Consider the following 124,767-nt stretch of genomic DNA (forward strand, 5'->3'; position numbering starts at 1 on the left):
TAATGCTAGCCAGATCAATAACTAATGCTAGCCAGAGCAAGATGAGCTAAAATCTAACAAAGGAACATTAGATAAAACCCTCTCAAACTTTTTCATCGAGATGGCCGTCAAAATTGCACTGATAAACGATGGGGAATAGTAAGTAGACCGCTCGTCCTTCTGCAGCTTGCCTGCCAATGCATGCTTGTCCCAACCAAGCAACCCCAGCTAACTGGCTAAAGTTGGCTAGCTTGCTAGCTATCTATCTATTTCCGGAGAACAAATGAGAGAACACCTCACTCTGATCATTTTACTCACCGTAGCAGAGCTGGTTAGGCTGTTATCTAGAACGTTCTGGACTAATTATTCGTTTTTGTTTGCCTACGTTTACTGAACCCCGGTCATAGTCAGTGGGTTTTGGGCGTTCGTAAATGTATTTTCGTAAATTCGTCAGTTATTCTTCGCTCTGGCATACTCAGACGAGAGACGCTCTGAAATCAGAGTAGATAGCCAGAGTGAATTTGCGAACGCAAGAGATATGCTAACTGGATAAGCAGTCGTTCAACTTCCAACATAGCTAGCTAGCAAAGCGATTTCACATTTCTTGCTCGCTAACCGAAATGACACTTGCATCTCTAGCTGTGTATAGCCACCGAAAACCGACATGAGGAGGAAAAAGTCAGTCACTCACCCTCATCCTTCCAATGACATGTCATCCTCCTAAACAGCTAGCTAGCTAACGTTAGACTCTGTGCTTTTAGCTCGCTACATAAATAGATAAGTTAGGCTACTAGCCACGTTAACACTGACTTGTGATCATTGACTTTGCTAGTTTGATTGTAGTGACACTCCCAGCCTTTGTAACATAAGTATGTTTTTGTCCAGAATATTGAGTCGTTGAAACTGAAACAGTGGATCCCGAATGGGAGGCAGTAAACAACGTACCAGGCCAGCTGCGATTTACAACCCGATAGCAATATGCTTTTTTGGGACTACTAAGAAATGTATTGGTGAATTCTATTAATCATGCATTGAACTGCATCCATCTGTTCTGCCAACAATGCCTTACTCTACGTCATGGAATGTTACCAAGTTGGTTTTATAGCATAAACTGGGAATTTGACAGATATTATGATTGTCTATTTCTTTCATATCTACAAAGTAGTTAAAACACTGTCAGTTCCACTTTAACGAGTACTATTACAGACTTAGTGATGTTCCATTAGAGAAGTATCTCCCCTTCCAACCCTCTGTCTGTCTGTCTGTCTGTCTGTCTGTCTGTCTGTCTGTCTGTCTGTCTATCTGTCTGTCTGATGTACTGTCTGTCTGATGTACTGTCTGTCTGTCTATCTGTCTGTCTGTCTGTCTATCTGTCTGTCTGATGTACTGTCTGTCTGTCTGATGTACTGTCTGTCTGTCTGTCTGTCTGTCTGTCTGTCTGTCTGTCTGTCTGTCTGTCTCTCTGTCTGTCTCTCTGTCTCTCTGTCTGTCTGTCTGTCTGTCTGTCTGATGTACTGTCTGTCTGTCTATCTGTCTGTCTGTCTGTCTATCTGTCTGTCTGATGTACTGTCTGATGTACTGTCTGTCTGTCTGTCTGTCTGTCTGTCTGTCTGTCTGTCTCTCTGTCTCTCTGTCTGTCTGTCTGTCTGTCTGATGTACTGTCTGTCTGTCTGATGTACTGTCTGTCTGTCTGTCTGTCTGTCCGTGCTAGCAGTCACACCAGGCTAACGGTTACATCCAGTCCTATTATAACCAACAGGGGAAATAACTATCAGACTGGCATTGTATCATTGACTCTTCCCTGGCTATATGGTCTGTGTCCGCTGAGGTGTTTTAATACCTCGTTAACCCTTATGGACATGTCTGTCTGTCTGTCTGTCTGTCTGTCTGTCTGTCTGTCTGTCTGTCTGTCTGTCTGTCTGTCTATCTGTCTGTCTGATGTACTGTCTGTCTGATGTACTGTCTGTCTGTCTATCTGTCTGTCTGTCTGTCTATCTGTCTGTCTGATGTACTGTCTGTCTGTCTGATGTACTGTCTGTCTGTCTGTCTGTCTGTCTGTCTGTCTGTCTGTCTGTCTGTCTGTCTCTCTGTCTGTCTCTCTGTCTGTCTGTCTGTCTGTCTGATGTACTGTCTGTCTGTCTATCTGTCTGTCTGTCTGTCTATCTGTCTGTCTGATGTACTGTCTGATGTACTGTCTGTCTGTCTGTCTGTCTGTCTGTCTGTCTGTCTCTCTGTCTCTCTGTCTGTCTGTCTGTCTGTCTGATGTACTGTCTGTCTGTCTGATGTACTGTCTGTCTGTCTGTCTGTCTGTCCGTGCTAGCAGTCACACCAGGCTAACGGTTACATCCAGTCCTATTATAACCAACAGGGGAAATAACTATCAGACTGGCATTGTATCATTGACTCTTCCCTGGCTATATGGTCTGTGTCCGCTGAGGTGTTTTAATACCTCGTTAACCCTTATGGACAATATCACCCGTGGAGAATATCACCCGTGGAGAATATCACCCGTGGAGAATATCACCCGTGGAGAATATCACCAGTGGAGAATATCACCCGTGGAGAATATCACCCGTGGAGAATATCACCAGTGGAGAATATCACCTGTGGAGAATATCACCCGTGGAGAATATCACCCGTGGATAATATCACCCGTGGAGAATATCACCAGTGGAGAATATCACCCGTGGGATGTTTTCACTTTGTCATTATGGGTTATTGTTTGTAGATGGGTGAGATTATTGTCATCCATTTTGAATTCAGGTTGTAACATAATAAAATGTAAATATGTCGAGGGGTGTGAATACTTTCTGTAGGAACGATATAGATTAGGGCTGTCGTCAAACGATTTAAATAATGAATCGAGTTAATAGCATTCGTTAGTACATTTTTTAACATTTGCTCAAATTTGGCCCCAAAGAAAGCTTTTTCATATTTTTTAGAGATAACACTGATGATAGTAGAGATAACACTGATGATAGTAGAGCTACCACTGATGATAGTAGAGATAACACAGATGATAGTAGAGGTACCACTGATGATAGTAGAGATACCACTGATAATAGAGGTACCACTGATGATAGTAGAGGTACCACTGATGATAGTAGAGATACCTACCACTGATGATAGTAGAGATACCACTGATGATAGTAGAGATACCACTGATGATAGCAGAGATACCACTGATGATAGTAGAGATACCACTGATGATAGTAGAGATACCACTGATGATAGTAGAGATACTACTGATGATAGTAGAGGTACCACTGATGATAGTAGAGATACCACTGATGATAGTAGAGGTACCACTGATGATAGTAGAGATACCACTGATGATAGTAGAGGTACCTACCACTGATGATAGTAGAGGTACCACTGATGATAGTAGAGGTACCACTGATGATAGTAGAGATACCACTGATGATAGTAGAGATACCACTGATGATAGTAGAGATACCACTGATGATAGTAGAGATACCACTGATAATAGAGGTACCACTGATGATAATAGAGGTACCACTGATGATAGTAGAGATACCACTGATAATAGAGGTACCACTGATGATGGTAGAGATACCTACCACTGATGATAGTAGAGATACCACTGATGATAGTAGAGATACCACTGATGATAGTAGAGATAACACAGATGATAGTAGAGATACCACTGATGATAGTAGAGGTACCACTGATGATAGTAGAGATACCACTGATGATAGTAGAGGTACCACTGATGATAGTAGAGATACCACTGATGATAGTAGAGGTACCACTGATGATAGTAGAGATACCACTGATGATAGTAGAGGTACCACTGATAATAGTAGAGGTACCACTGATGATAGTAGAGATACCACTGATGATAGTAGAGGTACCACTGATGATAGTAGAGATACCACTGATAATAGAGGTACCACTGATGATGGTAGAGATACCTACCACTGATGATAGTAGAGGTACCACTGATGATAGTAGAGGTACCACTGATGATAGTAGAGATACCACTGATGATAGTAGAGATACCACTGATGATAGTAGAGATACCACTGATGATAGTAGAGGTACCACTGATGATAGTAGAGATACCACTGATGATAGTAGAGGTACCACTGATGATAGTAGAGGTACCACTGATGATAGTAGAGATACCACTGATGATAGTAGAGGTACCACTGATGATAGTAGAGATACCACTGATGATAGTAGAGATAACACTGATGATAGTAGAGATACCACTGATGATAGTAGAGATACCACTGATGATAGTAGAGATAACACTGATGATAGTAGAGATACCACTGATGATGGTAGAGATACCACTGATGATAGTAGAGATACCACTGATGATAGTAGAGGTACCACTGATGATAGTAGAGATACCACTGATGATAGTAGAGGTACCACTGATGATAGTAGAGATACCACTGATGATAGTAGAGATACCACTGATGATAGTAGAGGTACCACTGATGATAGTAGAGATACCACTGATGATAGTAGAGGTACCACTGATGATAGTAGAGATAACACTGATGATAGTAGAGATACCACTGATGATGGTAGAGATACCTACCACTGATGATAGTAGAGATACCACTGATGATAGTAGCGGTACCACTGATGATAGTAGAGATAACACTGATGATAGTAGAGGTACCACTGATGATAGTAGAGATACCACTGATGATAGTAGAGGTACCACTGATGATAGTAGAGATACCTACCAGTGATGATAGTAGAGATAACACTGATGATAGTAGAGATACCACTGATGATAGTAGAGATACCACTGATGATAGTAGAGGTACCACTGATGATAGTAGAGATACCACTGATAATAGAGGTACCACTGATGATAGTAGAGATACCACTGATGATAGTAGAGGTACCACTGATGATAGTAGAGATACCACTGATGATAGTAGAGGTACCACTGATGATAGTAGAGGTACCACTGATGATAGTAGATACCACTGATGATAGTAGAGGTACCACTGATGATAGTAGAGGTACCACTGATGATAGTAGAGGTACCACTGATGATAGTAGAGGTACCACTGATGATAGTAGAGATACCACTGATGATGGTAGAGATACCACTGATAATAGAGGTACCACTGATGATAGTAGAGATACCACTGATGATAGTAGAGGTACCACTGATGATAGTAGAGGTACCACTGATGATAATAGAGGTACCACTGATGATGGTAGAGATACCTACCACTGATGATAGTAGAGGTACCACTGATGATAGTAGAGGTACCACTGATGATAGTAGAGATACCACTGATGATAGTAGAGGTACCACTGATGATAGTAGAGGTACCACTGATGATAGTAGAGATACCACTGATGATAGTAGAGGTACCACTGATGATAGTAGAGGTACCACTGATGATAGTAGAGATACCACTGATGATAGTAGAGATACCACTGATGATAGTAGAGGTACCACTGATGATAGTAGAGGTACCACTGATGATAGTAGAGATAACACTGATGATAGTAGAGATACCACTGATGATAGTAGAGATAACACTGATGATAGTAGAGATAACACTGATGATAGTAGAGATACCACTGATGATAGTAGAGATAACACTCATGATAGTAGAGATAACACTGATGATAGTAGAGATACCACTGATGATAGTAGAGATACCACTGATGATGGTAGAGATACCTACCACTGATGATAGTAGAGATACCACTGATGATAGTAGAGATACCACTGATGATAGTAGAGATACCACTGATGATAGTAGAGATACCACTGATGATAGTAGAGATAACACTGATGATAGTAGAGATACCACTGATGATGGTAGAGATACCACTGATGATAGTAGAGATACCACTGATGATAGTAGAGGTACCACTGATGATAGTAGAGATACCACTGATGATAGTAGAGGTACCACTGATGATAGTAGAGATACCACTGATGATAGTAGAGATACCACTGATGATAGTAGAGGTACCACTGATGATAGTAGAGATACCACTGATGATAGTAGAGGTACCACTGATGATAGTAGAGATAACACTGATGATAGTAGAGATACCACTGATGATGGTAGAGATACCTACCACTGATGATAGTAGAGATACCACTGATGATAGTAGCGGTACCACTGATGATAGTAGAGATAACACTGATGATAGTAGAGGTACCACTGATGATAGTAGAGATACCACTGATGATAGTAGAGGTACCACTGATGATAGTAGAGATACCTACCAGTGATGATAGTAGAGATAACACTGATGATAGTAGAGATACCACTGATGATAGTAGAGATACCACTGATGATAGTAGAGGTACCACTGATGATAGTAGAGATACCACTGATAATAGAGGTACCACTGATGATAGTAGAGATACCACTGATGATAGTAGAGGTACCACTGATGATAGTAGAGATACCACTGATGATAGTAGAGGTACCACTGATGATAGTAGAGGTACCACTGATGATAGTAGATACCACTGATGATAGTAGAGGTACCACTGATGATAGTAGAGGTACCACTGATGATAGTAGAGGTACCACTGATGATAGTAGAGGTACCACTGATGATAGTAGAGATACCACTGATGATGGTAGAGATACCACTGATAATAGAGGTACCACTGATGATAGTAGAGATACCACTGATGATAGTAGAGGTACCACTGATGATAGTAGAGGTACCACTGATGATAATAGAGGTACCACTGATGATGGTAGAGATACCTACCACTGATGATAGTAGAGGTACCACTGATGATAGTAGAGGTACCACTGATGATAGTAGAGATACCACTGATGATAGTAGAGGTACCACTGATGATAGTAGAGGTACCACTGATGATAGTAGAGATACCACTGATGATAGTAGAGGTACCACTGATGATAGTAGAGGTACCACTGATGATAGTAGAGATACCACTGATGATAGTAGAGATACCACTGATGATAGTAGAGGTACCACTGATGATAGTAGAGGTACCACTGATGATAGTAGAGATAACACTGATGATAGTAGAGATACCACTGATGATAGTAGAGATAACACTGATGATAGTAGAGATAACACTGATGATAGTAGAGATACCACTGATGATAGTAGAGATAACACTCATGATAGTAGAGATAACACTGATGATAGTAGAGATACCACTGATGATAGTAGAGATACCACTGATGATGGTAGAGATACCTACCACTGATGATAGTAGAGATACCACTGATGATAGTAGAGATACCACTGATGATAGTAGAGATACCACTGATGATAGTAGAGATACCACTGATGATGATAGTAGAGGTACCACTGATGATAGTATAGATACCACTGATGATAGTAGAGATACCACTGATGATAGTAGAGGTACCACTGATGATAGTAGAGGTACCACTGATGATAGTAGAGATACCACTGATGATAGTAGAGATACCACTGATGATAGTAGAGATACCTACCACTGATGATAGTAGAGGTACCACTGATGATAGTAGAGGTACCACTGATGATAGTAGAGATACCACTGATGATAGTAGAGGTACCACTGATGATAGTAGAGATACCACTGATGATAGTAGAGATACCACTGATGATAGTAGAGATACCACTGATGATAGTAGAGATACCACTGATGATAGTAGAGGTACCACTGATGATAGTAGAGATACCACTGATGATAGTAGAGGTACCACTGATGATAGTAGAGATAACACTGATGATAGTAGAGATACCACTGATGATGGTAGAGATACCTACCACTGATGATAGTAGAGATACCACTGATGATAGTAGCGGTACCACTGATGATAGTAGAGATAACACTGATGATAGTAGAGGTACCACTGATGATAGTAGAGATACCACTGATGATAGTAGAGGTACCACTGATGATAGTAGAGATACCTACCAGTGATGATAGTAGAGATAACACTGATGATAGTAGAGATACCACTGATGATAGTAGAGATACCACTGATGATAGTAGAGGTACCACTGATGATAGTAGAGATACCACTGATAATAGAGGTACCACTGATGATAGTAGAGATACCACTGATGATAGTAGAGGTACCACTGATGATAGTAGAGATACCACTGATGATAGTAGAGGTACCACTGATGATAGTAGAGGTACCACTGATGATAGTAGATACCACTGATGATAGTAGAGGTACCACTGATGATAGTAGAGGTACCACTGATGATAGTAGAGGTACCACTGATGATAGTAGAGGTACCACTGATGATAGTAGAGATACCACTGATGATGGTAGAGATACCACTGATAATAGAGGTACCACTGATGATAGTAGAGATACCACTGATGATAGTAGAGGTACCACTGATGATAGTAGAGGTACCACTGATGATAATAGAGGTACCACTGATGATGGTAGAGATACCTACCACTGATGATAGTAGAGGTACCACTGATGATAGTAGAGGTACCACTGATGATAGTAGAGATACCACTGATGATAGTAGAGGTACCACTGATGATAGTAGAGGTACCACTGATGATAGTAGAGATACCACTGATGATAGTAGAGGTACCACTGATGATAGTAGAGGTACCACTGATGATAGTAGAGATACCACTGATGATAGTAGAGATACCACTGATGATAGTAGAGGTACCACTGATGATAGTAGAGGTACCACTGATGATAGTAGAGATAACACTGATGATAGTAGAGATACCACTGATGATAGTAGAGATAACACTGATGATAGTAGAGATAACACTGATGATAGTAGAGATACCACTGATGATAGTAGAGATAACACTCATGATAGTAGAGATAACACTGATGATAGTAGAGATACCACTGATGATAGTAGAGATACCACTGATGATGGTAGAGATACCTACCACTGATGATAGTAGAGATACCACTGATGATAGTAGAGATACCACTGATGATAGTAGAGATACCACTGATGATAGTAGAGATACCACTGATGATGATAGTAGAGGTACCACTGATGATAGTATAGATACCACTGATGATAGTAGAGATACCACTGATGATAGTAGAGGTACCACTGATGATAGTAGAGGTACCACTGATGATAGTAGAGATACCACTGATGATAGTAGAGATACCACTGATGATAGTAGAGATACCTACCACTGATGATAGTAGAGGTACCACTGATGATAGTAGAGGTACCACTGATGATAGTAGAGATACCACTGATGATAGTAGAGGTACCACTGATGATAGTAGAGATACCACTGATGATAGTAGAGATACCACTGATGATAGTAGAGATACCACTGATGATAGTAGAGATACCACTGATGATAGTAGAGATACCACTGATGATAGTAGAGATACCACTGATGATAGTAGAGGTACCACTGATAATAGAGGTACCACTGATGATAGTAGAGATACCACTGATGATAGTAGAGATACCACTGATGATAGTAGAGATACCACTGATGATAGTAGAGATACCACTGATGATAGTAGAGGTACCACTGATAATAGTAGAGATAACACTGATGATAGTAGAGGTACCTACCACTGATGATAGTAGAGATACCACTGATGATAGTAGAGATACCACTGATGATAGTAGAGATACCTACCACTGATGATAGTAGAGATACCACTGATGATAGTAGAGGTACCACTGATGATAGTAGAGGTACCACTGATGATAGTAGAGATACCACTGATGATAGTATAGATACCACTGATGATAGTAGAGATACCACTGATGATAGTAGAGGTACCACTGATGATAGTAGAGGTACCACTGATGATAGTAGAGATACCACTGATGATAGTAGAGATACCACTGATGATAGTAGAGATACCTACCACTGATGATAGTAGAGGTACCACTGATGATAGTAGAGGTACCACTGATGATAGTAGAGATACCACTGATGATAGTAGAGGTACCACTGATGATAGTAGAGATACCACTGATGATAGTAGAGATACCACTGATGATAGTAGAGATACCACTGATGATAGTAGAGATAACACTGATGATAGTAGAGATACCACTGATGATAGTAGAGGTACCACTGATAATAGAGGTACCACTGATGATAGTAGAGATACCACTGATGATAGTAGAGATACCACTGATGATAGTAGAGATACCACTGATGATAGTAGAGATACCACTGATGATAGTAGTGGTACCACTGATAATAGAGGTACCACTGATGATAGTAGAGATAACACTGATGATAGTAGAGATAACACTGGTGATAGTAGAGGTACCTACCACTGATGATAGTAGAGATACCACTGATGATAGTAGAGGTACCACTGATGATAGTAGAGATACCACTGATGATAGTAGAGGTACCACTGATGATAGTAGAGATACCACTGATGATAGTAGAGATACCACTGATGATAGTAGAGATACCACTGATGATAGTAGAGATACCACTGATGATAGTAGAGATACCTACCACTGATGATAGTAGAGATACCACTGATGATAGTAGAGATACCACTGATGATAGTAGAGATACCACTGATGATAGTAGAGATACCTACCACTGATGATAGTAGAGATACCACTGATGATAGTAGAGGTACCACTGATGATAGTAGAGGTACCACTGATGATAGTAGAGATACCACTGATGATAGTAGAGGTACCTCTATGCACACATAAACAAACACAAAACATGTAGAAAATATAAATTGTAACTTTTGTTCCTCAGAATTATATTTAATAAGCTATTATTGTTATCATCATACATTTCATATTATTTTACAAAACAGAAAAGTACACCAACAATACACCCTAGTTACAGTACGTATGTTTAGCATCACAATACGTCGGAGGAATGCGATGTTTACCGTGAACCCCTGATACTTTTACGTTACACAATATTTACATTGTTGTGTTGAGCTAACAACGTGCCTCACTGTGGTAGGGCTGGAAGGAAACTGCAGAAAACACACAGACATGTTTACAGTATTAGCATTGAGGAAGGAAACTGTAGAAAACACACAGACATGTTTACAGTATTAGGAAGGAATCTGCAGAAAACACACAGACATGTTTACAGTATTAGCATTGAGGAAGGAAACTGTAGAAAACACACAGACATGTTTTCAGTATTAGCATTGAGGAAGGAAACTGCAGAAAACACACAGACATCTTTACAGTATTAGCATTGAGGGTGTGGGTGCGTTCCTGGAGAGGTTTTTCTCAGGCAGCTCATAAATATGACATATTGAAATGTTCTGAGATGTGCAGCATGACTGCAAAACAGACCACCTGGAACACACCCAGTGTGTGTGAAGCAGCAGACCCAGACCTTTCAGGAGAAGTCCTGGTGAACTACACAGTATGCAGAGGAGGAGGGGCTAGGGATACACAGAGGAGGAGGGGCTAGGGATACACAGAGGAGGAGGGGCTAGGGATACACAGAGGAGGAGGGGCTAGGGATACACAGTGACTGTAGAGGAGGAGGGGCTAGGGATACACAGTGACTGTAGAGGAGGAGGGGCTAGGGATACACAGTGACTGTCTGTAGAGGAGGAGGGGCTAGGGATACACAGAGGAGGAGGGGCTAGGGATACACAGAGGAGGAGGGGCTAGGGACACACAGAGGAGGAGGGGCTAGGGATACACAGAGGAGGAGGGGCTAGGGACACACAGTGACTGCCTGTACAGGAGGAGGGACTAGGGACACACAGTGACTGTCTGTAGAGGAGGAGGGACTAGGGACACACAGTGACTGTCTGTATTGAAGGAGGGACTAGGGACACACAGTGACTGTCTGTAGAGGAGGAGGGACTAGGGACACACAGTGACTGTCTGTAGAGGAGGAGGGGACTAGGGACACACAGTGACTGTCTGTAGAGGAGGCGGGGACTAGGGACACACAGTGACTGTCTGTATTGAAGGAGGGACTAGGGACACACAGTGACTGTCTGTAGAGGAGGAGGGACTAGGGATACACAGTGACTGTCTGTATTGAAGGAGGGACTAGGGACACACAGTGACTGTCTGTAGAGGAGGAGGGACTAGGGACACACAGTGACTGTCTGTAGAGGAGGAGGGACCAGGGACACACAGTGACTGTCTGTAGAGGAGGAGGGACTAGGGACACACAGTGACTGTCTGTGAGACCAGAAATAGACAGCATTTGTAGAACCAGAGACCATATATTTAGCCTGGGTCTAAGTATGGCTCTGTGTCAGACCTTTAAAACACATGCATGGCCTGTCACATCTGTAACAGTATAGCTAGTTATTCCCACAGATGAGAAGTGGAGCCATTCAGACAGTACTGTCTGGGACACAGTGAATTAGTTGAGGAAGTGGATCCATTCTGAAAGTACTGTAGGGGACACAGTGAATTAGTTGAGGAAGTGGATCCATTCTGACAGTACTGTCTGGAACACAGTGAATTAGATGAGGAAGTGGATCCCATTCTGATAGTACTGTCTGGAACACAGTGAATTAGATGAGGAAGTGGATCCCATTCTGAAAGTACTGTCTGGAACACAGTGAATTAGATGAGGAAGTGGATCCCATTCTGAAAGTACTGTCTGGGACACAGTGAATTAGATGAGGAAGTGGATCCCATTCTGAAAGTACTGTAGGGGACACAGTGAATTAGATGAGAAGTGGATCCCATTCTGGAAGTACTGTAGGAGACACAGTGAATTAGATGAGGAAGTGGATCCCATTCTGGAAGTACTGTAGGAGACACAGTGAATTAGATGAGGAAGTGGATCCATTCTGAAAGTACTGTAGGAGACACAGTGAATTAGATGAGGAAGTGGATCCATTCTGAAAGTACTGTAGGAGACACAGTGAATTAGATGAGGAAGTGGATCCCATTCTGGAAGTACTGTAGGAGACACAGTGAATTAGATGAGGAAGTGGATCCCATTCTGAAAGTACTGTCTGGGACACAGTGAATTAGATGAGGAAGTGGATCCCATTCTGAAAGTACTGTCTGGGACACAGTGAATTAACTCTGTGGACTCATCATTTCATAATGATTGGCAGTGCTGTTTATAGGCAGATGGGCAGGAAGCATCCGTTGATATTAGTGGCATAGTTACTTACCCCTCTGCATTAAAAACCCTGCAGAGAGATTCTAGTGCAAAACCTCAGTCCTTACTATCTAGGCTATAAAAAGGCAATAAACAACATGAGCATTCCTAGGCTTCGTTCCTAAGGGTACCCTATTCCCTATGTAGTGCACTGCTTTTGAGCTGAGCTGTATGCACCCTGGTCTAAAGTAGTGCACTACTACCCTATAGACCCTGGTCCAAAGTAGTGCACTACTACCCTATAGATCCTGGTCCAAAGTAGTGCACTACTACCCTATAGACCCTGGTCCAAAGTAGTGCACTACTACCCTATAGACCCTGGTCTAAAGTAGTGCACTACTACCCTATAGATCCTGGTCCAAAGTAGTGCACTACTACCCTATAGACCCTGGTCTAAAGTAGTGCACTACTACCCTATAGATCCTGGTCTAAAGTAGTGCACTACTACCCTATAGACCCTGGTCTAAAGTAGTGCACTACTACCCTATAGACCCTGGTCTAAAGTAGTGCACTACTACCCTATAGATCCTGGTCTAAAGTAGTGCACTACTACCCTATAGACCCTGGTCTAAAGTAGTGCACTACTACCCTATAGACCCTGGTCTAAAGTAGTGCACTACTACCCTATAGATCCTGGTCTAAAGTAGTGCACTACTACCCTATAGACCCTGGTCTAAAGTAGTGCACTACGTAGGGAATATGATGCCATTTGAGGGGCTCCTCTAGTCTGGAATCCCAAACACTGTTTGCATAGACTAAAATAAATTCCAGAGAGTTTTCAATAGTTTTCAATCTCCTCTCTCTTTTCAGGAGATTCAATAGTTTTCAATCTCCTCTCTCTTTTCAATAGTTTTCAATCTCCTCTCTCTTTTCAGGAGAATCAATAGTTTTCAATCTCCTCAATAGTTTTCAATCTCCTCTCTGTGTTTTCAGGAGTTTCACTAGTTGTGGACTTTGAACTTGTGCGTCAATGTCAAAGTACGTTTGACTCTATGTACTTGGCGTCTGGTATTTAAAAAAAGGCAGTTAACTTAACACCTTAAATTGCCTCATTGAAGCAAGTCGATTGAAGCAAGTCGATTGAAGCAAGTTGAGTAAGTGCTGCTGGGTTTAGTTTGGAACCTTTCACCTGCTGAATGCCTTAGGGCTTAACTGAAGCATCCGTCTTCTAGGAAGAGATAGAGAGAGACCATGGTGGTGTCAACGATGGCACCCTATTCCCTACGTAGTGCACACAAGTAGTGCACCATCAAGGGAATAGGGTGCCATTTGGGATGCAGGGGGTAACCGTTAACACCAAACTCTAGAGGTTACTACAGGTCAGACCGTATCTCATTAACACCAAACTCTAGAGGTTACTACAGGTCAGACCGTATCTCATTAACACCAAACTCTAGAAGTTACTACAGGTCAGACCGTATCTCAGGTCAGACCGTATCTCATCACCACCAAACTCTAGAAGTTACTACAGGTCAGACCGTATCTCATCACCACCAAACTCTAGAAGTCACTACAGGTCAGACCGTATCTCATTAACACCAAACTCTAGAAGTTACTACAGGTCAGACCGTATCTCAGGTCAGACCGTATCTCATCACCACCAAACTCTAGAGGTTACTACAGGTCAGACCGTATCTCATCACCACCAAACTCTAGAGGTTACTACAGGTCAGACCGTATCTCATCACCACCAAACTCTAGAGGTTACTACAGGTCAGACCGTATCTCATCACCACCAAACTCTAGAGGTTACTACAGGTCAGACCGTATCTCATTAACACCAAACTCTAGAAGTTACTACAGGTCAGACTGTATCTCAGGTCAGACCGTATCTCATCACCACCAAACTCTAGAAGTTACTACAGGTCAGACCGTATCTCATTAACACCAAACTCTAGAAGTCACTACAGGTCAGACCGTATCTCATTAACACCAAACTCTAGAAGTTACTACAGGTCAGACCGTATCTCATTAACACCAAACTCTAGAAGTTACTACAGGTCAGACCGTATCTCAGGTCAGACCGTACCCCATTAACACCAAACTCTAGAAGTTACTACAGGTCAGACCGTATCTCAGGTCAGACCGTATCTCAGGTCAGACCGTATCCCATGAACTCCAAACTCTAGAAGTCACTACAGAGAAAACAGGAAGTCATAGGAAGTAGTGGGAAGTGCAGCCAAAGGAAAACCGCTGCAAATACTACTACTGTACCTCAGGGAGTAGTACACAGTTTAAACTTAATATCACCACAAAATCAATAGGCCGCATCAAAGAAACAAAACATTAAAAACATTACAATTCATCCCACTTGTAAGGCACAATAAAATGGACAAAGTTTAGACTCATTTCAAAAACAAATAATACTACTAAAAAAAAAAAAAAAAAATATCTCAGAAAACAAAAGTTCCTTGAGTACGGTGTCTTGGCATTGGTTGTCTAGTGAAGAGAAGGGGCGGGGTATCCACCAATACAACCTTTACTGATCCTGATGCCCCTCCCACTAAACACAGCCTGAGGCAGCCTCTCAGAAGTACCCGGATGGAAGAGCCTGAGGCAGCCTCTCAGAAGTACCCGGATGGAAGAGCCTGAGGCAGCCTCTCAGAAGTACCAGGATGGAAGAGCCTGAGGCAGCTTCTCAGAAGTACCAGGATGGAAACTCTCTCTTTACTGTTAAGGAGAGAGCCTGTGTGGCCCAAATAGTACTCTATTCCTTATGTAGTGCACTACTTTACACCCGGGCCCATGGTGCTTTGGTCAAAAGTAGTGCACTAAAAAGGGAATAGGGTGCCATTTGGGATGCATTCAGGGAGGAGAAGGCAACGGACAGAAAGAGGTTTAACAAGTCCCTGGTAGGCGGGCGGATCAGGGCGTTCTGGCAGCTCAGCCCCTGTTAGATGGACCGAGGGAGAGAGGTGTTCAGTCGTTGTGTTTATCCGAGGCTGTGAGGGGGGGGTCGTTCAGTCATTGTGTTTATCCGAGGCTGTGAGGGGGGGGGCTCGTTCAGTTGTTGTGTTTATCCGAGGCTGTGAGGGGGAGGGGGGGGGGGGGGGGGGTTCCTTCAGTTGTTGTGTTTATCCGAGGCTGTGAGGAGGGGGGGCTCGTTCAGTCGATGTGTTTAGCCGAGGCTGTGAGGGGGGGCTCATTCAATCGTTGTGTTTATCCGAGGCTGTGAGGGGGGGGCTCGTTCAATCGTTGTGTTTATCCGAGGCTGTGAGGGGGGGCTCATTCAGTCGATGTGTTTATCCGAGGCTGTGAGGGGGGGGGCTCGTTCGCTCGTTCAGTCATTGTGTTTATTCGAGGCTGTGAGGGGGGGGGCTCGTTCGCTCGTTCAGTCATTGTGTTTATCCGAGGCTGTGAGGGGGGGCTCGTTCAGTCATTGTGTTTATCCGAGGCTGTGAGGGGGGGCTCATTCAATCGTTGTGTTTATCCGAGGCTGTGATGGGGGGGCTCGTTCAGTCATTGTGTTTATCCGAGGCTGTGAGGGGGGGGGCTCGTTCAGTCGATGTGTTTATCCGAGGCTGTGAGGGGGGGCTCGTTCAGTCATTGTGTTTATCCGAGGCTGTGAGGGGGGGGCTCGTTCAGTCAATGTGTTTATCCGAGGCTGTGAGGAGGAACTCGTTCAGTCGATGTGTTTATCCGAGGCTGTGAGGGGGGGGGCTCGTTCGCTCGTTCAGTCATTGTGTTTATCCGAGGCTGTGAGGGGGGGGGGCTCGTTCGCTCGTTCAGTCATTGTGTTTATCCGAGGCTGTGAGGGGGGAGCTCGTTCAGTCATTGTGTTTATCCGAGGCTGTGAGGGGGGGGGGGGGGGCTCGTTCAGTTGTTGTGTTTATCCGAGGCTGTGAGGAGGAGCTCGTTCAGTCGATGTGTTTATCTGAGGCTGTGAGGGGGGTGATCTCTGACAGGTCTTCTTGGGGGAACACCACGAAACACAGCTTCTGACCCACGTAGGTCACACACTCTGGAACAGACAGGCAGGGGGTCAGAGACATATACAGTAAAGTCCCTGACTTCAACACTTGACTCAACATGAGAGTGTTTGGGTGACTCTGGAAAAGCAGGCGTGTACTGCCCTCTAGTGGTAGATGACAACTGCATGACAAAAATGTAATTCTGTTGTAAGACACATAGCCTGCAGACGGCAGCATGTCATTCTGCCTTATCAGTGTCGATACGGAGACGGCAGCATGTCATTCTGCCTTATCAGTGTCGATGCAGAGACGGCAGCATGTCATTCTGCCTTATCAGTGTCGATACAGAGACGACAGCATGTCATTCTGCTGCCTTATCAGTGTCGATGCAGAGACAGCAGCATGTCATTCTGCCTTATCAGTGTCGATACAGAGACGACGGCATGTCATTCTGCCTTATCAGTGTCGATTCAGAGACGACAGCATGTCATTCTGCCTTATCAGTGTCGATACAGAGACGACAGCATGTCATTCTGCCTTATCAGTGTCGATACAGAGACGACAGCATGTCATTCTGCCTTATCAGTGTCGATACAGAGACGACAGCATGTCATTCTGCCTTATCAGTGTCGATACGGAGACGGCAGCATGTCATTCTGCTGCCTTATCAGTGTTGATACAGAGACGGCAGCATGTCATTCTGCCTTATCAGTGTCGATACAGAGACGACAGCATGTCATTCTGCCTTATCAGTGTCGATACAGAGACGACAGCATGTCATTCTGCTGCCTTATCAGTGTCGATACAGAGACGACAGCATGTCATTCTGCCTTATCAGTGTCGATACAGAGACGACAGCATGTCATTCTGCCTTATCAGTGTCGATACAGAGACGGCAGCATGTCATTCTGCCTTATCAGTGTCGATACGGAGACGGCAGCATGTCATTCTGCTGCCTTATCAGTGTCGATACGGAGACGGCAGCATGTCATTCTGCTGCCTTATCAGTGTCGATACAGAGACGGCAGCATGTCATTCTGCCTTATCAGTGTCGATGCAGAGACGGCAGCATGTCATTCTGCCTTATCAGTGTCGATACAGAGACGACAGCATGTCATTCTGCCTTATCAGTGTCGATATGGAAACGGCAGCATGTCATTCTGCCTTATCAGTGTCGATACAGAGACGGCAGCATGTCATTCTGCCTTATCAGTGTTGATTCAGAGACGACAGCATGTCATTCTGCCTTATCAGTGTCGATTCAGAGACGACAGCATACCTAACTTAGTTGACTGTAAGTTGCTCTGACTAAGAGCGTCTGGTGAATGACCTACATGGACTTGCAATACAAGGAGTGTAGGAGTCACTCACCCACGACCCTGTAGACACATCTGGGCTTGTTCTTCCAGTGGACTCCGACGAAGTAGACGGGTACCCCGGTGAGCATGATGACGATCCCCATGCCACACACCACGGGCTCCGAGTACAGGCTGAACCCCAGCAGCACCGCCCAGAACACCAGGTAACTGATAGGGACCAACACACTCACCTGAAGGGAGAGGGGGAGGAGGGAGAGTAGAGAAGGGGAATGAGTAGAGGATAGAGGGAGGGGGGAGAGAAGAGGGAGGATGGGAAGGATGGGGGAGGGGGAGGAGGGAGAGGAGAGGGAAGATGGGAAGGATGGGGGAGGGGGAGGAGGGAGAGGAAGGAAGGAAGTAATAGACTGACAGTTCATTTCCTGGTTTCCCATCAGTAATAGAATGACAGTTCATTTCCTGGTTTCCCATCAGTAATAGACTGACAGTTCATTTCCTGGTTTCCCATCAGTAATAGACTGACAGTTCATTTCCTGGTTTCCCATCAGTAATAGACTGACAGTTCATTTCCTGGTTTCCATTCAGTAATAGAATGACAGTTCATTTCCTGGTTTCCCATCAGTAATAGACTGACAGTTCATTTCCTGGTTTCCCATCAGTAATAGACTGACAGTTCATTTCCTGGTTTCCCATCAGTAATAGACTTACAGTTCATTTCCTGGTTAAGGTGTGCACAAGTAAATAGTTCCCAGATATAGTAGATATACTACCACCAGATATAGTAGCAGCAGATATAGTAGCAGCAGATATAGTAGCAGATATAGTAGCATCAGATATAGTAGCAGTAGATATAGTAGATATAGTAGCACCAGATATAGTAGCAGCAGATATAGTAGCAGCAGATATAGTAGCACCAGATATAGTAGCAGTAGATATAGTAGCAGTAGATATAGTAGCACCAGATATAGTAGCACCAGATATAGTAGCAGTAGATATAGTAGCAGTAGATATAGTAGCAGTAGATATAGTAGCACCAGATATAGTAGCACCAGATATAGTAGCAGTAGATATAGTAGCAGTAGATATAGTAGCACCAGATATAGTAGCACCAGATATAGTAGCAGTAGATATAGTAGCAGTAGATATAGTAGCAGTAGATATAGTAGCACCAGATATAGTAGCACCAGATATAGTAGCAGTAGATATAGTAGCAGTAGATATAGTAGCACCAGATATAGTAGCACCAGATATAGTAGCAGTAGATATAGTAGCAGTAGATATAGTAGCAGTAGATATAGTAGCACCAGATATAGTAGCACCAGATATAGTAGCTATAGTAGCACCAGATATAGTAGCAGTAGATATAGTAGCAGTAGATATAGTAGCACCAGATATAGTAGCACCAGATATAGTAGCAGTAGATATAGTAGCAGTAGATATAGTAGCACCAGATATAGTAGCACCAGATATAGTAGCAGTAGATATAGTAGCAGTAGATATAGTAGCAGTAGATATAGTAGCAGTAGATATAGTAGATATAGTAGCAGTAGATATAGTAGCAGTAGATATAGTAGCAGTAGATATAGTAGCAGTAGATATAGTAGCAGTAGATATAGTAGATATAGTAGCAGTAGATATAGTAGCACCAGATATAGTAGCACCAGATATAGTAGCAGTAGATATAGTAGCAGATATAGTAGCAGTAGATATAGTAGCAGTAGATATAGTAGCAGATATAGTAGCAGTAGATATAGTAGCAGATATAGTAGCAGCAGATATAGTAGCAGTAGATATAGTAGCAGATATAGTAGCAGTAGATATAGTAGCAGTAGATATAGTAGCAGATATAGTAGCAGTAGATATAGTAGCAGATATAGTAGCAGCAGATATAGTAGCAGTAGATATAGTAGCAGATATAGTAGCAGTAGATATAGTAGCAGTAGATATAGTAGCAGTAGATATAGCAGCACCAGATATAGTAGCTGTAGATATAGTAGCAGTAGATATAATAGCAGTAGATATAGTAGCAGTAGATATAGTAGCAGATATAGTAGCAGTAGATATAGTAGCAGCAGATATAGTAGCAGTAGATATAGTAGCAGATATAGTAGCAGTAGATATAGTAGCAGCAGATATAGTAGCAGTAGATATAGTAGCAGATATAGTAGCACCAGATATAGTAGCACCAGATATAGTAGCAGTAGATATAGTAGCAGTAGATATAATAGCAGTAGATATAGTAGCAGTAGATATAGTAGCAGATATAGTAGCAGTAGATATAGTAGCAGTAGATATAGTAGCAGTAGATATAGTAGCAGCAGATATAGTAGCAGCAGATATAGTAGCAGTAGATATAGTAGCAGTAGATATAGTAGCACCAGATATAGTAGCAGTAGATATAGTAGCAGTAGATATAGTAGCAGTAGATATAGTAGCAGTAGATATAGTAGCACCAGATATAGTAGCAGTAGATATAGTAGCAGTAGATATAGTAGCAGCAGATATAGTAGCAGATATAGTAGCAGATATAGTAGAACCAGATATAGTAGCAGTAGATATAGTAGCAGTAGATATAGTAGCAGCAGATATAGCAGCAGATATAGTAGCAGTAGATATAGTAGTAGATATAGTATCAGCAGATATAGTAGCAGTAGATATAGTAGCACCAGATATAGTAGCAGCAGATATAGTAGCAGTAGATATAGTAGCAGTAGATATAGTAGCACTAGATATAGTAGCAGTAGATATAGTAGCAGTAGATATAGTAGCAGTAGATATAGTAGCACCAGATATAGTAGCAGTAGATATAGTAGCAGTAGATATAGTAGCAGTAGATATAGTAGCAGCAGATATAGTAGCAGATATAGTAGCAGATATAGTAGCACCAGATATAGTAGCAGTAGATATAGTAGCAGTAGATATAGTAGCAGCAGATATAGCAGCAGATATAGTAGCAGTAGATATAGTAGCAGTAGATATAGTAGCACCAGATATAGTAGCAGCAGATATAGTAGCAGTAGATATAGTAGCAGTAGATATAGTAGCAGTAGATATAGTAGCACCAGATATAGTAGCAGCAGATATAGTAGCAGTAGATATAGTAGCAGTAGATATAGTAGCACCAGATATAGTAGCAGTAGATATAGTAGCAGTAGATATAGTAGCACCAGATATAGTAGCAGCAGATATAGTAGCAGCAGATATAGTAGCACCATATATAGTAGCAGTAGATATAGTAGCAGCAGATATAGTAGCAGCAGATATAGTAGCAGTAGATATAGTAGCAGTAGATATAGTAGCACCAGATATAGTAGCAGATATAGTAGCAGTAGATATAGTAGCAGTAGATATAGTAGCAGCAGATATAGTAGCAGTAGATATAGTAGCACCAGATATAGTAGCAGTAGATATAATAGCAGATATAGTAGCAGCAGATATAGTAGCACCAGATATAGTAGCAGCAGATATAGTAGCACCAGATATAGTAGCAGATATAGTAGCAGTAGATATAGCACCAGATATAGTAGCAGTAGATATAGCAGCAGTAGATATAGCAGCAGATATAGTAGCAGATATAGTAGCAGTAGATATAGCACCAGATATAGTAGCAGTAGATATAGTAGCAGATATAGTAGCAGTAGATATAGTAGCAGTAGATATAGTAGCAGTAGATATAGTAGCAGTAGATATAGTAGCAGATATAGTAGCAGCAGATATAGTAGCAGTAGATATAGCAGCAGTAGATATAGTAGCAGATATAGTAGCAGATATAGTAGCAGTAGATATAGCACCAGATATAGTAGCAGTAGATATAGCAGTAGTAGATATAGCAGCAGATATAGTAGCAGTAGATATAGTAGCATCAGATATAGTAGCAGATATAGTAGCAGCAGATATAGTAGCAGATATAGTAGCACTAGATATAGCAGTAGATATAGTAGCAGTAGATATAGTAGCACCAGATATAGTAGCAGATATAGTAGCAGCAGATATAGTAGCAGATATAGTAGCAGTAGATATAGTAGCAGTAGATATAGTATCAGTAGATATAGTAGCAGCAGATATAGTAGCAGTAGATATAGTAGCACCAGATATAGTAGCACCAGATATAGTAGCACCAGATATAGTAGCAGATATAGTAGCATCAGATATAGTAGCAGTAGATATAGTAGCAGTAGATATAATAGCAGCAGATATAGTAGCAGATATAGTAGCAGTAGATATAGTAGCATCAGATATAGTAGCAGTAGATATAGTAGCATCAGATATAGTAGCAGTAGATATAGTAGATATAGTAGCAGTAGATATAGTAGCAGCAGATATAGTAGCAGATATAGTAGCAGTAGATATAGTAGCAGTAGATATAGTAGCAGTAGATATAGTAGCACCAGATATAGTAGCAGTAGATATAGTAGCAGTAGATATAGTAGCAGTAGATATAGTAGCAGCAGATATAGTAGCAGATATAGTAGCAGATATAGTAGAACCAGATATAGTAGCAGTAGATATAGTAGCAGTAGATATAGTAGCAGCAGATATAGCAGCAGATATAGTAGCAGTAGATATAGTAGTAGATATAGTATCAGCAGATATAGTAGCAGTAGATATAGTAGCACCAGATATAGTAGCAGCAGATATAGTAGCAGTAGATATAGTAGCAGTAGATATAGTAGCACCAGATATAGTAGCAGTAGATATAGTAGCAGTAGATATAGTAGCAGTAGATATAGTAGCAGTAGATATAGTAGCACCAGATATAGTAGCAGTAGATATAGTAGCAGTAGATATAGTAGCAGTAGATATAGTAGCAGCAGATATAGTAGCAGATATAGTAGCAGATATAGTAGCACCAGATATAGTAGCAGTAGATATAGTAGCAGTAGATATAGTAGCAGCAGATATAGCAGCAGATATAGTAGCAGTAGATATAGTAGCAGTAGATATAGTAGCACCAGATATAGTAGCAGCAGATATAGTAGCAGTAGATATAGTAGCAGTAGATATAGTAGCAGTAGATATAGTAGCACCAGATATAGTAGCAGCAGATATAGTAGCAGTAGATATAGTAGCAGTAGATATAGTAGCACCAGATATAGTAGCAGTAGATATAGTAGCAGTAGATATAGTAGCACCAGATATAGTAGCAGCAGATATAGTAGCAGCAGATATAGTAGCACCATATATAGTAGCAGTAGATATAGTAGCAGCAGATATAGTAGCAGCAGATATAGTAGCAGTAGATATAGTAGCAGTAGATATAGTAGCACCAGATATAGTAGCAGATATAGTAGCAGTAGATATAGTAGCAGTAGATATAGTAGCAGCAGATATAGTAGCAGTAGATATAGTAGCACCAGATATAGTAGCAGTAGATATAATAGCAGATATAGTAGCAGCAGATATAGTAGCACCAGATATAGTAGCAGCAGATATAGTAGCACCAGATATAGTAGCAGATATAGTAGCAGTAGATATAGCACCAGATATAGTAGCAGTAGATATAGCAGCAGTAGATATAGCAGCAGATATAGTAGCAGATATAGTAGCAGTAGATATAGCACCAGATATAGTAGCAGTAGATATAGTAGCAGATATAGTAGCAGTAGATATAGTAGCAGTAGATATAGTAGCAGTAGATATAGTAGCAGTAGATATAGTAGCAGATATAGTAGCAGCAGATATAGTAGCAGTAGATATAGCAGCAGTAGATATAGTAGCAGATATAGTAGCAGATATAGTAGCAGTAGATATAGCACCAGATATAGTAGCAGTAGATATAGCAGTAGTAGATATAGCAGCAGATATAGTAGCAGTAGATATAGTAGCATCAGATATAGTAGCAGATATAGTAGCAGCAGATATAGTAGCAGATATAGTAGCACTAGATATAGCAGTAGATATAGTAGCAGTAGATATAGTAGCACCAGATATAGTAGCAGATATAGTAGCAGCAGATATAGTAGCAGATATAGTAGCAGTAGATATAGTAGCAGTAGATATAGTATCAGTAGATATAGTAGCAGCAGATATAGTAGCAGTAGATATAGTAGCACCAGATATAGTAGCACCAGATATAGTAGCACCAGATATAGTAGCAGATATAGTAGCATCAGATATAGTAGCAGTAGATATAGTAGCAGTAGATATAATAGCAGCAGATTTAGTAGCAGATATAGTAGCAGTAGATATAGTAGCATCAGATATAGTAGCAGTAGATATAGTAGCATCAGATATAGTAGCAGTAGATATAGTAGATATAGTAGCAGTAGATATAGTAGCAGCAGATATAGTAGCAGATATAGTAGCAGTAGATATAGTAGCAGTAGATATAGTAGCAGTAGATATAGTAGCAGTAGATATAGTAGATATAGTAGCAGTAGATATAGTAGCAGCAGATATAGTAGCAGATATAGTAGCAGTAGATATAGTAGCAGTAGATATAGTAGCAGCAGATATAGTAGCAGATATAGTAGCAGATATAGTAGCAGATATAGTAGCAGTAGATATAGTAGCATCAGATATAGTAGCAGTAGATATAGTAGCAGTAGATATAGTAGCAGTAGATATAGTAGCAGTAGATATAATAGCATATATAGTAGCAGTAGATATAGTAGCAGTAGATATAGTAGCAGTAGATATAGTAGCACTAGATATAGCAGTAGATATAGTAGCACCAGATATAGTAGCAGTAGATATAGTAGCACTAGATATAGCAGTAGATATAGTAGCAGTAGATATAGTAGCAGTAGATATAGCAGCAGATATAGTAGCAGATATAGTAGCAGCAGATATAGGCCTGCTGTACCTTGATGGGTCGTAGCAGGTTGGGTCTCTTCCAGCGATAGTACAGCAGGCCAGCGATGGTCACTCCATAGGACAGGAAGTTAATAAACGACACATAGTTGATCAGGTTGTGAGTCTCTCCGATACACAGGATCACAATGGTGGCTCCGCACTGTGGAGGAGGAGGAGGGAAGCAGAGGTCAATGAACATAGACATTATACACAAAGCTATATAACACAGCCCTGGGGTTTGGGGCTATAGGAACTAACACAGCCCTGGGGGTTGGGGCTATAGGAACTAGTACAGCCCTGGGGTTTGGGGCTATAGGAACTAGTACAGCCCTGGGGGTTGGGGCTATAGGAACTAGTACAGCCCTGGGGTTTGGGGCTATAGGAACTAACACAGCCCTGGGGTTTGGGGCTATAGGAACTAGTGTAGCCCTGGGGTTTGGGGCTATAGGAACTAACACAGCCCTGGGGTTTGGGGTTATAGGAACTAACACAGCCCTGGGGGTTGGGGCTATAGGAACTAGTACAGCCCTGGGGTTTGGGGCTATAGGAACTAGTACAGCCCTGGGGTTTGGGGCTATAGGAACTAGAACAGCCCTGGGGTTTGGGGCTATAGGAACTAGTACAACCCTGGGGTTTGGGGCTATAGGAACTAACACAGCCCTGGGGTTTGGGGCTATAGGAACTAACACAGCCCTGGGGTTTGGGGCTATAGGAACTAACACAGACCTGGGGTTTGGGGCTATAGGAACTAACACAGCCCTGGGGTTTGGGGCTATAGGAACTAACACAGCCCTGGGGTTTGGGGCTATAGGAACTAACACAGCCCTGGGGTTTGGGACTATAGGAACTAACACAGCCCTGGGGTTTGGGGCTTTAGGAACTAGTGTAGCCCTGGGGTTTGGGGCTATAGGAACTAACACAGCCCTGGGGGTTGGGGCTATAGGAACTAACACAGCCCTGGGGTTTGGGGCTATAGGAACTAGTACAACCCTGGGGTTTGGGGCTATAGGAACTAACACAGCCCTGGGGTTTGGGGCTATAGGAACTAACACAGCCCTGGGGTTTGGGGCTATAGGAACTAACACAGCCCTGGGGTTTGGGGCTATAGGAACTAACACAGCCCTGGGGTTTGGGGCTATAGGAACTAACACAGCCCTGGGGTTTGGGGCTATAGGAACTAACACAGCCCTGGGGTTTGGGGCTATAGGAACTAGTACAACCCTGGGGTTTGGGGCTATAGGAACTAGCACAGCCCTGGGGTTTGGGGCTATAGGAACTAACACAGCCCTGGGGTTTGGGGCCATAGGAACTAACACAGCCCTGGGGTTTGGGGTTATAGGAACTAACACAGCCCTGGGGTTTGGGGCTATAGGAACTAACACAGCCCTGGGGTTTGGGGCTATAGGAACTAACACAGCCCTGGGGTTTGGGGCTATAGGAACTAACACAGCCCTGGGGTTTGGGGCTATAGGAACTAACACAGCCCTGGGGTTTGGGGCTATAGGAACTAGAACAGCCCTGGGGTTTGGGGCTATAGGAACTAACACAGCCCTGGGGTTTGGGGCTATAGGAACTAACACAGCCCTGGGGTTTGGGGCTATAGGAACTAACACAGCCCTGGGGTTTGGGGCTATAGGAACTAACACAGCCCTGGGGTTTGGGGTTATAGGAACTAACACAGCCCTGGGGTTTGGGGCTATAGGAACTAGTACAGCCCTGGGGTTTGGGGCTATAGGAACTAACACAGCCCTGGGGTTTGGGGCTATACGAACTAGTACAACCCTGGGGTTTGGGGCTATAGGAACTAACACAGCCCTGGGGTTTGGGGCTATAGGAACTAACACAGCCCTGGGGTTTGGGGCTATAGGAACTAACACAGCCCTGGGGTTTGGGGCTATAGGAACTAACACAGCCCTGGGGTTTGGGGCTATAGGAACTAACACAGCCCTGGGGTTTGGGGCTATAGGAACTAACACAGCCCTGGGGTTTGGGGCTATAGGAACTAACACAGCCCTGGGGTTTGGGACTATAGGAACTAACACAGCCCTGGGGTTTGGGGCTTTAGGAACTAGTGTAGCCCTGGGGTTTGGGGCTATAGGAACTAACACAGCCCTGGGGGTTGGGGCTATAGGAACTAACACAGCCCTGGGGTTTGGGGCTATAGGAACTAGTACAACCCTGGGGTTTGGGGCTATAGGAACTAACACAGCCCTGGGGTTTGGGGCTATAGGAACTAACACAGCCCTGGGGTTTGGGGCTATAGGAACTAACACAGCCCTGGGGTTTGGGGCTATAGGAACTAGTACAACCCTGGGGTTTGGGGCTATAGGAACTAGCACAGCCCTGGGGTTTGGGGCTATAGGAACTAACACAGCCCTGGGGTTTGGGGCCATAGGAACTAACACAGCCCTGGGGTTTGGGGCTATAGGAACTAACACAGCCCTGGGGTTTGGGGCTATAGGAACTAACACAGCCCTGGGGTTTGGGGCTATAGGAACTAACACAGCCCTGGGGTTTGGGGCTATAGGAACTAACACAGCCCTGGGGTTTGGGGCTATAGGAACTAACACAGCCCTGGGGTTTGGGGCTATAGGAACTAGAACAGCCCTGGGGTTTGGGGCTATAGGAACTAACACAGCCCTGGGGTTTGGGGCTATAGGAACTAACACAGCCCTGGGGTTTGGGGCTATAGGAACTAACACAGCCCTGGGGTTTGGGGCTATAGGAACTAACACAGCCCTGGGGTTTGGGGTTATAGGAACTAACACAGCCCTGGGGTTTGGGGCTATAGGAACTAGTACAGCCCTGGGGTTTGGGGCTATAGGAACTAACACAGCCCTGGGGTTTGGGGCTATAGGAACTAGTACAACCCTGGGGTTTGGGGCTATAGGAACTAACACAGCCCTGGGGTTTGGGGTTATAGGAACTAACACAGCCCTGGGGTTTGGGGCTATAGGAACTAGTACAGCCCTGGGGTTTGGGGCTATAGGAACTAACACAGCCCTGGGGTTTGGGACTATAGGAACTAACACAGCCCTGGGGTTTGGGGCTATAGGAACTAACACAGCCCTGGGGTTTGGGGCTATAGGAACTAACACAGCCCTGGGGTTTGGGGCTATAGGAACTAGTACAACCCTGGGGTTTAGGGCTATAGGAACTAACACAGCCCTGGGGTTTGGGGCTATAGGAACTAACACAGCCCTGGGGTTTGGGGCTATAGGAACTAACACAGCCCTGGGGTTTGGGGCTATAGGAACTAGTACAACCCTGGGGTTTGGGGCTATAGGAACTAGCACAGCCCTGGAGTTTGGGGCTATAGGAACTAACACAGCCCTGGGGTTTGGGACCATAGGAACTAACACAGCCCTGGGGTTTGGGGCTATAGGAACTAACACAGCCCTGGGGTTTGGGGCTATAGGAACTAACACAGCCCTGGGGTTTGGGGCTATAGGAACTAACACAGCCCTGGGGTTTGGGGCTATAGGAACTAACACAGCCCTGGGGTTTGGGGCTATAGGAACTAACACAGCCCTGGGGTTTGGGGCTATAGGAACTAGAACAGCCCTGGGGTTTGGGGCTATAGGAACTAACACAGCCCTGGGGTTTGGGGCTATAGGAACTAACACAGCCCTGGGGTTTGGGGCTATAGGAACTAACACAGCCCTAGGGTTTGGGGCTATAGGAACTAACACAGCCCTGGGGTTTGGGGTTATAGGAACTAACACAGCCCTGGGGTTTGGGGCTATAGGAACTAGTACAGCCCTGGGGTTTGGGGCTATAGGAACTAACACAGCCCTGGGGTTTGGGGCTATAGGAACTAGTACAACCCTGGGGTTTGGGGCTATAGGAACTAACACAGCCCTGGGGTTTGGGGTTATAGGAACTAACACAGCCCTGGGGTTTGGGGCTATAGGAACTAGTACAGCCCTGGGGTTTGGGGCTATAGGAACTAACACAGCCCTGGGGTTTGGGACTATAGGAACTAACACAGCCCTGGGGTTTGGGGCTATAGGAACTAACACAGCCCTGGGGTTTGGGGCTATAGGAACTAACACAGCCCTGGGGTTTGGGGCTATAGGAACTAACACAGCCCTGGGGTTTGGGGCTATAGGAACTAACACAGCCCTGGGGTTTGGGGCTATAGGAACTAGTACAGCCCTGGGGGTTGGGGCTATAGGAACTAACACAGCCCTGGGGTTTGGGGCTATAGGAACTAACACAGCCCTGGGGTTTGGGGCTATAGGAACTAACACAGCCCTGGGGTTTGGGGCTATAGGAACTAACACAGCCCTGGGGTTTGGGGTTATAGGAACTAACACAGCCCTGGGGTTTGGGGCTATAGGAACTAGTACAGCCCTGGGGTTTGGGGCTATAGGAACTAACACAGCCCTGGGGTTTGGGGCTATAGGAACTAGTACAACCCTGGGGTTTGGGGCTATAGGAACTAGCACAGCCCTGGGGTTTGGGGCTATAGGAACTAACACAGCCCTGGGGTTTGGGGCCATAGGAACTAACACAGCCCTGGGGTTTGGGGCTATAGGAACTAACACAGCCCTGGGGTTTGGGGCTATAGGAACTAGTACAGCCCTGGGGTTTGGGGCTATAGGAACTAACACAGCCCTGGGGTTTGGGGCTATAGGAACTAACACAGCCCTGGGGTTTGGGGCTATAGGAACTAGTACAGCCCTGGGGTTTGGGGCTATAGGAACTAGTACAGCCCTGGGGTTTGGGGTTATAGGAACTAACACAGCCTTGGGGTTTGGGGCTATAGGAACTAACACAGCCCTGGGGTTTGGGGCTATAGGAACTAACACAGCCCTGGGGTTTGGGGCTATAGGAACTAACACAGCCCTGGGGTTTGGGGCTATAGGAACTAACACAGCCCTGGGGTTTGGGGTTATAGGAACTAGAACAGCCCTGGGGTTTGGGGCTATAGGAACTAACACAGCCCTGGGGTTTGGGGCTATAGGAACTAACACAGCCCTGGGGTTTGGGGCTATAGGAACTAACACAGCCCTGGGGTTTGGGGCTATAGGAACTAACACAGCCCTGGGGTTTGGGACTATAGGAACTAACACAGCCCTGGGGTTTGGGGCTTTAGGAACTAGTGTAGCCCTGGGGTTTGGGGCTATAGGAACTAACACAGCCCTGGGGGTTGGGGCTATAGGAACTAACACAGCCCTGGGGTTTGGGGCTATAGGAACTAGTACAACCCTGGGGTTTGGGGCTATAGGAACTAACACAGCCCTGGGGTTTGGGGCTATAGGAACTAACACAGCCCTGGGGTTTGGGGCTATAGGAACTAACACAGCCCTGGGGTTTGGGGCTATAGGAACTAGTACAACCCTGGGGTTTGGGGCTATAGGAACTAGCACAGCCCTGGGGTTTGGGGCTATAGGAACTAACACAGCCCTGGGGTTTGGGGCCATAGGAACTAACACAGCCCTGGGGTTTGGGGCTATAGGAACTAACACAGCCCTGGGGTTTGGGGCTATAGGAACTAACACAGCCCTGGGGTTTGGGGCTATAGGAACTAACACAGCCCTGGGGTTTGGGGCTATAGGAACTAACACAGCCCTGGGGTTTGGGGCTATAGGAACTAACACAGCCCTGGGGTTTGGGGCTATAGGAACTAGAACAGCCCTGGGGTTTGGGGCTATAGGAACTAACACAGCCCTGGGGTTTGGGGCTATAGGAACTAACACAGCCCTGGGGTTTGGGGCTATAGGAACTAACACAGCCCTGGGGTTTGGGGCTATAGGAACTAACACAGCCCTGGGGTTTGGGGTTATAGGAACTAACACAGCCCTGGGGTTTGGGGCTATAGGAACTAGTACAGCCCTGGGGTTTGGGGCTATAGGAACTAACACAGCCCTGGGGTTTGGGGCTATAGGAACTAGTACAACCCTGGGGTTTGGGGCTATAGGAACTAACACAGCCCTGGGGTTTGGGGTTATAGGAACTAACACAGCCCTGGGGTTTGGGGCTATAGGAACTAGTACAGCCCTGGGGTTTGGGGCTATAGGAACTAACACAGCCCTGGGGTTTGGGACTATAGGAACTAACACAGCCCTGGGGTTTGGGGCTATAGGAACTAACACAGCCCTGGGGTTTGGGGCTATAGGAACTAACACAGCCCTGGGGTTTGGGGCTATAGGAACTAGTACAACCCTGGGGTTTAGGGCTATAGGAACTAACACAGCCCTGGGGTTTGGGGCTATAGGAACTAACACAGCCCTGGGGTTTGGGGCTATAGGAACTAACACAGCCCTGGGGTTTGGGGCTATAGGAACTAGTACAACCCTGGGGTTTGGGGCTATAGGAACTAGCACAGCCCTGGAGTTTGGGGCTATAGGAACTAACACAGCCCTGGGGTTTGGGACCATAGGAACTAACACAGCCCTGGGGTTTGGGGCTATAGGAACTAACACAGCCCTGGGGTTTGGGGCTATAGGAACTAACACAGCCCTGGGGTTTGGGGCTATAGGAACTAACACAGCCCTGGGGTTTGGGGCTATAGGAACTAACACAGCCCTGGGGTTTGGGGCTATAGGAACTAACACAGCCCTGGGGTTTGGGGCTATAGGAACTAGAACAGCCCTGGGGTTTGGGGCTATAGGAACTAACACAGCCCTGGGGTTTGGGGCTATAGGAACTAACACAGCCCTGGGGTTTGGGGCTATAGGAACTAACACAGCCCTAGGGTTTGGGGCTATAGGAACTAACACAGCCCTGGGGTTTGGGGTTATAGGAACTAACACAGCCCTGGGGTTTGGGGCTATAGGAACTAGTACAGCCCTGGGGTTTGGGGCTATAGGAACTAACACAGCCCTGGGGTTTGGGGCTATAGGAACTAGTACAACCCTGGGGTTTGGGGCTATAGGAACTAACACAGCCCTGGGGTTTGGGGTTATAGGAACTAACACAGCCCTGGGGTTTGGGGCTATAGGAACTAGTACAGCCCTGGGGTTTGGGGCTATAGGAACTAACACAGCCCTGGGGTTTGGGACTATAGGAACTAACACAGCCCTGGGGTTTGGGGCTATAGGAACTAACACAGCCCTGGGGTTTGGGGCTATAGGAACTAACACAGCCCTGGGGTTTGGGGCTATAGGAACTAACACAGCCCTGGGGTTTGGGGCTATAGGAACTAACACAGCCCTGGGGTTTGGGGCTATAGGAACTAGTACAGCCCTGGGGGTTGGGGCTATAGGAACTAACACAGCCCTGGGGTTTGGGGCTATAGGAACTAACACAGCCCTGGGGTTTGGGGCTATAGGAACTAACACAGCCCTGGGGTTTGGGGCTATAGGAACTAACACAGCCCTGGGGTTTGGGGTTATAGGAACTAACACAGCCCTGGGGTTTGGGGCTATAGGAACTAGTACAGCCCTGGGGTTTGGGGCTATAGGAACTAACACAGCCCTGGGGTTTGGGGCTATAGGAACTAGTACAACCCTGGGGTTTGGGGCTATAGGAACTAGCACAGCCCTGGGGTTTGGGGCTATAGGAACTAACACAGCCCTGGGGTTTGGGGCCATAGGAACTAACACAGCCCTGGGGTTTGGGGCTATAGGAACTAACACAGCCCTGGGGTTTGGGGCTATAGGAACTAGTACAGCCCTGGGGTTTGGGGCTATAGGAACTAACACAGCCCTGGGGTTTGGGGCTATAGGAACTAACACAGCCCTGGGGTTTGGGGCTATAGGAACTAGTACAGCCCTGGGGTTTGGGGCTATAGGAACTAGTACAGCCCTGGGGTTTGGGGTTATAGGAACTAACACAGCCTTGGGGTTTGGGGCTATAGGAACTAACACAGCCCTGGGGTTTGGGGCTATAGGAACTAACACAGCCCTGGGGTTTGGGGCTATAGGAACTAACACAGCCCTGGGGTTTGGGGCTATAGGAACTAACACAGCCCTGGGGTTTGGGGTTATAGGAACTAGAACAGCCCTGGGGTTTGGGGCTATAGGAACTAACACAGCCCTGGGGTTTGGGGCTATAGGAACTAACACAGCCCTGGGGTTTGGGGCTATAGGAACTAACACAGCCCTGGGGTTTGGGGCTATAGGAACTAGTGTATCCCTGGGGTTTGGGGCTATAGGAACTGTGGGCAAATGCAGGCAAGAATGGGGCTAATTTACACAGACTAGCAGAGCGGGAATAGGGTCACAATAACTTACATAGACTAGCAGAGTGGGAATAGGGGCACAATAACTTACACAAACTAGCAGAGTGGGAATAGGAGCACAATAACTTACACAGACTAGCAGAGTGGGAATAGGGGCACAATAACTTACACAGACTAGCAGAGTGGGAATAGGGGCACAGTAACTTACACAGACTAGCAGAGTGGGAATAGGGGCACAATAACTTACACAGACTAGCAGAGCGGGAATAGGGGCACAGTAACTTACACAGACTAGCAGAGTGGGAATAGGGGCACAGTAACTTACACAGACTAGCAGAGTGGGAATAGGGGCACAGTAATTTACACAGACTAGCAGAGTGGGAATAGGGGCACAGTAACTTACACAGACTAGCAGAGCGGGAATAGGGGTGCAGTTTTTCAGGTGGATCATGGCCAACAGGTAAGGCAGGTGACCCTCTCTGGCTCCAGAGAAACACAACCTGGGGAGGAAAAGAACCACAGCGTTTGGTGTCTATGGAGTTGGAGAGTGATGCCAGCAACACCAGGGTTATGGGTTGGAGAGTGATGCCAGCAACACCAGGGTTGGAGAGTGATGCCAGCAACAACAGGGTTGGAGAGTGATGCCAGCAACACCAGGTTTGGAGAGTGATGCCAGCAACACCAGGGTTGGAGAGTGATGCCAGCAACAACAGGGTTGGAGAGTGATGCCAGCAACACCAGGGCTGGAGAGTGATGCCAGCAACAACAGGGTTGGAGAGTGATGCCAGCAACACCAGGGTTGGAGAGTGATGCCAGCAACAACAGGGTTGGAGAGTGATGCCAGCAACAACAGGGTTGGAGAGTGATGCCAGCAACAACAGGGTTGGAGAGTGATGCCAGCAACAACAGAGTTGGAGAGTGATGCCAGCAACAACAGGGTTGGAGAGTGATGCCAGCAACACCAGGGTTGGAGAGTGATGCCAGCAACAACAGGGTTGGAGAGTGATGCCAGCAACAACAGGGTTGGAGAGTGATGCCAGCAACACCAGGGTTGGAGAGTGATGCCAGCAACAACAGGGTTGGAGAGTGATGCCAGCAACAACAGGGTTGGAGAGTGATGCCAGCAACAACAGGGTTGGAGAGTGATGCCAGCAACAACAGGGTTGGAGAGTGATGCCAGCAACAACAGGGTTGTGGGTTGGAGAGTGATGCCAGCAACACCAGGGTTGGAGAGTGATGCCAGCAACAACAGGGTTGGAGAGTGATGCCAGCAACAACAGGGTTGGAGAGTGATGCCATTAACACCAGGGTTGGAGAGTGATGCCAGCAACAACAGGGTTGGAGAGTGATGCCAGCAACAACAGGGTTGGAGAGTGATGCCAGCAACACCAGGGTTGGAGAGTGATGCCAGCAACAACAGGGTTGGAGAGTGACGCCAGCAACACCAGGGTTGGAGAGTGATGCCAGCAACACCAGGGTTGTGGGTTGGAGAGTGATGCCAGCAACAACAGGGTTGGAGAGTGATGCCAGCAACAACAGGGTTGGCGAGTGATGCCAGCAACAACAGGGTTGGAGAGTGATGCCAGCAACAACAGGGTTGGAGAGTGATGCCAGCAACAACAGGGTTGGAGAGTGATGCCAGCAACAACAGAGTTGGAGAGTGATGCCAGCAACAACAGGGTTTGAGAGTGATGCCAGCAACACCAGGGTTGGAGAGTGATGCCAGCAACAACAGGGTTGGAGAGTGATGTCAGCAACAACAGGGTTGGAGAGTGATGCCAGCAACACCAGGGTTGGAGAGTGATGCCAGCAACAACAGGGTTGGAGAGTGATGCCAGCAACACCAGGGTTGGAGAGTGATGCCAGCAACAACAGGGTTGGAGAGTGATGCCAGCAACACCAGGGCTGGAGAGTGATGCCAGCAACAACAGGGTTGGAGAGTGATGCCAGCAACACCAGGGTTGGAGAGTGATGCCAGCAACAACAGGGTTGGAGAGTGATGCCAGCAACAACAGGGTTGGAGAGTGATGCCAGCAACACCAGGGTTGGAGAGTGATGCCAGCAACAACAGGGTTGGAGAGTGATGCCAGCAACAACAGGGTTGTGGGTTGGAGAGTGATGCCAGCAACACCAGGGTTGGAGAGTGATGCCAGCAACAACAGGGTTGGAGAGTGATGCCAGCAACAACAGGGTTGGAGAGTGATGCCAGCAACACCAGGGTTGTGGGTTGGAGAGTGATGCCAGCAACACCAGGGTTGTGGGTTGGAGAGTGATGCCAGCAACAAAAGGGTTGGAGAGTGATGCCAGCAACAACAGGGTTGGAGAGTGATGCCAGCAACAACAGGGTTGGAGAGTGATGCCAGCAACACCAGGGTTGGAGAGTGATGCCAGCAACAACAGGGTTGGAGAGTGATGCCAGCAACAACAGGGTTGGAGAGTGATGCCAGCAACAACAGGGTTGGAGAGTGATTCCAGCAACACCAGGGTTGGAGAGTGATGCCAGCAACAACAGGGTTGGAGAGTGATGCCAGCAACAACAGGGTTGTGGGTTGGAGAGTGATGCCAGCAACACCAGGGTTGGAGAGTGATGCCAGCAACAACAGGGTTGGAGAGTGATGCCAGCAACAACAGGGTTGGAGAGTGATGCCAGCAACACCAGGGTTGTGGGTTGGAGAGTGATGCCAGCAACACCAGGGTTGTGGGTTGGAGAGTGATGCCAGCAACAAAAGGGTTGGAGAGTGGTGCCAGCAACAACAGGGTTGGAGAGTGATGCCAGCAACAACAGGGTTGGAGAGTGATGCCAGCAACACCAGGGTTGGAGAGTGATGCCAGCAACAACAGGGTTGGAGAGTGATGCCAGCAACAACAGGGTTGGAGAGTGATGCCAGCAACACCAGGGTTGGAGAGTGATGCCAGCAACAACAGGGTTGGAGAGTGATGCCAGCAACAACAGGGTTGTGGGTTGGAGAGTGATGCCAGCAACAGCAGGGTTGGAGAGTGATGCCAGCAACAACAGGGTTGGAGAGTGATGCCAGCAACAACAGGGTTGGAGAGTGATGCCAGCAACACCAGGGTTGTGGGTTGGAGAGTGATGCCAGCAACACCAGGGTTGTGGGCTGGAGAGTGATGCCAGCAACACCAGGGCTGGAGAGTGATGCCAGCAACACCAGGGTTATGGGTTGGAGACTGATGCCAGCAACACCAGGGTTGGAGAGTGATACCAGCAACACCAGGGTTATGGGTTGGAGAGTGATGCCAGCAACAACAGGGTTGGAGAGTGATGCCAGCAACACCAGGGTTATGGGTTGGAGAGTGATGCCAGCAACACCAGGGTTGGAGAGTGATGCCAGCAACACCAGGGTTGGAGAGTGATGCCAGCAACAACAGGGTTGAGGGTTGGAGAGTGATGCCAGCAACACCAGGGTTATGGGTTGGAGAGTGATGCCAGCAACAACAGGGTTGGAGAGTGATGCCAGCAACAACAGGGTTGGAGAGTGATGCCAGCAACACCAGGGCTGGAGAGTGATGCCAGCAACAACAGGGTTGGAGAGTGATGCCAGCAACACCAGGGTTGGAGAGTGATGCCAGCAACAACAGGGTTGGAGAGTGATGCCAGCAACACCAGGGTTGGAGAGTGATGCCAGCAACAACAGAGTTGGAGAGTGATGCCAGCAACAACAGGGTTGGAGAGTGATGCCAGCAACACCAGGGTTGGAGAGTGATGCCAGCAACAACAGGGTTGGAGAGTGATGCCAGCAACAACAGGGTTGGAGAGTGATGCCAGCAACACCAGGGTTGGAGAGTGATGCCAGCAACAACAGGGTTGGAGAGTGATGCCAGCAACAACAGGGTTGGAGAGTGATGCCAGCAACAACAGGGTTGGAGAGTGATGCCAGCAACAACAGGGTTGGAGAGTGATGCCAGCAACAACAGGGTTGTGGGTTGGAGAGTGATGCCAGCAACACCAGGGTTGGAGAGTGATGCCAGCAACAACAGGGTTGGAGAGTGATGCCAGCAACAACAGGGTTGGAGAGTGATGCCATTAACACCAGGGTTGGAGAGTGATGCCAGCAACAACAGGGTTGGAGAGTGATGCCAGCAACAACAGGGTTGGAGAGTGATGCCAGCAACACCAGGGTTGGAGAGTGATGCCAGCAACAACAGGGTTGGAGAGTGACGCCAGCAACACCAGGGTTGGAGAGTGATGCCAGCAACACCAGGGTTGTGGGTTGGAGAGTGATGCCAGCAACAACAGGGTTGGAGAGTGATGCCAGCAACAACAGGGTTGGAGAGTGATGCCAGCAACAACAGGGTTGGAGAGTGATGCCAGCAACAACAGGGTTGGAGAGTGATGCCAGCAACAACAGGGTTGGAGAGTGATGCCAGCAACAACAGAGTTGGAGAGTGATGCCAGCAACAACAGGGTTTGAGAGTGATGCCAGCAACACCAGGGTTGGAGAGTGATGCCAGCAACAACAGGGTTGGAGAGTGATGCCAGCAACAACAGGGTTGGAGAGTGATGCCAGCAACACCAGGGTTGGAGAGTGATGCCAGCAACAACAGGGTTGGAGAGTGATGCCAGCAACACCAGGGTTGGAGAGTGATGCCAGCAACAACAGGGTTGGAGAGTGATGCCAGCAACACCAGGGCTGGAGAGTGATGCCAGCAACAACAGGGTTGGAGAGTGATGCCAGCAACACCAGGGTTGGAGAGTGATGCCAGCAACAACAGGGTTGGAGAGTGATGCCAGCAACAACAGGGTTGGAGAGTGATGCCAGCAACACCAGGGTTGGAGAGTGATGCCAGCAACAACAGGGTTGGAGAGTGATGCCAGCAACAACAGGGTTGTGGGTTGGAGAGTGATGCCAGCAACACCAGGGTTGGAGAGTGATGCCAGCAACAACAGGGTTGGAGAGTGATGCCAGCAACAACAGGGTTGGAGAGTGATGCCAGCAACACCAGGGTTGTGGGTTGGAGAGTGATGCCAGCAACACCAGGGTTGTGGGTTGGAGAGTGATGCCAGCAACAAAAGGGTTGGAGAGTGATGCCAGCAACAACAGGGTTGGAGAGTGATGCCAGCAACAACAGGGTTGGAGAGTGATGCCAGCAACACCAGGGTTGGAGAGTGATGCCAGCAACAACAGGGTTGGAGAGTGATGCCAGCAACAACAGGGTTGGAGAGTGATGCCAGCAACAACAGGGTTGGAGAGTGATTCCAGCAACACCAGGGTTGGAGAGTGATGCCAGCAACAACAGGGTTGGAGAGTGATGCCAGCAACAACAGGGTTGTGGGTTGGAGAGTGATGCCAGCAACACCAGGGTTGGAGAGTGATGCCAGCAACAACAGGGTTGGAGAGTGATGCCAGCAACAACAGGGTTGGAGAGTGATGCCAGCAACACCAGGGTTGTGGGTTGGAGAGTGATGCCAGCAACACCAGGGTTGTGGGTTGGAGAGTGATGCCAGCAACAAAAGGGTTGGAGAGTGGTGCCAGCAACAACAGGGTTGGAGAGTGATGCCAGCAACAACAGGGTTGGAGAGTGATGCCAGCAACACCAGGGTTGGAGAGTGATGCCAGCAACAACAGGGTTGGAGAGTGATGCCAGCAACAACAGGGTTGGAGAGTGATGCCAGCAACACCAGGGTTGGAGAGTGATGCCAGCAACAACAGGGTTGGAGAGTGATGCCAGCAACAACAGGGTTGTGGGTTGGAGAGTGATGCCAGCAACAGCAGGGTTGGAGAGTGATGCCAGCAACAACAGGGTTGGAGAGTGATGCCAGCAACAACAGGGTTGGAGAGTGATGCCAGCAACACCAGGGTTGTGGGTTGGAGAGTGATGCCAGCAACACCAGGGTTGTGGGCTGGAGAGTGATGCCAGCAACACCAGCGCTGGAGAGTGATGCCAGCAACACCAGGGTTATGGGTTGGAGACTGATGCCAGCAACACCAGGGTTGGAGAGTGATACCAGCAACACCAGGGTTATGGGTTGGAGAGTGATGCCAGCAACAACAGGGTTGGAGAGTGATGCCAGCAACACCAGGGTTATGGGTTGGAGAGTGATGCCAGCAACACCAGGGTTGGAGAGTGATGCCAGCAACACCAGGGTTGGAGAGTGATGCCAGCAACAACAGGGTTGAGGGTTGGAGAGTGATGCCAGCAACACCAGGGTTATGGGTTGGAGAGTGATGCCAGCAACAACAGGGTTGGAGAGTGATGCCAGCAACAACAGGGTTGGAGAGTGATGCCAGCAACACCAGGGCTGGAGAGTGATGCCAGCAACAACAGGGTTGGAGAGTGATGCCAGCAACACCAGGGTTGGAGAGTGATGCCAGCAACAACAGGGTTGGAGAGTGATGCCAGCAACACCAGGGTTGGAGAGTGATGCCAGCAACAACAGGGTTGGAGAGTGATGCCAGCAACACCAGGGCTGGAGAGTGATGCCAGCAACAACAGGGTTGGAGAGTGATGCCAGCAACACCAGGGTTGGAGAGTGATGCCAGCAACAACAGGGTTGGAGAGTGATGCCAGCAACAACAGGGTTGTGGGTTGGAGAGTGATGCCAGCAACAGCAGGGTTGGAGAGTGATGCCAGCAACAACAGGGTTGGAGAGTGATGCCAGCAACACCAGGGTTGTGGGTTGGAGAGTGATGCCAGCAACAAAAGGGTTGGAGAGTGGTGCCAGCAACAACAGGGTTGGAGAGTGATGCCAGCATCAACAGGGTTGGAGAGTGATGCCAGCAACACCAGGGCTGGAGAGTGATGCCAGCAACAACAGGGTTGGAGAGTGATGCCAGCAACACCAGGGTTGGAGAGTGATGCCAGCAACAACAGGGTTGGAGAGTGATGCCAGCAACAACAGGGTTGGAGAGTGATGCCAGCAACACCAGGGTTGGAGAGTGATGCCAGCAACAACAGGGTTGTGGGTTGGAGAGTGATGCCAGCAACACCAGGGTTGGAGAGTGATGCCAGCAACAACAGGGTTGGAGAGTGATGCCAGCAACAACAGGGTTGGAGAGTGATGCCAGCAACACCAGGGTTGTGGGTTGGAGAGTGATGCCAGCAACACCAGGGTTGTGGGTTGGAGAGTGATGCCAGCAACACCAGGGTTGGAGAGTGATGCCAGCAACAACAGGGTTGGAGAGTGATGCCAGCAACACCAGGGTTGGAGAGTGATGCCAGCAACAACAGGGTTGTGGGTTGGAGAGTGATGCCAGCAACACCAGGGTTGGAGAGTGATGCCAGCAACACCAGGGTTGGAGAGTGATGCCAGCAACAACAGGGTTGGAGAGTGATGCCAGCAACACCAGGGTTGTGGGTTGGAGAGTGATGCCAGCAACACCAGGGTTGTGGGCTGGAGAATGATGCCAGCAACACCAGGGCTGGAGAGTGATGCCAGCAACACCAGGGTTCTGGGTTGGAGACTGATGCCAGCAACACCAGGGTTGGAGAGTGATACCAGCAACACCAGGGTTATGGGTTGGAGAGTGATGCCAGCAACAACAGGGTTGGAGAGTGATGCCAGCAACACCAGGGTTATGGGTTGGAGAGTGATGCCAGCAACACCAGGGTTGGAGAGTGATGCCAGCAACACCAGGGTTGGAGAGTGATGCCAGCAACAACAGGGTTGTGGGTTGGAGAGTGATGCCAGCAACAACAGGGTTGGAGAGTGATGCCAGCAACACCAGGGTTATGGGTTGGAGAGTGATGCCAGCAACAACAGGGTTGGAGAGTGATGCCAGCAACAACAGGGTTGGAGAGTGATGCCAGCAACACCAGGGTTGGAGAGTGATGCCAGCAACAACAGGGTTGGAGAGTGATGCCAGCAACACCAGGGCTGGAGAGTGATGCCAGCAACAACAGGGTTGGAGAGTGATGCCAGCAACACCAGGGTTGGAGAGTGATGCCAGCAACAACAGGGTTGGAGAGTGATGCCAGCAACAACAGGGTTGGAGAGTGATGCCAGCAACACCAGGGTTGGAGAGTGATGCCAGCAACAAGAGGGTTGGAGAGTGATGCCAGCAACAACAGGGTTGTGGGTTGGAGAGTGATGCCAGCAACACCAGGGTTGGAGAGTGATGCCAGCAACAACAGGGTTGGAGAGTGATGCCAGCAACAACAGGGTTGGAGAGTGATGCCAGCAACACCAGGGTTGTGGGTTGGAGAGTGATGCCAGCAACACCAGGGTTGTGGGTTGGAGAGTGATGCCAGCAACAAAAGGGTTGGAGAGTGATGCCAGCAACAACAGGGTTGGAGAGTGATGCCAGCAACAACAGGGTTGGAGAGTGATGCCAGCAACACCAGGGTTGGAGAGTGATGCCAGCAACACCAGGGTTGGAGAGTGATGCCAGCAACAACAGGGTTGGAGAGTGATGCCAGCAACACCAGGGCTGGAGAGTGATGCCAGCAACACCAGGGTTGGAGAGTGATGCCAGCAACAACAGGGTTGGAGAGTGATGCCAGCAACAACAGGGTTGGAGAGTGATGCCAGCAACAACAGGGTTGGAGAGTGATGCCAGCAACACCAGGGTTGGAGAGTGATGCCAGCAACAACAGGGTTGGAGAGTGATGCCAGCAACAACAGGGTTGTGGGTTGGAGAGTGATGCCAGCAACACCAGGGTTGGAGAGTGATGCCAGCAACAACAGGGTTGGAGAGTGATGCCAGCAACAAAAGGGTTGGAGAGTGATGCCAGCAACACCAGGGTTGTGGGTTGGAGAGTGATGCCAGCAACACCAGGGTTGTGGGTTGGAGAGTGATGCCAGCAACAAAAGGGTTGGAGAGTGGTGCCAGCAACAACAGGGTTGGAGAGTGATGCCAGCAACAACAGGGTTGGAGAGTGATGCCAGCAACACCAGGGCTGGAGAGTGATGCCAGCAACAACAGGGTTGGAGAGTGATGCCAGCAACACCAGGGTTGGAGAGTGATGCCAGCAACAACAGGGTTGGAGAGTGATGCCAGCAACAACAGGGTTGGAGAGTGATGCCAGCAACACCAGGGTTGGAGAGTGATGCCAGCAACAACAGGGTTGGAGAGTGATGCCAGCAACAACAGGGTTGTGGGTTGGAGAGTGATGCCAGCAACACCAGGGTTGGAGAGTGATGCCAGCAACAACAGGGTTGGAGAGTGATGCCAGCAACAACAGGGTTGGAGAGTGATGCCAGCAACACCAGGGTTGTGGGTTGGAGAGTGATGCCAGCAACACCAGGGTTGTGGGCTGGAGAGTGATGCCAGCAACACCAGGGCTGGAGAGTGATGCCAGCAACACCAGGGTTATGGCTTGGAGACTGATGCCAGCAACACCAGGGTTGGAGAGTGATACCAGCAACACCAGGGTTATGGGTTGGAGAGTGATGCCAGCAACAACAGGGTTGGAGAGTGATGCCAGCAACACCAGGGTTATGGGTTGGAGAGTGATGCCAGCAACACCAGGGTTGGAGAGTGATGCCAGCAACACCAGGGTTGGAGAGTGATGCCAGCAACAACAGGGTTGTGGGTTGGAGAGTGATGCCAGCAACAACAGGGTTGGAGAGTGATGCCAGCAACACCAGGGTTATGGGTTGGAGAGTGATGCCAGCAACAACAGGGTTGGAGAGTGATGCCAGCAACAACAGGGTTGGAGAGTGATGCCAGCAACACCAGGGCTGGAGAGTGATGCCAGCAACAACAGGGTTGGAGAGTGATGCCAGCAACACCAGGGTTGGAGAGTGATGCCAGCAACAACAGGGTTGGAGAGTGATGCCAGCAACACCAGGGTTGGAGAGTGATGCCAGCAACAACAGGGTTGGAGAGTGATGCCAGCAACACCAGGGTTATGGGTTGGAGAGTGATGCCAGCAACAACAGGGTTGGAGAGTGATGCCAGCAACAACAGGGTTGGAGAGTGATGCCAGCAACACCAGGGCTGGAGAGTGATGCCAGCAACAACAGGGTTGGAGAGTGATGCCAGCAACACCAGGGTTGGAGAGTGATGCCAGCAACAACAGGGTTGGAGAGTGATGCCAGCAACACCAGGGTTGGAGAGTGATGCCAGCAACAACAGGGTTGGAGAGTGATGCCAGCAACACCAGGGCTGGAGAGTGATGCCAGCAACAACAGGGTTGGAGAGTGATGCCAGCAACACCAGGGTTGGAGAGTGATGCCAGCAACAACAGGGTTGGAGAGTGATGCCAGCAACAACAGGGTTGGAGAGTGATGCCAGCAACACCAGGGTTGGAGAGTGATGCCAGCAACAACAGGGTTGGAGAGTGATGCCAGCAACAACAGGGTTGTGGGTTGGAGAGTGATGCCAGCAACACCAGGGTTGGAGAGTGATGCCAGCAACAACAGGGTTGGAGCGTGATGCCAGCAACAACAGGGTTGGAGAGTGATGCCAGCAACACCAGGGTTGTGGGTTGGAGAGTGATGCCAGCAACACCAGGGTTGTGGGTTGGAGAGTGATGCCAGCAACAAAAGGGTTGGAGAGTGGTGCCAGCAACAACAGGGTTGGAGAGTGATGCCAGCATCAACAGGGTTGGAGAGTGATGCCAGCAACACCAGGGCTGGAGAGTGATGCCAGCAACAACAGGGTTGGAGAGTGATGCCAGCAACACCAGGGTTGGAGAGTGATGCCAGCAACAACAGGGTTGGAGAGTGATGCCAGCAACAACAGGGTTGGAGAGTGATGCCAGCAACACCAGGGTTGGAGAGTGATGCCAGCAACAACAGGGTTGTGGGTTGGAGAGTGATGCCAGCAACACCAGGGTTGGAGAGTGATGCCAGCAACAACAGGGTTGGAGAGTGATGCCAGCAACACCAGGGTTATGGGTTGGAGAGTGATGCCAGCAACAACAGGGTTGGAGAGTGATGCCAGCAACAACAGGGTTGGAGAGTGATGCCAGCAACAACAGGGCTGGAGAGTGATGCCAGCAACAACAGGGTTGGAGAGTGATGCCAGCAACACCAGGGTTGGAGAGTGATGCCAGCAACAACATGGTTGGAGAGTGTTGCCAGCAACAACAGGGTTGGAGAGTGATGCCAGCAACACCAGGGTTGGAGAGTGATGCCATCAACAACAGGGTTGGAGAGTGATGCCAGCAACAACAGGGTTGTGGGTTGGAGAGTGATGCCAGCAACACCAGGGTTGGAGAGTGATGCCAGCAACAACAGGGTTGGAGAGTGATGCCAGCAACAACAGGGTTGGAGAGTGATGCCAGCAACACCAGGGTTGTGGGTTGGAGAGTGATGCCAGCAACACCAGGGTTGTGGGCTGGAGAGTGATGCCAGCAACACCAGGGCTGGAGAGTGATGCCAGCAACACCAGGGTTATGGGTTGGAGAGTGATGCCAGCAACACCAGGGTTGGAGAGTGATACCAGCAACACCAGGGTTATGGGTTGGAGAGTGATGCCAGCAACAACAGGGTTGGAGAGTGATGCCAGCAACACCAGGGTTATGGGTTGGAGAGTGATGCCAGCAACACCAGGGTTGGAGAGTGATGCCAGCAACACCAGGATTGGAGAGTGATGCCAGCAACAACAGGGTTGTGGGTTGGAGAGTGATGCCAGCAACAACAGGGTTGGAGAGTGATGCCAGCAACACCAGGGTTATGGGTTGGAGAGTGATGCCAGCAACACCAGGGTTGGAGAGTGATGCCAGCAACACCAGGGTTGGAGAGTGATGCCAGCAACACCAGGGTTGGAGAGTGATGCCAGCAACACCAGGGTTGGAGAGTGATGCCAGCAACACCAGGGTTGGAGAGTGATGCCAGCAACAACAGGGTTGGAGAGTGATGCCAGCAACAACAGGGTTGGAGAGTGATGCCAGCAACAACAGGGTTGGAGAGTGATGCCAGCAACACCGGGGTTGGAGAGTAATGCCAGCAACACCAGGGTTGGAGAGTGATGCCAGCAACAACAGGGTTGGAGAGTGATGCCAGCAACAACAGGGTTGGAGAGTGATGCCAGCAACACCAGGGTTGGAGAGTGATGCCAGCAACAACAGGGTTGGAGAGTGATGCCAGCAACAACAGGGTTGTGGGTTGGAGAGTGATGCCAGCAACACCAGGGTTGGAGAGTGATGCCAGCAACAACAGGGTTGGAGAGTGATGCCAGCAACAACAGGGTTGGAGAGTGATGCCAGCAACACCATGGTTGTGGGTTGGAGAGTGATGCCAGCAACACCAGGGTTGTGGGTTGGAGAGTGATGCCAGCAACAACAGGGTTGGAGAGTGATGCCAGCAACACCAGGGTTGGAGAGTGATGCCAGCAACACCAGGGCTGGAGAGTGATGCCAGCAACAACAGGGTTGGAGAGTGATGCCAGCAACACCAGGGTTGGAGAGTGATGCCAGCAACAACAGGGTTGGAGAGTGATGCCAGCAACAACAGGGTTGGAGAGTGATGCCAGCAACACCAGGGTTGGAGAGTGATGCCATCAACAACAGGGTTGGAGAGTGATGCCAGCAACAACAGGGTTGTGGGTTGGAGAGTGATGCCAGCAACACCAGGGTTGGAGAGTGATGCCAGCAACACCAGGGTTGGAGAGTGATACCAGCAACACCAGGGTTATGGGTTGGAGAGTGATGCCAGCAACAACAGGGTTGGAGAGTGATGCCAGCAACACCAGGGTTGGAGAGTGATGCCAGCAACAACAGGGTTGGAGAGTGATGCCAGCAACAACAGGGTTGTGGGTTGGAGAGCGATGCCAGCAACACCAGGGTTATGGGTTGGAGAGTGATGCCAGCAACACCAGGGTTGGAGAGTGATGCCAGCAACACCAGGGTTGGAGAGTGATGCCAGCAACACCAGGGTTGGAGAGTGATGCCAGCAACACCAGGGTTGGAGAGTGATGCCAGCAACAACAGGGTTGGAGAGTGATGCCAGCAACAACAGGGTTGGAGAGTGATGCCAGCAACACCAGGGCTGGAGAGTGATGCCAGCAACAATAGGGTTGGAGAGTGATGCCAGCAACACCAGGGTTGGAGAGTGATGCCAGCAACAACAGGGTTGGAGAGTGATGCCAGCAACAACAGGGTTGGAGAGTGATGCCAGCAACACCAGGGTTTGAGAGTGATGCCAGCAACAACAGGGTTGGAGAGTGATGCCAGCAACAACAGGGTTGTGGGTTGGAGAGTGATGCCAGCAACACCAGGGTTGGAGAGTGATGCCAGCAACAACAGGGTTGGAGAGTGATGCCAGCAACAACAGGGTTAGAGAGTGATGCCAGCAACACCAGGGTTGTGGGTTGGAGAGTGATGCCAGCAACACCAGGGTTGTGGGTTGGAGAGTGATGCCAGCGACACCAGGGTTGTGGGTTGGAGAGTGATGCTAGGAACACCAGGGTTGTGGGTTGGAGAGTGATGCCATCAACACCAGGGTTGTGGGTTGGAGAGTGATGCCAGCAACAACACCAGGGTTGTGGGTTGGAGAGTGATGCCAGCAACACCAGGGGTGTGGGTTGGAGAGTGATGCCAGCAACACCAGGGTTGTGGGTTGGAGAGTGATGCCAGCAACACCAGGGTTGTGGGTTGGAGAGTGATGCCAGGAACACCAGGGTTGTGGGTTGGAGAGTTATGCCAGGAACACCAGGGTTGTGGGTTGGAGAGTGATGCCAGCAACACCAGGGTTGTGGGTTGGAGAGTGATGCCAGCAACACTAGGGTTGTGGGTTGGCGATGATGCCAGCAACAGCACCAGGGTTGTGGGTTGGAGAGTGATGCCAGCAACATCAGGGTTGTGGGTTGGAGAGTGATGCCAGCAACACCAGGGTTGTGGGTTGGAGAGTGATGCCAGGAACACCAGGGTTGTGGGTTGGAGAGTGATGCCAGGAACACCAGGGTTGTGGGTTGGAGAGTGATGCCAGCAACACCAGGGTTGTGGGTTAGAGAGTGATGCCAGCAACACTAGGGTTGTGGGTTGGCGATGATGCCAGCAACAGCACCAGGGTTGTGGGTTGGAGAGTAATGCCATCAACACCAGGGTTGTTGGTTGGAGAGTGATGCCAGCAACACCGGGGTTGTGGGTTGGAGAGTGATGCCAGCAACACCAGGGTTGTGGGTTGGAGAGTGATATCAGCAACACCGGGGTTGTGGTCTGGAGTGTGATGCCAGCAACACCGGGGTTGTGGGTTGGAGAGTGAAGCCAGCAACACCAGGGTTGTGGGTTGGAGAGTGATGCCAGCAGCACCAGGGTTGTGGGTTGGAGAGTGATGCCAGCGACACCAGGGTTGTGGGTTGGAGAGTGATGCTAGGAACACCAGGGTTGTGGGTTGGAGAGTGATGCCATCAACACCAGGGTTGTGGGTTGGAGAGTGATTCCAGCAACAACACCAGGGTTGTTGGTTGGAGAGTGATGCCAGCAACACCAGGGGTGTGGGTTGGAGAGTGATGCCAGCAACACCAGGGTTGTGGGTTGGAGAGTGATGCCAGCAACACCAGGGTTGTGGGTTGGAGAGTGATGCCAGGAACACCAGGGTTGTGGGTTGGAGAGTGATGCCAGGAACACCAGGGTTGTGGGTTGGAGAGTGATGACAGCAACACCAGGGTTGTGGGTTGGAGATGATGCCAGCAACAGCACCAGGGTTGTGGGTTGGAGAGTGATGCCAGCAACAGCACCAGGGTTGTAAGGTTGGAGAGTGATGCCATCAACACCAGGGTTGTTGGTTGGAGAGTGATGCCATCAACAGCACCAGGGTTGTGGGTTGGAGAGTGATGCCGGCAACACCAGGGTTGTGGGTTGGAGAGTGATGCCAACAACACCGGGGTTGTGGGTTGGAGAGTGATGCCAGCAACAACACCGGGGTTGTGGGTTGGAGAGTGATGCCAGCAACACCGGGGTTGTGGGTTGGAGAGTGATGCCAGCAACAACACCAGGGTTGTGGATTGGAGAGTGATGCCAACAACAACACTGGGGTTGTAGATGGACTGGATATTGCATTGGGTTATAAATGAAGTGGACTGGATATTGCATTGGGTTATATTGGGGCTTTCCCCCGAGGAGAGGTTGAGAACCGCTGACTATATTGGGGCTTTCCCCCGAGGAGAGGTTGAGAACCGCTGACTATGTTAGGGCTTTCCCCCGAGGAGAGGTTGAGACCCGCTGACTATATTGGGGCGGTCCCCTGAGGAGAGGTTGAGAACCGCTGACTATATTGGGGCGGTCCCCAGGGGAGAGGTTGAGAACCGCTGACTATATTGGGGTGGTCCCCTGAGGAGAGGGTTGAGAACCGCTGACTATATTGGGGCGAGGAGAGGGTTGAGAACCACTGACTATATTGAGATGGTCCCCTGAGGAGAGGGTTGAGAACCGCTGACTATATTGGGGCGAGGAGAGGGTTGAGAACCACTGACTATATTGAGATGGTCCCCTGAGGAGAGGTTGAGAACCGCTGACTATATTGGGGCGGTCCCCTGAGGAGAGGTAGATAACCGCTGACTATATTGGGGCGAGGAGAGGGTTGAGAACCACTGACTATATTGAGATGGTCCCCTGAGGAGAGGTAGATAACCGCTGACTATATTGGGGCGAGGAGAGGGTTGAGAACCGCTGACTATATTGGGGTGGTCCCCTGAGGAGAGGTAGATAACCGCTGACTATATTGGGGCGAGGAGAGGGTTGAGAACCACTGACTATATTGAGATGGTCCCCTGAGGAGAGGTTGATAACCGCTGACTATATTGGGGCGAGGAGAGGGTTGAGAACCACTGACTATATTGAGATGGTCCCCTGAGGAGAGGTAGATAACCGCTGACTATATTGGGGCGAGGAGAGGTTGAGAACCGCTGACTATATTGGGGTGGTCCCCCGGGGAGAGGTTGAGAACCGCTGACTATATTGGGGCGTTCCCCTGAGGAGAGGTTGAGAACCGCTGACTATATTGGGGCAATGAGAGGTTGAGAACCACTGACTATATTGGGGTGGTCCCCTGAGGAGAGGTTGAGAACCGCTGACTATATTATGAGACTATTAGTACCTGGATGAAGTGAAGAGATAGCCGTTGATTCCTCCGAATGTAGACAGAGCTACAGAGATGGGCATCACCCAGGAGAATACGCCCAGCAACTTCTCACCAAATGTCTGTAGAAAACCATTCAACAATCATTAAACAACCTTTAAAAAACAAACAAACAAAAAATCAACAACCACAGAAAGTTAACTGTTAAATAACCATATTTATTTGTTTATTATGGATCCTCATTAGCTTTTACAGAAGCTGCAGCTACTCTTCCTGGGGTTTATTATGGATCCTCATTAGCTTTTACAGAAGCTGCAGCTACTCTTCCTGGGGTTTATTATGGATCCTCATTAGCTTTTACAGAAGCAGCGGCTACTCTTCCTGGGGTTTATTATGGATCCTCATTAGCTTTTACAGAAGCAGCAGCTACTCTTCCTGGGGTTTATTATGGATCCCAATTAGTTCCTGTCAAGGCAGCAGCTACTCTTCCTGGGGTTTATTATGGATCCCCATTTGTTCCTGTTACCAAGGCAGCGGCTACTCTTCCTGGGGTTTATTATGGATCCCCATTAGTTCCTGCTGCCAAGGCAGCAGCTACTCTTCCTGGGGTTTATTATGGATCCCCATTAGTTCCTGTCTAGACAGCAGCTACTCTTCCTGGAGTTTATTATGGATCCCCATTAGTTCCTGTCTAGGCAGCAGCTACTCTTTCTGGGGTTTATTATGGATCTCCATTAGTTCCTGCCAAGGCAGCAGCTACTCTTCCTGGGGTTTATTATGGATCCCCATTAGTTCCTGTCAAGGCAGCAGCTACTCTTCCTGGGGTTTATTATGGATCCCCATTAGTTCCTGTCAAGGCAGCAGCTACTCTTCCTGGGGTTTATTATGGATCCCCATTAGTTCCTGTTGCCAAGGCAGCAGCTACTCTTCCTGGGGTTTATTATGGATCCCCATTAGTTCCTGTTGCCAAGGCAGCAGCTACTCTTCCTGGGTTTACTATGGATCCCCATTAGTTCCTGCAAAGGCAGCAGCTACTCTTCCTGGGGATTATTATGGGTCCCCATTAGTTCCTGTTGCAAAGGCAGCAGCTACTCTTCCTGGGGTTTATTATGGATCCCCATTAGTTCCTGTTGTCAAGGCAGCAGCTACTCTTCCTGGGGTTTATTATGGATCCTCAGTAGCAGAGGCAGCAGCTACTCTTCCTGGGGTTTATTATGGATCCCCATTAGTTCCTGTCTAGGCAGCAGCTACTCTTCCTGGGGTTTATTATGGATCCCCATTAGTTCCTGTCTAAACAGCAGCTACTCTTCCTGGGGTTTATTATGGATCTCCATTAGTTCCTGCCAAGGCAGCAGCTACTCTTCCTGGGGTTTATTATGGATCCCCATTAGTTCCTGCCAAGGCAGCAGCTACTCTTCCTGGAGTTTATTATGGATCCCCATTAGTTCCTGTCAAGGCAGCAGCTACTCTTCCTGGGGTTTATTATGGATCCCCATTAGTTCCTGTTGCCAAGGCAGCAGCTACTCTACCTGGGGTTTATTATGGATCCCCATTAGTTCCTGTTGCCAAGGCAGCAGCTACTCTTCCTGGGGTTTATTATGGATCCCCATTAGTTCCTGTCTAGGCAGCAGCTACTCTTCCTGGGGTTTATTATGGATCCCCATTAGTTCCTGTCTAGGCAGCAGCTACTCTTCCTGGGGTTTATTATGGATCTCCTTTAGTTCCTGCCAAGGCAGCAGCTACTCTTCCTGGGGTTTATTATGGATCCCCATTAGTTCCTGTCAAGGCAGCAGCTACTCTTCCTGGGGTTTATTATGGATCCCCATTAGTTCCTGTCAAGGCAGCAGCTACTCTTCCTGGGATTTATTATGGATCACCATTAGTTCCTGTTGCCAAGGCAGCAGCTACTCTACCTGGGGTTTATTATGGATCCCCATTAGTTCCTGTTGCCAAGGCAGCAGCTACTCTTCCTGGGGTTTATTATGGATCCCCATTAGTTCCTGTTGCCAAGGCAGCAGCTACTCTTCCTGTGGTTTATTATGGATCCCCATTAGTTCCTGTTGCCAATGCAGCAGCTACTCTTCCTGCGGTTTATTATGGATCCCCATTAGTTCCTGTTGCCAAGGTAGCAGCTACTCTTCCTGGGGTTTATTATGAATCCCCATTAGTTCCTGCCTAGGCAGCAGCTACTCTTCCTGGGGTTTATTATGGATCCCCATTAGTTCATGCCAAGGCAGCAGCTACTCTTCCTGGGGTTTATTATGGATCCCCATTAGTTCCTGTCTAGGCAGCAGCTACTCTTCCTGGGGTTTATTATGGATCCCCATTAGTTCCTGTCTAGGCAGCAGCTACTCTTCCTGGGGTTTATTATGGATCTCCTTTAGTTCCTGCCAAGGCAGCAGCTACTCTTCCTGGGGTTTATTATGGATCCCCATTAGTTCCTGTCAAGGCAGCAGCTACTCTTCCTGGGGTTTATTATGGATCCCCATTAGTTCCTGTCAAGGCAGCAGCTACTCTTCCTGGGATTTATTATGGATCACCATTAGTTCCTGTTGCCAAGGCAGCAGCTACTCTACCTGGGGTTTATTATGGATCCCCATTAGTTCCTGTTGCCAAGGCAGCAGCTACTCTTCCTGGGGTTTATTATGGATCCCCATTAGTTCCTGTTGCCAAGGCAGCAGCTACTCTTCCTGTGGTTTATTATGGATCCCCATTAGTTCCTGTTGCCAATGCAGCAGCTACTCTTCCTGGGGTTTATTATGGATCCCCATTAGTTCCTGTTGCCAAGGTAGCAGCTACTCTTCCTGGGGTTTATTATGAATCCCCATTAGTTCCTGCCTAGGCAGCAGCTACTCTTCCTGGGGTTTATTATGGATCCCCATTAGTTCATGCCAAGGCAGCAGCTACTCTTCCTGGGGTTTATTATGGATCCCCATTAGTTCCTGTCAAGGCAGCAGCTACTCTTCCTGGGATTTATTATGGATCACCATTAGTTCCTGTTGCCAAGGCAGCAGCTACTCTACCTGGGGTTTATTATGGATCCCCATTAGTTCCTGTTGCCAAGGCAGCAGCTACTCTTCCTGGGGTTTATTATGGATCCCCATTAGTTCCTGTTGCCAAGGCAGCAGCTACTCTTCCTGTGGTTTATTATGGATCCCCATTAGTTCCTGTTGCCAATGCAGCAGCTACTCTTCCTGGGGTTTATTATGGATCCCCATTAGTTCCTGTTGCCAAGGTAGCAGCTACTCTTCCTGGGGTTTATTATGAATCCCCATTAGTTCCTGCCTAGGCAGCAGCTACTCTTCCTGGGGTTTATTATGGATCCCCATTAGTTCATGCCAAGGCAGCAGCTACTCTTCCTGGGGTTTATTATGGATCCCCATTAGTTCCTGTCAAGGCAGCAGCCACTTTTCCTGGGGTTTATTATGGATCCCCATTAGTTCCTGCCAAGGCAGCAGCTACTCATCTTGGGGTTTATTATGGATCCCCATTAGTTCCTGTTGCCAAGGTAGCAGCTATTCTTCCTGGGGTTTATTATGGATCCCCATTAGTTCCTGTTGCCAAGGCAGCAGCTACTCTTCCTGGGGTTTATTATGGATCCCCATTAGTTCCTGTTGCCAAGGCAGCAGCTACTCTTCCTGGGGTTTATTATGGATCCCCATTAGTTCCTGTCAAGGCAGCAGCCACTCTTCCTGGGGTTTATTATGGATCCCCATTAGTTCCTGCCAAGGCAGCAGCTACTCTTCCTGGGGTTTATTATGGATCCCCATTAGTTCCTGTTGCCAAGGCAGCAGCTACTCTTCCTGGGGCTTATTATGGATCCCCATTAGTTCCTGTCAAGGCAGCAGCCACTCTTCCTGGGGTTTATTATGGATCCCCATTAGTTCCTGCCAAGGCAGCAGCTACTCTTCCTGGGGTTTATTATGGATCCCCATTAGTTCCTGTTGCCAAGGTAGCAGCTACTCTTCCTGGGGTTTATTATGGATCCCCATTAGTTCCATGTAATAAAACACCTGGACAAAAAGGAACACCTACGTGAGAATGCTGTTCACTGACGACAGCTCAGCGTTCAACACCATAGTGCCCTCAAAGCTCAGACCCTGGCATTAAACACCTCCCTCTGCAACTGGATCCTGGACTTCCTTATGGGCCGCACCCAGGTGGTGAAGGTAAGCAACAACACATCTGCCACACTGATCCTCAACACAGGGGCCACTCGGGGGTGCGTGCTTAGTCCCCTCCTGTACTTCCTGTTTACTCATGATTGAGTGGCCAAGCACGACTCCAACACCATCATTAAGTTTGCCGACGACACAACAGTGGTAGGCCCGATCACCGACAACGATGAGACAGCCAATAGGAAGGAGGTCAAAGACGTGGCCGTGTGGTGCCAGGACAACAACCTCTCCCTCAATGTGATCAAGACAAAGGAGATGATTGTGGACTAAAGGAAAAGGAGGACCGAGCACACGCCCCCATTCTCATCAACCGGGCAGTAGTAGAACAGGTTGAGAGCTTCAAGTTCCTTGGTGTCCACATCACCAACAAACTATCATGGTCCAAACACACCAAGACAGTCATGAACAGGTCACGACAAAGCCTATTCCCCCTCAGGAGACTGAAAAGACTTACAGTATACTGCTGTTACTGTCTATAACCTATCCTTTACCCCTACCTACAATGTACTGCTGTTACTGTCTATTATCTATCCTTTACCCCTACCTACAGTATACTGCTGTTACTGTCTATTATCTATCCTTTACCCCTACCTACAGTATACTGCTGTTACTGTCTATTATCTATCCTTTACCCCTACCTACAGTATACTGCTGTTACTGTCTATTATCTATCCTTTACCCCTACCTACAGTATAATGCTGTTACTGTCTATTATCTATCCTGTTGTCTAGTCACTTTACCCCTACCTACAGTATACTGCTGTTACTGTCTATTATCTATCCTTTACCCCTACCTACAGTATAATGCTGTTACTGTCTATTATCTATCCCTACCTACAGTATACTGCTGTTACTGTCTATTATCTATCCTTTACCCCTACCTACAGTATAATGCTGTTACTGTCTATTATCTATCCTTTACCCCTACCTACATTATACTGCTGTTACTGTCTATTATCTATCCTTTACCCCTACCTACAGCATACTGCTGTTACTGTCTATTATCTATCCTTTACCCCTACCTACAGCATACTGCTGTTACTGTCTATTATCTATCCTTTACCCCTACCTACAGCATACTGCTGTTACTGTCTATTATCTATCCCTACCTACAGTATACTGCTGTTACTGTCTATTATCTATCCTTTACCTCTACCTACAGTATACTGCTGTTACTGTCTATTATCTATCCTTTACCCCTACCTACAGTATAATGCTGTTACTGTCTATTATCTATCCTTTACCCCTACCTACATTATACTGCTGTTACTGTCTATTATCTATCCTTTACCCCTACCTACAGCATACTGCTGTTACTGTCTATTACCTATCCTGTTGCTTAGTCACTTTATTCCTAGTTATATGTACATACCTACCTCAATTACCTCGTACCCCTGCACATTGACTCAGTACTGGTACTTCCTGTATATAGCCATGTTATTACCTACCTCGTACCCCTGCACATTGACTCAGTACTGGTACTTCCTGTATATAGCCATGTTATTACCTCAGTACTTGTACTTCCTGTGTATAGCCATGTTATTACCTGGTACTTCCTGTATATAGCTATGTTATTACCTCAGTACTGGTACTTCCTGTGTATAGCCATGTTATTACCTCAGTACTGGTACTTCCTGTATATAGCCATGTTATTACCTCAGTACTGGTACTTCCTGTATATAGCCATATTACCTGGTACTCCCTGTATATAGCCATGTTATTACTTGGTACTTCCTGTATATAGCCATGTTATTACCTGGTACTTCCTGTATATAGCCATGTTATTACCTCAGTACTGGTACTTCCTGTATATAGCCATGTTATTACCTGGTACTTCCTGTATATAGCCATGTTTTACCTCAGTACTGGTACTTCCTGTATATAGCCATGTTATTACCTGGTACTTCCTGTATATAGCCATGTTATTACCTGGTACTTCCTGTATATAGCCATGTTATTACCTGGTACTTCCTGTATATAGCCATGTTATTACCTGGTACTTCCTGTATATAGCCATGTTATGACCTGGTATTCCTGTATATAGCCATGTTATTACCTGGTACTTCCTGTATATAGCCATGTTATGACCTGGTACTTCCTATATATAGCCATGTTATTACCTGGTACTTCCTGTATATAGCCATGTTATTACCTCAGTACTGGTACTTCCTGTATATAGCCATGTTATTACCTGGTACTTCCTGTATATAGCCATGTTATTACCTCAGTACTGGTACTTCCTGTATATAGCCATGTTATTACCTGGTACTTCCTGTATATAGGCTTATTATTGTTACTCATTGTGTATTTATTATGACTTCATTATTAAGTGTTATAACGTTTCTATTATTTTATTTACAGATTAATTAATTAATGAATTCTCACCACGGCCACGGCGTTGGATGCCAACAGCTCTTCGGGGGTCATGGAGGAGAAGTATGCAATGTTGGTCAGAGTGTAGACTAACGTCACCAGGGGAATGGATATGTAGATAGCACGGGGCAGGTTCCTGAGATAAGAGACATATTTTACAGTAATATACCAGGTTCCTGTAAAACAGTACATTATATTACAGTAATATAGTACTGTAATAGTATATTACAGTAATATGTAGATAGCTGGGGGCAGGTTCCTGTAAAACAGTACATTATATTACAGTAATATGTAGATAGCCCGGGGCAGGTTCCTGAGATAAGAGACATATTTTACAGTAATATAGTATTGTAATAATATATTACAGTAATATGTAGATGGCTGGGGGCAGGTTCCTGAGATAAGATACATATTTTACAGTAATATACCAGGTTCCTGTAAAACAGTACATTATATTACAGTAATATGGTACTGTAATAATATATTACAGTAATATGTAGATGGCTGGGGGCAGGTTCCTAGAGTAACAGGTAACATATTACAATAAAATGTCATGACACTGACAGTCAGCAATAACAGGAACATGTTACATATTGAAAAGCATTTGTAAATAGCAATGACTTGTGACAGTCAACTCAGTAGACAGTCAACTCATTAGACAGCAGTGAGACAGTCAACTCATTAGACAGCAGTGAGACAGTCAACTCATTAGACAGCAGTGAGACAGTCAACTCATTAGACAGCAGTGAGACAGTCAACTCATTAGACAGCAGTGAGACAGTCAACTCATTAGACAGCAGTGAGACAGTCAACCCATTAGACAGCAGTGAGACAGTCAACCCATTAGACAGCAGTGAGACAGTCAACTCATTAGACAGCAGTGAGACAGTCAACTCATTAGACAGCAGTGAGACAGTCAACCCATTAGACAGCAGTGAGACAGTCAACTCATTAGACAGCAGTGAGACAGTCAACTCATTAGACAGCAGTGAGACAGTCAACCCATTAGACAGCAGTGAGACACTAAACTCATTAGGCAGCAGTGAGACAATCAACCCATTAGACAGCAGTGAGACAGTCAACTCATTAGACAGCAGTGAGACAGTCAACCCATTAGACAGCAGTGAGACAGTCAACTCATTAGACAGCAGTGAGACAGTCAACCCATTAGACAGCAGTGAGACAGTCAACCCATTAGACAGCAGTGAGACAGTCAACTCATTAGACAGTCAACTCATTAGACAGCAGTGAGACAGTCAACCCATTAGACAGCAGTGAGACAGTCAACCCATTAGACAGCAGTGAGACAGTCAACTCATTAGACAGCAGTGAGACAGTCAACTCATTAGACAGCAGTGAGACAGTCAACCCATTAGACAGCAGTGAGACAGTCAACTCATTAGACAGCAGTGAAACAGTCAACTCAGTAGACAGTCAACTCATTAGACAGCAGTGAGACAGTCAACTCATTAGACAACAGTGAGACAGTCAACCCATTAGACAGCAGTGAGACACTAAACTCATTAGGCAGCAGTGAGACAGTCAACCCATTAGACAGCAGTGAGACAGTACACCCATTAGACAGCAGTGAGACAGTCAACTCATTAGACAGCAGTGAGACAGTCAACTCATTAGACAGCAGTGAGACAGTCAACCCATTAGACAGCAGTGAGACAGTCAACTCATTAGACAGCAGTGAGACAGTCAACCCATTAGACAGCAGTGAGACAGTCAACCCATTAGACAGCAGTGAGACAGTCAACCCATTAGACAGCAGTGAGACAGTCAACCCATTAGACAGCAGTGAGACAGTCAACCCATTAGACAGCAGTGAGACAGTCAACCCATTAGACAGCAGTGAGACAGTCAACTCATTAGACAGCAGTGAGACAGTCAACTCATTAGACAGCAGTGAGACAGTCAACCCATTAGACAGCAGTGAGACAGTCAACCCATTAGACAGCAGTGAGACAGTCAACTCATTAGACAGTCAACTCATTAGACAGCAGTGAGACAGTCAACCCATTAGACAGCAGTGAGACAGTCAACCCATTAGACAGCAGTGAGACAGTCAACCCATTAGACAGCAGTGAGACAGTCAACCCATTAGACAGCAGTGAGACAGTCAACCCATTAGACAGCAGTGAGACAGTCAACCCATTAGACAGCAGTGAGACAGTCAACTCATTAGACAGCAGTGAGACAGTCAACTCATTAGACAGCAGTGAGACAGTCAACCCATTAGACAGCAGTGAGACAGTCAACCCATTAGACAGCAGTGAGACAGTCAACTCATTAGACAGCAGTGAGACAGTCAACTCATTAGACAGCAGTGAGACAGTCAACCCATTAGACAGCAGTGAGACAGTCAACTCATTAGACAGCAGTGAGACAGTCAACTCATTAGACAGCAGTGAGACAGTCAACCCATTAGACAGCAGTGAGACACTAAACTCATTAGGCAGCAGTGAGTCAGTCAACCCATTAGACAGCAGTGAGACAGTCAACTCATTAGACAGCAGTGAGACAGTCAACCCATTAGACAGCAGTGAGACAGTCAACTCATTAGACAGCAGTGAGACAGTCAACCCATTAGACAGCAGTGAGACAGTCAACCCATTAGACAGCAGTGAGACAGTCAACTCATTAGACAGTCAACTCATTAGACAGCAGTGAGACAGTCAACCCATTAGACAGCAGTGAGACAGTCAACCCATTAGACAGCAGTGAGACAGTCAACTCATTAGACAGCAGTGAGACAGTCAACTCATTAGACAGCAGTGAGACAGTCAACCCATTAGACAGCAGTGAGACAGTCAACTCATTAGACAGCAGTGAGACAGTCAACTCATTAGACAGCAGTGAGACAGTCAACCCATTAGACAGCAGTGAGACACTAAACTCATTAGGCAGCAGTGAGACAATCAACCCATTAGACAGCAGTGAGACAGTCAACCCATTAGACAGCAGTGAGACAGTCAACTCATTAGACAGCAGTGAGACAGTCAACCCATTAGACAGCAGTGAGACAGTCAACTCAGTAGACAGTCAACTCATTAGACAGCAGTGAGACAGTCAACTCATTAGACAACAGTGAGACATTCAACCCATTAGACAGCAGTGAGACACTAAACTCATTAGGCAGCAGTGAGACAGTCAACCCATTAGACAGCAGTGAGACAGTCAACCCATTAGACAGCAGTGAGACAGTCAACCCATTAGACAGCAGTGAGACAGTCAACCCATTAGACAGCAGTGAGACAGTCAACCCATTAGACAGCAGTGAGACAGTCAACTCATTAGACAGCAGTGAGACAGTCAACTCATTAGACAGCAGTGAGACAGTCAACCCATTAGACAGCAGTGAGACAGTCAACCCATTAGACAGCAGTGAGACAGTCAACTCATTAGACAGCAGTGAGACAGTCAACTCATTAGACAGCAGTGAGACAGTCAACCCATTAGACAGCAGTGAGACAGTCAACTCATTAGACAGCAGTGAGACAGTCAACTCATTAGACAGCAGTGAGACAGTCAACCCATTAGACAGCAGTGAGACACTAAACTCATTAGGCAGCAGTGAGACAGTCAACCCATTAGACAGCAGTGAGACAGTCAACCCATTAGACAGCAGTGAGACAGTCAACCCATTAGACAGCAGTGAGACAGTCAACCCATTAGACAGCAGTGAGACAGTCAACCCATTAGACAACAGTGAGACAGTAAAGTTAATTAATATAATCTGAGCATTGGAAGCAATAAGGAAACTGCCACAACATGACCACATGTAAAGTCCATATATTAATGTATGACAACAGGTGCTCTTCCACTTTCCACCACTAGATGGCGATATGACAACACAGTTCATTGCGCTCCGATTCTCCACCCTTCTCCTGAAAGTGTGCACCTGGAAAATTCGCTTCAGCTAATGTTTAGAACAGACCAATGCTTTGAAATTCATAACAGGGAGTGTGCAAGCGCACACCTTGTTAGAAGGGTAAATAATTGGGACGTAGCCTACATCTAGAGATCTAGAGGTCTATCCTGATTAAATTGGGACGCAGCCTACATCTAGAGGTCTAGAGGTCTATCCTGATTAAATTGGGACGCAGCCTACATCTAGAGATCTATCCTGATTAAATGTGGACGTAGCCTACATTTAGAGGTCTATCCTGATTAAATTGGGACGCATCCTAAATCTAGAGCTCTATCCTGATTAAATTGGGATGCAACCTAAATCTAGAGATCTATCCTGATTAAATTGGGATGCATCCTAAATCTAGAGATCTATCCTGATTAAATTGGGACGCAGCCTAAATCTAGAGATCTATCCTGATTAAATTGGGACGCAACCTAAATCTAGAGATCTATCCTGATTTAAATTGTGACGCACCCTAAATCTAAAGATCTATCCTGATTAAATTGGGACGCAGTCTAAATCTAGAGATCTATCCTGATTAAATTGGGACGCAGCCTAAATCTAGAGATCTATTCTGATTAAATTGGGACGCACGCTAAATCTAAAGATCTATCCTTACTTGCGTGGCTCGACCACCTCCTCAGTGACGTAGTTCAGGAAGTTCCAGCCGCTGAAGGCGAAGGAGGCCTGGAGGAAAGCCAGAGCTATCTGACCGACAGACGGGTCCCGTGTGAACTCAAACGCCTGACTGGGTCTCAGAGCATCATAGTGACCTGGTGGGAGGGAGACAGAGAGAGAGAGAGAGAGAGGTGGGAGGGAGAGAGAGAGAGAGAGAGAGAGAGAGAGAGAGAGAGAGAGAGAGAGACTAGATTAAGATTTTACTAATGAGGATTGCTTCTGTAATAACACACACACACACACCATCATCATCATCAACGCTGGTCGAGACCCTGGGTCTCGACCCCGCCCTGTGCAACTGGGTACTGGACTTCCTGACGGGCCGCCCCCAGGTGGTGAGGGTAGGCAACAACATCTCCACCCCGCTGATCCTCAACACTGGGGCCCCACAAGGGTGCGTTCTGAGCCCTCTCCTGTACTCCCTGTTCACCCACGACTGCGTGGCCACGCACGCCTCCAACTCAATCATCAAGTTTGCGGACGACACAACAGTGGTAGGCTTGATTACCAACAACGACGAGACGGCCTACAGGGAGGAGGTGAGGGCCCTCGGAGTGTGGTGTCAGGAAAATAACCTCACACTCAACGTCAACAAAACTAAGGAGATGATTGTGGACTTCAGGAAACAGCAGAGGGAACACCCCCCTATCCACATCGATGGAACAGTAGTGGAGAGGGTGGCAAGTTTTAAGTTCCTCGGCATACACATCACAGACAAACTGAATTGGTCCACTCACACAGACATCATTGTGAAGAAGGCGCAGCAGCGCCTCTTCAACCTCAGGAGGCTGAAGAAATTCGGTTTGTCACCAAAAGCACTCACAAACTTCTACAGATGCACAATCGAGAGCATCCTGGCGGGCTGTATCACCGCCTGGTACGGCAACTGCTCCGCCCTCAACCGTAAGGCTCTCCAGAGGGTAGTGAGGTCTGCACAACGCATCACGGGGGCAAACTACCTGCCCTCCAGGACACCTATACCACCCGATGTCACAGGAAGGCCATAAAGATCATCAAGGACATCAACCACCCGAGCCACTGCCTGTTCACCCCGCTATCATCCAGAAGGCGAGGTCAGTACAGGTGCATCAAAGCTGGGACCGAGAGACTGAAAAACAGCTTCTATCTCAAGGCCATCAGACTGTTAAACAGCCACCACTAACATTGAGTGGCTGCTGCCAACACACTGACACTGACTCAACTCCAGCCACTTTAATAATGGGAATTGATGGGAAATGATGTAAATATATCACTAGCCACTTTAAACAATGCTACCTTATATAATGTTACTTACCCTACATTATTCATCTCATATGCATACGTATATACTGTACTCTATATCATCGACGGTATCCTTATGTAATACATGTATCACTAGCCACTTTATACTATACTATGCCACTTTGTTTACATACTCATCTCATTTGTACATACTGTACCCGATACCATCTACTGTATCTGCCTATGCTGCTCTGTACCATCACTCATTCATATATCCTTATGTACATATTCTTTATCCCCTTACACTGTGTACAAGACAGTAGTTTTGGAATTGTTAGTTAGATTACTTGTTATTACTGCATTGTCGGAACTAGAAGCACAAGCATTTCGCTACACTCGCATTAACATCTGCTAACCATGTGTATGTGACAAATAAAATGTGATTTGATTTGATTTGATCTGATCATCATCACCAGCCCTCAGTCGAAAGAGGCAACAACTACAGTAGTGATTCAACATGTGTCCAGACGGAGAGATGGCCAGTATCCGATGGGGCTTGTTACAATCTGGGACATGATTCCAGACAGACTACTTCCTGATACACAGTGTTTAATGGCAGACAGACTACTTCCTGATACACAGTGTTTAATGGCAGACAGACTACTTCCTGATACACAGTGTTTAATGGCAGACAGACTACTTCCTGATACACAGTGTTTAATGGCAGACAGACTACTTCCTGATACACAGTGTTTAATGGCAGACAGACTACTTCCTGATACACAGTGTTTAATGGCAGACAGACTACTTCCTGATACACAGTGTTTAATGGCAGACAGACTACTTCCTGATACACAGTGTTTAATGGCAGACAGACTACTTCCTGATACACAGTGTTTAATGGCAGACAGACTACTTCCTGATACACAGTGTTTAATGGCAGACAGATCACAGTGTTTAATGGCAGACAGATCACAGTGTTTAATGGCAGACAGATCACACAGTGTTTAATGGTAGACAGATCACACAGTGTTTAATGGCAGACAGATCACACAGTGTTTAATGGCAGACAGATCACACAGTGTTTAATGGCAGACAGATCACACAGTGTTTAATTGGAAGACAGATCACACAGTGTTTAATGGCAGACAGATCACACAGTGTTTAATGGCAGACAGATCACAGTGTTTAATGGCAGACAGATCACACAGTGTTTAATGGCAGACAGATCACACAGTGTTTAATGGGAAGACAGATCACACCGTGTTTAATGGCAGACAGATCACACAGTGTTTAATGGCAGACAGATCACAGTGTTTAATGGCAGACAGATCACACAGTGTTTAATGGGAAGACAGATCACACAGTGTTTAATTGGAAGACAGATCACACAGTGTTTAATTGGCAGACAGATCACACAGTGTTTAATGGCAGACAGAGCACACAGTGTTTAATGGCAGACAGATCACACAGTGTTTAATTGGCAGACAGATCACACAGTGTTTAATGGCAGACAGATCACAGTGTTTAATGGCAGACAGATCACACAGTGTTTAATGGCAGACAGATCACACAGTGTTTAATGGCAGACAGATCACACAGTGTTTAATTGGAAGACAGATCACACCGTGTTTAATGGCAGACAGATCACACAGTGTTTAATTGGCAGACAGATCACACAGTGTTTAATGGCAGACAGATCACACAGTGTTTAATGGCAGACAGATCACACAGTGTTTAATGGCAGACAGATCACACAGTGTTTAATTGGCAGACAGATCACACAGTGTTTAATGTCAGACAGATCACACAGTGTTTAATGGCAGACAGATCACACAGTGTTTAATTGGCAGACAGATCACACAGTGTTTAATGGCAGACAGATCACACAGTGTTTAATGGCAGACAGATCACACAGTGTTTAATGGGAAGACAGATCACACAGTGTTTAATGGCAGACAGATCACACAGTGTTTAATGGCAGACACATCACAGTGTTTAATGGCAGACAGATCAGTGTTTAATGGCAGACAGATCACACAGTTGGACTGATGTGATATATAAAAGGGAGCACGCTCGGCTCACACTTTGTCTCTCTCTGGTTTCTACGATTCTTTCCCATGTCAGTCTGGAAGATTAGCTGAGACAACAGAACTTCTATTGGGTCACGAACGCTGCCTCTCTGGCTGCCTAAAATCCAGCCCAAACCGCATGAGGTCCAATGTCTGTATGTTTGATTCAGATCCCGAACGCTGCCTCTCTAAAGCCTTGTTCTACACTGCATGTTTTAGTGTTTTGGTGCTCAAATCAGTTTGGTTTTTCAAAATCCGTTTTGGAACACCGACTACTGTCCAAACAGAAAGTTACAAAGAGACCAAAATCAGAGTTCCTGTGTGTTCAGACTGTAGTAATTTGCTGTAACATGCTTACGCTAGTTGTCACGGTAACGGCGGGTGTGTGTGTGTGTGTGTGTGTGTGTGCAGTGGTGTTGGCCAATTGGTGGTTGTGCTTCCTCTCAGGTCAGACGTTGGTATGTGACAAGCTAAGGTGACAACAATGTCCGCCACGGACGTTTCCCAGGATTCTTTGCACATTCACAATCACGGTGTAAGAACTTTTAAAAAAAACGGTCCTATTTTTTTGTTTGTTGGCAAACCGCAACAGTCAACTAGCTCTCTAGCTAGTTGTTTAGTTTGCTAGCACACATTCACTCCTTTGTTTGTAAACAATGAACAAGCTAGTTAGCTACCATGTGTTCTTGTTAAACTGTAAACAGAGTAACTAGCGACTGACAAGATATGCCAAAAACTATCTAAATATCACTTGAGGGATAATAAATCAGATTTGATCGTTCAGATAGAAGTCGCACGGCCAGGAATCAGATCTGTATCTGATTTCAAACCATTATAAATGTGGTTTGAAATGTGTCTTGAAATATCTGATTCCATGTGCTTTTTGGCTGTTCAGACTGCAAATCACGTATGCAAAAAAATATGATTGAGTCACTTCAAACTGCTAGTGTACAAGGCTAAACTACCTCCACCTGCATCTCTCCGTCTGCCTCTCTCTCTCCGTCTGCCTCTCTCCGCCTGCCTCTCTCTCTCCGCCTGCCTCTCTCTCTCCGCCTGCCTCTCTCTCTCCGTCTGCCTCTCTCTCTCCGTCTGCCTCTCTCTCTCCGTCTGCCTCTCTCCGCCTGCCTCTCTCTCTCCGTCTGCCTCTCTCTCTCCGTCTGCCTCTCTCTCTCCGCCTGCCTCTCTCTCTCCGCCTGCCTCTCTCCGTCTGCATCTCTCCGCCTGCCTCTCTCCGCCTGCCTCTCTCCGCCTGCCTCTCTCCGCCTGCCTCTCTCTCTCCGTCTGCATCTCTCCGCCTGCCTCTCTCCGCCTGCCTCTCTCCGCCTGCCTCTCTCCGTCTGCATCTCTCCGCCTGCCTCTCTCCGCCTGCCTCTCTCCGCCTGCCTCTCTCCGTCTGCATCTCTCCGCCTGCCTCTCTCCGCCTGCCTCTCTCTGCCTGCCTCTCTCCGCCTGCCTCTCTCTGCCTGCCTCTCTCCGCCTGCCTCTCTCCGCCTGCCTCTAACCCTCCCCAAACTGGACAGGGCCCAGTGACTGTATGATAGTGATAGGGATAGGGCTAACTAGACAGTTAGATAGTCAATTTCCCCTTGTCATCTCCCACCTCTACGGGGCAGCAGCCACCAGGCCAGGAGTTTAATCTCCCAGATGCCACCAGGCCAGGAGTTTAATCTCCCAGCAGCCACCAGGCCAGGAGTTTCATCTCCCAGCAGCCACCAGGCCGGGAGTTTCATCTCCCAGCAGCCACCAGGTCAGGAGCAGGAGGGAGCAGAGGAAGGGTTGTTAAGGGTGTGATCACTCCCAGGTGATTATTGATCTGAGAAGCTGATTGATGGAAGCCTCCTGACGTGGCAGGATTCATATTGGATGTTAGTTTTCTTTTGGACAGGATCAGATCTGCCTGTTGTATAATATCGTTTTGTCAACCATTTGAACATTGATAAGCTGCTTGGTTTCAGCTGAACTCCCCTGGACTCCTGGTAAGTCATCTCCTTCATCTACACCAGGGGTTAGTAAGACTCTCTGTGATTCAGGCGTCTGTAACAGTAGCGTCAAAGATGTTTATAACTAACCCAAGATAGAGCACAGCCTGTCGTTTCCAATGGGAGTAAATTAATCATAGTGGGCAGAACAAGTAAGGAGGTGGGCAGAGCCAAGCATGAGGAGTTAGCGAGATTCTATTGGTGCATTCTAGCATGTATTTGCATATTTCTGTTAGGGAACGCCTACTTTGTGAAGTGAGCGTGTGTGAAATAACTCAATTCGCCCTTTTTCGCTCTTTCTGAAGAACTCAATTTTTTAAAACTTTGACAAAGAGTAAAGTCTACAAAACGTAGTCCACTCTGTTCATAACAGACTAGAGTTTTGGAAACAAAAAAAAAATGTATTGAGATCAAATGTTTAATCAATGAGAAAATGTACAGAATGTCAGCCAAAATAACATCTCACGCCATCTTTTCCCCACTGCCAGCCACTGGACTTCCTCTCATCACCATCTTTCCCCCACTGCCAGCCACTGGGCTTCCTCTCATCACCATCTTTCCCCCACTGCCAGCCACTGGACTTCCTCTCATCACCATCTTTCCCCCACTGCCAGCCACTGGGCTTCCTCTCATCACCATCTTTTCCCAGCTACCAGCCACTGGACTTCCTCTCATCACCATCTTTCCCCCACTGCCAGCCACTGGACTTCCTCTCATCACCATCTTTCCCCCACTGCCAGCCACTGGGCTTCCTCTCATCACCATCTTTTCCCAGCTACCAGCCACTGGGCTTCCTCTCATCACCATCTTTCCCCCACTACCAGCCACTGGGCTTCCTCTCATCACCATCTTTTCCCAGCTACCAGCCACTGGACTTCCTCTCATCACCATCTTTCCCCCACTGCCAGCCACTGGGCTTCCTCTCATCACCATATTTCCCCCACTACCAGCCACTGGGCTTCCTCTCATCACCATCTTTCCCCCACTGCCAGCCACTGGACTTCCTCTCATCACCATCTTTCCCCCACTGCCAGCCACTGGGCTTCCTCTCATCACCATCTTTTCCCCACTGCCAGCCACTGGACTTCCTCTCATCACCATCTTTCCCCCACTGCCAGCCACTGGGCTTCCTCTCATCACCATCTTTTCCCCACTGCCAGCCACTGGACTTCCTCTCATCACCATCTTTCCCCCACTGCCAGCCACTGGGCTTCCTCTCATCACCATATTTCCCCCACTGCCAGCCACTGGGCTTCCTCTCATCACCATATTTCCCCCACTGCCAGCCACTAGGCTTCCTCTCATCACCATCTTTCCCCCACTGCCAGCCACTGGGCTTCCTCTCATCACCATCTTTGGTAGTGAATGGAAACGCCAACAAAAAGCTTCACATGTATAATATCTGGCTCGTTTTTCTATCTGTGGTAGTGTCTATACACGTCCACCAGGTGGAAGCAGAGGCTATTCATTTCCTCACTCCTGTCATTTGACCTGAAGTTAATGACTGTAATCAGTATGGTGAGGAGCATCCTAAAGAAGCAGTTGAAACTCACATTTATCCTGTGATTCAGAGACAATTATAAGGTTCAACCTCTGTGTGTGTGTCCGTGTGTCTCAGACCTCTGTGTGTTGGTCCGTGTGTCTCAGACCTCTGTGTGTGTTTGTCCGTGTGTCTCAGACCTCTGTGTGTTGGTCCGTGTGTCTCAGACCTCTGTGTGTTTGTCCGTGTGTCTCAGACCTCTGTGTGTTTTTGTAGTTTTTCAAGTGATTGCCTATCCAATATACAGTGTCTAAGGGGTCATATTGCACTTCCTACGGCTTCCACTAGATGTCAACAGTCTTTAGAACCTTTTTTCAGGCTTCTACTGTGAAGGGGGGCTGAATGAGATGGGATTGAGTCAGGTGTCTGGCAGAGAGCCACGGGCTCGTGACACGCGGTCATGAGAGAGTTAGCTCGCGTTCCTTTGCTTTTCTACAGACAAAGGAATTCTCTGGTTGGGACATTATTGAAGATTTATGATAAAAACATCCTAAAGATTGATTCTATACTACGCTTGACATGTTTCTACGACCAGTAATATAACTTTTTGGACTTTTCATCCGACCTTTCCGCTGGACCTGCACGCGCGTATGGATTTGTTTACCAAACACCCTAACAAAAGGATGGACATAAATGATCAACTTTATCGAACAAATCAAACATTTATGGTGGAACGGGGATTCCTGGGAGTGCATTCTGATGAAGATCATCAAAGATAAGTGAATATTTATAATGCTATTTCTGACTAATGTTGACTCCACAACATGGTGGATATCTGTTTGGGCTGTTTTGGTCTCTGAGTGCCGTACTCAGATTATTGCATGGTTTGCTTTTTCCGTAAAGTTATTTTTAAATCTTACACAGCGGTTGCATTAAGGAGAAGAGTATCTAAAATTCCATGCATAACAGTTGTATCTTTTATCAATGTTTATTATGAGTATTTATGTATATTGATGTGGATCTCTGCAAAATCACTGCATGTTTTGGAACTACTAAACATAACACGTCAATGTAAAATGCAATTTTTGTATATAAATATGAACTTTATCGAACTAAACATACATGTATTGTGTAACATGAAGTCCTATGAGTGTCCTCTGATGAAGATCATCAAAGGTTAGCGATTCATTTTATCTCTATTTGTGCTTTTTGAGACTCCTCTCTTTGGCTGGAAAAATGGCTGTGTTTTTCGGTGACTTGGTGGTGACCTAACATAATCATTTGTGGAGCATTCGCTGTAAAGCATTTTTGAAATCAGACACTGTGACTGGATTAACGAGAATTGTATCTTTAAAATGGTGCCTAATACTTGTTTGTTTGAGAAATTAGATTTATTAGATTTCTGTTGTTCGAATTTGGAGCCCCGCTAGCGGAACCCCGTTCCCAGACAGGTTAAACATAACTGATAACTACAGATATGTAGAATGATTTGGCAACAGAACTGTGTGTGCCTGCCTGCATACAAGTGTGTGTGTGTGTGTGTGTGTGTGTGTGTGTGTGTGTGTGTGTGTGTGTGTGTGTGTGTGTGTGTGTGTGTGTGTGTCCTCACCTCTGCAGATCTGCACCAGTCCCACAGCTATGATGAGTCCCAGAGCCAGCAACTTGGCCACCGTGAACACGTCCTGGATCCTGGTGGCCCAGCGCACGCTGGAACAGTTTACCCACGTCAGGAACACTGGGGCAGAGAGAAAGAGAGAGATGACTAACCATATACTCTAACCAGGAACACTGGAGCTGTTTACCCACGCCATGTAGTCTAAACTAGGAACACTGGGACAGAGAGGTGACTAACCATGTACTCTAACCCAGGAACACTGGGACAGAGAGATGACTAACCATGTACTCTAACCCAGGAACACTGGAACAGAGAGGTGACTAACCATGTACTCTAACCCAGGACCACTGGGACAGAGAGACAGAGAGGTGACTAACCATGTACACTAACCCAGGACCACTGGGACAGAGAGACAGAGAGGTGACTAACCATGTACTCTAACCCAGGAACACTGGGACAGAGAGGTGACTAACCATGTACTCTAACCCAGGAACACTGGGACAGAGAGATGACTAACCATGTACTCTAACCCAGGAACACTGGGACAGAGAGGTGACTAACCATGTACTCTAACCCAGGAACACTGGGACAGAGAGGTGACTAACCATGTACACTAACCCAGGAACACTGGGACAGAGAGGTGACTAACCATGTACTCTAACCCAGGAACACTGGGACAGAGAGACAGAGAGGTGACTAACCATGTACTCTAACCCAGGAACACTGGGACAGAGAGGTGACTAACCATGTACTCTAACCCAGGAACACTGGGACAGAGAGATGACTAACCATGTACTCTAACCCAGGAACACTGGGACAGAGAGATGACTAACCATGTACACTAACCCAGGAACACTGGGACAGAGAGGTGACTAACCATGTACTCTAACCCAGGAACACTGGAACAGAGAGGTGACTAACCATGTACTCTAACCCAGGAACACTGGGACAGAGCGACAGAGAGGTGACTAACCATGTACACTCTAACCCAGGAACACTGGGACAGAGAGACAGAGAGGTGACTAACCATGTACACTAACCCAGGAACACTGGGACAGAGAGGTGACTAACCATGTACTCTAACCCAGGAACACTGGGACAGAGCGACAGAGAGGTGACTAACCATGTACACTCTAACCCAGGAACACTGGGACAGAGAGACAGAGAGGTGACTAACCATGTACTCTAACCCAGGAACACTGGAACAGAGAGGTGACTAACCATGTACTCTAACACAGGAACACTGGGACAGAGAGGTGACTAACCATGTACTCTAACCCAGGAACACTGGGACAGAGAGACAGAGAGGTGACTAACCATGTACACTAACCCAGGAACACTGGGACAGAGAGACAGAGAGGTGACTAACCATGTACTCTAACCCAGGAACACTGGAACAGAGAGGTGACTAACCATGTACACTAACCCAGGAACACTGGGACAGAGAGGTGACTAACCATGTACTCTAACCCAGGAACACTGGGACAGAGAGACAGAGAGGTGACTAACCATGTACACTCTGACTCTAAATCACTTTTTAATATGAAGAAGGACTTGCTAAAACATTCAGCAATTGTGACCCTCTGTGATTTCTAGGAGGACTTTAACCAACTTATCCCCCAAAATGTCTCTAGGTTTCACCATCATTGAAATGCCACAGTTATTTTGTTGCTTCCAAAAAGGGATTTCTGAATATTATTAATTATTTCATAGTGATTAATTTACGTCTGTCCCTCGTGTTAATGTAAACCCTGTTATTCTGTCCCTCATGTTAATGTCAACCCTGTTATTCTGTCCCTCATGTTAATGTCAACCCTGTTATTCTGTCCCTCATGGTCAACCCTGTTACTCTGTCCCTCATGTTAAGGTCAACCCTGTTATTCTGTCCTTCATGTTAATGTCAACCCTGTTACTCTGTCCCTCGTGTTAAGGTCAACCCTGTTACTCTGTCCCTCATGTTAAGGTCAACCCTGTTATTCTGTCCCTCATGTTAATGTCAACCCTGTTACTCTGTCCCTCATGTTAAGGTCAACCCTGTTATTCTGTCCTTCATGTTAATGTCAACCCTGTTACTCTGTCCCTCGTGTTAAGGTCAACCCTGTTACTCTGTCCTTCATGTTAAGGTCAACCCTGTTACTCTGTCCCTCATGGTCAACCCTGTTACTCTGTCCCTCATGGTCAACCCTGTTACTCTGTCCCTCATGTTAAGGTCAACCCTGTTATTATGTCCCTCATGTTAAGGTCAACCCTGTTATTCTGTCCCTCATGTTAATGTCAACCCTGTTATTCTGTCCCTCATGTTAATGTCAACCCTGTTATTCTGTCCCTCATGTTAATGTCAACCCTGTTACTCTGTCCCTCATGTTAATGTCAACCCTGTTATTCTGTCCCTCATGGTCAACCCTGTTACTCTGTCCCTCATGTTAAGGTCAACCCTGTTATTCTGTTCCTCATGTTAATGTCAACCCTGTTATTCTGTCCTTCATGTTAAGGTCAACCATGTTACTCTGTCCCTCATGTTAAGGTCAACCCTGTTAATCTGTCCCTCATGTTAAGGTCAACCCTGTTATTCTGTCCCTCATGTTAAGGTCAACCCTGTTATTCTGTCCCTCATGTTAATGTCAACCCTGTTACTCTGTCCCTCATGTTAATGTTTTTCCCTGTTATTCTGTCCCTCATGTTAATGTCAACCCTGTTACTATGTCCCTCATGTTAATGTCAACCCTGTTACTCTGTCCCTCATGTTAATGTTAATGGGGAGTGATGAGCTCTACAGCAGAGTCTCACAACTCAATCGCTGGTTGAAAACTGTTTTCTGCCCCTCCCAAAATATAGAATTTGTAGATAATTGTCCCTCTTTCTGGGACTCGCCCACAAACAGGACCATGCCTGACCTGCTGAGGAGTGACGGACTCCATCCTAGCTGGAGGGGTGCTCTCATTTTATCTACCAACATAGACAGGGCTCTAACTCCTCTAGCTCCACAATGAAATAGGGTGCAGGCCAGGCAGCAGGCTGTTAGCCAGCCTGCCAGCATAGTGGAGTCTGCCACTAGCACAGTCAGTGTAGTCAGCTCAGCTATCACCATTGAGACCGTGTCTTTGCCTCGACCTAGGTTGGGCAAAACTAAACATGGCGGTGTTCGCCTTAGCAATCTCACTAGGATAAAGACCACCTCCATTCCTGTCATTATTGAAAGAGATCATGATACCTCACATCTCAAAATAGGGCTACTTAATGTTAGATCCCTGATCACTGATCATAATCTTGATGTGATTGGCCTGACTGAAACATGGCTTAAGCCTGATGAATTTACTGTGTTAAATGAGGCCTCACCTCCTGGCTACACTAGTGACCATATCCCCTGTGCATCCCGCAAAGGCGGAGGTGTTGCTAACATTTACGATAGCAAATTTCAATTTACAAAAAAAAAATGATGACGTTTTCGTCTTTTGAGCTTCTAGTCATGAAATCTATGCAGCCTACTCAATCACTTTTTATAGCTACTGTTTACAGGCCTCCTGGGCCATATACAGCGTTCCTCACTGAGTTCCCTGAGTTCCCATCGGACCTTGTAGTCATAGCAGATAATATTCTAATCTTTGGTGACTTTAATATTCACATGGAAAAGTCCACAGACCCACTCCAAAAGGCTTTCGGAGCCATCATCGACTCAGTGGGTTTTGTCCAACATGTCTCTGGACCCACTCACTGTCACAGTCATACGCTGGACCTAGTTTTGTCCCATGGAATAAATGTTGTGGATCTTAACGTTTTTCCTCATAATCCTGGACTATCGGACCACCATTTTATTACGTTTGCAATTGCAACAAATAATCTGCTCAGACCCCAACCAAGGATCATCAAAAGTCGTGCTATAAATTCACAGACAACACAAAGATTCCTTGATGTCCTTCCAGATTCCCTCTGTCTACCCAAGGACGCCAGAGGACAAAAATCAGTTAACCACCTAACTGAGGAACTCAATTTAACCTTGCGCAATACCCTAGATGCAGTTGCACCCCTAAAAACTAAAAACATTTCTCATAAGAAACTAGCTCCCTGGTACACAGAAAATACCCGAGCTCTGAAGCAAGCTTCCAGAAAATTGGAACGGAAATGGCGCCACACCAAAATGGAAGTCTTCCGACTAGCTTGGAAAGACAGTACTGTGCAGTACCGAAGAGCCCTTACTGCTGCTCGATCATCCTATTTTTCTAACTTAATTGAGGAAAATAAGAACAATCCGAAATTCCTTTTTGATACTGTCGCAAAGCTAACTAAAAAGCAGCATTCCCCAGGAGAGGATGACTTTCACTTTAGCAGTGATAAATTCATGAACTTCTTTGAGGAAAAGATTATGATTATTAGAAAGCAAATTACGGACTCCTCCTTAAATCTGCGTATTCCTTCAAAGCTCAGTTGTCCTGAGTCTGCACAACTCTGCCAGGACCTAGGATCAAGAGAGACGCTCAAGTGTTTTACTACTATATCTCTTGACACAATGATGAAAATAATCATGGCCTCTAAACCTTCAAGCTGCATACTGGACCCTATTCCAACTAAACTACTGAAAGAGCTGCTTCCTGTGCTTGGCCCTCCTATGTTGAACATAATAAACGGCTCTCTATCCACCGGATGTGTACCAAACTCACTAAAAGTGGCAGTAATAAAGCCTCTCTTGAAAAAGCCAAACCTTGACCCAGAAAATATAAAAAACTATCGGCCTATATCGAATCTTCCATTCCTCTCAAAAATTTTAGAAAAGGCTGTTGCGCAACAACTCACTGCCTTCCTGAAGACAAACAATGTATACGAAATGCTTCAGTCTGGTTTTAGACCCCATCATAGCACTGAGACGGCACTTGTGAAGGTGGTAAATGACATTTTAATGGCATCGGACCGAGGCTCTGCACCTGTCCTCGTGCTCATAGACCTTAGTGCTGCTTTTGATACCATCGATCACCACATTCTTTTGGAGAGATTGGAAACCCAAATTGGTCTACACGGACAAGTTCTGGCCTGGTTTAGATCTTATCTGTCGGAAAGATATCAGTTTGTCTCTGTGAATGGTTTGTCCTCTGACAAATCAACTGTAAATTTCGGTGTTCCTCAAGGTTCCGTTTTAGGACCACTATTGTTTTCACTATATATTTTACCTCTTGGGGATGTTATTCGAAAACATAATGTTAACTTTCACTGCTATGCGGATGACACACAGCTGTACATTTCAATGAAACATGGTGAAGCCCCAAAATTGCCCTTGCTAGAAGCATGTGTTTCAGACATAACTAAGTGGATGGCTGCAAACTTTCTACTTTTAAACTCGGACAAAACAGAGATGCTTGTTCTAGGTCCCGAGAAACAAAGAGATCTTCTGTTGAATCTGACAATTCATCTTAATGGTTGTACAGTCGTCTCAAATAAAACTGTGAAGGACCTCGGCGTTACTCTGGACCCTGATCTCTCTTTTGAAGAACATATCAAGACCATTTCAAGGACAGCTTTTTTCCATCTACGTAACATTGCAAAAATAAGAAACTTTCTGTCCTAAAATGATGCAGAAAAATTAATGCATGCTTTTGTCACTTCTAGGATATACTACTGCAATGCTCTACTTTCCGGCTACCCGGATAAAGCACTAAATAAACTTCAGTTAGTGCTAAATACGGCTGCTAGAATCCTGACTAGAACCCAAACATTTTATCATATTACTCCAGTGCTAGCCTCTCTACACTGGCTTCCTGTCAAAGCAAGGGCTGATTTCAAGGTTTTACTGCTAACCTACAAAGCATTACATGGGCTTGCTCCTACCTATCTCTCTGATTTGGTCCTGCCGTACATACCTACACGTACGCTACAGTCACAAGACGCAGGCCTCCTAATTGTCCCTAGAATTTCTAAGCAAACAGCTGGAGGCAGGGCTTTCTCCTATAGAGCTCCATTTTTATGGAACGGTCTGCCTACCCATGTCAGAGATGCAAACTCGGTCTCAACCTTCAAGTCTCTACTGAAGACTCATCTCTTCAGTGGGTCAAAGGATTGAGTGTAGTCTGACCCAGGAGTGGGAAGGTGAACGGAAAGGCTCTGGAGCAACGAACCGCCCTTGCTGTCTCTGCCTGGCCGGTTCCCCTCTTTCCACTGGGATTCTCTGCCTCTAACCCTATTACAGGGGCTGAGTCACTGGCTTACTGGGGCTCTCTCATGCCGTCCCTGGAGGGGGTGCGTCACCTGAGTGGGTTGATTCACTGATGTGGTCATCCTGTCAGGGTTGGCCCCCCCGAACACAACATGTCAACCCCCCCGTTACCCGTAGATAGACAGGCTAGGCATGTTCTACCAACAACAACAAATCATGTGTGTCTCTCCCTGTTGCACAATTCAAGCTTCAATTCCACCTGTCTGAAGGGTATCTATGGCTGATTTAAGATAAAATCATCAACCCTGGTACAGTCAACCCTGTTTACGGTCAACCCTGTTACGGTCAACCCTGTTTACGGTCAACCCTGTTACGGTCAACCCTGTTTATAGTCAACCCTGGTACAGTCAACCCTGGTACAGCCAACCCTGGTACAGTCAACCCTGATACAGTCAACCCTGTTTAGAGTCAACCCTGATACAGTCAACCCTGTTTACGGTCAACCCTGTTACAGTCAACCCTGATACAGTCAACCCTGATACAGTCAACCCTGATACAGTCAACCCTGATACAGTCAACCCTGATACAGTCAACTCTGATACGGTCAACCCTGTTTACGGTCAACCCTGTTTACGGTCAACCCTGTTTATGATCATGGTACAGGCTGTCTGGTCTGGTACAGGCTGTCTGGTACAGGCTGTATGGTCCTGGTACAGGCTGTCTGGTCTGGTACAGGCTGTCTGGTCTGGTACAGGCTGTCTGGTACAGGCTGTATGGTCTGGTACAGGCTGTATGATCATGGTACAGGCTGTCTGGTCTGGTACAGGCTGTCTGGTCTGTTACAGGCTGTATGGTCTGGTACAAGCTGTATGGTCTGTTACAGGCTGTGTGGTCTGGTACAGGCTGTATGATCTGGTACCGGCTGTATGGTCTGGTACAGGCTGTGTGGTCTGTTACAGGCTGTCTGGTATGTTACAAGCTGTATGATCTGGTACAGGCTGTATGGTCTGGTACATGCTGTATGGTCTGGTACATGCTGTCTGGTATGTTACAAGCTGTATGGTCTGGTAAGGCTGTATGGTCTGTTACAGGCTGTCTGGTATGTTACAAGCTGTATGGTCTGGTAAGGCTGTATGGTCTGTTACAAGCTGTATGGTCTGGTACAGGCTGTATGGTAAAGCTGTATGGTAAGGCTGTATGATCTGGTACCGGCTGTATGGTCTGTTACAAGCTGTATGGTCTGGTACAGGCTGTATGGTAAAGCTGTATGGTAAGGCTGTATGGTCTGGTACAGGCTGTATGGTCTGGTACAGGCTGTATGGTAAGGCTGTATGGTAAGGCTGTATGGTGAGGCTGTATGGTAAGGCTGTATGGTCTGGTACAGGCTGTATGGTAAGGCTGTGTGGTCTGGTACAGGCTGTATGGTCTGGTACAGGCTGTATGGTAAGACTGTATGGTAAGACTGTATGGTAAGGCTGTATGGTGAGGCTGTATGATCCTGGTACAGAGAAACATGAGCTCATCACAATAATTAAACAAAATGTCAAACTGTTAGGCCATTACACCACTTTATCATTACCACATGACAGACGCATGACAAATTAGAAAATAGACGGGAACATGGGTGGTACAGCTCTCTCTCTCTCTCTCTCTCTCTCTCTCTCTCTCTCTCTCTTCTCTACCCTTCTCTACCCTTCTCTACCCTTCTCTCTCTCTCTCTCTGTCTCTCTCTCTCTGTCTCTCTCTCTCTCTCTTCTCTTCCCTCTCCCCTCTCTCCTCTCTCTCCTCTCTTCCCTCTCCTCTCCTCCCTCTCTCCTCTCTTCCCTCTCTCCTCTCTTCCCTCTTCCCTCTCTCCTCTCTCCTCTCTTCCCTCTTCCCTCTCTCCTCTCTCCTCTTTTCCCTCTCTCCTCTCTTCCCTCTCTCCTCTCTTCCCTCTCTCCTCTCCTCTCTCTCCTCTCTTCCCTCTCTCCTCTCTTCCCTCTCTCCTCTCCTTTTTCTGTCGATCTGGAACGACACAAGTGGAGTCACAAGTTCCATTGCAGGAAGTGAGTGAGTTTAGAGGGAGGGGCACGACGTGGCTAATCAGAACAGCATGGCTGGGCTGGCAGAGGGCCTGTCTGGGTGTCTCGTATCCCTCCAGTCAGAGGGCTCTATGTCATCTGCTGCATGGTGGTGATACACCCGGTAATCACCAGTGGGAGACACACATTAAACTGAACTGAAACAGAGGAAACTTGGCCTAGTATTGAATCAGCTGTGTTTCTGTAGGTGTAGGCTGACCCACGTATTATTATCCACGCAGACCAACAGAGACGCTGGTCTCGGGTCAGTTTCCTTCTTCATTTTCCCCCGTCTAATGGTTAAGGTTACGGTTGGAGGAATCTGATCCTAGATCTGTAGCTATCTATATCAGTGTAGTGTAGTCCCGTGTAGTATGTTACCACTTCCTGTGTCAATGTGTTTAGTAACAGCAGCAGCAAGCTGGGACACAGCAGGTTGTCTGTCCCCAGGGAGAGGAGGGTGGTAGAGGGGGGCAGGAGGAGGCAGGAGAGGGGTAGAGGGGGGCAGGAGGAGGCCCTGTCCCCAGGGAGAGGAGGGTGCACAGGGGTTAAGGGGGAGAGGAGGGGGTCCTGTCCTCAGGGAGAGGAGGGTGCACAGGGGTTACGGGGGGCAGGAGAAGGCAGGAGAGGGTATGAGGGGGGCAGGAGGAGGCAGGAGAGGGTATGAGGGACAGGAGAGGGTTAGAGGGGGGCAGGAGTGAGGTAGAGGGGGGAAGGAGGAGGCAGGAGAGGGTATGAGGAGGCAGGAGAGGGTATGAGGAGGCAGGAGAGGGTATGAGAAGGCAGGAGAGGGGTAGAGGGGGCAAGAGGAGGCAGGAGAGGTTATGAGGGGACAGGAGAGGGGTAGAAGGGGCAGGAGGAGGCAGGAGAGGGTATGAGGGGACAGGAGAGGGGTAGAGGGGGGCAGGAGAGGGTAGGGGGGGGGGGGGCAGGAGAGGAGTAGAGGGGTGCAGGGGGTTTGAGACAGGCACCACTCCCTCTACTTCATCCATCACAGATGTGCCGGCTCCCCAAAGAGAGTCAGTCAGTCCTCCTAACCCCCCAAAATATACTGCTTCCTCCCCAAAGAGAGTCTGTCAGACCCCCTAACCCCCCAAAATATACTGATTCCTCCCCAAAGAGAGTCTGTCAGTCCTCCTAACCCCCCAAAATAAACTGCTTCCACCCCAAAGAGAGTCTGTCAGTCCTCCTAACCCCCCAAAATAAACTGCTTCCTCCCCAAAGAGAGTCTGTCAGTCCTCCTAACCCCCCAAAATAAACTGCTTCCTCCCCAAAGAGAGTCTGTCAGTCCTCCTAACCCCCCAAAATAAACTGCTTCCTCCCCAAAGAGAGTCTGTCAGTCCTCCTAACCCCCCAAAATAAACTGCTTCCTCCCCAAAGAGAGTCTGTCAGTCCTCCTAACCCCCCAAAATAAACTGCTTCCTCCCCAAAGAGAGTCTGTCAGTCCTCCTAACCCCCCAAAATAAACTGCTTCCTCCCCAAAGAGAGTCTGTCAGTCCTCCTAACCCCCCAAAATAAACTGCTTCCTCCCCAAAGAGAGTCTGTCAGTCCTCCTAACCCCCCAAAATAAACTGCTTCCTCCCCAAAGAGAGTCTGTCAGTCCTCCTAACCCCCCAAAGAGAGTCAGTCAGTCCTCCTAACCCCCCAAAATAAACTGCTTCCTCCCCAAAGAGAGTCTGTCAGTCCTCCTAACCCCCCAAAGAGAGTCAGTCAGTCCTCCTAACCCCCCAAAATAAACTGCTTCCTCCCCAAAGAGAGTCTGTCAGTCCTCCTAACCCCCCAAAATAAACTGCTTCCTCCCCAAAGAGAGTCTGTCAGTCCTCCTAACCCCCCAAAATAAACTGCTTCCTCCCCAAAGAGAGTCTGTCAGTCCTCCTAACCCCCCAAAATAAACTGCTTCCTCCCCAAAGAGAGTCTGTCAGTCCTCCTAACCCCCCAAAGAGAGTCAGTCAGTCCTCCTAACCCCCCAAAATAAACTGCTTCCTCCCCAAAGAGAGTCTGTCAGTCCTCCTAACCCCCCAAAGAGAGTCAGTCAGTCCTCCTAACCCCCCAAAATAAACTGCTTCCACCCCAAAGAGAGTCTGTCAGTCCTCCTAACCCCCCAAAATATACTGCTTCCTCCCCAAAGAGAGTCTGTCAGTCCTCCTAACCCCCCAAAATAAACTGCTTCCTCCCCAAAGAGAGTCTGTCAGTCCTCCTAACCCCCCAAAATAAACTGCTTCCTCCCCAAAGAGAGTCTGTCAGTCCTCCTAACCCCCCAAAATAAACTGCTTCCTCCCCAAAGAGAGTCTGTCAGTCCTCCTAACCCCCCAAAATAAACTGCTTCCTCCCCAAAGAGAGTCTGTCAGTCCTCCTAACCCCCCAAAATAAACTGCTTCCTCCCCAAAGAGAGTCTGTCAGTCCTCCTAACCCCCCAAAATAAACTGCTTCCTCCCCAAAGAGAGTCTGTCAGTCCTCCTAACCCCCCAAAATAAACTGCTTCCTCCCCAAAGAGAGTCTGTCAGTCCTCCTAACCCCCCAAAATAAACTGCTTCCTCCCCAAAGAGAGTCTGTCAGTCCTCCTAACCCCCCAAAATAAACTGCTTCCTCCCCAAAGAGAGTCTGTCAGTCCTCCTAACCCCCCAAAATAAACTGCTTCCTCCCCAAAGAGAGTCTGTCAGTCCTCCTAACCCCCCAAAGAGAGTCAGTCAGTCCTCCTAACCCCCCAAAATAAACTGCTTCCTCCCAAAGAGAGTCTGTCAGTCCTCCTAACCCCCCAAAGAGAGTCAGTCAGTCCTCCTAACCCCCCAAAATAAACTGCTTCCTCCCCAAAGAGAGTCTGTCAGTCCTCCTAACCCCCCAAAATGAACTGCTTCCACCCCAAAGAGAGTCTGTCAGTCCTCCTAACCCCCCAAAATATACTGCTTCCTCCCCAAAGAGAGTCTGTCAGTCCTCCTAACCCCCCAAAATAAACTGCTTCCTCCCCAAAGAGAGTCTGTCAGTCCTCCTAACCCCCCAAAATAAACTGCTTCCACCCCAAAGAGAGTCTGTCAGTCCTCCTAACCCCCCAAAATAAACTGCTTCCTCCCCAAAGAGAGTCTGTCAGTCCTCCTAACCCCCCAAAATAAACTGCTTCCTCCCCAAAGAGAGTCTGTCAGTCCTCCTAACCCCCCAAAATAAACTGCTTCCTCCCCAAAGAGAGTCTGTCAGTCCTCCTAACCCCCCAAAATAAACTGCTTCCTCCCCAAAGAGAGTCTGTCAGTCCTCCTAACCCCCCAAAATAAACTGCTTCCTCCCCAAAGAGAGTCTGTCAGTCCTCCTAACCCCCCAAAATAAACTGCTTCCTCCCCAAAGAGAGTCTGTCAGTCCTCCTAACCCCCCAAAATAAACTGCTTCCTCCCCAAAGAGAGTCTGTCAGTCCTCCTAACCCCCCAAAATAAACTGCTTCCTCCCCAAAGAGAGTCTGTCAGTCCTCCTAACCCCCCAAAATAAACTGCTTCCTCCCCAAAGAGAGTCTGTCAGTCCTCCTAACCCCCCAAAATAAACTGCTTCCTCCCCAAAGAGAGTCTGTCAGTCCTCCTAACCCCCCAAAATAAACTGCTTCCTCCCCAAAGAGAGTCTGTCAGTCCTCCTAACCCCCCAAAATAAACTGCTTCCTCCCCAAAGAGAGTCTGTCAGTCCTCCTAACCCCCCAAAGAGAGTCAGTCAGTCCTCCTAACCCCCCAAAATAAACTGCTTCCTCCCAAAGAGAGTCTGTCAGTCCTCCTAACCCCCCAAAGAGAGTCAGTCAGTCCTCCTAACCCCCCAAAATAAACTGCTTCCTCCCCAAAGAGAGTCTGTCAGTCCTCCTAACCCCCCAAAATGAACTGCTTCCACCCCAAAGAGAGTCTGTCAGTCCTCCTAACCCCCCAAAATAAACTGCTTCCTCCCCAAAGAGAGTCTGTCAGTCCTCCTAACCCCCCAAAATAAACTGCTTCCACCCCAAAGAGAGTCTGTCAGTCCTCCTAACCCCCCAAAATAAACTGCTTCCTCCCCAAAGAGAGTCTGTCAGTCCTCCTAACCCCCCAAAATAAACTGCTTCCTCCCCAAAGAGAGTCTGTCAGTCCTCCTAACCCCCCAAAATAAACTGCTTCCTCCCCAAAGAGAGTCTGTCAGTCCTCCTAACCCCCCAAAATAAACTGCTTCCACCCCAAAGAGAGTCTGTCAGTCCTCCTAACCCCCCAAAATAAACTGCTTCCTCCCCAAAGAGAGTCTGTCAGTCCTCCTAACCCCCCAAAGAGAGTCAGTCAGTCCTCCTAACCCCCCAAAATAAACTGCTTCCTCCCCAAAGAGAGTCTGTCAGTCCTCCTAACCCCCCAAAATGAACTGCTTCCACCCCAAAGAGAGTCTGTCAGTCCTCCTAACCCCCCAAAATAAACTGCTTCCTCCCCAAAGAGAGTCTGTCAGTCCTCCTAACCCCCCAAAATAAACTGCTTCCACCCCAAAGAGAGTCTGTCAGTCCTCCTAACCCCCCAAAATAAACTGCTTCCTCCCCAAAGAGAGTCTGTCAGTCCTCCTAACCCCCCAAAATAAACTGCTTCCTCCCCAAAGAGAGTCTGTCAGTCCTCCTAACCCCCCAAAATAAACTGCTTCCTCCCCAAAGAGAGTCTGTCAGTCCTCCTAACCCCCCAAAATAAACTGCTTCCACCCCAAAGAGAGTCTGTCAGTCCTCCTAACCCCCCAAAATAAACTGCTTCCTCCCCAAAGAGAGTCTGTCAGTCCTCCTAACCCCCCAAAATAAACTGCTTCCTCCCCAAAGAGAGTCTGTCAGTCCTCCTAACCCCCCAAAATAAACTGCTTCCACCCCAAAGAGAGTCTGTCAGTCCTCCTAACCCCCCAAAATAAACTGCTTCCGATGCAGACAAATAAAACCCAGGGGACAATCTGGTATCTGGTCTAAAGTAGTGCACTATATAGGGAATAGGGTGCCATAGGGCTCTGGTATAAAGTAGTGCACTATATAGGGAATAGGGTGCCATAGGGTTCTGGTCTAAAGTAGTGCACTATATAGGGGATAGGGTTCCATTTGGGAAAACCCTGGCCTTTAAGAAGGCACCAGATTGTTGGCCCGTTGGCCCGTTGGCCCGTTGAACGCCCATTGGCCCGTTGGCCCGTTGGCCCGGTGTCACAGCGGTGTGGTCCCATTAACCTCGTGGCAATGGGAAAGGGCATCAGACCGGGTCAGTGTACTGAAGGGTTACATTCCCTGTGACTTTGTGACCCTGTGATGACCTGGCCGAGCCACGAAACCTATCCAGATATAGTATATTATCTCAGTGACTGTAGCTACTAAGACAGAGGCAGGGTAGTTAGAACCAGTGAGGACTGAGGAGTTGTAGCTACTAAGACAGAGACAGGGTAGTTAGAACCAGTGAGGACTGAGGAGTTGTAGCTACTAAGACAGAGGCAGGGTAGTTAGACCCTATGTCTTAGTAGCTACAACTCCTCAGTCCTCACTGGTTCTAACTACCCTAAATGACTCTCTACTGTAAGTCTCTCTGGATCAGAGAGTCTGTTAAATGACTCTCTACTGTAAGTCTCTCTGGATCAGAGAGTCTGTTAAATGACTCTCTACTGTAAGTCTCTCTGGATCAGAGAGTCTGTTAAATGACTCTCTACTGTAAGTCTCTCTGGATTAGAGAGTCTGTTAAATGACTCTCTACTGTAAGTCTCTCTGGATCAGAGAGTATGTTAAATGACTCTCTACTGTAAGTCTCTCTGGATCAGAGAGTCTGTTAAATGACTCTCTACTGTAAGTCTCTCTGGATCAGAGAGTCTGTTAAATGACTCTCTACTGTAAGTCTCTCTGGATCAGAGAGTCTGTTAAATGACTCTCTACTGTAAGTCTCTCTGGATCAGAGAGTCTGTTAAATGACTCTACTGTAAGTCTCTCTGGATCAGAGAGTCTGTTAAATGACTCTCTACTGTAAGTCTCTCTGGATCAGAGAGTCTGTTAAATGACTCCCTACTGTAAGTCTCTCTGGATCAGAGAGTCTGTTAAATGACTCTCTACTGTAAGTCTCTCTGGATCAGAGAGTCTGTTAAATGACTCCCTACTGTAAGTCTCTCTGGATCAGAGAGTCTGTTAAATGACTCCCTACTGTAAGTCTCTCTGGATCAGAGTCTGTTAAATGACTCTCTACTGTAAGTCTCTCTGGATCAGAGAGTCTGTTAAATGACTCTCTACTGTAAGTCTCTCTGGATCAGAGAGTCTGTTAAATGACTCTCTACTGTAAGTCTCTCTGGATCAGGGAGTCTGTTAAATGACTCTCTACTGTAAGTCTCTCTGGATCAGAGAGTCTGTTAAATGACTCTCTACTGTAAATCTCTGGATCAGAGAGTCTGTTAAATGACTCACTACTGTAAGTCTCTCTGGATCAGAGAGTCTGTTAAATGACTCTCTACTGTAAGTCTCTCTGGATCAGAGAGTCTGTTAAATGACTCCCTACTGTAAGTCTCTCTGGATCAGAGAGTCTGTTAAATGACTCTCTACTGTAAGTCTCTCTGGATCAGAGAGTCTGTTAAATGACTCCCTACTGTAAGTCTCTCTGGATCAGAGTCTGTTAAATGACTCTCTACTGTAAGTCTCTCTGGATCAGAGAGTCTGTTAAATGACTCTCTACTGTAAGTCTCTCTGGATCAGAGAGTCTGTTAAATGACTCTCTACTGTAAGTCTCTCTGGATCAGAGAGTCTGTTAAATGACTCTCTACTGTAAGTCTCTCTGGATCAGAGAGTCTGTTAAATTACTCTCTACTGTAAGTCTCTCTGGATCAGAGAGTCTGTTAAATGACTCTCTACTGTAAGTCTCTCTGGATCAGAGAGTCTGTTAAATGTGGAAATGATTGAGTGACTAGCAAATTACAACAATATATATATAAATATCTCTTTAAGGTAAGCAATGACTAAGATGATAATTGGGCGGCAGGTAGCCTAGTGGTTAGAGTGTTGGACTAGTAACCGAAAGGTTGCAAGTTCAAACCCCCGAGCTGACAAGGTACAAATCTGTCGTTCTGCCCCTGAACAGGCAGTTAACCCACTGTTCCTAAACCAGTTAACCCACTCTTCCTAGGCTGTCATTGAAAATAATAATTTGTTCTTAACTGACTTGTTAAATAAAGGTACACAATTATAATAAGAGGAACTGATGAAGCACCACCCAGTTTAGACATCACACCTTGGGTATTCTACTACCACACCTTGGGTATTCTACTACCACACCTTGGGTATTCTACTACCACACCTTGGGTATTCTACTGCCACACCTTGGGTATTCTACTACCACACCTTGGGTATTCTACTAAAAGGGGGCTGGTATTCTACTACCACAACGTTCAAGAGGAAGTTTAATAAAGCCGGATTTGACTTCCTTAATTATTTTACATACCTATTTGTAAAACAGATTGTATGACTTTGTGGCTGTGCCAGCTAGGGAACACTCTGCAGAACTGCCAACATTCATGGCAAATCAAACGCTAACCTGCGTTGACATGAGCATGCTGTATACCCAATGGCCCCTGGTCTAAAGTAGTGCACTATATATAGGGAACAGGGTGCCATAGGGCTCTGGTCTGAAGTAGTGCACTATATATAGGGAATAGGGTGCCATAGGGCTCTGGTCTGAAGTAGTGCACTATATATAGGGAATAGGGTGCCGTAGGGCTCTGGTCTAAAGTAGTGCACTATATAGGGAATAGGGTGCCGTAGGGCCCTGGTCTAAAGTAGTGCACTATATAGGGAATAGGGTGCCATAGGGCTCTGGTCTAAAGTAGTGCACTATATATAGGGAATAGGGTGCCGTAGGGCTCTGGTCTGAAGTAGTGCACTATATAGGGAATAGGGTGTCATTTGGGATTCAGACTTTTCCTTCCTTCTCCACTGTAGGAGGGACTGTAAAGGAGGCACTGTAAAGGAGGCACTGTAAAGGAGGCACTGTAAAGGAGGCACTGTAAAGGAGGTACTGTGAAGGAGATACTGTGAAGGAGATACTGTGGAGGGGGTATTGTAAAGGAGGTACTGTGAAGGGGGTACTGTGAAGGAGGTATTGTAAAGGAGGCACTGTAAAGGAGGTACTGTGAAGGAGATACTGTGAAGGAGATACTGTGAAGGAGGTACTGTAAAGGAGGTACTGTGAAGGAGGTACTGTGAAGGAGGTATTGTAAAGGAGATACTGTGAAGGGGGTATTGTAAAGGAGGTACTGTGAAGGGGGTACTGTGAAGGAGGTACTGTGAAGGAGGTACTGTGAAGGAGGTACTGTAAAGGAGGTACTGTGAAGGGGGTATTGTAAAGGAGGTACTGTAAAGGGGGTATTGTAAAGGAGGTACTGTGAAGGGGGTATTGTAAAGGAGGTACTGTGAAGGAGGTACTGTGAAGGAGGTACTGTAAAGGGGTATTGTAAAGGGGTACTGTGAAGGGGGTGCTGTGAAAGAGGTACTGTGAAATAATTACTGTGTGTCTAGAAGAGATATATCAGTTGTAAACCGTCGGAATGTCAAATAGCCAATAGGGTCTTGACCGTCCCCGCGCGCCCCTCCAGGGTTGGTTAGTAGGGTCGTCCCGCCCACTTTCTCCCGCCTGTCACCCAGTGACAGGGGTGTCATAGCAACTGTCACGGCAACCGTGGAAACAATACACAATGGCTTTGAGGACATGACCTTCTATTATCGGTGGAGTCAAACGCTGGTACCATTACGTAGTCTGACACACACACACACACCGCCTGGTACACACACACACACTGACGGGTCAGGTCAGGTCCCAACACAGGGGCTCGTCCCTCTTCCACCCCCCCACATACACACACTGGTCCGTAGAAAGTCATTCAGTGAACACACACACACACCATTACGTAGTCTGACACACACACACACACACACACACACACACTGATCAGGTGATTGAGGGCCAGCAACACAGGGGCTCGTCTCCACCCCCCCACACACAACCCATTTATTGAAAGTTATCAAGGGCACACACACACACACACACACGCCTGCCCTGGGACGCCCAAGCAAAAGGGGGCTGGTATGCTAACTAACACACACACACACACACACAAACACATCGCCACCCGCCACAGAGAGTCCTGCGCTGACATCCAGGGAACACACACACACATCGCCACCCGCCACGGAGAGTCCTGCGCTGACATCCAGGGAACACACACACACACATCGCCACCCGCCATGGAGAGTCCTGCGCTGACATCCAGGGAACACACGCACACACACACACACATCGCCACCCGCCACAGAGAGTCCTGCGCTGACATCCAGGGAACACACGCACACACACACACACATCGCCACCCGCCATGGAGAGTCCTGCGCTGACATCCAGGGAACACACACAGACACACACACATCGCCACCCGCCATGGAGAGTCCTGCGCTGACATCCAGGGAACACACGCTAGCACCACGGCTGGCAGGTTAATGAAAGTCAAAGGCTTCACATTCTGTCTCCAGAAATAGTGCTGCATGGCCAGCACACCGTCAATGTGCCAAGGCCGTGGGTTATGGTGAACCGTACACACACACACACACACACACACACACACACACACACACACACACACACACACATTCCTCCAACCCTGCTCCATCCGGTTTAGACAAGTTCAAACCAGCAGCTGACACAGAAAGACAGACAGACAGGTATGGTTTTCTCTACGGATACGGACCTCAGTCCTCATTAGATATGATGACACTACACCCTGATACGGACCTCAGTCTTCATTAGATATGATGACACTACACCCTGACTACCGATACGGACCTCAGCCTTCATTAGATATGATGACACTACACCCTGACTACCGATACGGACCTCAGTCCTCATTAGATATGATGACAATACAGCCTGACTACCGACACGGTCCTCAGTCCTCATTAGATATGATGACACTACACCCTGACTACCGATACGGACCTCAGTCCTCATTAGATATGATGACACTACACCCTGACTACCGATACGGACCTCAATCCTCATTAGATATGATGACACTACAGCCTGACTACCGATACGGACCTCAGTCCTCATTAGATATGATGACACTACACCCTGACTACCGATACGGACCTCAATCCTCATTAGATATGATGACACTACAGCCTGACTACCGATACGGACCTCAGTCCTCATTAGATATGATGACACTACACCCTGACTACCGATACGGACCTCAGTCCTCATTAGATATGATGACACTACACCCTGACTACTGATACGGACCTCAGTCCTCATTAGATATGATGACACTACACCCTGACTACCAATACGGACCTCAGTCCTCATTAGGTATGATGACACTACAGCCTGACCACCGATACGGACCTCAGTCCTCATTAGATATGATGACACTACACCCTGACTACCGATACGGACCTCAGTCCTCATTAGATATGATGACACTACACCCTGACTACCGATACGGACCTCAGTCCTCATTAGATATGATGACACTACAGCCTGACCACCGATACGGACCTCAGTCCTCATTAGATATGATGACACTACACCCTGACTACCGATACGGACCTCAGTCCTCATTAGATATGATGACACTACACCCTGACTACCGATACGGACCTCAGTCCTCATTAGATATGATGACACTACACCCTGACTACCGATACGGACCTCAGTCCTCATTAGATATGATGACACTACACCCTGACTACCGATACGGACCTCAGTCCTCATTAGATATGATGACACTACACCCTGACTACTAACTAGTAATTATTTTACTATACTACTAACTAGTCATTATTGTACTATACTACTACTACTAACTAGTCAGTATTGTACTATACTAATACTAACTAGTCATTATTGTACTATACTACTACTACTAACTAGTCATTATTGTACTATACTACTACTAACTAGTCATTATTGTACTATACTACTACTACTAACTAGTCATTATTGTACTATACTACTACTAACTAGTAATGATTGTACTATACTAGTACTAACTAGTAATGATTGTACTATACTACTACTACTAAATAGTCATTATTGTACTATACTACTACTACTAACTAGTCATTATTGTACTATACTACTACTAAATAGTAATGATTGTACTATACTACCTCTACTACTACTAACTAGTCATTATTGTACTATACTACTACTACTAACTAGTCATTATTGTACTATACTACTACTAACTAGTCATTATTGTACTATACTACTACTAACTAGTCATTATTGTACTATACTACTACTACTAACTAGTCATTTTTGTACTATACTACTACTAAATAGTCATTATTGTACTATACTACCTCTACTACTACTAACTAGTCATTATTGTACTATACTACTACTAAATAGTAATGATTGTACTATACTACTACTACTACTACTAACTAGTCATTATTGTACTATAGTACTACTACTAACTAGTCATTATTGTACTATACTACTACTACTAAATAGTCATTATTGTACTATACTACCTCTACTACTACTAACTAGTCATTATTGTACTATAGTACTACTACTAACTAGTCATTATTGTACTATACTACTACTAACTAGTCATTATTGTACTATACTACTACTAACTAGTCATTATTGTACTATACTACTACTAACTAGTCATTATTGTACTATACTACTACTACTAAATAGTCATTATTGTACTATACTACTACTACCAAATAGTCATTATTGTACTATACTACTACTAAATAGTAATGATTGTACTATACTACCTCTACTACTACTAACTAGTCATTATTGTACTATACTACTACTACTAACTAGTCATTATTGTACTATACTACTACTAACTAGTCATTATTGTACTATACTACTACTACTAACTAGTCATTATTGTACTATACTACTACTAAATAGTCATTATTGTACTATACTACCTCTACTACTACTAACTAGTCATTATTGTACTATACTACTACTAAATAGTAATGATTGTACTATACTACTACTACTACTACTAACTAGTCATTATTGTACTATAGTACTACTACTAACTAGTCATTATTGTACTATACTACTACTACTAAATAGTCATTATTGTACTATACTACCTCTACTACTACTAACTAGTCATTATTGTACTATAGTACTACTACTAACTAGTCATTATTGTACTATACTACTACTAACTAGTCATTATTGTACTATACTACTACTAACTAGTCATTATTGTACTATACTACTACTAACTAGTCATTATTGTACTATACTACTACTACTAAATAGTCATTATTGTACTATACTACTACTACCAAATAGTCATTATTGTACTATACTACTACTAAATAGTAATGATTGTACTATACTACCTCTACTACTACTAACTAGTCATTATTGTACTATACTACTACTACTAACTAGTCATTATTGTACTATACTACTACTAACTAGTCATTATTGTACTATACTACTACTACTAACTAGTCATTATTGTACTATACTACTACTAAATAGTCATTATTGTACTATACTACTACTAAATAGTAATGATTGTACTATACTACCTCTACTACTACTAACTAGTCATTATTGCACTATACTACTACTACTAACTAGTCATTATTGTACTATACTACTACTAACTAGTCATTATTGTACTATACTACTACTAAATAGTCATTATTGTACTATACTACTACTAAATAGTAATGATTGTACTATACTACCTCTACTACTACTAACTAGTCATTATTGTACTATACTACTACTACTAAATAGTCATTATTGTACTATACTACTACTAAATAGTCATTATTGTACTATACTACTACTACTACTACTAACTAGTCATTATTGTACTATACTACTACTAACTAGTCATTATTGTACTATACTACTACTACTAACTAGTCATTATTGTACTATACTACTACTAACTAGTCATTATTGTACTATACTACTACTAAATAGTCATTATTGTACTATACTACTACTAAATAGTCATTATTGTACTATACTACTACTAAATAGTCATTATTGTACTATACTACTACTACTACTACTAACTAGTCATTATTGTACTATACTACTACTAACTAGTCATTATTGTACTATACTACTACTACTAACTAGTCATTATTGTACTATACTACTACTAACTAGTCATTATTGTACTATACTACTACTAAATAGTCATTATTGTACTATACTACTACTAAATAGTCATTATTGTACTATACTACTACTAAATAGTCATTATTGTACTATACTACTACTAAATAGTAATGATTGTACTATACTACCTCTACTACTACTAACTAGTCATTATTGTACTATACTACTACTACTAACTAGTCATTATTGTACTATACTACTACTACTAAATAGTCATTATTGTACTATACTACTACCAAATAGTCATTATTGTACTATACTACTACTACTACTACTAACTAGTCATTATTGTACTATACTACTACTAACTAGTGATTATTGTACTATACTACTACTACTAACTAGTCATTATTGTACTATACTACTACTAACTAGTCATTATTGTACTATACTACTACTAAATAGTCATTATTGTACTATACTACTACTACTACTACTAACTAGTCATTATTGTACTATACTACTACTAACTAGTCATTATTGTACTATACTACTACTACTAACTAGTCATTATTGTACTATACTACTACTAACTAGTCATTATTGTACTATACTACTACTAAATAGTCATTATTGTACTATACTACTACTACTAAATAGTCATTATTGTACTATACTACTACTAACTAGTCATTATTGTACTATACTACTACTAACTAGTCATTATTGTACTATACTACTACTAAATAGTCATTATTGTACTATACTACTACTACTAACTAGTCATTATTGTACTATACTACTACTAACTAGTAATGATTGTACTATACTAGTACTAACTAGTAATGATTGTACTATACTACTACTAACTAGTCATTATTGTACTATACTACTACTAAATAGTCATTATTGTACTATACTACTACTACTACTACTAACTAGTCATTATTGTACAATACGACTACTAAATAGTCATTATTGTACTATACTACTACTAACTAGTCATTATTGTACTATACTACTACTAACTAGTCATTATTGTACTATACTACTACTACTACTACTAACTAGTCATTATTGTACAATACGACTACTAAATAGTCATTATTGTACTATACTACTACTAACTAGTAATGATTGTACTATACTAGTACTAACTAGTAATGATTGTACTATACTACTACTAAATAGTCATTATTGTACTATACTACTACTACTACTAACTAGTCATTATTGTACAATACGACTACTAAATAGTCATTATTGTACTATACTACTACTAACTAGTCATTATTGTACTATACTACTACTAACTAGTCATTATTGTACTATACTACTACTAACTAGTCATTATTGTACTATACTACTACTACTAACTAGTCATTATTGTACTATACTACTACTAAATAGTCATTATTGTACTATACTACTACTAAATAGTCATTATTGTACTATACTACCTCTACTACTACTAACTAGTCATTATTGTACAATACTACTACTACTAACTAGTCATTATTGTACTATACTACTACTAACTAGTCATTATTGTACTATACTACTACTAACTAGTCATTATTGTACTATACTACTACTAAATAGTAATTACTGTACTATACTATAACTACTACTAAATAGTCATTTGTACTATAGTACTACTACTAAATAGTCAGTATTGTACTATACTACTACTACTAAATAGTTATTGTACTGTAGTACTACTACTAAATAGTCATTATTGTACTATACTACTACTACTAACTAGTCATTATTGTACTATACTACTACTAAATAGTCATTATTGTACTATACTACCTCTACTACTACTAACTAGTCATTATTGTACTATACTACTACTACTAACTAGTCATTATTGTACTATACTACTACTAACTAGTCATTATTGTACTATACTACTACTAACTAGTCATTATTGTACTATACTACTACTAAATAGTAATTACTGTACTATACTATTACTACTACTAAATAGTCATTATTGTACTATACTACCTCTACTACTACTAAATAGTCAGTATTGTACTATAGTACTACTACTAAATAGTCAGTATTGTACTATACTACTACTACTAAATAGTTATTGTACTGTAGTACTACTACTAAATAGTCATTATTGTACTATACTACTACTACTAAATAGTTATTGTACTGTAGTACTACTACTAAATAGTCATTATTGTAGTATAGTACTACTACTAAATAGTCATTATTGTACTATAGTACTACTACTAAATAGTCATTATTGTAGTATAGTACTACTACTAAATAGTCATTATTGTAGTATACCACAACTAAATAGTGTTTATTATACTGGACTTACATATGCAGATGGTGGAGAGAAGCCTGGTGGCCAAGTATGGAGGGACACAGTTCTGGAAGGCCGGCTGCAGGACATAGTTGGAGAAGGTGAGAGCTATGACAGCCAGGGTGGTGGGGTACATGATGAGAACCGCGCTCCATAGGAGCAGGAACCTATAGGAAGACAGCACATATACTGTTAAAACTATATATATTTCTACTTGTATGTAGACAGTCAGGGTGACGCAGTCAAAATATGCATATAGACTGTAGACTTGTACATTGTTTATATTGTATGGCAGCTGTGGAGAGTGCTGGGCAAACTCAATGACTTATTTGACCTTTTCATGAACTCCGAGAGTCTCCTGCCTCTGAGACCTAAGTGACATCTTTGTGGACTCTCACTTGTAACGAGTATCATGGGGACGACCAGTACGATTTATATCTAATCCACTTTACACATTAAAACACAGCCTTCTTTGTACATGATTACAGGTCAACATGTAGAGGAGGAACGAAGGAAGGACCAGGATCTGTGGCCGTATTCAGACGGTCTCTCTCCCCCCTGAGTACTGATCTAAGACCAGTTATTTAGATCAGATAGTCTCTCTCCCCCTGAGTACTGATCTAAGACCAGTTGTTTAGATCAGACGGTCTCTCTCCCCCCTGAGTACTGATCTAAGACCAGTTATTTAGATCAGACGGTCTCTCTCCCCCCTGAGTACTGATCTAAGACCAGTTATTTAGATCAGACGGTCTCTCTCTCCCCCTGAGTACTGATCTAAGACCAGTTGTTTAGATCAGATGCCCCCATCCTGAGTACTGATCTAAGACCAGTTATATAGATCAGACGGTCTCTCTCCCCCCTGAGTAATGATCTAAGATCAGTTATTTAGATCAGACGGTCTCTCTCCCCCTGAGTACTGATCTAAGACCAGTTATTTAGATCAGATGGTCTCTCTCCCCCTGAGTACTGATCTAAGACCAGTTGTTTAGATCAGACGGTCTCTCTCCCCCCTGAGTACGGATCTAAGACCAGTTATTTAGATCAGACGGTCTCTCTCTCCCCCTGAGTACTGATCTAAGACCAGTTGTTTAGATCAGATGCCCCCCCTTGAGTACTGATCTAAGACCAGTTATATAGATCAGACAGTCTCTATCGCCCCCCTGAGTACTGATCTAAGACCAGTTATATAGATCAGACGGTCTCTCTCCCCCCTGAGTACTGATCTAAGACCAGTTATATAGATCAGACGGTCTCTCTCCCCCCCTGAGTACTGATCTAAGACCAGTTATTTAGATCAAACGGCCTCTCTCCCCCCTGAGTACTGATCTAAGACCAGTTATTTAGATCAGACGGTCTCTCTCCCCCCTGAGTACTGATCTAAGACCAGTTATTTAGATCAGACGGTCTCTCTCCCCCCTGAGTACTGATCTAAGACCAGTTATTTAGATCAGATGGTCTCCCTCTCCCTCTGAGTACTGATCTAAGACCAGTTATTTAGATCAGATGGTTTCCCTCTCCCTCTGAGTACTGATCTAAGACCAGTTATTTAGATCAGACAGTCTCTCTCCCCCCTGAGTACTGATCTAAGACCAGTTATTTAGATCAGAATGAGTACCGTTACATGCACACAGGGGACTAGATCCTAACTACAAAATACAATAAAACACTCAAACGTTTAACATGAGCATTATTTAATGTGAAATAAATGTGTTAACCCTCGCAAGGCTGCCGGCCCAGACCAGAAGGCTGGTGTGTTTACGAACATATTCAATCTCTCCCGATCCGAGTCTGTCCCCACATGCTTCAAGATGGCCACCATTGTTCCTGAAGAAGGCAAAGGTAACTGAACTAAATGACTATCGCCCCATTGCGCTCACTTCTGTCATCACGATGTGGTTTGAGAGACTAGTCAAGGACGTGGCTGATTTTCTTTCTGTAGTTTGTGGTTGCCTGTAGACCCTGCCACATATGTCCTGTGTCTGAGCCGTTGAATTGCAACTCTTTGTCCATATACTGACGTTTCGCTTGTCTGATTGCCTTGCGGAGGGAATAACTGCACTGTTTGTATTCGGCCAAATTCCCGGTCATCTTTCTGTGGTTAAATGCGGTGGTTCGCGCTTTCAGTTTTTTGCGAATTCCACCATCTATCCACAGTTTCTGGGTAGGGTAGGTTATAATAGTCACGGTGGGAACAACATCTCCTATGCACTTCCTTATAAAACTCACTCACTGAATCAACGTATAAATCTATATTATTATCTGAGGCTACCCGGGACACGTCCCAGTCCACGTGATCAAAACAATCTTGAAGGGTGGATTCTGATTGGGTCAGATCAGCGTTGCATGTTCCTAGTCACAGGTACATCCTTGTTTCAGTTTCTGCCTATAGGAGGGGAGAAGCAAAATGGAGTCATGGTCAGATTTGCCAAACGGAGGACGGGGGAGGGCCTTGTATGCATCGCGTAAGTTAGAGGAGCAGTGATCCAGAGTTTTGCCAGCCAGTCATAATAACTGATGAGAATTCTCTTGGGAGATAATACGGACAGCATTTGATTGTGAGGAATTCTAGGTCTGGTGAACAGAAAGACTTGAGTTCCTGTATGTTGTTACAATTACACCATGAGTCGTTAATCATGAAACATACACCCCCGCCCTTCTTCTTCCATGAGAGATGTTTATTCCTGTCAGCAAGGATGCACAAAGAATCCCAGTGGCTGTACCGACTCGGACAGCATGTCCCCAAAGAGCCATGTTTCCATGAAACAGAGTATGTTACAATCTTAAGGGTCTCTCTGGAAACCATCTGCCTTGTTTTCTAGAGACATTAGCGAGTAAAATAGTCAGAAGAGGTTCGCGCCTCAGAAGCCTGACCAGAAGGCCGCTCTGTCTACCTCTCCTGCGGCAACTTTGTTTTGGCTTAGCCTCTTGGGTTGTTCGAACGAAGGATCCACTTCGGGAAAGCCGTATTCCTGGTTGTAGTGCTGGTTAGTTGACATCTCTCTGATAACCAATAGTCCTTCCCGGCTGTATGTAATAAGACTTAAGATTTTCTGGGCTAACAATGTAAGAAATAATGCACAAAAAAATCTAAATACTGCATAGTTTCCTAAGGACTAGAAGCGAGGTGACCCTTTCTGTCGTCACCATCTTGCCATCTAGAGAGTTGGGATATTGAGGTTTCTGCATCATGATGCATTTAATAACATTCTATGGCAGCCATGTTGGCTCCTGTTAACAAAATGAGCATCAGGGTGATGTCTGGTCCTGTTGCAGACTGTGATGTCTGGTCCTGTTGGAGCCTGTGATACCTGGTCCTGTTGGAGCCTGTGATATGTGGTCCTGTTGGAGCCTGTGATACCTAGTCCTGTTTGAGCCTGTGATACCTGGTCCTGTTGGAGGCTGTGATACCTGGTCCTGTTGGAGCCTGTGATACCTGGTCCTGTTGGAGCCTGTGATACCTGGTCCTGTTGGAGCCTGTGATATCTGGTCCTGTTGGAGCCTGTGATACGTGGTCCTGTTGGAGCCTGTGATACGTGGTCCTGTTGGAGCCTGTGATACCTGGTCCTGTTGGAGCCTGTGATACCTGGTCCTGTTGGAGCCTGTGATACCTGGTCCTGTTGGAGCCTGTGATACCTAGTCCTGTTGGAGCCTGTGATACCTAGTCCTGTTGGAGCCTGTGATACCTAGTCCTGTTGGAGCCTGTGATACCTAGTCCTGTTGGAGCCTGTGATACCTAGTCCTGTTGGAGCCTGTGATACCTAGTCCTGTTGGAGCCTGTGATACCTAGTCCTGTTGACCGAAAGAACAAACGTTCTAAACCAGCTGATGAAAAGGAGAGAGCCATGATCCAGCTGATGGAAAGGAGAGAGCCAAGATCCAGCTGATGGAAAGGAGAGAGCCAAGAACCAGCTGATGGAAAGGGGAGAGCCAAGATCCAGCTGATGGAAAGGGGAGAGCCAAGATCCAGCTGATGAAAAGGAGAGAGCCAAGATCCAGCTGATGAAAAGGAGAGAGCCAAGATCCAGCTGATGAAAAGGAGAGAGCCAAGATCCAGCTGATGAAAAGGAGAGAGCCAAGATCCAGCGTCAGGAAACTGCAAACATACTGAGGTGGCAAATAGGGGGCAAATAGGGGGCAAATAGGGGGGAAATAGGGGGCTAATAGGGGGCAAATAGGGGGGAAATAGGGGGAAAATAGGGGGCAATGTCACTCCAACAATACGAATCAATTCATCCTTAACCGGAAAATACATTAACAAAAATATGTGAAACTCCTAGAACATTGTTCCAAAAGTTGCTTAAATGTCTGAAAAGAAAACCCATTTTGTAGACAGCCCCTTCGGGAGGTGTTCAGACCCCTGGACTTTTACCATATTTTGTTACATTACAGCTTTATTCTAAAATTTATTTACACACAATACCTCATAATAACAAAGCAAAAACAGGTTTTTAGAAATTTGAGCAAATTAATAAAAACATTCAAAAATGGAAATATCACATATACATAAGTATTCAGACCCTTTACTCAGTACTTTGTTGAAGCACCTTTGTCAGCGATTACAGCCTCCAGTCTTCATGGGTATGACGCTACAAGCTTGACACACCTGTATTTTGGGTAGTTTCTCCCATTCCTCTCTGCAGATCCTCTCACTAGTCCATGTTGTGGTCAGATGAATCCTGCCAGTCTTTTCACTAGTCCATGTTGAGGTCAGATGAATCCTGCCAGTCTTTTCACTAGTCCATGTTGAGGTCAGATGAATCCTGCCAGTCCTCTCACTAGTCCATGTTGTGGTCAGATGAATCCTGTCAGTCCTCTCACTAGTCCATGTTGTGGTCAGATTAATCCTGCCAGTCTTTTCACTAGTCCATGTTGTGGTCAGATGAATCCTGCCAGTCCTCTCACTAGTCCATGTTGTGGTCAGATGAATCCTGTCAGTCCTCTCACTAGTCCATGTTGTGGTCAGATTAATCCTGCCAGTCCTCTCACTAGTCCATGTTGTGGTCAGATTAATCCTGCCAGTCCTCTCACTAGTCCATGTTGTGGTCAGATGAATCCTGCCAGTCCTCTCACTAGTCCATGTTGTGGTCAGATGAATCCTGCCAGTCCTCTCACTAATCCATGTTGTGGTCAGATGAATCCTGCCAGTCCTCTCACTAGTCCATGTTGTGGTCAGATTAATCCTGCCAGTCCTCTCACTAGTCCATGTTGTGGTCAGATGAAACAATAGTAGCTCTATATCTTTCACTAGATTTGTTTTAATGGTCAATTAACCAACATTTCTGAAAATGTATATATCGTGTTTTGGAAAGAATTTCTTCCCTTCTACTCTGAGACGGGCCCTGGACATTTCTGAAAAAACCTGGGAATTCTGGGAAAGTTTCTGGGTTGTTCCCTAATCAGGATTGTGGACATAAAATAGACACGTACCCCACCAGTCCTCCGAATATCTCTGTGACGTAGGAGTAGTCTCCTCCTGACTTGGGAATGGTGACGCCCAGCTCAGCGTAACACATGGACCCCAGGGCGCAGATACCCCCTCCGCACACCCATACGATGAGGGACAGACCCACCGAACCAGCGTGCTCCAAAACACCCTTAGGAGAGATGAATATCCCCGAACCAATGATGTTACCTGGAGAACAAGAGAGACAGACAGATACATTAGTATCGAGTGTAGTAGTTTCCTGTGGTCTTCAACAACCTCCCAGTCCTGTCCCCTTGATGTGAGGGAGGAGAAATACATTAATATCAACTCTAGACTAACAGGTGTCTGTATAGAGCCTTGCTACTAACAGGTGTCTGTATAGAGCCCTGCTACTAACAGGTGTCTGTATAGAGCCTTGCTACTAACAGGTGTCTGTATAGAGCCTTGCTACTAACAGGTGTCTGTATAGAGCCTTGCTACTAACAGGTGCCTGTATAGAGTCTTGCTATTCTTTTTTCAAATGTCTTTCTACTGTTGTTTTATTTCTTTACTTACCTACACACACACACACACACACACACACACACACACACACACACACACACACACACACACACACAGAGCCTGTAAGTAAGCATTTCACTGTGAGGTCCACACCTGTTGTATTCGGCGCATGTGACAAATAAACTTAGATTTGATTTAATAGTTGGTCTTCAACAACCTCCCAGTCTTGTGCACTTGTTTTTTGTTTATAGTTGTGGGGTTGTTTATCATAACAAAAATCTGTTTTCTGTTCTAAACAACCCCCCCCCCCCCCCTAGTCATCACACAGCTGTTTCAGATCTGGGTTACAACCACAGTGACCTGAAATGACCATGGAGCTCTGGTGCTGTTTCCCATGTCCTAGTCTCTGGTGCTGTTTCCCATGTCCTAGTCTCTGGTGCAGTTTCCCATGTCCTAGTCTCTGGTGCTGTTTCCCATGTCCTAGTCTCTGATGCTGTTTCCCATGTCCTAGTCTCTGGTGCTGTTTCCCATGCCCTAGTCTCTGGTGCTGTTTCCCATGTCCTAGTCTCTGGTGCTGTTTCCCATGTCCTAGTCTCTGGTGCTGTTTCCCATGTCCTAGTCTCTGGTGCTGTTCCCCATGTCCTAGTCTCTGGTGCTGTTTCCCATGTCCTAGTCTCTGGTGCTGTTTCCAATGTCCTAGTCTCTGTTCTACAGGGTCAGTGAACTGGACTGTTACTACTGGCTAACACTGAGGTCTGTTACTACACTGTGTAACCCTGGACTAACACTGAGGTTTGTTACTACACTGTGTAACCCTGGACTAACACTGAGGTCTGTTACTACACTACGTAACCCTGGCTAACACTGAGGTCTGTTACTACACTGTGTAACCCTGGACTAACACTGAGGTCTGCTACTACACTGTGTAATCCTGGCTAACACTGAGGTCTGTTACTACACTACGTAACCCTGGCTAACACTGAGGTCTGTTACTACACTGTGTAACCCTGGACTAACACTGAGGTCTACTACTACACTGTGTAACCCTGACTAACACTGAGGTCTGCTACTACACTGTGTTACCCTGGACTAACACTGAGGTCTGCTACTACACTGTGTAACCCTGGCTAACACTGAGGTATGTTACTACACTACGTAACCCTGGCTAACACTGAGGTCTGTTACTACACTACGTAACCCTGACTAACACTGAGGTCTATTACTACACTGTTGAACCCTGGACCAACAAAGAGGCCTGTTACTACACTGTGTAACCCTGGACAAACACTGAGGTCTGTTACTACACTACGTAACCCTGGCTAACACTGAGGTCTGTTACTACACTACGTAACCCTGACTAACACTGAGGTCTGCTACTACACTGTGTAACCCTGGACTAACACTGAGGTCTGCTACTACACTGTGTAACCCTGGACTAACACTGAGGTATGTTACTACACTGTGTAACCCTGGCTAACACTGAGGTCTGTTACTACACTGTGTAACCCTGGACGAACACTGAGGTCTGTTACTACACTGTGTAACCCTGGACTAACACTGAGGTCTGTTACTACACTGTGTAACCCTGACTAACACTGAGGTCTGCTACTACACTCTGTAACCCTGACTAACACTGAGGTCTGTTACTACACTGTGTAACCCTGACTAACACTGAGGTCTGCTACTACACTCTGTAACCCTGACTAACACTGAGGTCTGCTACTACACTGTGTAACCCTGGACTAACACTGAGGTCTGTTACTACACTGTGTAACCCTGGCTAACACTGAGGTTTGTTACTACACTGTGTAACCCTGGACTAACACTGAAGGCTGTTACTACACTGTGTAACCCTGGACTAACACTGAGGTCTGCTACTACATTGTGTAACCCTGGACTAACACTAAGGTCTGCTACTACATTGTGTAACCCTGGACTAACACTAAGGTCTGCTACTACACTGTGTAACCCTGGACTAACACTGAGGTCTGCTACTACACTGTGTAACCCTGGACTAACACTGAGGTCTGTTACTACACTGTGTAACTCTGACTAACACTGAGGTCTGCTACTACACTGTGTAACCCTGGACTAACACTGAGGTCTGTTACTACACTGTGTAACCCTGGCTAACACTGAGGTATGTTACTACACTGCGTAACCCTGGACTAACACTGAGGTCTGCTACTACACTGTGTAACCCTGGACTAACACTTAGGTCTGCTACTACACTGTGTAACCATGGCTAACACTGAGGTATGTTACTACACTGTGTAACCCTGACTAACACTGAGGTCTGCTACTACACTGTGTAACCCTGGACTAACACTGAGGTCTGCTACTACACTGTGTAACCCTGGCTAACACTGAGTTCTGCTACTACACTGTGTAACCCTGGCTAACACTGAGGTCTGCTACTACACTGTGTAACCCTGACTAACACTGAGGTCTGTTACTACACTGTGTAACCCTGGCTAACACTGAGGTCTGCTACTACACTGTGTAACCCTGACTAACACTGAGGTCTGCTACTACACTGTGTAACCCTGGATAACACTGAGGTATGTTACTACACTGTGTAACTCTGGCTAACACTGAGGTCTGCTACTACACTGTGTAACCCTGACTAACACTGAGGTCTGCTACTACACTGTGTAACCCTGGACTAACACTGAGGTCTGTTACTACACTGTGTAACCCTGGACTAACACTGAGGTCCGTTACTACACTACGTAACCCTGGCTAACACTGAGGTCTGTTACTACACTGTGTAACCCTGGCTAACACTGAGGTCTGCTACTACACTGTGTAACCCTGGACTAACACTGAGGTCTGTTACTACACTACGTAACCCTGACTAACACTGAGGTCTGCTACTACACTGTGTAACCCTGGCTAACACTGAGGTCTGCTACTACACTGTGTAACCCTGGACTAACACTGAGGTCTTATACTACACTCTGTAACCCTGGACTAACACCGAGGTCTGCTACTACACTACGTAACCCTGGCTAACACTGAGGTCTGCTACTACACTGTGTAACCCTGGACTAACACTGAGGTCTGCTACTACACTGTGTAACCCTGGACTAACACTGAGGTCTGCTACTACACTGTGTAACCCTGGCTAACACTGAGGTCTGCTACTACACTGTGTAACCCTGGCTAACACTGAGGTATGTTACTACACTGTGTAACCCTGACTAACACTGAGGTCTGCTACTACACTGTGTAACCCTGGCTAACACTGAGGTCTGCTACTACACTGTGTAACCCTGACTAACACCGAGGTCTGTTACTACACTGTGTAACCCTGGAATAACACTGAGGTCTGTTACTACACTGTGTAACCCTGGCTCTGTGTCTGAGGTCTGCTACTACACTGTGTAACCCTGGCTCTGTGTCTGAGGTCTGTTACTACACTGTGTAACCCTGGACTAACACTGAGGTCTGTTACTACACTGTGTAACCCTGGACTAACACTGAGGTCTGCTACTACACTGTGTAACCCTGGACTAACACTGAGGTCTGTTACTACACTGTGTAACCCTGGACTAACACTGAGGTCTGTTACTACACTACGTAACCCTGGCTAACACTGAGGTCTGTTACTACACTGTGTAACCCTGGCTAACACTGAGGTCTGCTACTACACTACGTAACCCTGGCTAACACTGAGGTCTGCTACTACACTGTGTAACCCTGGACTAACACTGAGGTCTGCTACTACACTGTGTAACCCTGGACTAAACATTGAGGTCTGTTACTACACTATGTAACCCTGACTAACACTGAGGTCTGCTACTACACTGTGTAACCCTGGACTAACACTGAGGTCTGTTACTACACTCTGTAACCCTGGACTAACACTGAGGTCTGTTACTACACTGTGTAACCCTGGACTAACACTGAGGTCTGCTACTACACTGTGTAACCCTGGACTAACACTGAGGTCTGCTACTACACTGTGTAATCCTGGCTAACACTGAGGCCTGCTACTACACTGTGTAACCCTGGCTAACACTGAGGTCTGCTACTACACTGTGTAACCGTGGACTAACACTGAGGTCTGCTACTACACTGTGTAACCCTGGACTAACACTGAGGTCTGCTACTACACTGTGTAACCTGACTAACACTGAGGTCTGCTACTACACTACGTAACCCTGGACTAACACTGAGGTCTGCTACTACACTACGTAACCCTGGACTAACACTGAGGTCTGCTACTACACTACGTAACCCTGACTAACACTGAGGTCTGTTACTACACTGTGTAACCCTGACTAACACTGAGGTCTGCTACTACACTGCGTAACCCTGACTAACACTGAGGTCTGTTACTACACTACGTAACCCTGACTAACACTGATGTCTGCTACTACATTGTGTAACCCTGGACTAACACTGAGGTCTGTTACTACACTGTGTAACCCTGGACTAACACTGAGGTCTGTTACTACACTGTGTAACCCTGGACTAACACTGAGGTCTGCTACTACACTGTGTAACCCTGGCTAACACTGAGGTCTGTTACTACACTGTGTAACCCTGACTAACACTGAGGTCTGCTACTACACTGTGTAACCCTGACTAACACTGAGGTCTGTTACTACACTATGTAACCCTGGGCTAACACTGAGGTCTGTTACTACACTACGTAACCCTGACTAACACTGAGGTCTGCTACTACACTGTGTAACCCTGGCTCTGTGTCTGAGGTCTGCTACTACACTGTGTAACCCTGGCTAACACTGAGGTCTGCTACTACACTGTGTAACCCTGACTAACACTGAGGTCTGCTACTACACTGTGTAACCCTGGACTAACACTGAGGTCTGCTACTACACTGTGTAACCCTGGCTAACACTGAGGTCTGCTACTACGCTGTGTAACCCTGGCTCTGTGTCTGAGGCTGGCTGAGGTACCCATCCCTTCCACGTCCACAACATCCTCATCTGATCCAACAACAGCTGTCAAAGCAAAGACCCCGGCAAGACATCCAATGTGTCCCAAATGGCACCCTATTCACTATATAGGGCCCATAGTGCTCAGGTCAAACGTAGTGCACTATATAGGGGCCCATAGGGTTCACGTCTAATGTAGTGCACTACATAGGGAACAGGGTACCATTTGTGACACAGCCATCACTGGCCATTTCAGAGGGAAGTTTTAAAGAACGGAACAAGAGAAGAAGTAAGTAGATAATAGGGGGGGGGGGTCTAATTGGTAGTCATCCCACTGTAAACAGTTTGTCTGATGTGAGACAGCGAGGGCTCTGAGCTCCAACGAGGCCCAGCGAAGCACGCCATCCATCACAGCGCCTCTCTGGAAACAAACAGCTCTGTAAATGTAATGATGCTCCAGTGAAATAACTCTGAACCGTAGATTTCCTCCTGTCACTTCTGATCTGGGGAGAGTACGGTGAGGAGAGAGAGAGGAGAGGGGAGGAATGGGGAGGGGAGGAGAGGGGAGGAGAGGGGAGGAATGGGGAGGGGGGAGAGGGGAGGAATGGGGAGGAGAGGATAGGGGAGAGAGGGGAGGAGAGGGGAGGGGATGGGAGGGGAGGAGAGGGGAGGAGAGGGGAGGAATGGGGAGGAGAGGAGAGGGGAGGGGAGGAGAGGGGAGGAGAGGGAGGAGAGGGGAGGAACGGGGAGGAGAGGGGAGGAGAGGGGAGGAACGGGGAGGAGAGGGAGGAGAGGGGAGGAACGGGGAGGAGAGGAGAGGGGAGGAGAGGAGGAGAGGGGAGGAGAGAGGAGGAGAGGGGAGGAACGGAGAGGAGAGGAGAGGGAGGAGAGGGGAGGAACGGGGAGGAGAGGGAGGAGAGAGAAGAGAGGGGAGGAGAGAGGAGGAGAGGGGAGGAACGGGGAGGAGAGGAGAGGAGAGGAAGGGGAGGATGTTACATAACGCTCTTGTGTTTTGTTTTTGTGTGTCTTCACAAATTGTTGTATCGGAATGGAGATTTAATGGGTGACCCAAAAACGCTTGGTTCAGATCTGAGGTCTATAGTACTGATGGCTGGGGAGCCTGGCTCAGATCTGATGGCTGGGGAGCCTGGCTCATATCTGATGTCTATAGTACTGATGGCTGGGGAGCCTGGCTCAGATCTGATGTCTATAGTACTGATGGCTGGGGAGCCTGGCTCAGATCTGATGTCTATAGTACTGATGGCTGGGGAGCCTGGCTCAGATCTGATGTCTATAGTACTGATGGCTGGGGAGCCTGGCTCAGATCTGATGGCTGGGGAGCCTGGCTCAGACCTGATGTCTATAGTACTGATGGCTGGGGATCCTGGCTGAGAAGCAGTACTTAGTGGGACAGTTGAGGAAGGAGATAGAAAACCAGGAAGAGGAGAATTGTTGTTGTGGTCCAATCATCATCCTCCTTTGTGTCTGAAGCTGTGTTGAGGACTTCAGATGAGAAGGAGGTGAATGAGTGGATGCTAGCTGAGCCTGGGTAGAGGCGGGCGAAGCCTATAGATTCACATCACAGCCTATAGGGTTAAACTACATTCTGTAATCATAGCTTCCTGTTCAAGCACAAGCATGCTACACCACTTCCTGCCTCTGACTTCGAAGATGAGGCCCTTCAATCAGAGAAGGGAAAGGTTGACCTGTATATCTGCTACGGAGATGGAGAGAGAGAGAGAGAGAGGAGAGTCACATGACACTGCTCTCCTGCAATCTGCCTTCTGCAGTTGCATTAGAAGAGGTTTTCAGTAGAGAAGAGGTTCTTAGGTCCAATCTGTTTACAGAACGGGCAGAGAGAGTAGTGACCTTTACAGTCTGCCTTCTGAAACCAGCATCACAGAGATGACTTCATTTTGTTTGCGAGTGGCGCAGCAGTCTAAGGCGTCACTACAGACCCCTGGTTCGATCCCGGGCTGTATGGTGCCACTGTATTAGGAGCACTGAGACACTGTCCTTAATGCATGGTGCTACTGTATTAGGAGCACTAGGAGCACGGAGACACTGTCCTTAATGCATAGTTCTACTGCATTAGGAGCACTAGGAGCACTGGGACACTGTCCTTAATGCATGGTGCTACTGTATTAGGAGCACTAGGAGCACTGGGACACTGTCCTTAATGCATGGTTCTACTGTATTAGGAGCACTAGGAGCACTGAGACACTGTCCTTAATGCATAGTTCTACTGCATTAGGAGCACTAGGAGCACTGGGACACTGTCCTTAATGCATGGTGCTACTGTATTAGGAGCACTAGGAGCACTGGGACACTGTCCTTAATGCATGGTGCTACTGTATTAGGAGCACTGAGACACTGTCCTTAATGCATGGTGCTACTGTATTAGGAGCACTAGGAGCACTGAGACACTGTCCTCAATGCATGGTGCTACTGTATTAGGAGCACTAGGAGCACTGAGACACTGTCCTTAATGCATGGTGCTACTGTATTAGGAGCACTGAGACACTGTCCTTAATGCATGGTGCTACCGTATTAGGAGCACTAGGAGCACTGAGACACTGTCCTTCATGAATGGTGCTACTGTATTAGGAGCACTGAGACACTACCCATAATGCACTTGACCTTGTCCAAAAGATATCCTTCCCAGATAATGTAAAGATAAAAAAAATAAAACCGCTCCCAATGTTGGGTTAGTAAATCCCCTCCAGCCAGTAAACACCAGCCATGTGATTAGCTGAGGTAAAGGGGAATAAGTAGCGTGGGTGGAACAGGGGATTATATAGTGGACCAGAACGTGGCATAAATCCACTACTCAGAAATAGGGGTCAACATACCACTTTCACAATACTCAGAAGTATCTTGGCAAGCAGACAAAACATGAACTGTGACAAGCTCTACTCTGAATTAAAAGGAGTCTGGCCAGTCTGTCACACAATGGGGTGGAGAGGGTGTTCTGTAGAGGGGAGAGGTGTTCTGTAGTGGTGGAGGGGGTGAGGATGGTGTTCTGTAGTGGAGAGGGTGTTCTGTAGAGGGGGAGGGGGGGAGGATGGTGTTCTGTAGAGGGGAGAGGTGTTCTGTAGTTGGGGAGGGGGGGAGGATGGTGTTCTGTAGTGGAGAGGGTGTTCTGTAGTGGCGGAGGGGGGGAGGAGGGTGTTCTGTAGTGGCGGAGGGGGGGAGGATGGTGTTCTGTAGTGGAGAGGGTGTTCTGTAGTGGCGGAGGGGGGGAGGATGGTGTTCTGTAGTGGAGAGAGGGTGTTCTGTAGTGGGGGAGGGGGGGAGGATGGTGTTCTGTAGTGGAGAGAGGGTGTTCTGTAGTGGAGAGAGGGTGTTCTGTAGTGGAGAGAGGGTGTTCTGTAGTGGAGAGAGGGTGTTCTGTAGTGGAGAGAGGGTGTTCTGTAGTGAGTGAACGTGAGTGGCCTTGCCAAAGCCCAGACTTGAATCGCATTGAAAATCCATGGAAAGACTTGAAGATTGCTGTTCACCACCAATCCCCATCTAACTTAATAACAGAGCTTGAGAAAATCTGCAAAGAAAAATGAGAGAAAATCCCCAAATCTAGATGTGCAAAGCTGATACAGACAACCAAGATGACTCACAACTGATAGAAATACCCTAGATGACTCAAAGCTGTAATTGCCGCCAAAGGTGCTTCTACAAAGTATTAGGGGTGTGAATACTTATATAAAATGTAAATATTGCTGTATTTCATTTTCAATAAATCTGAGAAAATGTCATTGCGGTGGTATTGTGTGTAGATGGGTGAGAAAAAAATTATATTTAATCAATTTTAAATTCAGGCTGTAACAACAAAATGTAGATAAGTGGGAAATTGTGTTCAATGATAAATACAATGTCTAAAGTGTGGAATAATACGTGTTTCAATAACATTAGGATACTTTTCAAATAATACACCTAAATATGATATTTGATCAACAAAGACCTTTAACGTTTATCAGAGACCGTATGGGTTTAAAGCGCCAACAGCTAAATTGAACACGGTCCCTAAGTAGATGTATCCCTCCAGATCAGGGGACCATTCATAAAGTCCGCCGGCGTGTTATACAGTACGCTTGCCTGGTCGACTTGGTCGACTTGGCCAAGCACCACATTGAGATCAGCGGAGAGATATCCAGCCACGTAAGCATTGTCTGTAACAGTAGAGTAGCCCTGAAGTCCCGTACTTACACCTCTCATATGATGCAACATCGTCAGGAGGTTTCCCTTACGTCGACCAGAACTTGTAGCCTATTCAGAGATACTCTGATATTCAGAAGCAGGTAACGTTACCATTCAAACTATAGCCTCGGTGGTAACGATTAGACTTCATCAACCACTAAACGTGTCTGTGCGTAATGTTACGGCACATAGTTAGTTGATTTCTCCGTGGACAATTATATATCTGTAATAGCGTAGACTAAACAACGGGATGTCAACGACATAACTAGAACCAAATCCGCGTGTCTGAATGTAGCGGAAGAACAGAAACCAGATAAGAGTCTATACTACTAGAACCAAATCCGCGTGTCTGAATGAAGCGGAAGAACAGAAACCAGATAAGAGTCTATACTACTAGAACCAAATCCGCATGTCTGAATGAAGCGGAAGAACAGAAACCAGATAAGAGTCCATACTACTCTCCTTTAATCCTCAATAGACCGTGAGACAGTCAACCACATTTCCACAGCCTTGCTACTCTTTCAAAAGCCACTGTGTTCACATCATAAGAAGTAGGCTATAATAAACGCTGTTTATTTTTCTCACCAATAATAATGGCACATGCGCTGAGGAGTCCGATTTCTTTTTTAAGCGTGACTCTATCTGACGGCGAGTCACTCTTATCCTTTCCATTGAGTTCCATCATGGGCTGTTGCGCCTGATCCGTCTCAGCGCAGCTCTTCCGACTCCTCTCTGTCCCGTCCATGTCTGAGGCGCGCAACTATAAAACTGCCTCACTCAGTTCCTTCGCCTGAGCTCATATACAGCATCGACGCACGCCAAGTTTCGGTGGACACCACACGCATGCGCGGCGGTAGGACAGTGTGCTTGATTCAAATAGCATGCAAATAGTCAGTGGTGTAAAATACTGCAAAGTACTGAAGCCTTTTTGGGAGGGGGGTATATGTACTTTACTATGTCATTATCTTGGGAGGGGGGTATATGTACTTTACTATGTCATTATCTTGGGAGGGGGGTATATGTACTTTACTATGTCATTATCTTGGGAGGGGGGTATATGTACTTTACTATGTCATTATCTTGGGAGGGGGGTATATGTACTTTACTATGTCATTATCTTGGGAGGGGGGTATATGTACTTTACTATGTCATTATCTTGGGAGGGGGGTATATGTACTATTTCATTATCTTGGGAGGGGGGTATATGTACTTTACTATGTCATTATCTTGGGAGGGGTATATGTACTTTACTATGTCATTATCTTGGGAGGGGGGTATATGTACTTTACTATGTCATTATCTTGGGAGGGGGGTATATGTACTATTTCATTATCTTGGGAGGGGGGTATATGTACTTTACTATGTCATTATCTTGGGAGGGGGGTATATGTACTTTACTATGTCATTATCTTGGGAGGGGGGTATATGTACTATTTCATTATCTTGGGAGGGGGGTATATGTACTTTACTATGTCATTATCTTGGGAGGGGGTATATGTACTTTACTATTTCATTATCTTGGGAGGGGGGTATATGTACTTTACTATGTCATTATCTTGGGAGGGGGGTATATGTACTTTACTATGTCATTATCTTGGGAGGGGGGTATATGTACTTTACTATGTCATTATCTTGGGAGGGGGGTAGATGTACTTTACTATGTCATTATCTTGGGAGGGGGGTATATGTACTTTACTATGTCATTATCTTGGGAGGGGGGTAGATGTACTTTACTATGTCATTATCTTGACTACTTTTACTTCACTACATTCCTATAGAAAATTCTGTATTTTTTACTCCATACATTTTCCCTGACACCCAAAAGTACTCGTTGTATTTTGGATGCTTAGCAGGGCAGTATAATGGTCCAATTCACACCCATATCAAGAGAATATCCTTCTTCGTCCCTACTGTCTGATCTGGAGGACTCACTAAACAGAGAACATCCCTGGTCATCCCTACTGTCTCTGATCTGGAGGACTCACTAAACAGAGCACATCCCTGGTCATCCCTACTGCCTCTGATCTGGAGGACTCACTAAACAGAGAACATCCCTGGTCATCCCTACTGTCTCTGATCTGGAGGACTCACTAAACAGAGCACATCCCTGGTCATCCCTACTGCCTCTGATCTGGAGGACTCACTAAACAGAGAATATCCCTGGTTATCACTACTGCCTCTGATCTGGAGGACTCACTAAACAGAGAACATCCCTGGTCATCCCTACTGCCTCTGATCTGGAGGACTCACTAAACAGAGAACATCCCTGGTCATCCCTACTGTCTCTGATCTGGAGGACTCACTAAACAGAGAACACTCCTGGTCATCCCTACTGCCTTTGATCTGGAGGACTCACTAAACAGAGAACATCCCTGGTCATCCCTACTGCCTCTGATCTGGAGGACTCACTAAACAGAGAACATCCCTGGTCATCCCTACTGCCTCTGATCTGGAGGACTCACTAAACAGAGAACATCCCTGGTCATCCCTACTGTCTCTGATCTGGAGGACTCACTAAACAGAGAACATTCCTGGTCATCCCTACTGCCTTTGATCTGGAGGACTCACTAAACAGAGAACATCCCTGGTCATCCCTACTGACTCTGATCTGTAGGACTCACTAAACAGAGAACATCCCTGGTCATCCCTACTGCCTCTGATCTGGAGGACTTACTAAACAGAGAACATCCCTGGTCATCCCTACTGCCTCTGATCTGGAGGACTCACTAAACAGAGAACATCCCTGGTCATCCCTACTGTCTCTGATCTGGAGGACTCACTAAACAGAGAACATCCCTGGTCATCCCTACTGCCTCTGATCTGGAGGACTCACTAAACAGAGAACATCCCTGGTCATCCCTACTGTCTCTGATCTGGAGGACTCACTAAACAGAGAACATCCCTGGTCATACCTATTGCCTCTGATCTGGAGGACTCACTAAACAGAGAACATCCCTGGTCATCTCTACTGCCTCTGATCTGGAGGACTCACTAAACAGAGAAGATCCCTGGTCATCCCTACTGCCTCTGATCTGGAGGACTCACTAAACAGAGAACATCCCTGGTCATCCCTACTGCCTCTGATCTGGAGGACTCACTAAACAGATAACATCCCTGGTCATCTCTACTGCCTCTGATCTGGAGGACTCACTAAACCGAGAACATCCCTGGTCATCCCTACTGCCTCTGATCTGGAGGACTCACTAAACACACATGCTTTGTTTGTAAATTTAGTTGGAGTGGTGGAATGATGGAGTGTTGGAGTGTTGGAGTGATGGAGTGTTGGAGTGTTGGAGTGATGGAGTGTTGGAGTGATGGAGTGTTGGAGTGATGGAGTGTTGGAGTGTTGGAGTGTTGGAGTGATGGAGTGTTGGAGTGATGGAGTGTTGGAGTGATGGAGTGTTGGAGTGATGGAGTGTTGGAGTGTTGGAGTGATGGAGTGTTGGAGTGTTGGAGTGATGGAGTGATGGAGTGATGGAGTGTTGGAGTGATGGAGTGTTGGAGTGTTGGAGTGTTGGAGTGATGGAGTGTTGGAGTGATGGAGTGTTGGAGTGATGGAGTGTTGGAGTGTTGGAGTGATGGAGTGTTGGAGTGTTGGAGTGGTGGAGTGATGGAGTGTTGGAGTGTTGGAGTGTTGGAGTGTTGGAGTGATGGAGTGTTGGAGTGATGGAGTGTTGGAGTGATGGAGTGTTGGAGTGATGGAGTGTTGGAGTGTTGGAGTGATGGAGTGTTGGAGTGTTGGAGTGATGGAGTGGTGGAGTGTTGGAGTGATGGAGTGTTGGAGTGATGGAGTGTTGGAGTGTTGGAGTGTTGGAGTGATGGAGTGTTGGAGTGATGGAGTGTTGGAGTGTTGGAGTGATGGAGTGTTGGAGTGTTGGAGTGATGGAGTGTTGGAGTGATGGAGTGTTGGAGTGATGGAGTGTTGGAGTGTTGGAGTGATGGAGTGTTGGAGTGATGGAGTGTTGGAGTGTTGGAGTGATGGAGTGTTGGAGTGATGGAGTGTTGGAGTGGTGGAGTGTTGGAGTGGTGGAGTGATGGAGTGTTGGAGTGTTGGAGTGTTGGAGTGTTGGAGTGATGGAGTGATGGAGTGTTGGAGTGTTGGAGTAATGGAGTGATGGAGTGTTGGAGTGATGGAGTGGTGGAGTGTTGGAGTGATGGAGTGTTGGAGTGATGGAGTGATGGAGTGATGGAGTGTTGGAGTGGTGGAGTGTTGTAGTGGTGGAGTGATTGAGTGTTGGAGTGATGGGGTGTTGGAGTGGTGGAGTGATGGAGTGTTGGAGTGCTGGAATGATGGAGTGATGGAGTGTTGGAGTGATGGAGTGTTGGAGTGTTGGAGTGATGGAGTGTTGGAGTGGTGGAGTGTCGGAGTGTCGGAGTCGTGGTGTGTCGGATTGTCGGAGTGTCAGTGTTTTGGAGTGGTGGTATGTCGGAGTGTTGGAGTGTGGAGTGGTGGAGTGGTGGAGTGCTGGAGTGTTGGAGTGTCGGTGTTTTGGAGTGTTGGAGTTGTGGTGTGTCGGAGTGTTGGAGGGTGGAGTGGTGGAGTGTTGGAGTGATGGAGTGTTGGAGTGATGGAGTGCTGGAGTGATGGAGTGTTGGAGTGGTGGAGTGTTGTAGTGGTGGAGTGATTGAGTGATGGGGTGTTGGAGTGGTGGAGTGATGGAGTGTTGGAGTGATGGAGTGTTGGAATGATGGAGTGATGGAGTGTTGGAGTGATGGAGTGTTGGAGTGTTGGAGTGATGGAGTGTTGGAGTGTTGGAGTGTTGGAGTGGTGGAGTGTCGGAGTGTCGGAGTGGTGGTGTGTCGGAGTGTCGGTGTTTTGGAGGGTTGGTGTGTCGGAGTGTTGGAGTGTGGAGTGGTGGAGTGGTGGAGTGATGGAGTGTTGGAGTGTCGGTGTTTTGGAGTGTTGGAGTGGTGGTGTGTCGGAGTGTTGGAGGGTGGAGTGTTGGAGTGATGGAGTGTTGGAGTGGTGGAGTGTTGGAGTGATGGAGTGGTGGAGTGTCGGAGTGGTGGAGTGTCGGAGTGTCGGAGTGGTGGTGTGTTGGAGTGTCGGAGTGTGGAGTGTCGGAGTGTCGGAGTGTCGGAGTGTCGGTGTGTTGGCGTGTCGGAGTGTCTGTGTTTTGGAGTGTTGGAGTGGTGGTGTGTCGGAGTGTTGGAGTGTGGAGTGGTGGAGTGGTGGAGTGTTGGAGTGGTGGTGTGTCGGAGTGTTGGAGTGTGGAGTGGTGGAGTGGTGGAGTGATGGAGTGGTGGTGTGTCGGAGTGTTGGAGTAAATATTATTTTTTTTTAAATGGTGCCGTCTGGTTTGATTAATATAAGGAATTTTAAATGATTTATACTTTTACTTTTGATACTTAAGTATATTTTATAATTTACATGTACTTCTGATATTTACATACATACTTTTACACTTTTACTTAAGTAGTAATTTACCAGGTGACTTTCACTCAAGTAGTATTTTACCAGGTGACTTTCACTCAAGTAGTATTTTACCAGGTGACTTTTACTCAAGTAGTATTTTACCTGGTGACTTTCACTCAAGTAGTATTTTACCGGGTGACTTTCACTCAAGTAGTATTTTACCAGGTGACTTTCACTCAAGTAGTATTTTACCGGGTGACTTTCACTCAAGTAGTATTTTACCGGGGGACTTTCACTCAATTAGTATTTTACCGGGTGACATTCACTCAAGTAGTATTTTACTAGGTGACTTTCACTCAAGTAGTATTTTACCGGGTGACTTTCACTCAAGTAGTATTTTACTGGGTGACTTTCACTCAAGTAGTATTTTACTGGGTGACTTTCACTCAAGTAGTATTTTACTAGGTGACTTTCACTCAAGTAGTATTTTACTGGGTGACTTTCACTCAAGTAGTATTTTACTGGGTGACTTTCACTCAATAAGTATTTTACCGGGTAACTTTCACTCAAGTAGTATTTTACTGGGTAACTTTCACTCAAGTAGTATTTTACCAGGTGACTTTCACTCAAGTAGTATTTTACTGGGTGACTTTCACTCAAGTAGTATTTTACTGGGTGACTTTCACTCAAGTAGTATTTTACTGGATGGCTTTCACTCAAGTAGTATTTTACCGGGTGACTTTCACTCAAGTAGTATTTTACTAGGTGACTTTCACTCAAGTAGTATTTTACTAGGTGACTTTCACTCAAGTAGTATTTTACTAGTTGACTTTCACTCAAGTAGTATTTTACTAGGTGACTTTCACTCAAGTAGTATTTTACTGGGTGACTTTCACTCAAGTAGTATTTTACTGGGTGACTTTCACTCAAGTAGTATTTTACTAGGTGACTTTCACTCAAGTAGTATTTTACTAGGTGACTTTCACTCAAGTAGTATTTTACTGGGTGACTTTCACTCAAGTAGTATTTTACTGGGTGACTTTCACTCAAGTAGTATTTCACTGGGTGACTTTCACTCAAGTAGTATTTTACTGGGTGACTTTCCCTCAAGTAGTATTTTACTGGGTGACTTTTACTCAAGTAGTATTTTACTGGGTGACTTTTACTCAAGTAGTATTTTACTGGGTGACTTTTACTCAAGTAGTATTTTACCGGGTGACTTTCACTCAAGTAGTATTTTACTGGGTGACTTTCACTTTTACTTTGTGTAATTTTCTAATAAGGTATTTTTTTTAAAACTTTGACTCAAGTATGACATTTGGGTACTTTTTCCACCGCTGCAAATAGTCCCTTTGTCTGGTGGAGAGCTGTGGTTCTGACCCGTGAGCAGGTCACTGCCCACCTGCTCACAGTGTGACTAGAGTACAGGTGTTTTAGTCCCTTTGTCTGGTGGATGGCTGTGGTTCTGACCCGTGAGCAGGTCACTGCCCACCTGCTCACAGTGTGACTAGAGTACAGGTGTTTTAGTCCCTTTGTCTGGTGGAGAGCTGTGGTTCTGACCCGTGAGCAGGTCACTGCCCACCTGCTCACAGTGTGACTAGAGTACAGGTGTTTTAGTCCCTTTGTCTGGTGGATGGCTGTGGTTCTGACCCGTGAGCAGGTCACTGCCCACCTGCTCACAGTGTGACTAGAGTACAGGTGTTTTAGTCCCTTTGTCTGGTGGAGAGCTGTGGTTCTGACCCGTGATCAGGTCACTGCCCACCTGCTCACAGTGTGACTAGAGTACAGGTGTTTTAGTCCCTTTGTCTGGTGGAGAGCTGTGGTTCTGACCCGTGAGCAGGTCACTGCCCACCTGCTCACAGTGTGACTAGAGTACAGGTGTTTTAGTCCCTTTGTCTGGTGGAGAGCTGTGGTTCTGACCCGTGAGCAGGTCACTGCCCACCTGCTCACAGTGTGACTAGAGTACAGGTGTTTTAGTCCCTTTGTCTGGTGGAGAGCTGTGGTTCTGACCCGTGAGCAGGTCACTGCCCACCTGCTCACAGTGTGACTAGAGTACAGGTGTTTTAGTCCCTTTGTTTGGTGGAGAGCTGTGGTTCTGACCCATGAGCAGGTCACTGCCCACCTGCTCACAGTGTGACTAGAGTACAGGTGTTTTAGTCCCTTTGTCTGGTGGAGAGCTGTGGTTCTGACCCGTGAGCAGGTCACTGCCCACCTGCTCACAGTGTGACTAGAGTACAGGTGTTTTAGTCCCTTTGTCTGGTGGAGAGCTGTGGTTCTGACCCGTGATCAGGTCACTGCCCACCTGCTCACAGCGTGACTAGAGTACAGGTGTTTTTGTCAGAATTTCCAATGAATTTATAGAAAATGAATCAAAAGCCATGATATAATGTTGTATAATGTGGCTTCTAAGTAGGACATTATTTTGCAGATATCAAATGGTGATAAGATACGGTAGAACTATTGTTTGTTGTCATGTTGCATTATATTTGCCCAACCGCTACTGAAATGAAAAGGTAATGTCCCACGACAGGAAATGTTGTTTGTGAGGAACATCTACTCGGGCGTGTAACCTGATGAGTTGACTGATGACGTCACATCAATACTGACTCAAACCAGGGGGGTGTCCCAAATGGCACCCTTTTGCCCCATAGGGCATGTGAGAGTGTTGTAACTGTATGACAGCAGGTAGCCTAGCGGTGAGAGTGTTGTAACCTGTATGACAGCAGGTAGCCTAGCAGTGAGAGTGTTGTAACCTGTATGACAGCAGGTAGCCTAGCGGTGAGAGTGTTGTAACCTGTATGACAGCAGGTAGCCTAGCGATGAGAGTGTTGTAACCTGTGTGACAGCAGGTAGCCTAGCGGTGAGAGTGTTGTAACTGTGTGACAGCAGGTAGCCTAGCGGTGAGAGTGTTGTAACGGTATGGCAGCAGGTAGCCTAGCGGTGAGAGTGTTATAACTGTATGACAGCAGGTAGCCTAGCTATCCTACTGTACCTCTGAAACCTACATCAGTGTGTTAGCTAGCTAGCTGTGAAGTGAGCTGATGGTATGTTTCTTACCTGTATGCCCCCCCACCCCACCCCCTCTGTTCCTCCTCCCCCCCAGCCCCCACCCCCTCTGTTCCTCCTCCCCCCCAGCCCCCACCCCCTCTGTTCCTCCTCCCACCCACAGCCCCCACCCCCTCTGTTCCTCCTCCCACCCACAACCCCCCATCCCCTCTGTTCCTCCTCCCACCCTCGGCCCCCCATCCCCTCTGTTCCTCTTTCCCCCCCGCCCAAACCAACTGTCAACTGTGAGTCTGGTGTTTCCATAAACATCCCTATCTCATAAGGACAAACAAAAAGGCAGGTATGAGGTTTATTTTGGGCTTTGGAAATCCTCCAGGCACTGTATGTCTGACAACAGATGACAACAGCAGTCAGCCAGACAGATATACACCCATTAGGCTCATAACGTTATGTTCTTCAACAATCAATAGTGTATTAGGTTAATTGAAATGAAATTGAACATCACAAAATTTATGATTTAGCATACACCTATTATCCAGAGTGATTTACAGTTAGTGAAATCATCTTAAGATAGCGGAATAACCACGTATCTCAGTCAGAGTAAATAAATAACATAACATCTCAATAAAGTATCATATCAGCAGATTAGGCTAGTAGGGAAGTAAGGTCAAGTGAGAGTGGTGGAGGATTATATAAGATACTCTTTGAAGTGGTACGGGTTTAGGACAGAGTGCTCAGGTTGGGATGTGACCATAGTCTGAAGGTACGGGTTTAGGACAGAGTGCTCAGGTTGGGGTGTGACCATAGCCTGAAGGTAGGGGTTTAGAACAGAGTGCTCAGGTTGGGATGTGACCATAGCCTGAAGGTAGGGGTTTAGAACAGAGTGCTCGGGTTGGGGTGTGACCATAGTCTGAAGGTAGGGGTTTAGGACAGAGTGCTTGGGTTGGGATGTGACCATAGTCTGAAGGTAGGGGTTTAGAACAGAGTGCTCAGGTTGGGATGTGACCATAGTCTGAAGGTAGGGGTTTAGGACAGAGTGCTTGGGTTGGGATGTGACCATAGTCTGAAGGTAGGGGTTTAGGACAGAGTGCTTGGGTTGGGATGTGACCATAGTCTGAAGGTAGGGGTTTAGAACAGAGTGCTCAGGTTGGGATGTGACCATAGCCTGAAGGTAGGGGTTTAGAACAGAGTGCTCAGGTTGGGATGTGACCATAGCCTGAAGGTAGGGGTTTAGAACAGAGTGCTCAGGTTGGGATGTGACCATAGCCTGAAGGTAGAGGTTTAGGACAGAGTGCTCGGGTTGGGATGTGACCATAGCCTGAAGGTAGAGGTTTAGAACAGAGTGCTTGGGTTGGGGTGTGACCATAGCCTGAAGGTAGAGGTTTAGAACAGAGTGCTCAGGTTGGGATGTGACCATAGCCTGAAGGTAGAGGTTTAGAACAGAGTGCTTGGGTTGGGATGTGACCATAGTCTGAAGGTAGGGGTTTAGAACAGAGTGCTCGGGTTGGGATGTGACCATAGTCTGAAGGTAGGGGTTTAGAACAGAGTGCTCAGGTTGGGATGTGACCATAGCCTGAAGGTAGAGGTTTAGAACAGAGTGCTTGGGTTGGGATGTGACCATAGTCTGAAGGTAGGGGTTTAGAACAGAGTGCTCGGGTTGGGATGTGACCATAGTCTGAAGGTAGGGGTTTAGAACAGAGTGCTCAGGTTGGGATGTGACCATAGCCTGAAGGTAGGGGTTTAGAACAGAGTGCTCAGGTTGGGGTGTGACCATAGCCTGAAGGTAGGGGTGTAGAACAGAGTGCTCAGGTTGGGGTGTGACCATAGCCTGAAGGTAGAGGTTTAGAACAGAGTGCTCAGGTTGGGATGTGACCATAGCCTGAAGGTAGGGGTTTAGAACAGAGTGCTCAGGTTGGGATGTGACCATAGCCTGAAGGTACGGGTTTAGAACAGAGTGCTCAGGTTGGGGTGTGACCATAGTCTGAAGGTAGAGGTTTAGGACAGAGTGCTTGGGTTGGGATGTGACCATAGTCTGAAGGTAGGGGTTTAGAACAGAGTGCTCAGGTTGGGGTGTGACCATAGTCTGAAGGTAGAGGTTTAGAACAGAGTGCTCAGGTTGGGGTGTGACCATAGTCTGAAGTTAGAGGTTTAGGACAGAGTGCTCAGGTTGGGATGTGACCATAGTCTGAAGGTAGGGGTTTAGAACAGAGTGCTCAGGTTGGGGTGTGACCATAGTCTGAAGGTAGGGGTTTAGAACAGAGTGCTCAGGTTGGGGTGTGACCACAGTCTGAAGGTAGAGGTTTAGGACAGAGTGCTCAGGTTGGGGTGTGACCATAGTCTGAAGGTAGGGGTTTAGAACAGAGTGCTCGGGTTGGATGTGACCATAGTCTGAAGGTAGGGGTTTAGAACAGAGTGCTCAGGTTGGGGTGTGAACATAGTCTGAAGGTAGGGGTGTAGAACAGAGTGCTCAGGTTGGGATGTGACCATAGCCTGAAGGTAGGGATTTAGAACAGAGTGCTCAGGTTGGGGTGTGACCATAGCCTGAAGGTAGGGGTTTAGAACAGAGTGCTCGGGTTGGGATGTGACCATAGCCTGAAGGTAGGGGTTTAGAACAGAGTGCTCGGGTTGGGGTGTGTTGAAGGTAGGGGTTTAGAATAGAGTGCTCGGGTTGGGGTGTGACCATAGTCTGAAGGTAGGGGTTTAGAACAGAGTGCTCGGGTTGGGGTGTGACCATAGTCTGAAGGTAGAGGTTTAGAATAGAGTGCTCGGGTTGGGATGTGACCATAGCCTGAAGGTAGGGGTTTAGAGTGCCCCTCTGTTCCTCCTCCCACAAAGCCCTGAGAGGGTGGAGATGAGGATCTGATAGAGCCTGAGACTCCCAGCCCTGAGAGGGTGGAGAGGAGGATCTGATAGAGTCTGAGACTCCCAGCCCTCAGAGGGTGGAGAGGAGGATCTAATAGAGCCTGAGACGCCCAGCCCTGAGAGGGTGGAGAGGAGGATCTGATAGAGCCTGAGACTCCCAGCCCTGAGAGGGTGGAGAGGAGGATCTGATAGAGTCTGAGACGCCCAGGCCTCAGAGGGTGGAGAGGAGGATCTGATAGAGCCTGAGACGCCCAGCCCTGAGAGGGTGGAGAGGAGGATCTGATAGAGCCTGAGACGCCCAGCCCTCAGAGGGTGGAGAGGAGGATCTGATAGAGCCTGAGACGCCCAGGCCTCAGAGGGTGGAGAGGAGGATCTGATAGAGCCTGAGACGCCCAGCCCTGAGAGGGTGGAGAGGAGGATCTGATAGAGCCTGAGACGCCCAGGCCTCAGAGGGTGGAGAGGAGGATCTGATGGTTCATGGTGTCCAAGGCAGCGGATAGATGTAGGAGGACGAGAACAGAGGAGAGAGAGAGTCAGCTCTGGCAGAGCGGAGAGCCTCCGTGACAAAGAGAAGCGCAGTCTGGGTTGAACAACCGGTCTTGAAGCCTGACTGGTTAGAGTCAGTTCCAAAACGCTGCAGGAGACCAAGAATTTCACACGTGTTGTCCAAGCAGGGAACACTAAATTAGAAGGGTTACAGCCAGGGGGTTGGGGAGCGTCTGTAAAAACTACAGGGTGAAGAGGGAACAGGGACAGAAAACAAACGTATTGTTGACAAAACAACTAAATGTATTACAACAACAAAGAAGTTACTGCAAACAACAACACATTATTTTCCCACTGTGACATCATCACGACAGAACAGCGGAATGTATACTGCTTTTTATTGGAATGCCGTGATGCTGTTTCCTCTTCTGTCTGAGGTGGTGCTGTTTCCTCAACTGTCTGAGGTGGTGCTGTTTCCTCAAACTGTCTGAGGTGGTGCTGTTTCCTCTACTGTCTGAGGTGGTGCTGTTTCCTCTACTGTCTGAGGTGGTGCTGTTTCCTCTACTGTCTGAGGTGGTGCTGTTTCCTCTACTGTCTGAGGTGGTGCTGTTTCCTCAAACTGTCTGAGGTGGTGCTGTTTCCTCTACTGTCTGAGGTGGTGCTGTTTCCTCTACTGTCTGAGGTGGTGCTGTTTCCTCTACTGTCTGAGGTGGTGCTGTTTCCTCTTCTGTCTGAGGTGGTGCTGTTTCCTCTACTGTCTGAGGTGGTGCTGTTTCCTCTACTGTCTGAGGTGGGGCTGTTTCCTCTTCTGTCTGAGGTGGGGCTGTTTCCTCTTCTGTCTGAGGTGGTGCTGTTTCCTCTACTGTCTGAGGTGGGGCTGTTTCCTCTACTGTCTGAGGTGGTGCTGTTTCCTCTACTGTCTGAGGTGGTGCTGTTTCCTCTACTGTCTGAGGTGGTGCTGTTTCCTCTACTGTCTGAGGTGGTGCTGTTTCCTCTACTGTCTGAGGTGGGGCTGTTTCCTCTACTGTCTGAGGTGGTGCTGTTTCCTCTACTGTCTGAGGTGGTGCTGTTTCCTCAAACTGTCTGAGGTGGTGCTGTTTCCTCTACTGTCTGAGGTGGTGCTGTTTCCTCTACTGTCTGAGGTGGTGCTGTTTCCTCTTCTGTCTGAGGTGGTGCTGTTTCCTCTACTGTCTGAGGTGGTGCTGTTTCCTCTACTGTCTGAGGTGGTGCTGTTTCCTCTACTGTCTGAGGTGGTGCTGTTTCCTCTACTGTCTGAGGTGGGGCTGTTTCCTCTTCTGTCTGAGGTGGGGCTGTTTCCTCTTCTGTCTGAGGTGGTGCTGTTTCCTCTACTGTCTGAGGTGGGGCTGTTTCCTCTACTGTCTGAGGTGGTGCTGTTTCCTCTACTGTCTGAGGTGGTGCTGTTTCCTCTACTGTCTGAGGTGGTGCTGTTTCCTCTACTGTCTGAGGTGGTGCTGTTTCCTCTACTGTCTGAGGTGGTGCTGTTTCCTCTACTGTCTGAGGTGGTGCTGTTTCCTCTACTGTCTGAGGTGGTGCTGTTTCCTCTACTGTCTGAGGTGGGGCTGTTTCCTCTACTGTCTGAGGTGGTGCTGTTTCCTCTACTGTCTGAGGTGGTGCTGTTTCCTCTACTGTCTGAGGTGGTGCTGTTTCCTCTACTGTCTGAGGTGGTGCTGTTTCCTCTACTGTCTGAGGTGGGGCTGTTTCCTCTACTGTCTGAGGTGGTGCTGTTTCCTCTACTGTCTGAGGTGGTGCTGTTTCCTCAAACTGTCTGAGGTGGTGCTGTTTCCTCTACTGTCTGAGGTGGTGCTGTTTTCTCTACTGTCTGAGGTGGTGCTGTTTCCTCTTCTGTCTGAGGTGGTGCTGTTTCCTCTACTGTCTGAGGTGGTGCTGTTTCCTCTACTGTCTGAGGTGGTGCTGTTTCCTCTACTGTCTGAGGTGGTGCTGTTTCCTCTACTGTCTGAGGTGGGGCTGTTTCCTCTTCTGTCTGAGGTGGGGCTGTTTCCTCTTCTGTCTGAGGTGGTGCTGTTTCCTCTACTGTCTGAGGTGGGGCTGTTTCCTCTACTGTCTGAGGTGGTGCTGTTTCCTCTACTGTCTGAGGTGGTGCTGTTTCCTCTACTGTCTGAGGTGGTGCTGTTTCCTCTACTGTCTGAGGTGGTGCTGTTTCCTCTACTGTCTGAGGTGGTGCTGTTTCCTCTACTGTCTGAGGTGGTGCTGTTTCCTCTACTGTCTGAGGTGGTGCTGTTTCCTCTACTGTCTGAGGTGGTGCTGTTTCCTCTACTGTCTGAGGTGGGGCTGTTTCCTCCACTGTCTGAGGTGGGGCTGTTTCCTCTACTGTCTGAGGTGGTGCTGTTTCCCCTACTGTATGAGGTGGTGCTGTTTCCTCTACTGTCTGAGGTGGTGCTGTTTCCTCTACTGTCTGAGGTGGGGCTGTTTCCCCTACTGTCTGAGGTGGGGCTGTTTCCTCTACTGTCTGAGGTGGGGCTGTTTCCTCTACTGTCTGAGGTGGGGCTGTTTCCTCTACTGTCTGAGGTGGGGCTGTTTCCCCTACTGTCTGAGGTGTGGTAGACAGTGGTGCTGTTTCCTCTACTGTCTGAGGTGGTGCTGTTTCCTCTACTGTCTGAGGTGGTGCTGTTTCCCCTACTGTCTGAGGTGGTGCTGTTTCCTCTACTGTCTGAGGTGGGGATGTTTCCCCTACTGTCTGAGGTGGTGCTGTTTCCTCTACTGTCTGAGGTGGTGCTGTTTCCATTACTGTCTGAGGTGGTGCTGTTTCCTCTACTGTCTGAGGTGGGGATGTTTCCCCTACTGTCTGAGGTGGTGCTGTTTCCTCTACTGTCTGAGGTGGTGCTGTTTCCTCTACTGTCTGAGGTGGTACTGTTTCCTCTACTGTCTGAGATGGTTTTGTTTCCTCTACTGTCTGAGGTGTGGTAGACAGTGGTGCTGTTTCCTCTACTGTCTGAGCTGGTGCTGTTTCCCCTACTGTCTGAGGTGGTTTTGTTTCCTCTACTGTCTGAGGTGTGGTAGACAGTGGTGCTGTTTCCTCTACTGTCTGAGGTGGTGCTGTTTCCTCTACTGTCTGAGGTGGTGCTGTTTCCCCTACTGTCTGAGGTGGGGCAGACAGTGGGGCTGTTTCCTCTACTGTCTGAGGTGGGGCAGACAGTGGGGCTGTTTCCTCTACTGTCTGAGGTGGTGCTGTTTCCCCTACTGTCTGAGGTGGTGCTGTTTCCTCTACTGTCTGAGGTGGGGCAGACAGTGGGGCTGTTTCCTCTACTGTCTGAGGTGGGGCAGACAGTGGGGCTGTTTCCTCTACTGTCTGAGGTGGGGCAGACAGTGGGGCTGTTTCCTCTACTGTCTGAGGTGGGGCTGTTTCCTCTACTGTCTGAGGTGGTGCTTTTTCCTCTACTGACTGAGGTGGGGCTGTTTCCTCTACTGTCTGAGGTGGTGCTTTTTCCTCTACTGTCTGAGGTGGTGCTGTTTCCTCTACTGTCTGAGGTGGGGCTGTTTCCCCTACTGTCTGAGGTGGGGCAGACAGTGGTGCTGTTTCCTCTACTGTCTGAGGTGGTGCTGTTTCCCCTACTGTCTGAGCTGTGGCTGTTTCCTCTACTGTCTGAGGTGGTGCTGTTTCCCCTAATGTCTGAGGTGTGGTAGACAGTGGTGCTGTTTCCTCTACTGTCTGAGGTGGAGCTGTTTCCTCTACTGTCTGAGGTGGTGCTTTTTCCTCTACTGTCTGAGTTGGTGCTGTTTCCTCTACTGTCTGAGGTGGGGCTGTTTCCTCTACTGTCTGAGGTGGGGTAGACAGTGGTGCTGTTTCCTCTACTGTCTGAGGTGGGGCTGTTTCCTCTACTGTCTGAGTTGGTGCTGTTTCCTCTACTGTCTGAGGTGGGGTAGACAGTGGTGCTGTTTCCTCTACTGTCTGAAGTGGGGCTGTTTCCTCTACTGTCTGAGGTGGGGCAGACAGTGGTGTTGTTTCCTCTACTGTCTGAGGTGGTGCTTTTTCCTCTACTGACTGAGGTGGGGCTGTTTCCTCTACTGTCTGAGGTGGTGCTGTTTCCTCTACTGTCTGAGGTGGGGCTGTTTCCTCTACTGTCTGAGGTGGTGCTGTTTCCTCTACTGTCTGGGGTGGGGCTGTTTCCCCTACTGTCTGAGGTGGGGCAGACAGTGGTGCTGTTTCCTCTACTGTCTGAGGTGGGGCTTTTTCCCCTACTGTCTGAGGTGGTGCTGTTTCCCCTACTGTCTGAGCTGGGGCTGTTTCCTCTTCTGTCTGAGGTGGTGCTGTTTCCCCTAATGTCTGAGCTGGGGCTGTTTCCTCTACTGTCTGAGGTGGTGCTGTTTCCTCTACTGTCTGAGGTGGGGCTGTTTCCTCTACTGTCTGAGGTGGTGCTGTTTCCCCTACTGTCTGAGGTGGGGTAGACAGTGGTGCTATTTCCTCTACTGTCTGAGGTGGGGCTGTTTCCTCTACTGTCTGAGGTGGTGCTTTTTCCTCTACTGACTGAGGTGGGGCTGTTTCCTCTACTGTCTGAGTTGGTGCTGTTTCCTCTACTGTCTGAGGTGGGGCTGTTTCCTCTACTGTCTGAGGTGGTGCTTTTTCCCCTACTGTCTGAGGTGGGGCTGTTTCCTCTACTGTCTGAGGTGGTGCTGTTTCCCCTAATGTCTGAGCTGGGGCTGTTTCCTCTACTGTCTGAGGTGGTGCTGTTTCCTCTACTGTCTGAGGTGGGGCTGTTTCCTCTACTGTCTGAGGTGGTGCTGTTTCCCCTACTGTCTGAGGTGGGGCAGACAGTGGTGATGTTTCCTCTACTGTCTGAGGTGGGGTAGACAGTGGTGCAGTTTCCTCTACTGTCTGAGGTGGTGCTGTTTCCCCTACTGTCTGAGGTGTGGTAGACAGTGGTGCTGTTTCCTCTACTGTCTGAGGTGGGGCTGTTTCCCCTACTGTCTGAGGTGGTGCTGTTTCCTCTACTGTCTGAGGTGGGGCTGTTTCCTCTACTGTCTGAGGTGGGGCTGTTTCCCCTACTGTCTGAGGTGGTGCTGTTTCCTCTACTGTCTGAGGTGGGGCTGTTTCCCCTACTGTCTGAGGTGGGGCTGTTTCCTCTACTGTCTGAGGTGGGGCTGTTTCCCCTTCTTTCTGAGGTGGTGCTGTTTCCTCTACTGTCTGAGGTGGGGCAGACAGTGGGGCTGTTTCCTCTACTGTCTGAGGTGGGGCAGACAGTGGTGCTGTTTCCTCTACTGTCTGAGGTGGTGCTGTTTCCCCTACTGTCTGAGGTGTGGTAGACAGTGGTGCTGTTTCCTCTACTGTCTGAGGTGGGGATGTTTCCCCTACTGTCTGAGGTGGTGCTGTTTCCTCTACTGTCTGAGGTGGGGCTGTTTCCCCTACTGTCTGAGGTGGTGCTGTTTCCCCTACTGTCTGAGGTGGGGCTGTTTCCTCTACTCTCTGAGGTGGGGTAGGTGGTCTGGTGGATCCAGCTTCCTTTCCTTAACGTTGTTAGTCTGGTAGATTCAGCTTCCTGTCCTTAACGTTGTTAGCCTGGTAGATCCAGCTTCCTGTCCTTAATGTTGTTAGCCTGGTAGATCCAGCTTCCTTTCCTTAACGTTGTTAGCCTGGTAGATCCAGCTTCCTTTCCTTAACGTTGTTAGCCTGGTAGATCTAGCTTCCTGTCCTTAACGTTGTTAGTCTGGTAGATCCAGCTTCCTTTCCTTAATGTTGTTAGCCTGGTAGATCCAGCTTCCTGTCCTTAACGTTGTTAGCCTGGTAGATCCAGCTT

The 124,767-nt window shown here is 46.8% G+C and overlaps 1 protein-coding gene across 1 annotated transcript; it reads right to left on the bottom strand.

Annotated features, from left to right (window-relative positions):
- Positions 1-10,680: 10,680 nt before the first annotated feature.
- Positions 10,681-108,120, bottom strand: slc7a10a (solute carrier family 7 member 10a). The gene is made up of 11 exons (XM_090223377.1): positions 107,872-108,120; positions 97,684-97,888; positions 92,272-92,423; positions 68,635-68,760; positions 60,215-60,368; positions 55,689-55,812; positions 49,145-49,248; positions 33,605-33,701; positions 25,081-25,230; positions 18,331-18,508; positions 10,681-17,009 (listed from the first exon to the last, which is right to left on the bottom strand). Exons 1-11 carry the CDS (start codon positions 108,029-108,031, stop codon positions 16,906-16,908), a joined length of 1,554 nt encoding a protein of 517 aa, XP_090079503.1. The 5' UTR covers positions 108,032-108,120; the 3' UTR covers positions 10,681-16,905.
- Positions 108,121-124,767: the final 16,647 nt, after the last annotated feature.

This window comes from Oncorhynchus mykiss, chromosome 26 (genome assembly GCF_057628025.1).
Source record: "Oncorhynchus mykiss isolate SJ-2025 chromosome 26, ASM5762802v1, whole genome shotgun sequence".
In the NCBI taxonomy this organism is placed as follows: Eukaryota; Metazoa; Chordata; class Actinopteri; order Salmoniformes; family Salmonidae; genus Oncorhynchus; species Oncorhynchus mykiss.

Excerpts from the sequence above, each read along its gene's own strand:
- slc7a10a (XM_090223377.1), bottom strand. The coding sequence starts at position 108,031 with ATGGACGGGACAGAGAGGAGTCGGAAGAGCTGCGCTGAGACGGATCAG. Across the intron at positions 97,889-107,871 it reads CGCATGTGCCATTATTATTG|GTAACATCATTGGTTCGGGG; the intron begins GTGAGAAAAATA and ends CTTGTTCTCCAG. Across the intron at positions 17,010-18,330 it reads ATGTGTCTACAGGGTCGTGG|AGTGTGTGACCTACGTGGGT; the intron begins GTGAGTGACTCC and ends TGTCTGTTCCAG.